The sequence below is a fragment of the Diadema antillarum genome, unplaced genomic scaffold (genome assembly GCF_040938485.1).
Source record: "Diadema antillarum isolate AM-2024a unplaced genomic scaffold, OU_Dant_1.0 scf00000180, whole genome shotgun sequence".
NCBI lineage: Eukaryota > Metazoa > Echinodermata > Echinoidea > Diadematoida > Diadematidae > Diadema > Diadema antillarum.
The window spans coordinates 2,094,065-2,231,752 of record NW_027271069.1 but is presented as its reverse complement, the minus strand read 5'-3'; the positions used below and the strand labels follow the sequence as shown (position 1 = coordinate 2,231,752).

The window sequence follows — 137,688 nt, the reverse complement described above, 5'->3', positions numbered from 1 at the left end:
CACTTCAAAACCAAGTTTCATAAAATCAGCTTTCAATTCCTCTTAAAAATCATATGCTCCTTTATATTCCATGAGAGGTTTCTCATTATCTCCAAAAAAACTTATAATCAAAAAATGTAAGAATTCTCAAGCCCATCTCAACCGACCATGTACCATCGCTTTAATTACAGATTGACCTCTTGTTGTTGTTGTTGCTGTTGTTGTTGTTAGAGTGAACGCGAAATGGATACATTGCTTTTGGGGATCTTATTTAAAAAAAACAAAATGTTCCACGATGTAGAAAATACTGTCAGATGGAACGTAAAATGGATAATGACGGAACAAGACATGCAGTGAATATTAATCATGGAATTGTTTCATCACAATGAAATAGAGATATGCGAACAATTGCGATGAAAGTATGAACTATAGGGTCTATTAATGTGTGGAAAGACAATGTGATGTGATATACACATGTACTGTAAAAGCTACGAGACATGTTGTCATTGGAAATACAGTGTATGTTGTTGCAAATATAAAGGAAGAGCAACGAAACGACAGTCACATTCACTTTATGAAGTTAACTGCCTGTATTCGATGTGTACATAATGTACAAACGGATTCGTTGGACCTACGCGGGCCGTCAAACTGTAATTATGATTACATGTACAATGTATTAGTTTTATGGTCAACGTGACCAAGCTTATTGTGTTGATATCTACATCAAATATTATGCTCGAGTTATCGGTTATGAATAAGTATACTGCATGTTTGCGCGTATGCATGTAGAAATACGTGTATATGTGATAAACTATTAAGCGAGTGTGTGTGTGTGTGTGTGTGTGTGTGTGTGTGTGTGTGAGTGTGTGTGTGTGTGTGTGTGTGTGTGTGTGTGTGGGCGTGTGTGTACATGTACACTTGTTTGTGGGTTCGTATGATGGGACGTGTATAATCATGATCAGTAGAGCCTTATGCTATGAATAGTGGTGTACTTTCCAGTTTAACCGAAAAATGGTACAATGTACATGCATCAGGAAACGATGAAAAACAATTGCAGAGCTTGCAACCAAAAGGCGCTAAATCCATCGAAAAATGATGGATTTAGTGCCTTTTGGAAGCAAGCTCTTCATATTGTCGAGGTCATCAGGCGGTGCAACACTGCACAACCTAAATCAGCATGTCATACGGTATGCACATTAATTTTGTTATGATAAATATGTGCGTGAAGGTGGGGAGGATTTGAGTCACTACATAAACAACTACATAACTACAGAAACAAATGAAGAGTTTGTTCGCAAAAACGGATAAGTCCATATTTGCCAAATGGAGATATTTGCGATTAAAGGTCAAGAAAAGTAAAGAGAATAATAAGACAATTTTTGCTTCTTTTGACCATAACTTCAAAAACGTACCGTTATATGTAGTGACCAATACATCATTTAAAAGGTATTATTTTGTACTTTATGACAGAGACGGTACTTCAAAATCTTCAAAAATGGACTTATCGGTTTTTGCGAACAAACTCTTCAAATTTCACCATTGCCTTCCCCAAAAAGATATACAAAGTACACCGTAAATCAGATCTTGCACATGTTTTCCATACTTTAGAGACACATAAATGGTAACTATGCAAAGACATGCACACACACATACACACATACACACACACACAAACACACACTCACACATACACACACACAACCATCCCCCCCCCCCTTTCAAAATATGAAGAGTCATTGTGACGCAATACATTGTACATGTATACACAGATCATGTTGGCATACATATGAACAGATCAGTCGGCATTTTATCAAACCCTGATCACACGCACGCAGGACAAGGGACCACAGACTTTGCCCGTTCAATCACAAATTGATGTGTACATGTATTGTAGACAAAGAATAGATGTAACGACCAGGATGGGATTTATCATTTATGCAAATTTTGCCTGATCTATGCTCTAACAACGGTGAGCATAATGCTTGATTTGACTACAGTGTGTGATAAAAAACAAAAAACAAAACAAAAAACAAAAAACAATGGAAAAGAAAACCAAATCACAATGGCAGCAATGACACTATAAAAGGAATATGTACAACACTATGGGGCTGCCAATACATGTATTCACCCGTTACAATCAGGTTGATACAAATGAACAATCATGGAAATATTTGCATGGTACATTTGTACTTGTATCTCAATTTTGCAAAAGCCATGCCAAAATCAGGAACACATTCTATTCTCTTGCCCGTGTAATAAATACATACATGTATAATAGAAGTTTTCAGAAAACCTATAGTACTAAGGAGATACACTGCAATAAGTTAATGCAAAATGCACTATCGATTCATTTTACCCAGAATGCAACATGCTAGAAGTCGAATACCAGTTCTGACATCATTCTCTTATTAAACATTTCAGGTAACGGCTCATTAGCCTTTGAATGTACTGAGCTTCTTGTTTGCATTTGTACACAGCATGGAATTGAACTTAGACTATGTGAACACTACAAAACTGAAGGTAGAGAAAAAATAATGAGCTTGAAGCTTCTCAGGTTTGCAAATACATGTACACTGTACACTGTGGAAGGATAGTTTCCTCAAAATCAGTAGCAAAATTCACTTTTCTCTGTGAAACTGCATAAAATATGTGAAATGCCAATCATTGTGAATGCTAACATGGCATCTTTTTTTTTCTAAAAAGTCGTGTTGTAACAGTAAAAGAAGAAAAGAGACAATGTATGAAATACAAGATCTTGTGACATTATGTGGTTATCACATTGCATTTTCCAGACCAGTGATGAACAACTTATTATTGGAAATATGAAAAGTCAAATTCTATAATTTGTTAACCTCACAAACACAAAACCCTCAAATGGCAGGCTCCACAATAATCATACTGTGCACCCAGTGTTACAAAATTTATCAATCATTTCTCCTATAATGTATCATCACTTCTTATTAATTTCTTATGTTGGATACAGTATATGATATACTATATATAAAAAAAAATACATTTGTGTAACAATTTCATTCAATATAATTGTATACCAATTTATTCAAAATATAAATTATGTCCATCGACAAAGATTGCTATTTCATTTCAAGAAGGAAAATTATTCCCTGCTGCATGACCTCACAATCAGTCATATTGATGAATAACACTTTCACTAATATCACTGAAACTATTGTACATGCGTATGTTGGCCGACAAAAGTGACTTCTGTATGTCTGCATGTACACTGCATTGTCTTCCCACATAATCCAAATGTCTCCCTCTAGTGTCAGATCTAAGACTTAATAAAGTGAAAGAGCCTTTGCCTGTATAGTGGAATCTCAGCATAAAGAGGCCAGATATAACAACATCTCTTATAACAAGGTGATTCTGCAAGTTCTGAAAAAAAAAGAGGCAGTTTGAATGCAAATACAAATCATTCAAACAAACAAACAAAACAAAACAAACAAACAAACAAACAAAATAAGCAAAAACAAAAGGAAATGTGGCACACTCAGTCCACATACCATCTGCTCTCTCCAGCTGAAATGTCGGTTGAATCTTGGGTAACCAATTTCAATGAGAGGACCTGTACAGTGATGCAGCTGCCATCATGGCAAGTCAATGCAGACTGACATATATCCACGGCATAGTGGACTGCCGCCCAACAGACTGAGCAATTGTGCGCAGCCGGAGGTATGACAATTTGAGAGAATGTTCCTTCCCAGAGTATGCTCAGATACCTAATACACTCTACAAAGCACACTCGGACCCGGAGTGCCTGAAAGGGGGGGGGGGGGGGGGATTTCCTCAGCGAAGGTGTCACCGTTCGTCACCCTCGGCCTGTTGCTGTTGTTCCTGCAGCTTTATCATCTCCAGGTACTCCGAGACGCGGATCTTCTTCGGCACCACGTCTAGCAAGATAAGGAAATATGGAGGCAGGATAAAAAGAAATCTCTGCAAAGTTAGTACCAGCTTGTGGATATCTATCAGATATATCAAAGTAAAGGCAATTAATGTATTACTTTGTATTATACTTAAATTCTTTTACAGTTCAATAAGTAGTGATTTTCAAAGTTACACCATTGATCTGAAACAGGACCATACAGCTGTATGTCATATTCTATCAAAAGTATGCTTATCGGTGCAATAAGTACAAATTTACAAAATGAATATTAGCAACAAAGGCACTATTCTCAGGTATGCCATCAACAAATTCCACTAAAGGCTCTCTTACATCCGGTCATGCGTGCTCCTACGAGTGGTTTGCATGCCAAAAATAAGCCAAGTAGTGAGATGCACGCAAGTGGAAAGTACTTTTTTTGGTGGTCGCAAACACGAGGCATAGCACACAGCCTGAAAACTGGGCGGCCAGTTTTTCGCTACGACCTGGCTGCGACAATTATCACGCGTGGGGCACGCACGGAGTACGCAAGACAAAAGTACTGAGTAAGTTTGATAGGTGCGTGCGTAACGCAGGCAAAACATGCAACAATTTTGGGGGGTATTTTCCCACAAAGGCGTGCTTACCACGCAAGAGGCTCTTACTTTCCAATTGCTTTCAATGTACGTGTTGACAAAAGCGGGGTGAGCGCACTTCCTCCGTGCGTATTACCTACTTCAAAAATGCGTGGTGAGTACTACTGCCGTACTTGTGAAGTACGTCACACTCAGACGACGAACGTGATCAGCACGATATAATGTGCGTCAGAAGTACTATGTTGAGACATGCTCAGGTGCATCGTGCTCCCATACAAAGCTGATACGGACAGCGTGCTTTCAGTTCCGCATCGACGTTTTCTGCAGTGAGTCCCAATGAATGATAAAGAGACTCGGTGCACCCTTTTATATTATTGTGATTATCTGTGCGTTCTTCCAATTTGACGCACGGTTGTCTTACTTAACACTTCCATGCTCTTTACGTTTCTCTTACGTTTCTCTTACTTCATGAGTACAATTTCTGAAAATGTACGCTTCACTTGCAATTCACGTACAGTTATCCCACTGATTGTGTGCGACAGAAGTAGAGATCTTACGTGCTCCTTATTTCCTCCTACTTCCAAAAAGGCGTACATACAGACCTACTTGCGGGCATCACTTTTTGAGCAAGACACACCCACTCATTAAGTACTTACTACATACGGTACTTCCCCTCCGATTTGAATTTCACCCTGTGACAACTCCACGCCTGACAGGAACTCAGAGTCCGCACGATCTCTAAACATGCACGACGGGATGTAAGAGAGGCTTAAGGTACCACAATTAAAGCCTATATCTTTAGTGAAGTATTAAATACCAGTACTAAGATATCACAACTTGTTTCTATGAGAAATCTGTTTGATATACAATGAACTAGATGAATGGGAATTCACCTGCCAGAAACTGGAACTCCTCCTGATTGTTGACGACGTTGGCAAGATCACTGTAGGCCAGGCTCTTTGGTGTGCCACTTCTCTTCAGTGATTCCTGGGCAAGGCAACCTACGAACAGCTCCTGAAAATAAACAAATGATAATTGATATTAATGATAATGGTATTCAGTGGGCAATAACTATTTGAACGAGAGATCTCAAAATGGTCAATGATATACAAAGACAAATAGGGTGTGCATCGCTGTCACCAAGTGTCAACATATTTGTGTTCCTCCCGCAATTCTCTGAGAACCTCAAATACCCTCAAGTGAGATCCTTTTTGCCCATCCATAAATTTCTGCCTGTGCAAAACTAGTCAAGTAGCACATGTATCCCCTTTCCATGGTCAACTGTGCATGTCATTCACACAATATGATATAGTGTACACTATCAGATGTGAGACATAACTACAGCATGTGCTGAGTGCTCATAAGCTCATGCATTACTAGTAAGAGAAACCAAATGGGCGAGCAAAAATAAAAAAACTAGTGAGCTCCACCTTTATTGCTATGTGCAGGCTGCATGTATTCATACAGGTCCACAGTTCTTGCAAAAGAACAGCGCTATTACACCAGTTGGGAAAATGTAAATTAGACAAGCAAGGACCCATGAGGAATGAGTTACGGTAATCAAACATGCAAACATCCTACAGAATATATGTGACCCTGCACCTCAAAACAAACAAAAAGTCGCCAGACATGAGTTTTTAGTTGAGACCATGTTCTGAAAGAGCAGACTGTAAGCTTTAAAATGATGTATAACTCAAATCAAATGGACTCTCCTAACCTATCTTAATATTGGAAAGAAAGCACAAACTTAGAGAAAGTGTGAAGTGAGAAAAGAGGCTCTGAAGTACAGTGTCTATTCAAGCGCTTAATCTTTACAAAACCGTGCTGGCTGTGCGATGAATGGGACAAAAAACAGGAAGTAAGCCACGAGAGTAACAACAATGAAGGGATTATCAGATTAAACTGAAATTAAGCATGCCTCATTAACACATTCTTTTTATAATTAATGCCAACTTCCAAAGCAGTAGCACTATCCTTTCAAAAGTAATTAGAGTTGAAAGTGAAGAGTGTGGACAAGGTTTTTCAGAAATGAAAAAGGGATTCTAAGGACACACCTGATCACATTATTCTACCAAAAATGTTCGAGATAAACTGCTAAAAAACACACTTTCCTGCCCGTTTTAAGATACCAAATTTTAGCATAATGTCAAAGAAGACCCGCTCTTTCAGAAAATATGAAAAAGTCAAGTTCGGCTAGGTTGACCCATTTCACTTATTTCAGTCCTCACGCAAAATCAGTGTGTGCGACTTTATGTTCGTTTTGAGGTGCACGGTCACATATTCAAATGAATTTGTCAGTGTCAGTTGATTTTACTGCAACTGATTTGTTGTACATGCACATCAACTTTATTGGATTAAACAGCCTTCGAAATCTGCCCACTTACAGGTGTGTACAAGACTCAGCAGTCGCATTCAAACTGCAGAACTTACATTTGCACAGATACTAGATTCAATAGATCACACAGTCCACACAGTGCACAGCAGAGTGGATTGATCTGTCTCAGTGTCTGCTGTAAGCATGGTAAGGGGCTAACTGCGACCAGCCCCAACGTGCAGCGCAGCGTGTTGGGGCTGTGCCGTTTTCGCATTCAGATCTTAATGTTGTACAAAACGGGTGCCGTTCCGGCGCTATATTTCCTTAATTTTTCAACAAAAACTACTAGGAATACTTACATGGGTCGATTAAACCTAAATGATTCAAATCGGCGACTGTTTGATGCATTTCGTTACTTATGATGCAGAAAATGTTGCCTTATAAGGCGAATTATCTTCAGCTCACCGATGCTCACTAACATTGCATGCTAGCCTTTTGTCAAGGCCCTCTCGCTGTAATGGACGAGCGAAGGGACGAGCGAAGCGAGTTGCGCTACCTTACTCGGCTGGGCTCTCTACACCATACAGCGAGAGGGCCTTGACAAAAGGCTACGTATTACTCGCTACATGCGTAGATGCTTACTAATGGATATACACGTTCAAAATGGTAGCACGGCTCTCCCACTAGGGCAGGCCGCTTACTCCTAAAAAATGTGGAAAATTTTGCAGTTTCCAGATAAATTGGTGAAAAGAACCAAGGCAATGGGTTACATTTCATTTTTTATCGTCACTGTGTTTATGATAGAAATTTACCCATGATTTATTCATGAAGTCGCTGTATGTGGCAATAGGGAGTTGTTCGTGATTCTCACTTTAGCTGCGCGGTCTCCGGGGCTAGGTAAGGGGCCTGCCCACTGAACCTACACTGTTACACTACATCGAAAAGGTAATACCTATCATTGATAATAATATTGAATGATACAGTTAATAAGAAGGCACCTAACAAGTACTGAAAAGAGGCAGATTTATCTGTTTACTGGTACAATGTATAACTCTAATCGACCCATCATTTCACACTTGGAGGTCATTTTATAAACCCTGCAATCCAAATGCTGTGCACATGTTCTGCCCGGTCAGTGTAGTTAATTGATTCTATGCTGGTTACTTACCAAAATACCAAGCTTACGTATGGTATTGGTATCACTTGGGTATGGTAGGGTTGGGTCTACGTAACTACATTGAAGTACTGTGATGCTGCTCTTAAACGTTGATTACCATTCATCAGTCGCCACTACGTACCTAAATAAAGTCGCCAGGCATTCACATTACATGTAACGCGCGCTGCAATTGGATATCAGTCTAGGCCGTGGGGCGTCTGCCTTAATTTTCTTAGTGAAAAAAAAAGAAATGTCCATGCCTTTCATTTGTTACAAGTATCATACTCTTGAAAATGACAACACAAAGTATCAGAAGTATTTACGATCATAACGCTTGTTACTGCTCGGAGATGTTCTCATATTCGCATCCAGGCTGTACTTGCACTGTAGTGTATGGTTAGAAAGTCGAACAGGCAACACGTACAATTTGTAACATTGTTAGATATGTTCTACGTGTACGTAGAAACTAAAGCACGTAGAAACTCCAACACGTCGATCTACACGTTCTGTAACCGCAGCAGCGACCCCATACGGACAAATGTGACCCGCTACAACAAAATGGTCCTAAAGTCGCGCACGGTCGAAGCCGTGAAAATCGAGTTTGAAGTCAGAGCTTCAAAATTGGTCAAAACTTACGATTTTCTGAATTTGACATATCATTAGAGTCTGACATGTCTTCTATCATCTGTCGAAATTTTGAAGCAAAATGATGAAAGGAAAGACCAAAAAATAGCGTTTTTCTGGGCCATGTTTTTTGGCGTTTCAACGAAGCAGAAACTGGTTCGAACATTTGGATTGAGCGCCACACAAAGGCTCCGCCCCTAACAACGACCAGCGTGATTTCATTGGTCAGTTTGCCGCTTGCCGCTTGCTGCTAACCGAAGCGTGAAGTTCGCACACTGCCCAGTCGACTGGTGCGTGCTGGCGGGGTGCTCTATGCCCAGCCGGCCCAGCTGCTTCTTCTGGCATCCTGGTCACTGATTGGTCGGTGAGGAGACCGCCGACGCTGTGTTTGAATGAGCATTTCGGGGGTTGCTAGGGCTTACCTTCTATTGTCCGGAGGTGAATACTGACTGCGTGTCCCGTGATCGTGACTGCGTCGCAAGGAGAACTTTTAGGGCGCTTTTCTCGAAACTGTGATTTCCCAGACGTCTTGACATGCTCTCTTTTAAACATCGATATCTCCGCATCCGATTATTTTTATATATCAATTTAAAGCAGAAAGATTAGGGAATTGTGTCATGCAATTTTCAAATAATCGACCTCGCCCGACTTTACAAGGGTAGGAACTAGGATCATTTTGTTGTAGCAGGTCACAAATACGTACCGTAAAGGGTACTACTGAGTACTGTTACTGTGTTACAGCGCCCCGCGACGGGGTTACACGTTCTGTAGATCTAACTGTTAACGTACCAGGCAGGTTCCTAATACTGATAGGCCTAGGCATATTCGTAGTACCGGGTATCTACGTGTTTAGTACAAGTACAATATTGGCCACGGGTCCCGGCGTGCGGCGGTGGGAAAGTGGTGCACTTTCAAACTTACAGCAGACCTAATAAGTGGGACTACGATACGGCAGTTATTGGTGTAACCAGGTTTGGGAACTTAATGCTACGACAAAGGGTCATAGAATGAAGAGACTTACCGTCGCTCTGGTAATGAGATATAATGACTCTTGGCTAATGGCACTAATCTCCGGCGAACTCTTCATAATTGTGCGAATTCTCACTGCCGGGAGAAGGGTCAACTTTCCTACTTTGCTATCCGCCATTTCGTTCTTCTGTTGTTGAATTAAAATGTACACTATTCTTTTGTGTATTGACGCCATCTACGTTCGGATTTCTGCAGCTTTCAATGTGCACAAATTTCGCACCACGCACAAACCGCATACAAATTTGGACAGGAAATGGGGCACACAAACTTCAGGGTTAAAGGACAAAGTCCACCTTCATCATCATACGGATTGAGTGGATGCAGAATATTTTTGTAGTACACATTGTCAGTAAAAGTTGGGGGAAAATCGGATAGTCCGTTCAAAAGTTATGATTTTTTTAAAGTATCTGCACAGTTATTGCTGGATGAGAAGACTACAGTGTTTACATGCGTAAACGATACAAAGAAGAGATTTTTTTTTTTTTTTTTAACAAAATTTTACTTTATGAAAACAATGCGCAATTCCTCTACTCGTCACCGACGTATGTTAAGGGTAGTGTTATTCCCATTGCCTTCTGAAAGAGGGAAGTCAAGTGTTCTTTATTATGCCGCACCTCGCCCTATAATCGTCAAGCTCGCATCCTACAGAAAAGCAGTGAAATCCTCCGAAAACGAAAAGTGCTCAAGGGGTCGGGAATCATCATCGTGGAGGACCTTACTCTGAAAAACCAAAGACTCTTCAAACAGACGCGTGGGCACCCAAAAGTCACTCAAGCATGGACCTCAAATGGACGTGTCATCGCATTACTGCCGGCAACTGGGGGGAAGTCCATCACAAAAGTGATCAACAGTGAAGAAGATTTGCGTAAATTGTAATCCATGTATGTTTGTCAGATATTATCACAATTATGATACCTTAGATTATAAGAGAAGAAACTGTGTTGATATAAATATAATGTTTGATTGTTGTACAGCGTAGGCTTTGTGCTTACACATTCATTCTATGCAATAATTATGCTACCCTGGAAATGTATGTTCCTTCAACGACCAAAACCAATTGCTATTTTGATTGCAATGTTGTTTTTCAATGCTATCTCCTCACCTGTATTGTACAAATGTTTACTGTTTTGTGGTATTTTAATTTTTGGTATGAATCTTGATGTCTCGGTTGATATATCTCATTGTCCTGTCCCTACTTCTTCTCTATACTCTGGCACATACATTCTACCATTTCTTTGTGCGCCACGGTACACATATCATACACGTATTTGCGTGGAATCAGATTATTCCATGTAAGGATTTGGAATCTCCACCATGACAACCTTTTTATGTTATAACTGCGATTCAGTTCTTGATGAAGGATTGTTGAATCTGAGCTTATCTGAATTTTCGTGTGATAAAAGTAAAGAAAGATTAATTTGTATTAATTGTGTTGGTAATATTTTTTCCATTTAATCATACCGCAGAAAATGAAGAGTATTATGATGTATGTGCTTCATTCTTTGAGTATGTCACGAGTGACTACAAACAGTGCAACACTCACAACTCTGATCTGTTAGAATTATTGAAAAATAAAGATTTGGATGAAAATGTATACAAACAGTATTATACTATGAATGAATCTAATCATAAATTTGATCAGTTATATCAGCATCATTCTTTTGTTCATTTTAATTGCCGCAGTATTGCAAAAAAATTTGAGAGTTTTGAGTCATATATCAATACTTTGAAATATAAATTTGAAATAATAGGATTGACAGAAACATGGTTAACAAAGTCATCTCCTCTACAAATGTATCAACTGCAAGACTATGTTTTTGAAAATAATGATAGAATTCATGGACGAGGAGGTGGAACAGGAGTGTATATCCTCAAATCTGTTCGATATGTTGTGAGACTAGATTTGACTAAAGAGTACAATAATTTTGAATGTTTATTTATAGAAATACCACGTAGAGGCAAGAACAGGTTAATTGGAATAATTTATCGTCCACCACATGCTTCCATTTATGGTTTTGTTGATGAAATAATGCAAGTGTTAGATGAAATTGATATTCATAAGTTTGATTGCTGTATTATGGGAGATTTCAATATTGACCTATCTCAAATTACTCAAAACCCAAGTGTTGATGCCTTCTTTGATTGTATGACATGTTTTTCATTTTATCCAGTCATAAGCTCCCCAACTCGTATTACAAACAAAAGTAGAACTACTTTAGACAATATATTCCTCAATACAGATACTTATTATACACCTGGTATACTTGTTTGTGACGTTAGTGACCACCTGCCGGTCTTTGTTATTATGGCTGAATTGTTACCTCCAAAGGAGGACTCTGAAATTTGTTTTAGCACAAGATGCATCAACAATGAAACTCTTCATAAATTTTGTGTTGAAAGTCAGTGTATATCAGTAGAAATCACAAATGAAGTGAATGAATCTTATGATAATTATGTGCAAGAGATAACAGATATATATAATAAGTGTTTTCCATTAAAGGAACATAAATGTAAAAGGAAGAATAAGAGAGCTTGGATGACTTTTCACTTGCAGAAGTTATGTCGGAAAAGATCTGCTTTGTATAAGAAGTATTTGAGAAATCCAACTCAATACCGTAGAAATGTTTATAAGCAATTTAGAAATTATGTTACGAATGAGTTGAAAAAAGCAAAATGTAAATAATTATTATTCTGATAAATTTGATATTGTGAAGAATGATATTCGGAAAATATGGCAATGTGTAAATGGGCTCATAAAAAATAATGAGAATAGAAATTTAAGTTCACACGGAATAAAGATAGGTAATGAGTTGGTCACAGATAAAGCTGAAATCTCAAATGTGTTCAACGATTATTTTTCAACCATTGGTCATAATTTGTCAATGAATCAAGGTTTTAAAGATGATGGTGAGTTTATATCCTTCTTAAGCACCCCTGTGTATTCATCAATATTCTTTAAGCCTATCACATGTGGTGAAATTATATCTATTGTTTCTGAGATGAAAAATAACACTAGTGCAGGATCTGATTTTATAAGTATCCGGGTTGTGAAACAAGTTATACCATTTATTGTGAGAACATTGTGTGACATTTTCAATATAAGTTTATCAACTGGTATAGTCCCAAATAATATGAAAATTGCACGCGTAATCCCAATATATAAAAAAGGTGATAGAAGTATCATGAGTAATTATCGTCCCATATCTATTCTTAATACATTTGCTAAGATATTTGAAAGATGCATTTGCAATAGAGTTACCGCATTTCTTCAAGATTCCAATACACTCATTCCAAATCAGTATGGTTTCAGAAACGGGCACTCCACTTCTTCCGCAGTATTAGAATTTATGCAAAATATCATCCAAGGGATTGAAAACAAAGAATGTATTTTATCTGTCTTCATTGACCTGTCAAAAGCCTTTGACTCTATTGATCATGATATTTCATTGCATAAGCTTAATCATTATGGTATACGGGGTGTGGCTTTAAAGTGGTTTGAAAGTTATTTGCATAATCGACAGCAATATACTGTAATAGAAGGTTTCAAATCGGATTATAAGGTTGTAAAGTATGGAGTCCCTCAAGGTTCCATTCTTGGCCCTCTTCTCTTTTTGATTTACATAAATGATTTACCAAACTGTTCCCAATTGTTAAATTATATATTGTTTGCTGACGATACAAATATTTCTACGCGTAACAATGATCTATCATTATTGTTTGACAATATGAATATAGAATTGAAGAAATTAGATTCATGGATGCAGGCAAATACGTTAATTTTGAATGCAGGAAAAACTAATTTTATGATATTTGGGACTCGTGAGTGTACTGATAATTTTGTTTTATATTATAATAGTGATATGATCAAACGTGTAACAAATATAAAGTTTTTGGGTGATATGTTGGATGATAAACTGTCTTGGAATAGCCATGTTAATATGCTCTGCAACACACTGTCGAGAAATAGTGGTATATTGCGAAAACTGAAATTTCTACCTAAGCACGTGTTGAAATTGTTATATTATTCTTTCATTTCATCTCATTTGAGTTATTGTACTCTCGTCTGGGGCCATTCAACTAAAAAGAATGTGAAACGTATTCATTTGTTGCAAAAGAAAGCTATTCGTATCATAACTCACTCACACTATTTGTCACAAACTTCTGCATTATTCCAAAAAATGAATATATTACCAATTCAAGATATAATCTGCTTCCAAACAGGAATTTTTATGCAACAGTCAGGTGACAGTATTTATTTGGTGCATTACCAGCCCCCTTACAACTATGTTTTCATCTCAACAGCAGTATTCATTCTTATAATACAAGAAACCAACAAAATTTTCATCCTCCCCTCTACCGAACCGAATTAGCCAAGTCAACAATTTTTTTACCAAGGTCCCATTTTGTGGAATACTTTACCAAAGGAACTGAAAAACTGCAAATCATTACAGCAGTTCAGAAACAATTTTAGATGCACTTTCCGTATGTAATAGCAACATGGTTTTGTATATTCTGCCAGTATTTTACTCTTTTCTTTTTTTTTTTCCTTCTTCATCCTGCTTTGATTATGAACCACTTGTGTCCATATATTTTGTACCTATATATTGTAAGTTGAGAAAGTCTTGTATTTACTTTGGGGCCTATTCCCAACAAGCCTGAAAGGCTTTAATTGGTCCCCCACAATGAATATGTTTATACTATGACTTGAAATGTAATGATTGTTGTTTTTAATGTGGAAATAAATGAAATGAAATGAAATGAAATGCCAGAAAGGAAAAAAAAAAGATATCCTGAATTTCTTTTTACTTTATTCATTGTATACATTTAATGTTTATATGTGACATCACAGGCTGCGAGTAGTAGCCTTCTCATCCAGCATGACTAAGCAGAAACTCCACAAATTATTCATAACTTGTTCGGTTGTCTGATTTTCCTCAAACTCTCGCTGATGTGTTCTATTGATATTGCTGCATTCAAGGGAACGCAAACCCAAAGAGCAATGTGGATTGAGTGAAAGCAGCAACATTAGTAGAACACATCAGTGAAAGTTCTAGGAAAATCGGACAATTGATGCAAAAGTTATAAATTCTTAAAGTTTTGTTGTTGGGACCGCTCGATGAGGAGACTACTAGAAGTTATGACGAATACAACGACGAATGACAACAATACAAAGAAAATATAAAGGAAATTCAACAAAAATTCACTTTTTCTGCATTGTGAAAGAGCACTTGACTAACCGCTTTCAAAAAGCAGGCGGTCTACTGGGTGAATTATTGCTACCCTTTATATCGGTATCAAGCTGATGGAATTTGTAATTTTAAGGAAAAGTGATTTTTTGTGGAATTTTCTGTATACATTGTTTTTTCTTTATATTGTTGTCCATTCATACGTCATAACCTCTAGAAGTCTCCTCATCCAGCGGTTACAATACCAAAACTTTAAAAATTCATAACTTTTGCACCAGTCGTCCGATTTTCTTCAAACTTTCACTGATGTGTTCTACTAACAATGTTACTTCTTTCACTCAATCCACATCGCTCTTTGAGTTTGCCTTCCCTTTAACTCAATCCACATGTTTATGAAGGTGAACTTGCCCTTTAATTTCGGTTTACTGTAAAATTAATGTTTTGTCCCATATTCCTACAAAATGTAACTTCGTAATAAATGTGTTTGATGAGGCTTGGCGGGTTCCTCAGGTTAAGTGGCATCAGTGAAACATTCATCTCACTTGATTTCGCTTTTTGATTGTTTTGTTTTGTTTGTTTGTTTGTTTGCTTGCTTGTGTGTCAATTAGTTAGTTTGTTTGTTTGTTTGTTTTTGCAGGGATTGCATCTTCGAAATCTGGACAATCCGACTCTTGACAGATTTAGTCCAATCCGATGTATGAGAGGGATGTATCGACGGGTTAAAGACTCTTTTATAATCCATGATATCGATAATCTTTATAAAGAAAAAAAGAAGAAGAGGAAGTCAAGCACAGAAAAGATATAAAAGCAAGCAAACAAACGAACAAACAAAACGAACAAATTAACTACATAAACAGTAGATATAGCAAGACAAACAAAACCAAACAAAATAATCGGCTGCCTATACATACATGGGAATGAAACAATACTCATGGACAAAACTTTAAAACAATGACGGCAGCAAGTAAGATAAAATTCGGAACATAAAAAAAGGGAGGAAGAGTGCACGTTAATGATGATATGATAATCTAAATAAGACGCAAATAACCAGCAGGAATGTCACATGACTGACAAAAAATGGTAAAGCAACTGGTACAAAGAAAATGAAATCCAGAGTACCATACAATACATTTTTATCAAGTTGGATACAAAGATATTACAGGCCCTACGCAATGGCCATTGATAGCTGTGCGTACAAAATGAGAAATTCAAAGCACAATATCATTTCAACTTTTCAACTTTATTTTCACCTCCATCAAAATGAACAAAGAAATTTATGTACATTGCTTATACACGGGATATTTGTGATATAGAACAAAACTTGAAAAGGTACATAAGAAAATTATGAAAATGAAAAGTAGATGTGATTACATCTTTGTTAAATACATAAAGCGTATAATACAAGTCAACTAAGGATGAGGATGGAAGTGGAGGGTCCCACTAAGAAGCAAAGCGTGTACGATATGGGACCCTCAGAAAAATACACAAAACATCAATATAAAACACAATAAACGAACCGATGTCAACTGACATCAAAATGATTGGGAAGAGGAAAAAGAGAGAAAAGGAAAGGAAAAAGAAGAGGAAAAAAAGAGAGGAAAAAAAGGGAGAAAAAAGAGGGAACTACAGCATGTGCCATCGTGGACGCAAGCAATCTGGATTTCATAATGTAAAATAAGTGATAAAATACAAGCTGGATTGAATGTAATACAAAACATTTATTATACGTAGTTATGTTGGTAAGAATGCAGGAGAAAAAAAACACATCATTATATTTAGAACACAGAGAGGGACTTATGTAAAAAAGAATGATGACTTGACTGAGATGATAAAGGGAAACTAACTCTGTTGGATGTTGTAAAATTTCAATAAAAATGATTTTAATTTATTCTTAAAGGAATTCAGAGATTGAGCAGTAGTAATGTTACTGGGAAGTGAATTCCAGTACTTTGGCCCGTCGTAAATAAATGTGTTTTGAGCCAACAAAGTTCTCAGAAATGGCAAATGGAAATCATTTGATCGCCGTGTTGGATAATTATGAATGGATTGATTTCTTTGAAACATTGCTTCAAATATATTTGGGAGATTATTTTTATTATAATTATACATAAATTGTCCTAGATTAAACAAATACAAATCATTAATTTTCAATATTTTATGCTCATAAAATAGTGGGTCAGTATGGGACAAAAATGCAGTATGACATATAACACGGAGTGATTTCTTTTGCAATAAAAATAATTTATCTAAGAATGTTTTATATGTATTTCCCCACGCGAGAATACCGTAACTTAAATATGGCAATATTAAGGATGAATATAATACGAGCAGGGACGACAAAGGAAAACAAAACTTAAGCTTATTAATTATACCAATATTACGTGAAATAATTTTACATATACTGTCAATATGAAATTTCCAGGACAGCTTATTGTCAACTGTTACTCCAAGAAATTTTATATGGGAGACATTTTCGAGTGGAGTACCATCTAAAACAATATCAACAGGTAATGCCTCAGTAGAATTACTAAAGAGCATATATTTTGTTTTTTGAAGGTTAAGAGATAGCTTATTTGCTTTTATCCACTGGGCAACATTTTCTAATTCTAAATTTATTGTATTAACAAGGGTAAAAAGATTATTGTGTGAAAAAATAGATTTGAGTCGTCTGCAAAAAGAATAAAAGAAAGAACATCTGATGATCTACAAAAATCATTTATGTAAACAGTAAACAACAGTGGACCTAATAAACATCCCTGTGGCACCCCACATTTAATATTTAATATTTGTGAATTACAACCATTTAAAGAAACATATTGTTTCCTGTTCATGAGGTAGCTCCTGAACCACTCCAAGGCCTTCCCACGCACTCCATAATGGTGTAATTTGTTAAGTAAAATATCATGATTGATGGTGTCGAAGGCCTTGGAGAAGTCCAGGAACAAACCTATCAAATGAGAAGATTTATCGATAGCATGTGCCACTTTTTCTATAAAACTCAATAATGCATGTGTGGTGCTATGTTTCTCCCTAAATCCAAACTGAGAATTCGTAAATATATTATTGAATTTAAAGAAATTAATAGTTCTTTTATAAATAATTTTTTCAAGAATTTTTGACAATGCACTTAACAAAGAAATTGGTCGGTAATTATTTACATCTAATTTGTCACCTTTTTTAAACAAGGGGATGACTTTTCCTATTTTCATACTTTCGGGGAAGGTGCCATTAAAAAGGGATAGATTAAATATATGAGCTAAGGGATCCGCAATTGACGATATTACCCCCTTTAAAAGAAAATTGCTGATGTCATCGTGTCCAGCACTTTTTTTGGAACTGAAATCAGAGACAATATTAATTATCTCCTGAGTGTATGTTGGATTAAAAAACATTGAACTAGAATTTGGGGGACCCAAAAATTCGGAAAAATGTTTTGTGGAGGGAGGAATATTACTTGCCAGGCTTTCCCCAATTGAAGAAAAATGGTTATTCAAAACATCACAAATTTGTTGAGAATCTTCAACAATTTCACCATCAAATCTAATTTTTGTAATATTTGACTTAACATTTGATATATTCATGGCTTGCTTTAAAACTTTCCATGTATTTTGCATATCATGCCTGTAAAATTGTAACTGATTAGTATAATATTTTTTCTTTTCTATTCGTATAATTTTCGTCAAAGTATTTTTGTAACTAGTGTATTTCAACTTTGATTGCTCAGTACGTTTCATTTTAAATCTGTAATATAAATTATTCTTTCTATTTATTGAACGCAGGAGCGATTTTGAAATCCATGGGAGCCTGGGTATTTTTTTGTAATTAGCTGATTTTTCTCTACGTTTTGGAATACAAATGTCCAAATGTTGGATAAAAATCTTCATAAAATATTCATAAGACAAATTAACATCATCTGTATCAAAGATACAGGACCAGTCTGCGGTGTCTAAGCTAGCACCTAGCCTAGCTATACTTTCATGAGTAATTCTTCGTTTAAATATATTGTTGTTTTTATTATTAACTGTTTCATTTAAAGAAAAACCAGTCGAGATGGGGAAATGATCGGTGATATCTGAGAGTACTACAAAAGAATCAGGAGGAGGAAGAATGTTACAAAAAATGTTATCAATTAAAGAAACAGATTCATTAACTATACGTGTGGGTTTAGATATTAAGGGTAAAAAAGAGGCAGACAAAAATATTTCCAAAAAATCTTGCGACATATTATTCTATTTTAGCAAATCTATATTGAAATCACCCATTATAAAACAATTTTTGTTGATAAAAAGTGGGTTTTTAACCAGATCCGAAAAATAATCTAAAAATGATTTAGTATTCGCGTTTGGTGGTCTATATACTACACCTATGATTATATTTTTGCTGCCTGGAACTGTGATTTCAATAAATAAAGACTCAAAAAAATCAGTCATACTGGTGAACTCATCGCGGACTACATAATCATAATTTTGTTTAACATATATGGCAACGCCTCCACCTACCCTATTTTGTCTGTTATTAACCACTAAATCGTACCCGTCGAGAGGGAAGGGAAGACTGGAGTCATGAGAGAGCCAGGTTTCGGTTAAACCTACCGCCGAGATATTATGCATGATGGGACTATTTAAAAATAACCTCAATTCTTCAAAATGCTTATTAATACTTCGAATATTAAAATGTAAAAGAGAAAAAGTAGCACTATCATATTCCTTGACAACATTGGTAAATTGGGATTGAGTAAGATATTCAGAAGACGGACTTTGCAATTGGTTCTCTGTGTCAAAATCATAATCTAATTCTTGCGGCGATGAATTAAAGCTGTCAGAAACATAATTATCAAAAAAATTGTCATTTTGATTGATATTTGATTCGTTTTGTTCAAAAGAAGGTCCTGCCAAATCAAAAAAGTCATCATCATTAATTGAATTGAATGCTGTGTCTATAGAATTGCGTATTAAAGGGTGAGCGTGTTGTCCGTTGCTTGAGTCCACGAGGGCACCTGTAGAGGGCAGTATAGAACAATTTGACTGTGGAGATTGTTGCAATATTGCAGTTACACATTTTATCGTTGTCTCTTAATATAACGTTGTCTACAAAGGAAAATAGGATCGTCCTATACATAACATTAATACGATCTAAGTAGGCACAAACATAAAGAGAACAGTTTGTCATAAGCATGAATACTAATATTCAAAATAAGTTATAATAAAACTCAGGTAATTGTTCTATATCCGATCAATAGAAGGAACACATGTATGTAATACGTATTGTGTTATGACAGAAGAGAAGACATCTCAAGTCTCATAGGGACCGCCAACCGCCAGTATATAGGGCAAATACTAGGTTCCCAAGGGCAACTCTAGGAAGGAAATCCTTACCCGAAGAATCAATTTTACAAGAAATGAAAAAAAAAAATAACCGTTTTTATCATTAATTCTATACGGATTCCTCCTCTCCCATAACTGCAGCGCAAAAGATCACCCATCCCTATGCCCCAAAAAGACAAACACGCTGGGACCGCCGACGGCCAGTATATTATATAGGGCAAATACATGGTTGCCAAGGGCAACTCTGTAGCGAACAAGGCACACACCAAATTCGAGCAAGTTACAAGTTGACATAATATATTGTAATAAACTGTATTAAACTGTGCAGCCGGTCCACTGCGTGAGTGGAGAAGAATACAATACTCGGCTGATACTGTCAGTTCTGATGGCACCCGTTGGCAGATGCCATCCTGGACAAAAAGAACATGTAGGGCAAATGCACGGTTGCCAAGAGCAACTCTATAGCGAACAAAGCACACACCAAATTCGAACAAGTTACAAATTGACATAGTATGTTGTAATAAATTGTATTAAACTGTGCAGCCGGTCCACTGCGTGAGTGGAGAAGAATACAATACTCGGCTGACACTGTCGGCACCCGTTGGCAGATGCCACCCTGAACAAGAAGAACAAACTGAACAATTCACCCTGGATAACTATACAACCTGTATAAGATGCTTAAGCGTGTTTCAATAATGATAATGAAATTTAGCTTGTGTACGTTGACTGCTAAAAGGTTGAGTAATTTGGGAGCATACCTAGATATTTAAAACATCAGCTGATTGAGTTCTGAATTGGTATGCCAATTAATCAGAAAAATATTTCGACCAAGAGAGAGTGAGAGAGAGAAAAAAAAAACCACCCAAACACATTTTATTAACTTATTGTCGTTATCGTAAAGGGTATATATCAACAACAACAACAAAGTATTAATTGCAGTCAGTTTTAGTCAATATTGAAAATATTTCTTGCATAGGTTATGGCATAAACGTGGATTTAGTTGCGATGGATCATAACCCCGTGCAGGCTCTAAACGCAATAAAATGCCGAAAATCATAACAACATATTTATCACATGGATTATGATACAAACATAGATTTGGTTACAACGAACCCTTACCCCGTGCAGGCTCTAGATTACAATAAAGTGACCTGACAACCATCATGCCTGCCGGGTACAAATCTCAAACAGCTACAATCTAAAGGAGCCCATGCCCGAGGAATCCATTTGGAGAGAACAGGGGAGAGAACCAGCAATGGGCTTGAAAACAAGGAATGTCTACGAATAAACCGTATTTATCATTCATTCTTATTCAGATTTCTCCTCTCCCACAGCTGCAAAGCAATAGATCTCCTCATCCCTATGCCGAAACAAGATCCACACGCTGGGACCGCCAACCATTATATTATATAGGGCAAGTAACAGTTGCAAAGCGCAAGGCACACATCGAATTCGAACACGAGACAGGTTAACATAATCATTGTACTGTACATAATACACTGTATATACGGCCGGTCCACTGCGTGAGTGGAGAAGAGTATAACATTCGGCTGATGCTGTATGCTTTTCAGATGGCACCCGTTTGTAGATGCCATCCTGAACAAAAAAAAAGAAAAAAAAAAGAAAAAGAAAAAAAAAAAGGAACAGACTGTACAATTCACCCTGGGTAACCATACACTACCTGCATCAAATGCTTAAGCGTGTTGCATTAATGATAATGAAATGTAACTTGCATACGTTTACTACTAAATAAAGTTGAGTAATTTGGGAGCATACCTCTCATTTAAAAAAAAAAAAAAAAAAAAAAAAAAACATCAGTTGTTGGAGTTCTGACTGAGAATGCTAATTAATCAGAAAAATATATCGACCAAGAGAGAGAGAGAGAAAAAAAAATCCCAAAACTCATTTTTTTATTTATTATTATTACATCATGAAGGTATTTATCAACAACAACAACAAAACATTAATTGCAGGTAGGTTTAGTAAATATTTAGAATCATAACAACTCGCATGTATTGTAATGTGTACGTGGATTTGGTTGCACGGACCATAACCCCTTGCAGACTCAAATCACAATAAAATACCGAAAATCATAACAGCGTATTTATCACATAAATTATGGTATGAACACAGATTTGGTTACAATAAACCATTACCCTGTGCAGGCTCTTGATTACAAAAAGTGACCTGACAAACATCATGCCTGCCGGGTACAGATCTCAAACAGCTACAGTCTAAGGAAGCCCATGCCCGAGGAATCAATTCGGAGAGAACCAGCAATGGGCTTGAACACAAGGAATATCTATAAATAAACCATTTTTGTCATTCAATATTTTACGGATTTCTCTTCTCCCATAGCTGCAGCGCAAACGATCACCCCGTCCCTAGTATGCCCCAACAAGATCCACACGCTGGGCAAGTACACGGTTGCCAGGGGCAACTCTAAAGCGCAAGGCACACGCCGAATTCGAACAAGATGAGGGTTAACATAGGGCCTACTGTATTGTAATACACTGTACAGCCGGTCCAATGCGTAAGTGGAGAAGAATATAGCATTCGGCTGATACTGTATGCAGTTCAGATGGCACCCGTAGCAGATGCCATCCTGAACAATAAAGAGAAGACTGTACAATTCACCCTGGGTAACCATACACAACCTGCATCAAATGCTTAAGCGTGTTGCATTAATGATAATGGAATGTAACTTGCATACGTTTACTGCTAAAAAAATGAGTAATTTGGGAGCATACCTCTAATTAAAAAAAAAAAAGACATCAGTTGTTGGAGTTATGACTGAGAATGCCAATTAATCAGAAAAATATTTCGACCAGAAGAGAAAGAGAAAAAAAATCCCAAAACTCATATTTTATTTGTTATTATTACATCATGAAGGGTATTTATCAACAACAACAACAAAATATTAATTGCAGGTAGGTTTAGTAAATATTTAAAATCATAACAACTCGCATGTATTGTAATGTGTACGTGGAGGATTAGGTTGCATGGACCATAACCCCTTGCAGACTCAAATCACAATAAAATACCGAAAATCATAACAGCGTATTTATCACATAAATTATGGTATGAACACAGATTTGGTTACAATAAACCATTACTCTGTGCAGGCTCTTGATTACAAAAAGTGACCTGACAGTCATCATGCCTGCCGGGTACAGATCTCAAACAGCTACAGTCTAAGGGAGCCCATGCCCGAAGAATCAATTCGGAGAGAACCAGCAATGGGCTTGAACACAAGGGATATCTATAAATAAACAATTTTTATCATTTATTATTTTGAGGATTTCTCTTCTCCCATAGCTGCAGGGCAAAAGATCACCCCGTCCCTAGTATGCCCCAACAAGATCCACACGCTGGGACCGCCAACAGTTACTACATAGGGCAGGTACACGGTTGCCAAAGGCAACTCTAAAGCGCAAGGCACACGCCAAATTCGAACGAAATGCAGGTTAACAGAATTATGTAGGGCCTATTGTCACGCCAATTGTATTATAATACACTGTGCAGCCTGTCCACTGCGTGAGTGGAGAAAAATATAGCATTCGGCTGATGTCAATTAATCAGAAAAAAAAAACTATATCTCAACAAAAGGATATAACTTACTATCATTATATCATAAGGGTATTTATCAACAACAACAACAACAACAAAACTTTAATTGCAGGTGGGTTTGATGAATATTGAGAATCATAACAAATATCTCTTACATGGATAATGCGGTAGGCGTGGATTTGGTTGTCACGGACCATATCCCGTGCTGGATCTAATCGCAATAAAATTCCGGCAATGATATCAATATATTTATCACATACACTATGATATAACCATAAATTTAACTACAATGAATCCTAATCCCGTGCAGGCTCTAGATTACAATAAATTGATCTGACAACCATCATGCCTGCAGGGTACAGATCTCAGGCAGCTACAGCGTAAGGGAATCCTTGCCCGAGGAATCAATTTGGAAAGAACCAGCAACGGGCTTGTTCACAAGGAACATCTATGAATAAACCATTTTTATCATTTATACGGATTTCTCCTGTTCCATAACTACGGAGCAAAAGATCACCCCATCCCTATGCCCCAAGAAGACCAACACCCTGGTACCGCCAACCATCACTATATGGTGCAAGTACACGGTTGCCAAGTAAAACTCTATAGCGAACAAAGCACACACCAAATTCGAACAAAATACAGGTTAACATAATTACATTGTACAGACAGCCGGTCCACTGCATGAGTGGAGAAGAATATAACACTCGGCTGATACTGTATTCAGTTCAGATGGCACCCTTTGTAGATGCCATTTTGAATAGAAAAAAAAAAACAGACTGGACAATTCATGTAGAATCCCCTTGGTTGGATAGAATAATACGTACAATATAATCATTTAGACCTTGATTCTGAATACCCGTGTACGTCTGTTGCCAATTTGAAAGATCCTCATGGATTTTATTGCATAGGTCTATACGCGTGCAATGTAAATTCGAATATTCCAGTGGGTTGATTTTTCTTCAAATCTTGTCATCATTACTCCAACCAGGGGCCCGTTCCATAAAACTTGTCATTAGTGACAACTGCCACATTTCTATGACAAATTTGCTCTCAGTCAATCAGATGCAAGGATTTCAGTAGCTTGTCACATCTATGACAACTTGTCACCGATGACAAGCTTTATGAAACTGGCCCTAGGACTGAAAAGGGGGAATGTTAAAATCTCATAAAATGAAAATATTTTGTGCAAAATTCTGTTTAGCACTTGGAGACGATTAGCACTAGATGGTAGATATTTTGTATGCCTATTAGATAAATTACTGAAATGATACCTATATGGGTGCTCGAATGGTATTTACAGTAATTGTAGAGCAGTGTGGTTTCGTTTACCAATGTTTGTTCGCAGTACTATATGCTCAGAATAGTTGCTTTAAAAAAATATTGAAAGAAGAGGGAACTGCTCCTCGCTAGGTTTGTTGCAATTGAGTAATGCTGCAGTTATACATGTACATTAACATGACACTTTGTCTTTTGTAAAATCAATGGATTGAAGAGTTGGTACAGTAGGCCTATTGGTGGAGATAGGAATTGGGCTTTTAACTTTTTGCGAGAAATCGAGAAAACACTTATGATAATAATACAGCGCATACTTGTAAAAGGAATTCAAAGTTTATTTGATAAAAATCGGGTTTGGAATGACTGAAACATCCAAAAAAAAAAGTAAAATAAATCAACAACTAACAAAGTGTGGGTCCCACACTATATAAGAAGAGCTCTTTTTTTTATATCTCAGCCATTTCAAAAACATTTTTCATCAAATGATGAATATCGAATTCCTCATAGAATTACTTGCTCTTTCATATTTCATAGGAGGTTTCTCATTATCTCACTAAAAAATGTTAGAAACCTGAAATTAGGTCTCAACCAAAACTGTACGTTCCCTTTAAAGCAGTAATTGGCTCCGCATTTAACGTGTTTACTTTAAAACGACGAAATGAAGAGAAAGACACCCAACATCTCAGGAATGACCAGCCATGCCAGCATTCAGAGCCAAAATTTCCTTCAACCGAATCAAGGTCTAATGTCACAAGGAGAGCTAAGAAAACATCCCATTCCACCAACCCTCAAAATAACGCAATCATTCCTTACCTTGGTACGGTTTGTTTCGAAGTTACGCAATGATATGATTTTTAACCCCATATAATATAGCTCATGTGACCACTGCATTTTGAGAATACAGTGATTACCATTCTTATCGAAGCAGGCTATTTGCTGCACGTTGATTGTCGTGGTTACTATTTGCTCGAGTGCAACTTAAGACAACCAGCAAATGAACGCACCTATTTGGCACACTGTTAGTTGCTCTTCACATTGTTACAAGGTTAAAGGCAGATACCCATAGTAGATTTGACATACTCATTATCGCCGTATCAGAGTTGAAGCAGAGGAAAACGCATTTTATATCATCCATCTCTCATAGTAACTCCTGTATACCCTTTCCCCCTCGCTCTCGTTAAAGGTAGTGTTTACCGTTTGGAGCAGTGATTTAAAAAAAAAATGTTAGAGACGTCACATTTATTTTGATGCAAATGTGTATATCAGTAATTGTATCACAAAATATCCTTTCATGTAAAATAATTGAATGAATTCAATGAAGCCTAAAATATAACGGGATATCACTATTTTTCTCAATAAAGTATTACTGTAGACAGTTTTGTGTAGAAACATTTGTTTCCATTTTTGTTCATATTTTTTTACACCTGTCAAGTCATATCATAATGAATTAAAGAAAGATACATTCGTTGTTTCTATTCCTATCTCACATCCTAGTACTATTTGTAAGCACTAAAGCTGGGTTTTTGTTTCATCTGCAAATGATAAATAATGCCTTAAATGGGTCTTCGATATTAAGTCTATGGGAAAATAACGACAAAGGTCTTATTACAGATGGATATGAAAGGAGCTAAAGAGATCAACTGAAGGTGAAACTTTCATATATTTCACATAGTATTTTTTTTTCTTCTCTACTGATTATCCCATTCGACAATGAAATGAATTATTCCGTGGAAGAATGAGGTCTTGCTTCAAGAACTTTTAGACAGTAGAAATCCTGTTAATTAAACGGCAAAAGTAGAACATGTTTAACATTAGTAATCAAAGGATGTAGGTTCTATACGTGTTTTACAAGAACCTGCTCATCCGCATAGACGGAGAGCAACATTGACTCGCTGGTCGAAACGTTAAGACGAACGAAACTATTATCTTTGTCATTATTTTGCCTTCACAAATATAGTGCATGCCTACGTCAAAGTTAAAACAAAGAAATCTTGTATGGTTAAAGGAGAAGAAATACTGTTTGCTTGTGTGATCGCAAATGATAATTATCTGTCCCATCTCTGCCCTATATCTGGCAAAAGGAGGCAGCGGACAAACGTGCACTGCATGTGAGTGGTTCTCTTCAAAACTTGACAAACATGGAGAACGAAGACAACCTCTCAAATAGAGTATTATACCTCTGATTTTGATAACTTGTCATTTGCTACCTTTTGTGATATGGTAGGAGAGAACATTTCCTGCCCCCCTCCCGTCTCCCCCCCCCCATCCGCCTCCACCACTTTTTTCCTCACCATACTGTAAAGAAGTGTTCCTTAATCGTTTGTGTACTTTGAGTAACGATTAGCACAGAAAAACCTAGAGCGATTGACTGTCCAAAGTCCCTGGCATAGAAAGGGTTAACCAGGATTACCGAGCGTTACATAAAAAGACCAGAGTAGCCATATTTGCATTGATGTACAGGAAGGTGAATGAGCTCTCTGAGCAGAGCGAGCCAGATTCTGTATCGGGTCTAGCCGCGTCTCTCCTTCTGCCACAGTCATGCAACAGTTAGTTGGCGGTGCAGGAAACTTCAAAATGGCTGCAAGAGTGACTTCCGGACTTTCCTTACCTTTGCTTTTGATTGTCATATTCGGGATAGCGTGTAACCTGGACATGGCGGTAGGACAACTGAATCCACATGCGGAGAAGTTTTTCTCAAGTATTCCCAAAGGTTGGTTTCAAACTGCTTTGAATTATTATCATGTCCGGTATTTTTTTTCGGTTTTGTTTGTTTGTTTGTTTGTTCGTTGTTGTTGTTGTTGTTGTTGTTGTTTTTTTTTTTTTTAACAGGATCTATCATAATCATACAATAACTGGAGCAAACTTACATCTATGCAGAAAACAAAATACAAACTTACATCTATGCAACAAATAAAAGTGTAAAATTCATCGATAAGGAAGTTACATTGATTCGTTTGAATGGTCGCTCGTTTTCAATGCATCGAATAGTACTGGCAAGCCTCTCTGAAAAAGAAAACGTACAAGATCGAAGTACGTCGTCAGAAAAAGATAGAAACAGAAATCATGTAAATAGAACGACTGAAGACAAAGTGCCATGAAAACCAACGTGGGTGAAATAAAGCATAGGTATCGATGGTTGAATAATATCATTAATGAACAACAACAACAAAAAAAAAAACATCCATGTGACTAAAATAATAATCTTACAATACTCCAACAAGCATTAATGCAGAAAGAATCACAATTTGATGGTACATTCTTTATGTATGTCTTTAGCGCAAGATGGCTATGAAACTATGTCCGCTCTGAAGCAGCATTTCGCCGAGAACGGAATGGACTATGACAGCGTTGCTGAGCTCATGAGCGATGACGCACGATTTGTAGAGGTAAATCAGGAATAAATTATCCATGGGACATATTTTGTTGCTTGCTGATAATGCACAATCGACAATTGTGTGGAATGGATGGACATGTGCATTTGTTTCATGATGAAATGGTTGGTTCTTGCATCGTGTTGAAGATGAATTGGAATACACAAAAAATTCGATAATCATGCAGCAACGGGATTGGCATTAAAACTAATTGAAACTAAAACGGGAACATTCGTAGAGAAATCGTTAATAACAGCCGCATCTTTGTCAGCCAGATATCGTGGAAATTATTAAACGACAACGATTTACTTGAAAATTAGATTTTTTTTAAATCAAAACATTTGTTAGATAGGTTCACGGTTTATGCATTATACGTTTATTTTTCCTTTTACGTCCTTTCAGAAGTTTTAATTTGCGTTATCCTTTTTTTGTCTAAAGTGACTTGCTACTAGAGAGTGAATAATATTGTTCCATCCAATATTTCGGAACATTTTCCAGCAAAACTGGAGAGTTCCACTTTTAGCATAAAAAAGTGTTGTTACTACCGATGATGATCATGATGATGTTGTTTGCAATGATTATATTGGTACAGTTGACGATTATGATGACGGTGATACTATACCACTTAAAATGATGATATGATGATACTTTATTATAGCATCTTTTGATATTACTATTGCATGTTGTGATTACGATTACTATTTAGTGTGACATGATGAATAATCATGATTATCAATTCGCAGATAGAACATGACAAGTTAATCTTTCTTTTGGAAGTCCTTAAGTGGGCACACATAATGGAGTTCCGAAGTCTTAATCATGACCGATTATCACCAACACCTATCAATGTCGATAAACCAATAGATAATCCTCTTGCTCAAAGAAGTCCTGGGAACCAACACTTTTCATTTGTGACCCTGCACCTCAAAACAAACAAAACGTCGCCAGACTTGAATTTTTATTTAAGACCATATTCTGAAAGAGAGCAGACTTTAAGCTTTAAAATGATGTATAACTCAAATCAAATGGACTCTCCTAACCTATCTAAATATTAGAAAGAAAGCACAAACTCAGGAAAAGTGTGAACTGAGAAAAGAGGCTCTGAAGTACAGTGTCTATTCAAGCGCTTAATCTTTATACCAAACCGTGCTGGCTGTGCGATGAATGGGACAAAAAACAGGAAGAAGTAAACCACAAGAGTAACAACAATGAAGGGATTATCAGATTAAACTGAAATTACGCATGCCTCATTAACACATTCTGTCCATAATTAATGCCAACTTTCAAAGCTGTAGCGCTATCTTTTCAAAAGTTATTAGAGTTGAAAGTGAAGAGTGTGGACAAGGTTTTTCAGAAATGAAAAAGGGATTCTAAAGACACACCTAATCACACTATTCTACCATAAAAATGTTCGAGATAAACTGCTAAAAAACACACTTTCCAGCCCGTTTTATGATACCAAATTTTGGCATAATGTAAAAGAAGACCCGCTCTTTCAGAAAATATGAAAAAGTCAAGTTCGGCTAGGTTGACCCATTTCACTTATTTTCAGTCCTCACGCAAAATCAGTGTGTGCGACTTTATGTTCGTTTTGAGGTGCACGGTCACATTTGTTATATCAAAATTTCGTGATAGTCCAACAATGAAACAATTTATATGAGATATGCAGATGGTAATATTTGGGACCTGAATAAAGTATATTCCGTTGTTACGACAATGTCATTATTTCAGTCTTCGTCCTATATCTGTAGTGCAATGCATTCATTGGTAATGCCCCTACATGATGGAACGATGTGCACTTACATAGCCAGATTGCTATGAATGCATGTGAATAATTATAGGATATGCTGAGATTGAGGCGTGTAAGATTAGACAAGGCGCTACAGAGATTTATCGAACATTCCAGACTCTGGACTTCTGAATATCTGTTCTCTCAAAATTCTTACAATGATCACACAGGTTTACTTTTTTTTTGTTGTTGCCAGTTTCCTTTAATGGTTATCAGTAATCATTATTGTGCAATTTAAAAAAAAATGTCGACGAGATGAATGCCATTTAACTCGTGATTGTACTTCAGTCTTTACATATTTCGTGTTACTGACAGTTTACATTAAAAAAAGAAGACGTTGTATCCGCTCTTTACGTATATCAAGGATTCTAGTTGTATTGCGTGCGAGGTGGGAATGCGCATTACAATCATTGTTTTTTTAGCATTCCTTCGTATGTCTAGAATTCATCTATACCAAATTTAAATCATTTTGCAAACCTATGAACTTCGTTTATTGATGACCTTTATTGCAATGTAATTTATGGGTTTGATATCTGCAACGATATCCATGTTTCTGTTAGAAATGCAAACGTAAATTAATGAATAAATGAATAAAACTATGGTCTCTGTTTTTCTTCTGTTTTTACGTGTTCCTTTGCGCGTTCTCGTCTAAGTTTATGACGAACGGCCTGAGAGATGTGGTTAAGAAGGCAAAGATCCAAGTATCACCCACTGGAGACCGTTCGTACATCCTGGACGGGGAGACTGGTCCCCTGGGTGTGGTCTCCGCCCGGTGCATTGACGACAACCTGCAGTACTTGAGTGACATACGGAATAATGTCCCCTACGCCAGAAGAAGTAAGTTTCTTCCTCTTGCACCCGACATCGATCTGCCCTTCTTTATATTATTTATTAATTTTTTTATCTATTCTATAATGCAGGATTGACCCGTATATAGCTTTCTCTTTCTCTTTTTTGTTGTTGTGCTATTCCTATTGTTATTGTTGTTATCTTTCTCATCAAAATTATTCCAGCGTAGGACTTTCGCTTGATGAATACAAACGACCTCAATCATGTTTAGAAAAAAAAATACAAAAACGTTTCTCTTTCTCTCCCATCCACGATTCCTTTCTGTCTCTCTCTCTCTCTATCTCTCTTTTCTTCTCTGTCTCTTGTTTTTATTGTGTGTCTGTGTGTACCTCTCTCTCTCTCTCTCTCTCTCTCTCTGTCTCTCTATCTCTATATGACAAAATATCTATCTCCCTATCTATCTATATATCTATTTATCTATCCTATCTATCTATCTGTCAATGTATGTATGTATGTATGTATGTATGTATCTATCTATATGTATGTATCTATCTATCTATCTCTTTCCATGCATCTCTCTTTCCCCATCATCCCTATGTGTTTTGCTGTTTTACCCTCTTTCTGTCTCTCATTAGTGTACAGGTCTCGCGGCCAGCTGCCTTCAGAGAAGAGCCTGTATACACTTGGTTTCCAGGACTTCGGGGACTCGTGGCTATGCGAGTCAAACAAGGAGAATAAAACTTCCGGTGTGCCCGCCTTCGACGGCCAATACTGTTACAGTTACATCTACGCGTATGGCTTCCCGGTATGTACACGCCGAGCTAGGCGATGTTACCTACATCTTGTAAACATACGAAGAGTTTGTTCGCAAAAACCGATAAGTCCATATTTGCCAAATGGAGATATTTGCGATTAAAGGTCAATAAAAATAAAGAGAAAAATAAGAAAATGTTTGCTTCTTTTGACCATAACTTCAAATATCTACCTTATATGTAGTGACCAATATATCATTTAAGAGGTATTATTTTGTACTTTATGACTGAGACAGTACTTCAAAATCTTCAAAAATCGACTTATCGGTTTTTGCAAACAAACTCTTCATTATTACAGTCTATCTGTAAAACAAAGATAATTGTAACGGCGATTTCTTTCCATATTTAAGTACAGACCTTAAAATTTAAGGGGGAGGGGGAGGGGTTACCTCATAATTGAGGTAACCCCTCCCCTCCCTCTCCCCCTCCGGGTTTTTTTTTTTGGGGGGGGGGGGTGGGGCAAAAGTCGAAAAAGACTTAAAAGTTTCTATGCCTTTATTCACAGCAAAGATTTCAGTTTGTGTACTTCTATATTTACAAAAAGTTTTTGTGCTGCGAAGATACATAGCTCTCCACTGTTAGGTTGTTTTAATCAAAACAACTTATATTCTTTTGAACTTTGACCTCACTCTTCTTCCCAAAGTCAACAAGGACACATAACAATGTTTTGGCTTTTTTTTTTTTCATTCATTGAAAATTACTAAGTGCGTACTTGTGAGATTACGTCTCTGATAAAGACTAGTTTGGTATGACAACTAACAAATTCTTCAAATTTATTTCAATTCAATTCAATTAAATTCATTTCACTTCGATTCCATTCAATTCAATTCAATTCAATTCAATTCATTTTCAATAATCATTCATACTAAATTATGGTATGAGATGTCGTATCCATTTCATTCGCTCATTTGAAATGAAGCTTTGGGTGAGAAAAATTGTGACGCCAAACATGCGATACACGAGTGCAGAACTTTTTTCTTAGTTCTTATTTGTTCTTCTAATATTCCTTCAATTGCTAACACTCCTCGTATAATCATTTTTATCGCAAATTCCTCTTAAACCGTTCCATATGGGAACCTGGTGGCTAGTGTATTAAGTCTATGGAGATTACATGATTCAATAATAATGAAATGGAATAAGATGGGCTCTTTTTTCAAAACTCATGAACACACTACTCCTTTGAGGTTTTGAGTTTTCTGCAATTTGTCTCCCTCTAACAAATGAAATGTGTAAGATTGCAGCTGCTCTCCTCCCTCGTTGGAAACTGACCACACACACGCACATACGCACACGCACACACACCAATAAACACACATACACAAACACACACACACACACACACACACACATGCTTTTATTTTATTCCACGTCTTCTGCTACTAGAGCAAAGTTTCATAGCCTTTGAACGATTTATTCGAGTTTCATAACACTTAGTGTGATGATGTGTATCTCCAATTTATCTGCATTTGTTGAATCCGCCTGAATCCGCATTATAATGAAAGCTGCCGGCTGCCGGCTGACAGATTTTGTTCACTTGCGTATAGAAATAACTTTTCAGACTGTAATTACGTGACGCTATTTGCATAGAAAAAAAAAAATAAAGCTTGGTCAGTATAACTTAACCCGTTTGTCACAACTGTTTTGTGGCAGGGGAAATACAGCATTGCGTCATACTTTGACAAATCGAATCCTCCAGAACCGATAAGTAGATGAAGATAAGGAACCAGATATTCTTTATAACGCTGGGATAGGTGGGGGAGGAACGATGAGCTCCCTAGACCTTTTGACCCCCTAATAACTATGAGATATGTACATTGACTTATTTAGCGCAATTATTTGTCGGCAGCAGTAGGGTTCGGGAATCCACAAAAAGGAGCTACTGTTTTCTCTCTGAGATACTGTGATATCTTTTGCAAAGACTACTGCGCTGGTGTATGACAACACTACTCAGAATAGGCAAATAGGGACGAGCGAAGAACCATCAGTTTTGGTATTTGAAGTGTCGCCTAAATGGACGCAATGAAGACCAATGATATCGTCGTATAATTGATAACAATGGTGAAGATTTGTAATGTATACCGCCAAAATCAAAACAGTTGAAAACGTGATTAACCGAACAGAAGAAACACAAATCTGACATGATTTTGATGGTGATCGCCACTTCATTCTTGTTTTAAATTTCAAAGTTTATTTCTCTTTTCGGCGAAACATAAAACATTTCACTTCCTTTCATAACGGAGAACAAAGGCAAACAGAACACCGTAGAATAAAAAGAATATACAATAATTGAGGAACCTTCAAGTAATATTACATTGTGATTAAGAACGGAAGTGGTCGAAATAAAGTATGCATTAATGAATGTACTACCATGTTCAATAATCGTCTCGTTTTTCACAGATGGTCGGGTGGGGTATATGCACACCGAGTACATGTACCCAAGACGAAATACAGGCTGTCTATGCCATCTGTGAGTAAAAGATCACTTCTCTGCATGTATGCAACATGCAATAAAACATCAATTGCAATTGACTGTCTTGACAAAGACGTTTGATTATTTAAAGTTGTGTGTCAGAATTTTCATTGCAGTCCGCATAATTACATAGATACCTGCTTGATTTTTTTTATTATCTCTTCAAGCAGTGTCCCTCGATTATATCTGTAATTCCATTTTATAGAGAATAATTTCTGTGCACTTGGGAAAACGTCAGTATGGACAAGCATCCTCAGAAAATTTCGCATGCAATTGATATTTTGGAAAAAACGGACTTAATTGCAAAAGGGGATATTTTCCTCTTGCCATTTTTTTTTCGGACAAAATAAATAACTGAAAATGATATTGCATGAATATCTGTAAGTTGTCATTGTTTTTGGTTTTGGCAAATCCTCTTTTGTGAATTCAGAGATTTTCAATACTCGCGCCTCTTGCATCATATCTTATATTTGTCCGCAGCAATCCAAGTCGAAATTTATGCATTGTGTCCGGATTGATTAGAACGAGTTTCCAATCAATTCCAGTTTTCCCTAATAGGTTGCTTACAATGAATACTGACAGTTTTGCAAGAAGAGCTGTAGGGCTATCGATGTGCATGCTCCATGCCTGAATATATGTGCATATGTGTAAGAAATTCAGCATTATTCGAAATTTTGACATTTTGATTTTAACACTTACCTTTGATAAAATGAGAAAGCAAAATGTAGAAAGCAAACCAACTGAAAATTCGAAAGGATTTGTATGGAATTAAAACATTGCAATTTCTCCATGTTTCGGAGAAACTTTCACAAATCTCCAACAGCCCAAGCGAATTATTGACTATGTCACATTGTATACTAAGAAAAAAGTAAGTCCTATATCTTTCTTATGTTATACCACTGTGCTGTTGATGTTGATTTTCAATTTTTCTTTTCGTTTGATCATCGCAGGGTGGTTTGTGCTGGGAGCGAGGGAATCGATGTTCGTCGTAAGCGAATGCAACTCACCTAATTCGCAGCCCTGGCGGGACTGGGATATCGCTTTCCTGTAAGAAAAGCTCTCCCCCCCCCCCCCCCCCCCCACCCGTTTGATTTTGAATGGGGTATTGCAGTCACTCATACACGTGCCTCCGTCATACACCTGCCTCCGTCTCCCTTTATACAGTTGACTCCCAATATAACGAAGTTCTCGGGACCTGCAGTTTTCTGTCGTTAAAATAAATTTTGGTTGTACCCGAACAAATTAAATGATTAAAAAAAAAAAAAAAACAGAGCGGGTAATGGTGCGGAGTGATTGTTTCACTTCGTTGTATTAAACTGGAATTTCGTTATAACCGTGTTCTTTATGATGGGAGTGCACTGTACTTTATTAGATTGATGAGGAATTCGTACAGAAATGTTATAAATACAATATTCAAGTCTGAATGTAGACAGCATTTAGCCTAAATTTTTGGAAAATGATGATTTTTTAAAACAATAATAAAAAAGATAGAAATCTAGCGGTAATGCCATCGGTCTTGCTTGTCCAAAACGGCTTGCTACACGTTGCATGATTTTCATGACCTCCGTGGCAGTCACAACCCAGTGAGTTTGTGATGAGATATCGATGAAACGTGACGAACATGATTATCCAATGGTAAAAATATCTAGAAACTTATCTTATGAAGTGTATTTGTACCATGGCATGATGGCTGACGAGTTGAAGTCTTGACAAGGAGAAGTGCAATGTTCGAATCAAGTTTCGCACACACGAAAAATACGTTTTCTCCCTAGAGCCCCCTTGACTAGACTTTGGTGCATTGATATTGGGGACAATGAAGACAATGACATTGTCCCTAATGAGAACTGTACTTTAAGTAGGAAATCACGTTGTTTACGAGTATTGATAGCAACAGTATTCAATAATTAATTGTTGAACTCAACGAATTCTACTTCCAGTCAACGAAATGTAACATCATGTTCACATCGTATTAGGGCAGTTACCCCCCCCCCCCCTGTTAGATACTTAATTAAATGGTTAGAATAAAGACTAGGGTCAAATTTAGGGTTAGAGTTTGGGTTAGGTTTAGGATTAGGTTGAGGATAGTGATTATGGTTAGGGGAAGGGGAAGGGAAAGGGTACGGGGTAATTTCCCAGGGGGTTAATTGCCCTTTTTACATATGGGAAAACTGAACAAAAATAAAATGTATAATCGAGTCATGTCATGAACCTTCTCTCGTACTGTACAGTTCAATCATGGCGTTTATGGTAGCTTTAGTAATGGTCGGCTCTTCCTACGAGTTCTTCTTTCACAAGCGCGTTCTCAAGAACAAGGTCCTCCGGGCGCCGATCAAAGGAGCGGAGGAGAACATCTACGAAGAGACGATGGACGAGAAGAAGATGGTCGATTCGTCGGTTGATGACCCGGAAGCAATCAAACACGCAGCCGAGGTGAAAAATGGCGGGATGGTGAACGGGGGCTTTCAGCACGACGAAAAGAACCTATCTCACAAACCCGCATCCCTTGGGGTCGCCGAACGAGGAGAGGTTCAGGAGAAAAAACCCAAAGTCAATCTTGGTTGGGGTGAGCTGAATTTTCGGATAAACATTTCATTTCCATCTGCGTTGGAAATCTAGGCAAGAGTAATTTTTTTCTATTTCACAAGATAAACAATGCAGACTGAGTAGCAAAAAGGAAATGTTCCAATTAATGCAATGATTTCTGAACATTGAAGTAAAATTAATAGAAAGCAACTAATGTAAAAGTTGATAGCATCCCATTGCGTCCATAACGGACAGTAATACGAAAAAAACCTAACAACAACAACAACAACTTCACTTTGAATGGAAATCTGACTGTAGGCTGAAAATATTTTGGTGTGTATTCCAAGGCAAAAATATAGGGAAAAAATGGAGGAAACATTGTACTTCGAGTAGCCTTCGAAAACTTTTTAGATTTTTTTCGGATATAACTGCCGCTACATATGCCGAATCGTACACTTAATTCAGCGAAAATGCAATTTCCAAAAATGATACATAATATGTTATATTTGAAGAAAAGCGCCGAACTTCTACTTCTGATTCCATGACGTTGAAAGTTGAAAGTCTGTTTGTAGTATTTAGCAATTGTCATTGGGAAACAGTGCTATGGACGCTGGGAGATGAATGGTTTAGAACGAGGAGGTGAGGTGGTCTAAAACAGAAATATACCCACTGTGTAAAAACAAACAAACAAACAATCAAACAAACAAAAAACATTGCAAATCCGGTTCAAGGTATCAGAGGAGCATAATAATACTTTGACACACTATGGCCCAGTAATTCCAACACCCCAATGCTTACAAAGTTCGGTAAGCGTCAGAGATACCGGTTTGCAAACATGAGCCATGGCCTTCCATATCAGAACTGAGATCTTAAAGGGAACGTATAGTTGTTGTTCATACCTAATTTCAGGTTTTTAACATTTTTGTTTTTGGTGAGATAATGGGAAACCTCCTATGAAATATGAAAGAACATGTAATTCCAAGTGAGATTCAACGTTTATTTGATGAAAAGTGGTTTTGAAATGGCTGAGCTATCCAAAACAGAGCAATTCCAATACAAGGTAGGATCCACCATTTGATAGGATCGTTTTGTTGTTAATTTGTTTTTGTATGTCTCAGCCATTCCGACGCCGATTTTCATCTTATAAACTTTGAATTCCTCATAGAATAATAGTTATGCTCTGTATTATTTCATAAGTGGTTTTTTTTTCGGTATCTCGAAAAGTTACCAGTCCAATTCTCATCTCCACCAAAACTATACTATCCCTTTAAACAGCTTAGTTGTCTTCTTTTTTTCGTCTTCTATACCAATCAAGCTATACTTGATGGAATTCTGATGTCCTTCTCGGCGTTAACAAACCTTCCCAAGATGCTCAGTGCCAAGAAGTCCTCCAGCACACTGGCGGCTCTGAACGGTATTCGGGTCTTGAGCATGTGGTGGGTCATACTCGGGCATACCTGTCAGTTCTACTACGGATACTTCGGTGAGCATTTCAATTGGCTCATTTCCCTTCTTGTTTAAACGTAAAATTTGTTTACTTACAGTTTCTTTGCTTGCAGGCAAACTTCAGCCCGCGTACGTTCCCAATGAGGTAAACATGAGCTACATTTCCCAAGAAGGGAAACCTTAGTCGCATTTCCAATGAAGCCATCAGCCCAGTCAAGCCATGCCTAGATGCTGTAGATGGTCTCCTGCTTCAAATGTTACTACTGCCTTTTCTGTAGGCACCTATATCTATATGGAAACAATATCATGGAAACATAAATGTTTAACAATGGCATTTTCATGCATGTGATATAAAATGCACTTTTGCATTGCTCCTTTGTCATTTGGTTATGTTTTGTCTAAATTTGTCACAATCCATGTATATAATTCAGTTTGACTCGATTTGAGAAGCAGAATAAAAACCAACGAACGAACGAACTTGATATTAATGATGATGACAATAATTGGTGCAATAATACGCTCTATACTGAATGCCTGCTGCTGCATGGTACAAGGTATCACTGTACATACACCAATGTGCACCAAGTGAACAAAATGTACGAGAATACAAACGTGTATGTTTCAGACTGTAAACAAAGCTCGACACTAACGGTGACCCGGTGGCCCGTGGCCACCAAAAACGCGCGTCAGGCCACCCCAATTTCAGAAATGAAGATTTTGGTGGCCCAATCAGGCCACCAAAAAGTCGGATAATTGCCTTTACTTTTGTAGATGGACAGAGGTAACAATCGACTCCGTAAGATTCTAAAATATATGTCAGATGTTTGCTTTTTATTTTCGAAATGAATAACGGTAATATTCGACTCCGTATGATACTAAAATATGTGTCGAATGTTTGATTTTGCGTTCGGAAATGAAGAAGGATAACATTCGGCTCCAGAAGATGATGAAATAAGTGTGGAATGTTAGCTTTGATGTTCGGAAATGAATACTAACAACATTCAACTCCGTACGATGAGAAAATCAAAATGCCAGCTGTTTGCTTTTTATTTTGGAAATGAATAACGGTGATATTCGGCTCCGTATGATACTAAAAGAAGTGTCGGATGTTTGGTTTTGCGTTCGGAAATGAATAAGGATAACATTCGGCTCCAGAAGATGCTGAAATAAATGTGGAATGTTAGCTTTGACGTTCGGAAATGAATACTATTAATATTCAACTCCGTACGATGAGAAAATAAATGCCGGATGTTTACTTTTACGTTGGAAAGTAAATACCAACAACATTCAGCTCCAGAAGATGCTAAAGTAAGTGTCGAATGATCCCTTTGACGTTCGGAAATGAATAAACATGATATTAAACTCTATATAGAGGGTAAAATAAATACCGGATGTTCACGTTCAGGTGAATGATAACAATAATGACTCATGTTTGCTTTTATGTTCGAATGTATAGCAACAACATTCAGCTCCTGAAGATGCTAAAATAGATGTCGGATGTTAATTTTCCTCTGACGTTCGGAAATGAACAACAATAATATTCAACTCCATATAGATAGTAACATAAATACCGGATGTTCACGTTCAGGTTTGAAGTAAAAAGCAATAACAGATCAGCTGCGGAAGATGCTAAAATGAATGTCGAATGATCCCATGCCCTTTGACGTTCGGAAATGAATAACAATGATATTCAACCCCGAATGATGATTAAATAAATGTCGGATGTTTACTTTTACTTTCGAAACTAAATAGTAATAAAATTCGGCTAAGGAAGATGCTAAAATAAATGTCAGATGATTGCTTTTACATTCGGAAGTGAATAACAGAAATATTCTGCTCCATACGATGCTAAAATGAATGTCGGATATTTGCTTTTAAATTTCAAAATGAAGAACAGTAACTTTTAGCTGCGTTTGATGGTAAAATATTTAATGTCTGATGTCTACCTTGACGTTCAAAAATGAAAAGCAGTAAAATTCGGCTCCGTACAATGCTAAATTGTAAGATAATTCATTTCACTTTCGGAAGTGGACAGCAGTAACATTCGGCTCCGTACGATAATAAAACAAATGTTGGATGTTTGCTTTTTTTAATTTTAAAATGAATAACGGTAATATTCTGCTCCGTACGATGCTAAAATGAATAACAGATTATTGCTTTTAGATTTGGAAATAATTAATCAATCGGCTCAGTTAGATGCTATAATAAATTGGGAATGTTTGCTTTCACGTTCTGAAATGAATAAGGAATAACATTCAGCTCCGTAAGATGCTAAAATGAATGTCAGTTCTTTGCTTTTACATTTGAAAAGAAAATAATTGATAGTAACATTCGGCTCCGTACGGTGTTAAAATACTAGTAAATGTTGGATAATTGCTTTTACAATCAGAAATGAATAACGGTAACTTCCAGCTATTTATAATGCCAAAACAGATGTCGGATGTTCACAAAATTAATGTCTGCAAATGCTCCCACTCTATCGTTTCAAACGTAAGTTTTGACCACCTAAATAGGCATCAACTTTTATAATAATCTATAAGCCTATTTGCTAAATCTTAGAACTCAGAATAACGGTAAGATGATTGAATTTTCTCTTCATTTATTTCAAACATGGGTACATGTATCACTTTAGTAATACTTAATATTTCATTTTCTATGTTCAGTAGGACCGATTTAGTATTTCTTATGTTTTTCTTGATTTTTTTCGGGCCACCAGATTTTACTTTCGGGCCACCAAAAAATAAAAATTAGTGATTTTGGTGGCCCGATCGGGCCACCAAAAATAAAAGTTAGTGTCGAGCTAAAGTGTAAATCCAGGATATCACAAAGCAAAAGTAATTTAAAGTGACAAGATTCAAGATTCAAGATTAAAATTTATTTTCAGTTCCATCAAATATCAAAGAAATTATATACGTTGCATACGTACAGGATATTTGTAATAATTGCAGAATGTGATTTGACAAAGCACATATGGAAATGAGAAGCAGATGAAGAAAAAAACGCAATTATATCTTTGTGAATATAACGTCAACTAATGATGAGGATGGAAGTGGAGGGTCCCACTAAGAAGCAGAGCTTGTACGATATGGGACCCTCAGAAAACACACAAGACAGTAATATAAAACAAAAAACAACGAACCGATGTCAACTGACATCAAACTAATTGGGTAGGGGAAAAGGAAGAAAAAAGCAAAGAAAAAAGGGGGAAAACTACAGCATGTGCCATCGTGGAATCAAGCAATCTGGATTACATGATGTAAAATAAGTGATGAAATACAACCTGGATTTGTTTAATTGAATTGAATAACTGAAACTGCACTGGTCTTGCACTCGAGACACATTGAACAGTTCCAGCACGTTTATTTTCATATTTCACTTGACATGAAAATACATCCAAAAAAAGAATACAAACCAAGCGAGATACAAAATATGTTATAAATCGGGTCATGGACAGAAAGTGTGTCATATATAATGTACATAAGGCAATTCTCTATAACTTGTGAAATGTGATGGAACCGCAAAAGCAAAGCTTGTAAACGCAGGGTCCATGAAAAAATACCGGTGTAAATTTGCTATGCAATCAATGGAGATAGGACACAAAGTAATACTGACGAAACGATATGAAAGCTAAAATATCAAAGTACAAAGAGAAAGTACAAAGGGAAAAGGAAATAAAAGAGAAGAAAAAGAAAAAAAAGAAGAAAAAACAAACAAACAAGAACCCAAAGAACAACAACTGAGTGAAAATATGGCATATAGATACACAAGTGTATACGTGCACATTATCTATAATCAACTTCATAATGAGTTCAAAATGTTAATACAGGTATGGATGCAGTGATTATATAATGAGAGCATAAACCAGAAATATACATTGAACGAGAATACTGCGCATATAACATGTTAAAAAATTCTAATCAGGCTGATTGTATTCATTTATAAACATTGATTTCAATTTTTGTTTAAATGTAAACATACGAGAACAATTGACTAAATCGGCGGGGAGATCATTCCAGAATTTAGGTCCGGTAAAAACAATTGTTTTTTGGGCAAGGAGTGTGCGAGTACGCGGAAGGTGAAATGAATCTCTTTGTCTTGTGGGGTAAACATGGACGGCACAGTTTTTCTGAAACGTATGAGTAAATACGTCAGGCAAGCCGTTGGCTGATATTTAAACTGAAACATAAATGTGCCTCAGTTGTATAAAAACAAGTCAGCAACCTTGAGGAGTCTGTTTTCAAAGAAGAAATAATTCGTGTGACAATAATAGTCGGCTAGATTAACTGAACGAATAGCCCGTTTTGTAGTTTGAAAATTTTATCAATGTATTTTGGTACAGTTTTCCCTGACAAGTATTCCGTAACAGAGGTAGGGTAAAATAAGCGTTGAATATACATTTTTCAAAATATACTTGGGAAAAAAATGTTTTAGCTTATTCAAAATCCCAGTATTTCTCTAACACATCTTAGATAGATAATCTATATGATGTTTCCATGTTAATTCATGGTCAATATGAAGACTTGAATCTTGAATCAAACCTGAATCAAACAATCATTATTCATTTTTATATCGCTAGGCAAATGGATAACAGAATCACTAAATAAATAACATATAAACACTTTTGTTTACGTTAAGAGATTGAACATAACATATCATAAAGGATTGAACATAATGCAAACATTTTTATACATAATCATATTGGTAAGAACGCAGGAGAAAGAAAGAATAGACACTTTGATATATGCGGAACACTGACAGGAATATAATTATAAGGAGGACTTATGTAAAAAAATAGAAAAATAAATAAGTTCATGATAATTGTTTAATATTCAAAGAAATGATGACTTGACTGAGAATAACTTAAAGATAATAATAATGTAACTTTAGGACAGCAATGCAAAGACACATCTTCCCATGTCATGATAATCGTTTTAACCTATTTCCGATTCATTCTATTTCAATTGGTTCTATTGTCAGGGGAATTTGAGATAGTGAATTCATACAAAATCCCACATCATTACTGTGATGCTAAGTGAAATGGCGTAGAGAATGAGAACCATCGCATTTTTTTTTTCTTTCTTTTTTATTCTACGAAAAGCGAACCCACTCCAAACTTATGAGATCGCATACAGCTTCGGATTTTTGGCCATTACAAACTCAACCTTCTCCGTGGACACGTTTTTCGTTTTGAGGTGTGTATAGTTTTATTTTCTTTGATGTGGTCGTTTTATTATTATCATTATTATTATTATTAATAGTATTATTATTATTATTATTATTATTATTGCTATTATTAGTAGTATTATTACTATTATTACTGTTATTATTTACATTATCATTATTATTATCATTTACAAGTCAATAACTTTTCTACGTGTGAACCTTGTGAATAACTTTTAGCTTGGATTCCACGTCAGTTTATTGGAAGATGCTTGGTAACTGATATTATAGCTAAAGAGGCAAATTCAAGAAAAAACACACTTATAATTGTGACGCAAATATATCGTTCTCTGAATACTGTAAATATTTTTTTCTTTGGTTGAATACATATGTGACCGTGCATCACAAAACGAACAAAAAGTCGCACCCCTTGATTTTATGTGAACACTAAAAAAAAAAGTGAAACAGGTCAACCAAGTAAACATTGGTGTTTTCATAATTTTCTGAAAGAGCTACCCTTCTTCTACAATTGTATATTGTTCTTAAGTTTTGGATCAGAAAATAAGTGGGAAAGTGCATTACCAGCAGTTTGTTTAAAAAAAGAAATATGGAGAGTAGTGAGATCAGGTAATGTCTTAGAGGCCATTTTTCATTATTTTCTTTAAAACCCTTTGAACACTTTTCACTTTCAAGTCTAGTAACTCAAGAAGAGATAATGCTACTGCTTTTATATTTGGAATTAATCATGGACAGAACGTATTAATGGAGCGTCTTTAATTTCAACCTAATCTAATAATATCTTCATTGTTGTTGCTCCCGTGGTTTACACCCTGTTTTTTTTTTTTTTTTTTTTTTTGTCCCATTCATCGCACAGCACGGTTTGGTGAAGAGTTACAGCGCTTGAATAGACTCTGTACTTGAGAGACTCTTTTTATCGGTTCAAACTCTTCCAGAATCAGTGAGAGTGTGTGCTTTCTTTCCAATATTTAGATAGGTTAGGAGAGTCCATTTCAATTGAGATACACATTATTTTAAAGCTGCTTTAGAGTCTGCTCTTTTAGGTTCTGCCCCTAACTGAAAACCAATGTCTGGTAACTATTTGTTGGTTTTGTGATGCAGGGTAACAATAGCCATATTATGCACCAATATCTATATTCATCAATTCATCTACCTTTGCCTATCTCTATTTATTTATTTGTCGTAATTTGACATTAATTTGCTTACTACATTAATGTTGTCAAAACGACATTATAATATTTCAATACAAAATATATCATCGAAAATTGTTTAAAATTAGAATTTTTTAACGCACATAAATTTTCAGTTGCAGCTATTTTCCAGTCTTGCACATGCAACGATTCCAATGAACTCGTACTGCTACTAATTTTGAAATTGGAAATGGAATTTAAAGATTCAACCAGAAAGTCGATTGCAAAAAATTAATTACAAAAGAAGCATCGAATGGAAATCATCAAATCTCCGGTGATGAGAATGAATAGCAATCGGTCCATCTTCATTTTTGTCACCACCTTCACTAATATGTGGTCTTTAATTAATTGCCAATGGAAACTACCAAAAAAAAAATTGAGAAAATGAAGGGAAAAAAACCGCTTTGAGCAATCTAGCAGAACGTGTTGGTTACACAATTAACGGAATGTTATTAAACAAAGCCTTTAAAAAGAGGTCTTGCTCTAAAAACAAAGCCCCCCCCCAAAAAAAAAGAAGAAAAAAAATGATGATGTCGATATAGTGTGAACGTTATATCCCTGCCATTTTTCTGCAAAAATGCTTTTCCTCAAAGCTTTTTCTTTCCTCTCTAAAATGGACGTTTCGTAGTGGGTTCCTCGTGACCTTCTTCACGTTGAAAGCGATCGACAGTAAGAAACTACAGAGCACCTTCAGCTGGGGCGTCTTCTATTTCCACCGTTGGTGGCGCCTGACCCCTGTCTACATGGCTGCCATGGGCATCTTCGTGCTGCTCATGCCCCACTTCGCCGAAGGGCCCCACAACGAGGGATTTCACGACTACATGAGAAACGCCTGCGTCAACGTGTGGTGGACCCACCCGCTCTACATTAACAACTTTTATCCTTGGCCATACGATCTGAACATAGCCGTAAGTTTTACCCTACGATGATAAGGGGGAATTCCGGAACGATCAGAAGTTAGTGTGGAAGAAAAAGCAAGGTTTTGCCAGCACAAAATTTAAAATTTTATCAAATCGGATAGAAATATGTGATCAAGGAAGGTGTGAAATTGTTAAGTTTTGAGCTTTGAGATTGAACAATTGTATAAGCTCTTGACCGTCCCGGTGTTTGATGACGATTGATAAATGTACGGATCATAAAAGCGCACTTCTGATTTGGGACGCATCACGCATGGTACTACGATGTCAATACTTATTTATGAACAAATATTTCATCCAACCCGGGAGGACGCGCGTCAATATAATTAGAGTCATGAATCGAGAGCTTGTTGTTGATTGCTTGGAGGCCTGTCAAAATAGGCATATTATTTGACAGTTAATCCAGTGTAAGGAATATTATGTCAGAGAGCATATTAAACAGGAATTTGAACCAGATAATGTTTAATATACTTTCGCCATAGTGAAATAAATTACTTAATTAATAAATTACAAGTTACTTTTCATTTATGATTGAGTGTCACCGTATTAATAGAATGAAGGAGAATTCGGTCACTGTTGGTGGAATAAACATTAACACTTCGACATGTTACGCAAAGTCTGAATATATTATATAAACGCTCTTTGTAACCCTCAGAATGCTTTGAATCCCTATTGGCAAAGAAAGCCTCAAAGTGTTTTAAACATTTTCCAAGATTCTTGGCTAAAGAAGGTGATACAATTGTCCATCTCCGTAATATTGAATTCTTAGGAAAAGCAAAGGTATGACCCTATTATGTTTGTTTACTTGTTGATTCGATTATTTTTGTTTCGAATGTTACTATACATTTGTTCGAAATCTTGCTGAAGTGTACAATCAATTTTGTTTTCTTTCTCAAGGAAAAAGGAGATCAAGATTTTGTCCCGCCTGCACTGCACTGCACTGCAGTTATCTTAGACCAAAGTATATTCAGACGTTATTACTTCCCCTACTTTGTTTTGCTTCTCTTGTTTCGCCATGCCGTGATGATTAAAGTGCATGGGATGGACTTGGTACCTGGCCAATGATATGCAGTTCTTCATCATCAGCCCAATCATTCTCGTCATCTTGTACAAGTGAGTCCAGCGACAGAATAAACACCCTGTTTCCCCTATTCCCACACATGCAATTGTGTTTGCTTGGTTTTTTTATACTCAGTACATCGCTTATGATGGCGTACGTCATGGTCAAGTAGAATATTACAAATATTATGTATTTCCTATGGAATCCTTACCCTTCTGGTATTTAAGTATCAATAAAATGTGTGTGTGTGTGTGTGTGTGTGTGTGTGTGTGTGTGATTCTACGTTATACATACAAAAATATTGGAAGTTGTTATTGTCTTTCATAATACTTACTAGTATAAAATAACATAAGTGTAGTTCTCTGTCAATCATAAACACAGATAGAGTACCCGAGCAAAGTACGATTAACGTTTCCTGTCCTCTAGCAAGTGTGGTGAAGGAACGCACTTCTGTTACAAGGGAATCCGGGAAGGCGAAAAGGCGAGTAGTGAGATCTCGTCTTCTCGACTTCTGGGACCAAGGAGTCAAAAAGGCGAGTAGTGAGATCCCGTCTTCTCGACTTCTCGGACCAAGTGGTCAAAAAGGAAAGTAGTGAGATCTCGTCTTCTTGACTTCCCTGACCAAGGAGTCAAAAAGGCGAGTAGTGAGATCTCGTCTTCTTGACTTCTTGGACCAAGGAGTCAAAAAGGCGAGTGGTGAGATCTCCTCTTCTTGACTTCCCTGACCAAGGAGTCAAAAAGGTGAGTAGTGAGATCTCGTCTTCTTGACTTCTTGGACCAAGGAGTCAAAAAGGCGAGTAGTGAGATCTCGTCTTCTTGACTTCTTGGACCAAGGAGTCAAAAAGGCGAGTAGTGAGATCTCCTCTTCTTGACTTCCCTGACCAAGGAGTCAAAAAGGCGAGTAGGGAGATCTCGTCTTCTTGACTTCCGTGACCAAGGAGTCAAAAAGGCAAGTAGTGAGATCTCGTCTTCTTGACTTCTCGGACCAAGGAGTCAAAAAGACGAGGTAGAGAGATCTCGTCTTCTTGACTTCCCTGACCAAGGAGTCAAAAAGTCGAGTGGTGAGATCTCCTCTTCTTGACTTCTGGGACCAAGGAGTCAAAAAGGCGAATAGTGAGATCACGTCTTCTCGACTTCTCGGACCAAGTTTTCAAAAAGGCAAATAGTGAGTTATCGTCTTCTTGACTTCTCGGACCAAGGGGTCAAAAAGGCGAGTTGTGAGATCTCGTCTTCTTGACTTCGCAGACGAAGGAGTCAAAATGCGAGTAGTGAGATCTCGTCTTCCTGACTTCTTAGAGCAAGCAGGCCAAACGGGGAGTAGAGAGAACTTGTCTCCTCGGCTTCTCGGACCAAGGAGGCGAAAAGGTGAGTGGTGAAATCTCGTCTTCTGGACTTCTTGGACTAAGGAGACGAAAAGAGGAACAATGGGAGTATGGGTTCGAAAAGGCGTAGAGACAAGTCGTATGATTTCGTTTTCTCGTCTACCCTCTTCCCGCGATGCGAGAAAACGAGATCCTGGATCTCATCTTCTCAACTTTTACGATCCACGAGAGCAAGAAGGCGATATCTCATACCCGAGATGTTGAGAGGAAGGGGAATTATCTCGTCTTCTCTGTGTCTGTACTTTCTCTATTTGGCAATTTCTTTGTTGTTATTTACAGGAGCAGAAAAGCCGGTCTTGCACTAATCACCTCATTGATGGCAGTCTCTCTATCGTCACTGGCTGCACTGACGTGGTACTATGGATACACTTACAACCCTTACGGCACTCAACCGTAAGTGCTGTTACTGCGTGAAAGGGACAGCGTGGGGGACGCAACCTTCTAGCATCGAATTATTTCATTTCTATTTATGACGGCTTGGTGATATCAGAGTTTTAGCAATGGTGCCAAAAAATAAACGTACATCTCTAGAGCACGTTGAGAGTCCTGAACTGTTTATTCCATAGTTCTATATATCGCAGGGCAGCCCTCGAATGCTATTTCTTAAAAGATCCTGTTTACCTTTGGGAGCAGTGATTTTAAACATGTTCAAGATATCACATTCTATGCATATGAGCAGGTCTGTTCAATGACAAAACATCCTACCATCCAAAACTTTCGCAATAAAGCCTAAAATGTAAGGAGATATCAGTTATTGCTCTCAATAAACCATAACTGTAGACATTTTTATTATAACTTCTTTAATTATTGTTTTCATTTTGTGTATTTAACAATACTTAACATCGATTATATGGATTCAAATTTTGCAGTGGTTGTTTCTATCCCTATAACACACATTTCAGAACTATTTTTTTAAAGCACTAATGCTGGGTTTTTGTTTCATCTGCAAATGGTAAATTATGACTTAAACCCCGGTATAATTTTAAGGAGCTGATCAAAGATAGTTGTGGACATTGCAGCCTTTGCATAGCTGCAACAGCACAAGTTAAAAAAAATATTCGAACTTCTGTATACGTAGTCAATCGGTTTGCAATGGTAATGCCGCAGTGAAGCTATGTCATCAGAACTTACATGCGCAAACAATGTTTGAAAAAAAAAAACAACAACAAACAAACCCGGAAGGGATTATGCTCTGAGTTCCTGCAGTTCTGCCTGTAGTCGATCTCCTTAAATGGTAATAGCATTGCCTAACATTGCGATAGCTCACTTTCAGAAACTTAACTGACCTGCGTGATTATGTTCGAATCCATTAAAAAATCCGGCATATAGAAGTTTTGAGAATCATACTCTCACTGCCAGGATGTACATTAACAAACATCACCATGGTGACAGGCCATTTATTGACTGATTAATTCGAAAACTATTGCATGTTGGAAAATAGTGAGAATGGTAAACCGTTCACTCACTTAATATAGGCACGAAACCATTCAGCTTTTATGAACTTTCCTTCCTTTCACAGCTTTATACTTATACACTACCAAATACACTGTGAACATGTGGGGCCATTCAGTGTTTATATTTATGTGTTGTTTTTTTTTCAAAATTCGAGCACTTTTCAAGCATCTTCTCGAACTATTAGTCAAACAGGAATCATTTTTACTCTCACGCCAGACCTTACAACGACAATCTCGGTGACAATCCACTCAAGGACACGACTTACGCCAAGCCCTACACCCGCATCCCAACCTACCTTGTTGGCATGGTAACAGGATACATTTTGTTTTCTCTGCGAAACAAAAGAGTGAAGATGTCCATTGTAAGTATTCAACATCATTTCTCGTCTTGATTGACATTAATGATTTATGCCTATGTTTTCCTCTAATTTCATGTGTCCGAGTTAACATACTCCATACATTCCTGGAAAAACAGAGTGAGATATCGAGATAAGGCACAGACAAAATGTGTCATGTTACATTGAATGAAACGAAATGCCATTAGATTACTCGTCGCAGTTTCAAGTTCGATAATTTTAAAGTTTAATTCATCAGTAACAGATGCAGGGAACGGATAACCTTTATAAAAACTGACGATTTGTTAGGCGGGGGGGGGGGTTGTTATCTGTATCTTCATACTACTGTGAAGTCACAAATGATGTAGAATTCCTAATTCTTTCGTTGAGCGGCCGCCAAATGCAATCGCACAATGCATTGAGCAGGTATTTTTACTTCCTCGGGCTTCTACTGGAGTATGTGTCTAATTTACGTATTTCACTTAATCCATGCACGAGGTTTGATACTTCCCCACTCTATTTACCTTTGCACTTATGGAAGATTGCAATTTTAATGTCATCCCTTCTTTTTTTCATTCTGAAAGTCACGAATGTATTGTGTATTAAAAAGGACTGTGAGTAAATAACCTTTTTTGTATTTTTGATTGCCTCGTTTCTACGTGTTGGTAAACATTGCAAAGCAATTGAGTACATGAATATAAGAGCGACCCAAGTCCATGGAAGACCATTTCGAGTAAACTAAAAAAAAAACTTCATATCTTTTTTGTTTGTCCAATAATATTCTATTTAACTGTGATGGGAAGGCAACATTGTATAGACAAATTGTGACACTGCACCTCAAAACAAACAAAAAGTCGCCAAACATGAATTTTTAGTTAAGACCATATTCTGAAAGAGCAGACTTTAAGCTTTAAAATGATGTATTACTCAAATCAAATGGACTCTCCTAACCTATCTAAATATTGGAAAGAAAGCACAAATTCAGGAGAAGTGTGAGCTGAGAAAAGAAGCTCTGAAGTACAGTGTCTATTCAAGCGCTTAATCCTTACCAAACCGTGCTGGCTGTGCGATGAATGGGACAAAAAACAGGAAGTAAACCACCAGAGTAACAACAATGAAGGGATTATTAGATTAAATTGAAATTAAGCATGCCTCATTAACACATTCTGTCCATAATTAATGCCAACTTTCAAGAAGTAGCACTATCCTTTCAAAAGTTATTAGAGTTGAAAGTGAAGAGTGTGGACAAAGGTTTTCAGAAATAAAAAAGGGAATTCTAAAAACACACCTAATCACACTATTCTACCAAAAACGTTCGAGATAAACTGCTAAAAAAACACACTTTCCTGCCCGTTTTATGATACCAAATTTTAGCATAATGTAAAAGAAGATCCGCTCTTTCAGAAAATATGAAAAAGTCCAGTTCGGCTAGGTTGACCCATTTCACTTATTTTCAGTCCTCACGCAAAATCAATGTGTGCGACTTTATGTTCGTTTTGAGGTGCGCGGTCACAAATAGAACATATATTACTATGACAATTAACATTTGCATTAATTGTGGAGAGGCCATTTTGTGTGGTGGATTGGGTCGTTCTTTGAGTCATATGGACTTGGGTCGTTCTTTGATTCATATACATGATATTCTGCTATAGAGATAAGAGAAGGATGAGAGAGGGCGCTATTATATGAATGTAAGAATGACCTTCATTCTTACATTAATATAAGATTTAACTCATTGATTTCTAGCACTTCCGGGGGGAATTAGGATTTATCATGTATACACAAGATGAGTCCATGCATAAGCTACAATTTCCCATGTCAAACTGAATTTGGCCAAAAATTGGACTTGGGTCGTTCTTATATTCAGGTCTTCAATTGAAAACAAAACTACTTTGTAATCAACCTATACATGTATATATGACTATACGATACCAATAGTGTGTGTACACAATCATGTACATGTATGTGCATGTACAACAATAATACAGGAACCAATAAATCAAATCAAAATGTGTGTCTTTTTTTCGGTCAGTCTAAACTCATATGCATGACAAAATTTTTGAATCAACTTTTAAAAGTTCAGATATAAATTCATACGACCACGTTACACTCAAAAGAACGTACGCGAAAATCAAGCGCAACGAACGATGAATTCTTGAAAAGATAGCATGATTCATTAGGCCTACCTAGTTTAACTTATTCTCGATTTCTTTTCATTTTTTTTTCAGTGCAAGAGGGCCCATTGCAATTCATCAATATTTCAATTTACTCTTTGTGTTCTGCTCAATTTGACTTGAATTTTTTTTTGTCAACAATGGCCAAAGCAGGCCCAAAATGTATAAGTTCCCACTGCCGATCAGATCATTACAACCATTCTTTCCACGTGGATGAAATGCATGCACATAAAGGCCTGATTTGACCTCCATTTCTCTCTTCTTCTTTGTTTGTTCGCTTCCAAATATGACTGATTATACAGTTGTAGTAAGTACATGAATGTGGCTAATGCTACTATCTGCTTCAACAGCCAGTTGCCATTCTAGGCTGGTTGTGTGCACTGGGGACACTGTTCGGAGTAATCTACGGCGTTTGGGGTGGTACCAGCCGTTACATCGAGCAGTGGGAGTCGGTGCTTTACCTCACTCTCAGTCGAGTTTCGTGGGGTGTGGGCGTGGCCTGGATGATCTTTGCTTGTCTGACTGGATATGGAGGTGAGTTCCTTGACAGTATGAAAGAGTTTGATGTCAAAATGATTTGACTCCAGTCTTGTGTATTATTTTGATACATTTGTGATTAAAACTGCTTAAAAACCAAAAGAAAGTGATTAAAAACTTGGATACTTTCGACCATTACTTTAAGAATATTCCTTGTCATAATATAGCAAATGAGGTATCACCGCAAAAATTTTATTTTGCCCTATTTATATGATGGAATAAATTTGAATATATCGATTTTCAAAATTTTATCCAATATGCTTTATAGAAGAAGCAGGCAGATTTTTGTACTTTGAAGGTAAAGCCTTAGTTCCTTGGCAGATATACTTTCAACTGAAAGCAACAGAATTCCGTACTGATGTTATTGTTCCTGCTGCTGCTGTTTTTAGCAGCCCAGTTCAGCTTATATCATTTTCATGTGTAAAAGTATTTGTATCGTACTTTCAATAAATTGTATTTTCAATAAATTGTTCCTGTGTCAAATAATAATGATAATGATGCAACAGCGAAAGTTATGAAAAGGCACTATCTACAGTACGAGAACTCTTCATGTTATCAACCTTTCCATTATTACTGTAATAATGGAAAGGTTGATAACATGAAGAGTTAACATCGTATAGGAAAAAAAATAAAGAATCATGCTACCCTAAATCAATTTTATGTCTCTCTTTACGCAAACAACCTCTACACAGGATTTGTAAAATCCTTGCTACTCCAATGCATGATTGCTATTCTTTCTTTGATTTGGGAATTATGTAGCTCACACCATGCAGTGTATGGAGAATTTATTCTAATTGCTAATTTTGTTTTTATCATTTCTATATCATATGCATTCAACTGAAGGAACCAATTACTACTTACAAGCATTGCTTTTATAGTTGGTTCCGTCATTTTTCATACTATTAGACCCTTAGATCGTATAGAAAACGGGCAAAGGGGCCGACGCCCTAATTCCATCATTTAGAAGTATATTTATCATAACTATTTGTTCTCGAACTATTGTACTTAATTTTGTAGCCGTACGTTTCAATTGTTCTAAATTGTATTATTATATTTGTTTATTTAATGTACTATGCTTATATCTATATGTGTATGCATATTATGCACATATATATGACATAGTATTTCAGTGAAATGTATCATATTTGGCCTGATAGAAAAAAAAAATCAATTGAGTCAAATTCAAATAAATTTAATGACTATTCATTTGGCTGTATCACGCCATGAGGCCTACTCTGAGAAGTCCAACTGATCCGCGACTATTTTTGCCTTTCCAGGTTTCATTGGTGTGTTCTTAGAGTGGGGATTCTGGGTGCCCCTGGCAAAAATGTCATACTGCGCTTATCTGATCCATCCCGTCATCATTTTCAGCGGTGTCGTCTTTGATAAGACCCTCTACCACTTCAGCTACATGTCACTGGTGAGTTCCCCCGACGCCTCAAATTTCATGTTTCTTACCGGTGGAATACAGTGGCCTCCCCTTATAACGAAGTCCTCAGGACCGGCAGTTTTGTTTTTCTTTATAGCAAAATGTCATTATGACTGAACAAATACACACTAAAAATACATGGAGTGAATAACGTTGCGGCCAGAATTTTTACTCCATAGTAACCGGAATTTCGTTATAACCGTGTTCGTTTTTACGGGAGTGCACTGAATAGGGATTAAAGATTTCTACCACCGATTACAGAAATGTTGGTAGTTTTCTTTCGTTATAGCAAAATGCCATTATGACTGAACAAATAAACACTAAAAATACTTAGAGTGAATAACGTTGCGGCGAGAAATTTTACTTTATTGTAACCGGAATTTCGTTATAACCGCGTTCGTTTTAACAAAAGTGCACTGTATAGGGATTATACATTTTTACGACCGATTATGGGAATGTACATTCACAAGCCATGAGATAGAGAGCGCCCACTTTTCAAAATGATGCATTCAGCATTTGGTTGTTTTCATGCGTGTTCGTCACGAGCTCGATACCCATGAGTCACACAACCCATGAGTCATACAACCCATGAGTTATTAATGCAGCCCATATGTAAGAAAGCCCATGAGTCAAGTAGCCCGTGGGTCACACGGCCTTCGACTTGGACACTAAGGCCCGAAATGAAACCATGGTTTAAACCATGGACAAAAACCACGGAGCGCCAAGTGTAGCACAGAATATTTCGTTACGAAGTTGGTCATTTCGTCGTCAAAATGACCGCTTCGTTAACGTAATTATCATTTTGTGGACGAAATGTTTATTTAGTTACAAAATAATCATTTCATCGACGAAATTACTTGATTTCGTAACGAAATATTCCATGCGACACTTAGCGTTCCATGGTTTTTGTCCATGGTTTAAACCATGGTTTCATTTGTACCATCTTCGTGAATTCGGGCCTATGCGACCAAGACCCACGAGCTCAACCTAAGTAGGCTTCATAGCAATGCAGTCCACCAGCTCGACATTAGAAAGAAAAATTAAGGCCCACGACCTCGACTGTCTTATTCATTAGCTGTAGTGATTTTTGGACTTTTTTTTTCCAATGTGGAGCTCATGGGCCGTATGACTCGTGGGTGTCGAGCTTGTCGGATGACACTTACTGATTTGTTAGAAGTTTTGCTCGTTTAATGAGAATGATAAGATATATCTTATGTAATGGAACAAAATGCCAAATTGCAAAGTAAGTAATTTCGAATATCGATTTTACGTTTGAAGTTCTCCGCGATAGTCTCAGTAATCACAAGGCCATTATATTTGTGTTTTAGCAAGATTTCCCCAAGCCATTATGTTAACTGATAATCTGACTGTTTCTGTCTTTTGATATTCTGCTCGTCGTGCAAATCTAAATATTTCTCCCAACAGTTTAGGGTTGTGTATGCCCTCTGTCATTGGATTTAGGTGGATATTTACTATAATGAAAACGTATTTTAAATTTCAGTCCAATTCACTGCCTGTCAAGAAGTAAAATGAAACAAATGAGTATATGAATATAAGAACGACCCAAGTCCAATTTTTTTGCCAAATTCAGTTTGACATGGGAAATTGTAGCTTATGCATGGGCTCATCTTGTGTATAAATGATAAATCCTAATTACCCCCGGAAGTGCCTGAAATGAATGAGTTAAATCTTATATCAATGTAAGAATGACGGACTTGGGTCATTCTTACATTCATATTATGGCGCCCTCTCTCGTCCTTCTCTCATCTCTATAGCAGAATATCATGTATATGAATCAAAGAACGACCCAAGTCCATATGAATCAAAGAACGACCCAAGTCCATCACACAAAATGGCCTCTCCACAATTAATGTAAATGTTAATTGTCATAATAATATATGTTCTAATTAGTATATACAATGTTGCCTTCCCATCACAGTTAAATAGAATATTATTGCACAAATAAAAAAGATATGAAGTTTTTTTAAGTTTACTCGAAATGGTCTTCCATGGACTTGGGTCGTTCTTATATTCATATACTCAAATGTGTTTAATTTACACACACATAATCATATATAAACTATATGCATAATTCGGTTCCTTAATTTTTTAAGCAGACAATAATATAAGAAGATTGATTGTGAGTACATAATGACCGCAGAATATACCAAATTCTTCATAAGTCGATTTCCTTTCAAATTTTCCCACCATCCTGCCTCAAGCTCCTCTGTATTGCAAAATGAAGTCATAACTCTGTATCACCAACATTCGTTCGACATATTTGTTCCCCTCCAGAGCTACACATACGTTGGCAACATCGTCTTCTCTTACGTCTCAGCAGCCATACTTTCTCTGGTGGTCGAAGCCCCTACAATGTGTCTTGAGAAGGTCATGTTTGGAAAATTCAAGACTTCCTAATCAACTCGACCTTTTTCTTTCTTTTTTTTTGTACTTAAAGGGATGGCAAAGTATTGGTGGAGATGAAAATACGGCTTTTAATTTTATGCGGGACACCAAGAAAACACTTATGATAATAATACACATGCATACCATTCTATTAAAGAGGAATTTATTTGATGAAAATCGGGTTTGGAATGACTGAAACATCCAAAAACAAAGTAAAACAAAGCAATCGTAATAAAATATGGGTCCCACACTTTATAAGAATTGCTCTTTTTTGATATCTCAGCCGTTTCAAAACCAATTTTCATCACATAAACATTTAATTCCCCATAGAATTACATGCTTTTTCATATTTCATAAGAGGTTTCTCATGATCTCACAAAAAATGTTGAAAACCTGAAATTAGGTCTCAACCAAAACTATACGATCCCTTTAATACCATACGATGTCTCAACCAACAAATATAAAATGTCTTGATAACGCTTTTGTCTAGATCTTTGTGAACTAGAACTATTTCGGGAAAAAAAAAAGAGGAACACAAAAAGGAAACACTAACTTTAAGAGGCCAAAGTGTATGTTAGGAGTTATCATGTTGGTTTGGTTGAACTGTCATTAATACGCAATTATACACATCCCTTTATACTTTCTAACTTTATACATATTGCTATATGAATTGTTGGTTGATATATGATTGAGGACACACTATCGAATGAATGGGGTCAGTAAGTAAAGTTCCCTTCCCCTCGAGAGTAAATTGTCTTTAAAAGATTTAGAAAAAAAAAACACATTAAAAACTTTATCGAAACAAAAGCTTCTAGTGAGTTGCATCTATTGATTTTTCAAGCTGATAAATGTGATGAGTGTGACTCATATTTATTTACGTAGCTCATATTTATATCGATATTTAAATAAGACGCAAATAACTAGCAGATATGTCACATAACTGACGGAAAATGACAAATCAACAGAACTGGTACAAAGAGAGTGAAGTTCATTGTACCACACAATACATTTTTAGTAACTTGGATAAACTAAGAGATTTTTACAGGCCCTACGCACTGGCCATACGTGTGCGTACAAAATGAAAAATCCAATATTGAATCCCTTTGGTTGGGTAAAATATTATTTAGACCCTGATTCTGAATACTTGTGTACATTTGTTTCAAATTTAAGAGATCCTCATTGATTTTATTGCATAGGTATACGTGTATTTTTAACTCGAATATTCCAGTGGGTTGTTTTTTCTTCATATCTTCTTGTCACCATCCTCCAGGACTGAAAAGTGGAAATGTTAAAATCTCAACAACAACAAATATTTTGAGCACATAATTTGTGCAAAATTCTGTTTAGCACTTAAAGCCGGCTAGCAATAAATGTTACATATTTTGTAGGTCTATAAATAACTAATGGATACCTATGAATGCTTGAGTGGCATTTACAGTAAAGTTAGAGCAGTACTAAGGTTTTATTCACCCATTTTTGTTCGCTAATACTATTTTCTGTATACACAAAATAGTTACGGCAAAAAAAAAAAATATTGAAAGAACAGGGAACTGCTCCTCGCAAGGTTTGTTGTGATTGAGGAATGATGCAGTAGTTGTATAGGTCTGCACGCAGGCCTATATTCGTATGACCAGTCATGACTGACACTCTGTCTTTGGTAAATCAGTGGATTAAAAAGCACTTTAACTGACTCCGCATTTAACGTGTTTACTTTAAAACGACGAAATGAAGAGAAGACATACAAACACCCAACATCATTCTCAGGAATTACCAGCCATGCAAGCATTCAGAGCCAAAAGTTTCTTCAACCGAATCAAGAAGGTCGAACATGTCGAATGTCACAGGGACTGCAGCTATAAGAAAATATCCATTCCACCAACCCTCAAAATGACGCAATCTTTCTTTGCGGACTGCTCTGCACTTTGAGAACACAGTGATTACCATTCTTATCGAAGCAGGCTATTTGCTGCACCTTGATTGTCGAGGTTACTATTTGCTCGAGCGCAGCTTAAGACAATCAGCAAATGAACGCACCTATTTGGCACACCGTTAGTTGTTCGTCATTGTTACAAGGTTAAATGCAGATATTTTGACATATCGTCGTATCAGAGGAGAGGAAAACGCATTTTATAAGGAGATGATAACGTCATCTATCGCTCATCGTAACTCCTATCCCTCCCCTTCCCCATTGTTGATGGGTCTTCTATACAATATCCGAAAAATAACGAGAAAGATCTTATTATAGATTGATCTTAAAGGAGCTAAAAAGAGCAACTGAAGGTGAAACTTTCGTGTACTTCACATTTTTTTTTCTTCTATTGGTTGTCCTATTTGACCACATTATTCTTGCTTCATGAACCTTTAGACTGTATACAAATCCTGTTAATTAAACGGCAAAAGTAGAAAATGTTTCAATTCAATTCAATTCAAAGTTTATTTCATTTTCCGACATAACATATGTTTCACTTCTTTTGATAACAGAGAACGAGGTAAATAGAACATAGTGAAATGAAAAGACTGTACAATAATTGAGGACCTTTAGTAATCATACATTGTATAGTAAAAAAGAAACAGAAGTGATCGAAATGAAGTACATGTATACCGTGCGAAAAATGGAGGGACCCACTAAAAAGACAGAGCTTGTAGTGTGTGGGCCCCTCTGGAGAAGAACATTGATGGAATCGAATCATCGTAGATACAAAAGATAACAAAGTGGAAGAAGTCTGGATACAAAAGATAATAAAGTGGAAGAAGTCTGGAAGCCCACTAAAAATTAGATTACCATATATACACTTTCATAGACGCGAACAAACATGAAACAGGACTAGACAACGAGACAACTACTGAAAAAAAAGGTTGTACAAGACAAACGGAATGGACAAGACTGACAAACTGAAGACAAAATAGCAGACAAAAATGCACAACAGAAACAGAAACAGAACAACAGAAACAGCGATCTTCGGCAGAAGCATGCCAAGAGAATAAGAGGATAGTTGTAGGGGAAAAGTAATATTTTGACGCCTGAAATAAGACAAGAAAATAGAAAATAGAGGGACGTATGAACAGGAGTCACATACGGAAAGTCAACTTCAAGACGCTATGGGCAAAATGGCATAGGTGACAACATTGCGAGCATCCAGGAAAAAGATACCATTAATTCTTTGAAGAGGGGACAAAGTGAGCAGGTAAGTGTAACTGAGAAAAAAGGCCAAATGGTTAATTCGGTATTGTAGAGTCGTACGATTGCAATAAAAAAGACTTCAGTCTCCTCTTGAAAGAACATATGGATGGAGCGTTTTTTATGTCTTGATTCAAAGAATTCCAATAATTTGGGCCTACATAAATAAGTGTGTTTTTAGCAAAAATCGTTCTTAAAAGAGGTAAGTGAAATTCATTGGAACGCCTAGTAGGATATTCATGAAATGATTGATTTTTTAGGAACATAGAGTCAAAAATAGACGGAAGCAAGTTATTACAATACTTGTACATAAATTGCCCTAAATTAAACAAAAACAAATCTGCAATTTTTAAGAGCTTGTTGGAGGCAAACAACATATTTGTATGAGAACGTACAGGGGAATAACAGATAACACGTAGAGCTTTCTTTTGTAAGAGGAACACTCTCTCTAATAAATTCTGATGCGTGTTGCCCCAAACTAATATTCCATAATTAAGATGAGGCAATATTAACGACGAATATAGCATAAGTAATGATTTTTGTGGAATATGAAATATCAATCTATTTACAATGCCTATATTACGTGAAATTATATTGCAGACATTATCAACATGTGATTTCCAGGAAAGTTTTTCATCCACAATGACACCCAAAAATTTGATATGTGAAACTCTTTGTAGATGAGAGTCATCTAATACTATATTTGTACTTAAACTATCAACAATATTACTAAAAAGCATATATTTTGTTTTTTGAGCATTGAGTGATAGCCTATTGGCCCTGACCCAATTTGTCACTTTTTTCAATTCAATGTTAATTTTATGAACGAGAAAATCAATATCATTATGAGCAAAAAATACATTAGTGTCATCTGCAAAATGAATAAAAGAGAGGTCGTCGGATACGCGACAAAAATCATTGATATAAATAATAAACAATAACGGCCCTAAGAGACTTCCCTGTGGGACACCACATTTAACTTCTCTGACAACGGAATCATTGTTTTTAATTGTAACGAATTGTTTTCTATCAACTAAATAACTCTTGAACCACTCCAAGGCCTTCCCACGTATTCCATAATGCGATAACTTATAAAGTAAAATATCGTGATTGATAGTGTCGAAGGCCTTGGAGAAGTCCAAGAAAATACTAACTAGATGAGAATGGTTAACATTTAACATCATGTTAAATATTAAACATAATGTTTAATATTAATTAAACATTAAACATAATGTTTAACATTATATACAAGAGATGTATGCCCTATATTATGTGCTGTACATTACACAAGAACATGCTCACCCATAAAGACAGAGCGCAACATTGTCACGCTGACTTGGAACTTTAAGACGAACGAAACTATAATTATCTTGGTCATTATAATTGCCTTTACAAATATAGTGCATGCCTACGTCATCTCCACCCCAATTTGGCAAACACAAAAGCAGCGGACAAACATGCAATGCTTAACATGCAATGCTTTCGATTTTTTTTTTCACTACCACTTCCTCAGGCCTTATAGTGCATGCCTACGTCAAAGTTAAAACAATGATATCTTGTATGGTTAAAGGAGAAGAAATACTGTTTGCTTGTGATCTCAGATGATAATTATCTGTCCCATCTCTACCCCAATTTGGCAAAAAAAAAAAAAAGCAGCGGACAAACGTGCAATGTTTAACACTTAACAATTCTATTCTTTTTCGATTTTTTTTTCAATACCACTTCCTCAGGCCACTATCATTAACACTCAAGCACACGCTTACGATATGTGGTCTGATGCATTTTTCAACTTATAGGGGCCTAAACATTTCCTATTAAATGACGTCGTTTGTTATCATCGCTGACAATTAACTTGTACGTTAGGTATGTACTGTATATATTTTCCTTTGTTCGCAATGCTGAAAATGTTATTAATGATATTATTTTTGTATTGAAAATGTAAAAAAAAAAATCATGATGTTACTTTGAATCGAAATAATGAAAAATGCAGAAATAAGACCAAAAAACAAACAAACAATGCATGTGAGTGTTTTTTTTAATGAGTATTATACCTCTGATTTTGATAACTTGTCATTTGTTACCTTTTGTGATATGGTATGAGAGAACATTTCTTGTCCCGCCTCCATCACCTCTTTCCTCGTCATACTGTAGAGGGATGTTCCTTAATCCCTTGTGTGCTTTGAGTGACGATTTGAACAGAAAAAAAACCTATAGAGCGATTGACTGTCCAAAGTCCCCCGCACAGAAAGAGTTAACCAGGATTACCCAGCATTACATAACAAGACCAGAGTAGCCGTATTTGCATTGATGTACAGGAATGTGAATGAGCTCTCTGAGTAGAGCGAGTCAGATTCTGTATCGGGTCTAGCCGCTTCTCTCCTTCTGCCACAGTCATGCGACAGTTAGTTGGCGGTGCAGGAAACTTCAAGATGGCTGCAAGAGCGACTTCCGGACTTTCCTTACCTTTGCTTTTGATTGTCATATTCGGGATAGCGTGTAACCTGGACATGGCGGTAGGACAACTGAACCCACATGCGGAGAAGTTTTTTTCAAGCATTCCCAGAGGTTAGTGTCAAACTGCTTTGAATTATCATCATGTCCGGGTTTTTTGTAATTTTTTTGTTTGTTTGTTTTACACGATGCACAATAATTGGAGCAAACTAACGTCTACCCAGCGAACAAAATACAAACTTACATCTATGCAGCAAACAAAAGAGTAGAATTCATGATAAGGAAGTTACAACGATTCGTTTGAATTGTCGCTCATTTTCAATGCATCGAATAGTATTGGCATGCCTCTCTGAAAAGAAAAAAAAACAACGATGTACAAGATCGAAGTACGTCTTTAGAAAAAGACAGAAACAGAAATCATGTTTATAGAACGACTGAAGACAAACTAGTGTCATTTATTTTAAGCCAAGGAGGAGAAAAATGAAGAATACAGGAGTTGGTGGCTTGATATTAGCAAAGAAGCATCCATGTGACGAAAAATATTAATCTTACAATACTCCAAGAAGCATAAATGCGGAAAGAATCATAATTTGATAGTATATTCTTTATATGTCTTTAGCACAAGATGGCTATGAAACTATGTCAGCTTTGAAGCAGCATTTCGCCGAAAACGGAATGGACTATGACAGCGTTGCTGAGCTCATGAGCGATGACGTACGATTTGTAGAGGTGAGTCAGGAATAAATTATCCAAGGGACATACACGTACTAGTATTTTGCTGCTTGTTGATAATGCACAATTGTGTGGAATGGATAGACATGCGCATTAGTTTCAGGATAGAATTACTGTTCTTGCATCGTGTTGAAGATGAACTGAAATACACAAAAATACGACAATCATGCAGCAACAGGATTGGTATCAAAACTAATTGAAAGTAAAACTGGAACATTTGTGGAGAAATCGTTGATTACAACCAAATCTTTTTCAGCAACATATTGTGGTAATTATCAAACGACAAAAATTTACTTGAAAATTTATGTTTTTTCACAAAACATTTGTCAGATAGGTTAGCGGATTTATACATACGTTGATTTTTTAATTTTTCGTCCTTTCAAATTTGCATTTGCATTCTCTTTTATTTTTTCAACATTGACTTGCGACGAGGGAGGGAATGATTGTTGTTCGATCCAATATTTTCGAATATTTTCCCGCAAAACTGGACGGTTCCACTCATAGCATAAAAAAAGTGTTGTTACTACTGATGATGATGATGATGTCTGCAATGATTATATTGGTAAGGTTGACGATTATGATGACGGTGATACTATGCCACTTAAAATGATTATGATGATACTTATAATATCTTTTGATATTATAATTGAATGTCGTGATAAAGATTAATTAGTGTCATATGATGAATGAATATGATTATCAATTCGCAGTAAGAACATAACAATATTTCTTTTTTTCATGTGGATTCCTTACATGAGCTTAAGGAGTTCCGACGTTCTTATAATCATGACAAATTCTCACCTGCAATCATTCCGTGTCGATAAACCATTAGACGCCTGCCGTTCAAAAAAGGCCTGGGGACTAACCCCTTCGTTATATAAAAATTTCGTTATAGTCCAACAGTAAATCAATCATGAAGATGATAATTATACAGGTGGTAATATGGGAACATGAGTAAAATACTCCTTTGTTAAGAGAATGCCATTCAAGTTCAAGTTGATTTATTTCACTTCCAACAAACAAATAATAAGTAATGCAAAGAAACGCTCATATACACAGACGTCATGAAATCAGTACCACAATGCGATGAACAGAATAACATTGTAAAAGAGATATACAGGTAAATTATCAACAGAGATACTAATAACTGTTACGTCACTGTGGTAAATGCATAAACAATATTGCTGGAAATGGAGGGGACTGCTAAAAAGCAGAGCTTGTAGAATGCAGTCCCCTCATAGAGAAAAAAAATGTAATTGCAAAAAACAGCAACAACAACAAATTTCCCTAAGAGGTAGCAAAAAAGACAGTGATACACACATACATGCACACATACGGACGCACATTAACAAACACATGGCGGCTCTCTTGTAAGGAACAATTGATGAGAGGATAGAAAGATATAGTAGTGAAGAAGGTAGTAAGTCCGAGGTGGACAGGGGGGGGGGGGGGGGGGAGGGGAGAGGAGAGGGAAATGGTGGGTCATAACCAGGGCACTGGAGGCACAGAAGCACGGGCTCGCTGATGAAGAAAGAGTAGTGAGAATAACGAAGCGACAACAACTTTGAAAATCAAAAGTAAAAAAAAAAAAGAAGAAGAATGAATTATCATGCTGCGTACGAAGTTTTTAAATGATTCTTTAACTTTAAAGAAAATGTATACAAACTTAAAGCTTCTTTTATATCATTATCCAGAGAATTCCAGAATTTTGGTCCAGAAAAAGGTCCTAGTCAAAGGCAAATGATATTCATGGGATTGACGGGTTGGATATGCATGAACAGTTTCATTCTTTAAAAACATGGAATCAAACACAAGGGGGAGAGAATCGTTGGTGAGTTTATACATGAATCGTCCTAATTGCTAACGATAAAGGTCATAAATTTTCAAAACATTATTTTTGCGGAATAAATTATTAGTATGACTTCTCCACGATTTATGACAAATGATACGAAGAGCTTTTTTTCTGTAATAATACTATTCTTTCTGTATAAGTAGAAAAAGTGTTTCCCCATGCGAGTATCCCAAAATTTAAGTAAGGTAGTATCAAAGTAGAATATTACATAAATAGTACATTTTTAGAAAGATAAAATTTAACTTTGTTTATAACACCTATATTCCTTGAAATAACACGACATACAGACTCAATATGCGAACCCCAGGTAAGTTTATTGTCCAGGATTAAACCTAAGAATTTGATGGAGGAAACTTCTACAACCGTGCCTTCCAGGAAAATATTTCTCGGTAAATTTTCCAGCGAATTACTGGACAACATGCATTTATTTTTTTGCAAGATTATTGATAATTTGTTCGCTCCTATCCACTGAAGTAACTTCATTAATTAACTATTTAGAATATCAATTAATCGATCAGAATCAGAATCAGATAAAAACACATTGGTATCATCAGCAAATAATAAGAAAGAAAGGATGTTTGAAGAATTTGACATATCATTAACATTGAGAATAAATTAAAGGGGACCTAGTAAGCTTCCTTGAGGAACACCACAGTTAACATTTTGTGTAATCGATGCATGTCCCTTGATAAATACAAATTGTTTTCGATTAGTAAGGTAACCCCTGAACCACTCCAAGGCCTTTCCTCTGATACCATAATGTGATAATTTGTAAACTAGTATGCTGTGGTCTATGGTGTCAAAGGCTATGGAGAGGTCCAGGAAGACTCCAATTGTATGATGAAATGTATCTATCGCTTTTGAAACCCTATCAAGGAAGGTAAGGATTGCATGAGATGTGCAATGCTTTTGCCGAAATCCGAATTGATGATCAGAAATAATTTTATGGGTGTCATTATTTCAAACTTCGTCCTAATATATCTGGAGTGCAATGAAATCATTGGTACTGCCCCTACGTGATGTAAAGATGTGCACTTACAGACTGCCATAAATGCATGTGCATATAGGATATGCTGAGATTGAGTCGTGTAAGATTAGACGAGGCGCTGCAGAGATTTATAGAAAATTCCAGACTCTGTACTTCTGAATATTTGTTCTCTCAAAATTCTTTCAATGATCACATAGGGTTACTTTTTCTTCAGGTCAGTTCAGTTTATTCAAACCATATCAAACATAACAAAAGTACGAGACATAACTGCAAAAATTCAGAATGATAGGTTTGGGACCCCAGTGAAGCATAGCTTGTGGTCGGGGCCCCTTACTATCAGTATATGGCAAGGTGTACCATATTTACATGGAGTATGTACAAATAATAAATGCAGACAAGTACACGTATACCACCTCCCCCATACACAACACAACGCACGCACACACACACACACACACACACACACACACACACACACACATACACACACATGCATGCACATTTCACACATGGCTACCTCATCTCATTTTCTACATTTTTGTGCCTAATTTTAATCTGTCGAAAAGGTGTCTTTTACACAAAATTTTGAATCGAGACAGTGTAGTGGAATTAATTATATCACGAGGCAACTTATTCCACTCTGTAACACAGACTAGTCCGAATGAATTTAAGGTAGTTTGTGTTCTTGCATATGGCTGATGGATGAGGTTACTCTGGCGAGTATTATAACGATGGATGGAATAATTTTCCACAAAAACATCATACAAAAATGTATATTGAAGAGATCGACATTTAAACATAAATATCAAGTATGGAAGAGAAACCATTTTATCAAACGGCAAAAATTGTAGCTGCAAAAACAAAGGAGTACTAGATGATCTATAGTTTGAATGTGTTATGTACCTGACAACTTTCTTTTGAAGAACATGCAACTTATGTAGGTCCCTACATGAATCTTAATGTGTGGCCCCAAACAATATTGCAATACATCAAATGAGGCATAACAATTGCATTGTATTAAGTAACTAGGGTATACTGGGGAAGGAAGAACATTTAAACATTTAAACATAAATATCAAGTATGGAAGAGAAACCATTTTATCAAACGGCAAAAATTGTAGCTGCAAAAACAAAGGAGTACTAGATGATCTATAGTTTGAATGTGTTATGTACCTGACAACTTTCTTTTGAAGAACATGCAACTTATGTAGGTCCCTACATGAATCTTAATGTGTGGCCCCAAACAATATTGCAATACATCAAATGAGGCATAACAATTGCATTGTATTAAGTAACTAGGGTATACTGGGGAAGGAAGAAACGAAGTTTGGATATTACACCAACACTGCGAGACACTTTAGTACATACGTTATTAAGTTGTTCTTTCCAAGATAAAAATTCCTCAACTGTAACCCCAAGAAATTGTACGTGTTAACTGCGGTTAATCTGATGACCACCAACATCTAAGGGAATAACATTTTCAGGGAAATTCTTCCCTCTGGATCTAAATAATACACTATTCGTTTTACCAGTATTTAATAACAGTGTGTTACAACAAACCCATGCACAGAGGTTACACATTTCAGAAATAACTGACTGCATTAGAGTGTGAATATTCCTGTGAGAATATAGCAAGCATGTATCATCAGCAAAAAGAGAACAAGTAAATGATTACGACGAATAAATGATATCATTTATATAAATCGAAAACAAAAACTTGTCGACGAAATAAGTGCCATTAACACGTGATTGTACTTCAGTCTTTACATATTTTGTGTTACTGACAGTTTACATTAAAAAAGACATGGTATACGCTCTTCACATATATTCAATTTCAATTTATTTTCATATTTCTCGATGAAAAAATGCATCAAATATAACAAAATTAAATGAAGTACATGATTTCAAACTGGAGACATAATAAAATATTGCAAACATATAAAACATATAGTGGTCGATCTATGAAGTTTGGAATCTGTGAATGAATGCTAAAGAAATATGAAGGAACCTACTTGAAATATGAAGGAACCTACATAGAAATATGAAGGAACCTACTACTATATCAAGGATTCTAGTTGTATTACTTGTGTTGGTGGGAATGCGTACTACAATCATAGTTATTAAACATTCCTCCATAATATGTCTAGAATTCCTCTATACCAAATTTACAGCACTTTGCAAACTTATAAACTTCGTTTATTGATGGCCTTTATTGCAATGTACAGCTGTACTTTATGCGTCTAATATCTGCAAAAGTAATGTTTCTGTTGGGAATGCAAACGTGAATTACTGAATAAATGCATGAAACTATGGTCTCTCTCCTTTTGTCTTTATTGTTTCTTTGCACGTTCTTGTCTAAAGTTCATGACGAACGGTCTGAAAGATGTGGTTAAGAAGGCGAAGATCCAAGTATCACCCACTGGAGACCGTTCGTACATCCTGGACGGGGAGACTGGACCCCTGGGTGTGGTCTCCGCCCGGTGCGTCGACGACAACCTGCAGTACTTTAGTGACATAAGAAATAATGTCCCCTACGCTAGACGAAGTAAGTTTCTTCCTCGTGCACCCGACGTTGATCTTCCCTTGTTTATCATATTTATTTTGTTTGTACGTTTCATAATGCAGGATTGGCCTGCGCAGCTTTCTCTTTTTCTCTTTTGTTTGCTATTCTTATGGTTATTGTTGTTATCTTTCTCATTAAAACTATATTGACAATACAGCAATCACGATGCGTTTCCTATTCAAACGGAATAATTGGTGAGAATCTTGCGAGGTAATCGAACATCCCAGCGTAGGACTTTCGCCTGATGAATACAATTGCCCTCAATCAAGTTTAGAAAAAAAACAGAATACAAAAGCGTTTATCTTTCTCTCCCACCCTCGATTCCTTTCTGTCTCTCTGTATCTCTCTCTTCTTCTCTGTCTTCTTTTATGTATGTCTGTCTGTCTGTCTCTCCATCCCTATTTATCTATGTATCTATTTATCTATCCTTCTATCTATCTACTTATCTATCTATCTATCTTTCTACGTATCTACGTATGTATGTATGTATGTGTGTATGTATGTATGTATCTATCGATCTATTGATCTATCTCTTTCCATGCATCTCTCTTTCCCCATCATCCGTGTTTTGCTGTTCTACCCTCTTTCTGTCTCTCATTAGTGTACAGGTCTCGCGGCCAACTGCCTTCAGAGCAGAGCTTGTATACACTTGGTTTCCAGGACTACGGGGACTCGTGGCTATGCGAGTCAAACAAGGAGAACAAAACTTCCGGTGTGCCCGCCTTCGACGGCCAATACTGTTACAGTTACATCTATGGCATCCCGGTATGTACACGCCGAACTAGCGATGGTACCTCCATCTAGAAAGCATACAGTGTATCTGTGAAACAAAGATAACCGTAACGTCAATTTTCTTTCCATGTTTATCTATACAGACCGTTAGTTATAACGTAACCCCCTGTCTCCGACATTTATGCATTTATTGATTATTATTTTTTACTTTTTTTTTTGGGGGGGGGGGCAAAAGTCGATTGTATTGCGAAGATATAAAGTTCTCCACTGTTAGATTGATTTTAATAGTGAAAACACCTTCTATTCGTTTGAACTTTGACCTCACTCTTCTTCCCAAATTCAACAGGGACACATAACGAATATCTTTTTTCATTCATTAGAAAGTACTATTTAGTGCGCGTGAAATTACATCTCTGATAAAGACTAGTTTTGAAAATAACAAATCCTTTGTATTTATTTCAATTCAATTCCATTTCATTCCATTCCATTCATTTATTTTGATTCAATTCGATTCAATTCATTTTCAATTTGTTCTGATTTATTGTATGAGTATGTAGTGGCCATTTCAATTTCTCAGTTAAAATGGAGCCTTGAGCAGGAAATTGTGACTCCCAATATGTTTGTACATGAGTGCAGAGTTTTGTTTCTGTTTAGTTTTGATTTGTCCTTTTGATGTTCCCTCAATTGCTAACTCTCCTCATATGCTTATTTTTATGGCAATTTTTTTTTTTCTCAAAGGTAATGGCTAGTACCTGATCAGTGGGAATCAGTGGAAATGCTGGGGGATGATTGTTCCAATGCTTATTTATTCATTTAAGAGTATACAAATAATGACTGCTATGAGGGGCACAGTTAAAATTATGGGCCCGAGGTGATGTGAAAACCGTAACTATGCCCGAAGCGAAGCTGAGGGCATGGTTATGGTTTTCACATCACCGAGGGCCTACATAATTTTAACTGTACCCCGAATATCAAGCAGTCATTATTTGTTTTATATACCGAAAATATAGATTTCGAAATATAAATACCGAAAATATAGATTCTAGTCTCTTTTACAGCACTTGTAATCAGTGCTGATCGACAGCGCGGCGGTCGTATCATTGGTGCGTACACAGTGATCATCTATGTGTACATACAGTGTACGTGTACTACCGTAACAAAGTAACGGGGTTGCGACTAGCCTGTCTCCAAACCAGTCTGCTAGTCTCTTTTACAGCATGCTGATCGAATGCGCGGCGGTCGTATCATTGGTGCGTACATAGAGCGATATATGTGTACGCGGTCGCGACTGTCTCTAAAACCTATTTACTAACTGTGCCCGGGCCCCGGTCACAGTGACTCAAAAATAGGGCACAGTTATTTTCATGACTCCCCTTTTAACCAATCAGATGAGAGGATTCTAGAAATGAGGTAAATAATACATTATATGTGACCGTGCACCTCAAAACGAACATAAAGTCGCACACACTGATTTCACGTGAGGACTGAAAATAAGTGAAATGGGTCAACCTAGCCGAACTTGACTTTTTCATATTTTCTGAAAAACGGGTCTTCTTTTACATCATGCTAAAATTTTGGGTCATAAAACGGGCAGGAAAGTGTGTTTTTTTAGCAGTTTATCTCGAACATTTTTGGTAGAATAGTGTGATTAGGTGTGTCTTTAGAATCCCTTTTTCATTTCTGAAAAACCTTGTCGACACTCTTCACTTTCAACTCTAATAACTTTTGAAAGGATAGTGCTACTGCTTTGAAAGTTGGCATTTATTATGGGCAGCATGTGTTAATGAGGCATGCTTAATTTCAGTTTAATCTAATAATCCCTTCATTGTTGTTACCCTGGTGGCTTACTTCCTGTTTTTTGTCCCATTCATCGCACAGCCAGCACGGTTTCGTAAAGATTAAGCGCTTGAATAGACACTGTACTTCAGAGCCTCTTTTCTCAGTTCACACTTTTCCTGAGTTTGTGCTTTCTTTCCAATATTTAGATAGATTAGGACAGTCCATTTGATTTGAGTTATATCTCATTTTAAAGCTTAAAGTCTACTCTTTCAGAATATGGTCTTAACTAGAAATTCATGTCTGGCGACTTTTTGTTTGTTTTGAGGTGCAGGGTCACATATATCTATTGTTGTGTGAAAAGTATTTCCTTCAGAATGGTCTCATATTAAAGTAATGTGCAGATCAATGTTTCCAGGGTAGCATGCCTCTACAGTGTCAGGGCGATCGTTAACGAGCCGTTAACGATCGCCCGTCATATACATATCATTATGCATATGCATGATTATCATTACGCATATCAGCATAGCGTATGTTATCATCTTATCCGATGTCTTCTGCTACCGCAACCCTGCCTTTGAACGGTTTAATCGATTTTCCTAATACTTGGCGGGATGATGTGTATCTCCATTCTATTTGCATTCTTTCATCCGTATGAATCCGCATCATAATTAAAGGCTGCCGCCTGCCGTCCGACAGATAGGCTCGAATTTACGAAGGTGGTACATAATCTGTCCATGTTTAAACCATGTACAAAGATTGTACCAACTTCGTGAATTCGGGCCATATCGTTCACTTGCATAAGAAATAAATTTTCAGACTGTAATTACGTGGCGCTATTTGCATAAGAATAAATGTTTGGTCATTGAATTTGACAGGTTTTCCACAGCTGTTTGTGGAAATACGGCATTGCGTCATACTTTGACAAATCGCAACCTCCGGTATCGATAAGTAGATGAAGATAAGGAACTAGATATTCTTTGTAATGCTGGGATAGGTGGGGGAGGAACGATGAGCTCCCATGAACTTTGACCCTCTACTAACTAAGAGACATCGACATTGACTTATTTGGCGCAGTTTGTTGGCAGCGGCAGGGTTCGGGAATCCGCAAAGAGGAGCTATACTTTTTTCTCTCTTCTGAGATATTGTGATATCTTTTGCAAAGACTACTATGCTGGTGTATGACAACACTACTCAGAATAGGCAAACAGGGACAAGCGAAGAAGCATTAGTTTTAGTATTTGGAGTGTTGCTTAAATTGATACAATGAAGACCGACGATATCGTCGTATAATTGATAACAATGGTGAAGTTTTGTGATGTATACCGCCAAAATCAAACCAGTTGAAAACATGATTAAAGCCAAACAGAATTAAGAAACACAAATCTGACATGATTTTGATGGTGATCGTTACTTCACCTGCCCTGAAATTAAACAGTCTGTATATGATCCAAAATGATTAAGATTAACTCATTTTTGTTTGAATTTCAAAGTTTATTTCTCTTTTCGACAAAACATAAAACATTTCGCTTCCTTTAATAACGGAGAATAAGGCAAACAGAACAATGTAGAATAAAAAGAATACACAATAATTGAGAAACCTTCAAGTAATATTACATTGTGATAAAAAAAAAAAACAGATCTGGTCGAAATAAAGTATATTGATGAATAACTGTCATGTCCACTATTCGTCTCGTTTTCACAGATGGCCGGATGGGGTATATGCACACCGAGTACATGTACCCAAGACGAAATACAGACTGTCTATGCTATCTGTGAGTATAAGATCACTTCTCTACATGCAACATGCAATATAACATCAATTGCAATTGACTGTCTTGACAAAGACAGTTGGTTCTGCCGAGTACAGTGATGACGTCACGGCGGGATTTTTGTGATGCAGTTTGATTATCTAAAATCGTGTGTTAGAATTTTCATTACAGTCCGCATTATAATAATACAAAGATACCTGCTTGAGTTTTTATTTTCTATTCTTCTTCTTCCCTCTCTCCTTCTCTCTTTGGCTGTTCTTATTCTTCCATCACCGTATCATTGCCTGCCCAGAGAGGTGTAAGAAAAGGAGAGACAACTCCCTCGTAATTCATGCAAACACATGTTTGGGTTCAAAGCGTTACAATGGAATGTCTAGCTTTCCACTATACGCTTTGAAGTCATCATGCTCTGCAACCGCTCTAGTTGCAAGGCGAAGTTCGGAGATGAAAAACGCATTTCACCTTTCGTTGAATTACAAGCTTTATTTCCCCGTAAAATTTTAAATCGAATACTCGAATTGATTAAGAGTAGTTTAGGAAAGAATTCAATATTATAAACATGTATTTCTAGTTTCTTCGTAATGCGCAAATCGAAATGAAATGAAAATTAGGCCCTCTTAAAAACCTTTTCTATAATGCGCACATTTCCGCATGTTAGTTTTCTATCCTTTAATCTTGGATATTTTGATCTTTCAAATAAAGTACTTCGCTTAAGCGTGTTCCAGCGTGCTTTTAAACTATTTGCTGTTAAAATTGTCAGTTTTACACTGCATTTTGATTCGCTGCTCCAATTCAAGGTACACAAATTCATTGTTGCCATCACATTGAAAGAGAGAGAGAGAGCGAAATGCAGTATAGGGGCAAGTATTTCTAGATGTGAGAGCGCTAGTCTCGATTATTGATGCTCTCTTTTTTCAAAGCACCGGATTTCCACCTGTATAGTTAAGCGCATAACTTCTCGGCGGTGCCGCGCATCCTTCAAAGGAAAGAAAGGAGTTGTCTCTCCTTTTCTTACACCTCCCTGGTCTGCCCACACATGCGCAGTCTTCACTATAATGACATTATAAAGATATGATTTTTGCATGTATTTTGTTCCGCTGTTTCCACTTAGATGTAGTTTCCATTTCTTAGAGCTTGTGTGGTGTTTTTTTTTTTTTGTCAATAGTCCGCTGGGCAAACTTCAAAAACTTTAAAATACAAGCTGATTATATTTTCAGGCAGTGTCATTCGAATATAAATTATCTGCAATCCCATTTTATAGACGATAATTTCTGTGCACTTGGCAAAACGTCAGCGTGGAAAAGCATCCTCAGAAAATTTTGCATGCAAAATAAAATAATTTTGTGGGAAAAAGAAACGGAGGTAGAGGGACTGACTTAAGTACAAAAGGGGAACATTTGCTCTCGCCTTTTCTCTTTGACAGATAACTGAAAAATGATATTGCACAAATATCTGTAAGTTGTTATTGTTTTTTGTTTTCGGCAAATCCTCTTTTTGTAGCTTTTTTGTAGATTTGTAGCTTTTTTTGTAGATTTGTAGCTTTTTTGTAGATTTGTAGCTTTTTTATGTCGCGCTTCTTGAAGTTTGATACTGTCGCAGCTGTCGAACTCTATTCATTATGTCTGCATCGATTAGAATGAGTTTTTAATCAATTCCAGTTTTCCCTGATATGTTGCTTACAATGGATACAGACAGTTTTGCAAAAGGAGCTGTAGGCATATCGATGAATATAATGTGTAAAAAATTCGGCATTGTTCGAAATTTTGTCATTGAAAATCTGATGAAATGGGAAAAGAAAATGTAGAAAGCAAACCAAGTGAGGATTAGAAAGGAAATTAGAAATTTGTATGGAATTAAAACATTGCAATTTCCCCATGTTTCAGAGAAACTACCACAACTCTCCAACAGTCCAAGCGAATTACTGACTATTTCACATTGTAGACTAAGAAAAAAGTAAGTACTATATCTTGCGTGTGTTAATACTACTGTGTTGTTGATGTTGATTTTTAATTTTTGTTTTCGTTTGATCGTCGCAGGGTGGTTTGTGCTTGGAGCAAGTGAATCGATGTTCGTCGTAAGCGAATGCAACTCACCTGATTCGCAGCCTTGGCGGGACTGGGATATCGCTTTCCTGTAAGAAAAGCTAACCTCCCCCCCCCCCCCCCCCCCCCCCGTTTGATTTCGAATGGGGTATTACAGTCACTCATACACCTGCCTCCGTCTCCCTTATACAGTGGACTCCCAATATAACGAAGTTCTCGGGACCTGCAGTTTTCTGTCATTATAATGAATTTTCGTTATAACCGAACAAATTAAATAATAAAAAACAAAAACAGAGCGGGTAATGGTGCGGAGTGATTGTTTTACTTCGTTGTATTAAACTGGAATTTCGTTATAACCGTGTTCTTTATGACGGGAGTGCACTGTTCTTTATTAGATTGATGAGGAATTCGTATAGAAATGTTTCAAGTACAATAATCATTATTCCAGCCTTACTGTAGACAACATTTAGCCTAAATTTTTGGAAAATGATGATTTTTTTTTAAATAATAATAAAAAAGATAGAAATCTAGCGGTAATATTATGGACTTTGAGAAAAGCTTGCCATCGGTCTTGCTTGTCCAAAACGGCTTGCTTACACGTTGCATGGTTTTCATGACCTCTGTGGCAGTCACAACCCGGTGAGTTCTTGATGAGAAATGAAATGAAATGAAAAAGATATCGATGAAACGTGACGAACATGAATATCCAATGGCAAAGATATCTAGAAACTTATCCTGTGAAGTATACCATGGCTTGATTGCTGACGAGTTGAAGTCTTGACAAGGAGAAGTGCAATGTTTGAATCAAGTCTCGCACACACGAAAAATACGTTTTCTCCCTAGAGCCCCCTTGACTAGCCTTTAGTGCATTGATATTGGGGGCAATGAAGGCAATGACATCATCCCTACTGAGAACTGTACTTTAACTAGGAAACCACGCTGTATAGGAGTATTGATATTAACAGTATTCAATAATTAATTATTGAACTCAAAGCATTCTACTTCCAGTCAACGAAATGTGACATCATGTTCACATCGTATTAGGGCAGTTACCTCCCCCCTCCCCATCCCCCATCCCCCCCCCCCTCCCCTCTCCCCGTGGCTAAATGTTATACTGGTTTGATTAAATGATTAGAGTAAAGATTAGGGTCAAGTTTAGAGTTAAAGTTTGGGTTAAGTTTAGGATTAGGTTCAGGATAAGGATTATGGATGGGGATGGGGAAGGGGAAGGGGAAATTTCCCAGGGTGTAATTAATTGCTCTTTTCACATATCGTAAAATTGAACAAGTGTATCATCGAGTCATGTTATGAACCTTTTCTGGTACATACAGCTCAATCATGGCGTTTATGGCAGCTCTAGTAATGGTCGGCTCTTCCTACGAGTTCATCTTTCACAAGCGAGTTCTCAAGAACAAGGTCCTCCGGGCGCCGATCAAAGGAGCGGAGGAGAACATCTACGAAGAGACGATGGACGAGAAGAAGATGGTCGATTCGTCGGTCGATGACCCGGATGCAATCAAGCACGCAGCCGATGTGAAAAATGGCGGGATGGTGAATGGAGGCTTCCAGAATGACGAAAAGAACATGTCCCACAAACCCACATCCCTTGAGGTCGCTGAGCGAGGAGAGGTTCAGGAGAAAAAACCGAAAGTCAATCTTGGTTGGGGTGAGCTGCATTTTAGGATAAACATTTGAGAGTAAATACATGTACTAGTATTTGTATTTCACAAGATAACTGATTCAGACTGAAAAACAACAACAATAACCTTGTTCAAAGTAATGCAGTCATATCTATACAATTAGATGATTACTAATTAAAAGAAAGCAATACATTTAAAGTTTAAAGAATTGTAGTGAATCCATTATTGACAGTAATTCAAAACAACTTCACTTCAAACAAAAATCTGACTACAGGCTGAAAATGGTTTTGTGTACATTCCTAGAAAAAGAAAAATATGGGAAAAGAAAATGTAGAAACACTGCACTTTGGGTAACTTTTGAAAACTCTTTGAAAAATTTTCATGATATATCTGCCGCTGCAAGATATCGAATCTTATACTTAATTCAGTGAAAATGCAATTTCAAAAAAAAATTATAACATTATGATAACTTTATTTGAAGAAAAACGCTGAGTTTCTACTTTTGATTCCATACCGTTGAAAGTTGAAAGTTTGTTTAAAGTACTGACTAATTGTACTTAGCAAAACAGTGGTATGGACGATGGGAGGTGAATGGTTTTAGAACTGGTAGATGAGACGGTTTAAAAGAGAAGAATGCCCATTGTGTCTAAAACATTGCGAACCATTTGAAGTCGACGGAAACGATGTAACATTAAGTTATTTGTCAGAGACTGTCTCTGAAGTTTGACGTGACGAGAACAGAGCACTGAGGTGAAATGTAAAAGGGAAGTACTTTCGTATCAAGGTATCAGAGAAGCATATTATACTTTGACACATTATGGCCCAGTGATTCCAACACCTCATGACATGATGCTTACAAAAGTCGGTAAGCATCAGAGACACCGGTTTGCAAACAAGGGCCATAACGTTCCATATCAGAAGTGAGATCTTAAAGGGAACGTACAGTTGTGTCTGAGACCTAACTCCAGGTTTCTAACATTTTTGGAGAGATAATGAGAAAGAGAAATGTTATGAAATATGAAAGAACATGTAATTCAAAGTGGGATTCAACGTTTAATTGATGAAAAGTGGTTTTGAAATGGCTGAGATATCCAAAACAAAACAATATAATACCAGGTACGTATAAGGATCCAACATTTGATATAGGATCGCTTTGTTTTCAATTTGTTTTCGGATTTCTCGGCCATTCCGAACCGATTTCCATCTTATTTACTTTGAATCCCTCATAGAATGATATGCTCTGTATTATTTTACAAGTGGTTTCTTGGTGCCTCGCGAAAAGTTATCAGCCCAATTCTCATCTTCACTAATCCCTTTAAACGCTAAACATCTTGGTTGTCTTTTTCCTTTCTTCTTCTACTTCTCGAACGAAGGTATACTTGATGGAATTCTGATGTCCTTCTCGGCGTTAACAAACCTTCCCAAGATGCTCAGTGCCAAGAAATCCTCCAGCACTCTGGCGGCCCTGAACGGCATTCGGGTCTTGAGTATGTGGTGGGTCATACTCGGGCATTCCTGTCAGTTCTACTTTGGATACCTTGGTGAGCATTTCAATTGGCTCATTTTTTTTTCTTCTCTTTTGAACGCAAAATTTGTTTCCTTTCATTTGCATTACTTGCAGGCAAACTTCAGGCCAATGAGGCAAACATGAGCTATATTCCCAATAAAAGAAACCAATTTCCAAATACCAATTTCCAATGAGGCAATCAGTCTAGCCAAGCCATGCCTAGATGCTGTAGATGGTCTCTTGCTTCAAATATACTGTCTTTTTAGTAATTCTGAAACCATAAATGTTTAACAATAACAATGGTATTATTCGTGCATGTAATATGAAATGCACTTTTGCATTGCTCCTTTGTCATTCGGTTATGTTCTGTTTACATTTGTCACACCCAAGTAAGTTAGTTCGATTTGTTTTGGGAAGCAGCATAAAAACGAACGAAATTGATATTAATGATGATGACAATAATTGCTGCAATAATACGCTCTATACTGGACACCTGCTGCTGCTGCTGCTGCTGCTGCTGCAGTGTACGAGGCATCACTTTGCATGCACGGTGCGAACAAAATGAGAATACAAATGTGTATGTATGTATCAGACCGTACATCCGGGATATCACAAAGCAGATTGAAATCAACTTTAAGACAGCAAAGCAAAATAATAATAGTAACACTTTTTTCCCATACGTGTCAGCACGCCACGGCATGCTGTCATATTTTAATCTATTCCCAATTCATTCTGTTTCAATTGATTCCACTGTCAAGGAAATTAAAGATAGTGATTTCCCTGTTGGAAAGAACACAGTGTCTCACAGTGTGAGAAACACAGCTTGAAGACAGTGTGAACACAGAGTGAAATCTCTTCACACTGTTAAAGGGGATTTCACACTGTTAAAGGGGATGGCTAGTAACTGATCAGTGGGAATCAGTGGAAATGCTGGGGGATGATTGTTTCAATTCTTGTGGGATTTATTTAAGAGTACATTATATATCTATTGTTGTGTGAAAATCATTTGCTTCAGAATGGTCTAATATTCAGGTAATGTGTAGTTTAATGCCCCGTTGATGTACATGCATGCTAGCATGGAACCATTAAATTGCACATTCCTTGATTATGAAGCAAATAATTTTTACACAACATTATGAATCCCACAAGAATTGGAACAATCATCCCCCAGTATTCCCACCGATCAGTTACTAGCACAGTGAACATAACGTGAGTCATCAATTCCCAGTGTTAAAAAAAATACTATATGTGACCGTGCACCTCAAAACGAACATAAAAGTCGCACACACTGATTTTGCGTGAGGACTGAAAATAAGTGAAATGGCTCAACCTAGCCGTACTTGATTTTTTCATATTTTCTGAAAGAGCGGGTCTTCTTTTACATTATGCTAAAATTTGGTATCATAAAACGGGCAGGAAAGTGTGTTTTATTAGCAGTTTATCTCGAACATTTTTGGTAGAATAGTGTGATTAAGTGTGTCTTTAGAATCCCTTTTTCATTTCTGAAAAACCTTGTCCACACGCTTAAATTTCAACTCTAATAACTTTTGAAAAGATAATGCTACTGCTTTGAAAGTTAGCATCAATTATGGACAGAATGTGTTAATGAGGCATATTTAATTTCAGTTTAATCTGATAATCCCTTCATTGTTGTTACTATGGTGGTTTACTTCCTGTTTTTTGTCCCATTCATCGCACAGCCAGCACGGTTTGGTAAAGATTAAGCGCTTGAATAGACACTGTACTTCATAGCCTCTTTTCTCAGTTCATACTGTTCATGAGTTTGTGCTTTCTTTCCAATATTTAGATAGGTTAGGAGAGTCCATTTGATTTGAGTTATACATCATTTTAAAGCTTAAAGTCTGTTCTCTCAGAATATGGTCTTAACTAAAAATTCATGTCTGGCGACTTTTTGTTTGTTTTGAGGTGCAGGGTCACATATGAACACTGTGAAACCACACTACAGTGTGAAATAATCTCCACACTGTTAAATTCGAACATTTGTACGTAGTCGAGACCATGTGAACACACTGTGAACACACTGTGGAGAACTGTGTTCTTTCCAATAAATAGGGTTCACTATAACAAACTGCCAAATCATGAATGTGATAAAAAAGTGAAATGGCATAAAGAGTAAAAGAGACATCACATTTATTGTATTCTTTATTCTACGAAAAGCGAACCCACTTCAAACTTTTGAGATCACCTACAGCTTTGGATTTTTGGCCATTGTGAACGCAACCTTCTCCGTGGATACGTTTTTCGTTTTGAGGTATGCATCTTGTTTTGTTTGTTCCGTTTTGTTTTTGCAGTTCAATAACTTTTCTTGAATCTCATACGTCTTTATAGCGGAATCCTTTGTCTGTTTATTGCAGGGTGATTGGTAACTTAGCTAAAGAGGCAACTCGTGACACAACTATATCTTTATGGGGGTTCTTTGAATATTACAGGCTGTCTTATTTGGTGAAAATGTACATTCAAAGACGTTATTATTTGAATGATATAACAAATTGTGTCTTCGAAAATTGTTGAAAAAATAAGTAGTTTAAATTTTACGCACTTACATTTTCAGTTGCCTGGATTTTCCAGTCTTGCACATGCGACGACTCAAAAGAATTCGTCCTAATAGGCCTACAGTTCGTCCTCGATTATCCGGCCATGTCTGGAGCGGCGCTCATTCGGATAATCGAATTGGCTGGATATGGGAGACACAATGTAATTATAGCTGCCGTCCAAGCTGCCGTCTCAGTGCACTGGCAGCTAGGCAGGTAGCGGTACCCCGCAACGGTGGTGTAATCTATGACAGCCTGCGCAAAATTGTAGTCCCTTCTTCACAAAAATATACTAAATCTTTATGTAAAAATCATACGTGTTTTACCTCAGTTCTGTCGGGAATATTGTAGGTAATTCGTGTGACTTTTGTTGAAATTTTGATTGAGTCACTGTTTTTCTCAATTTTCGGATTAAAAAAAAAAGTCCTTTTCACTGCCTGAACGCGTCCGGATAATAGAGATTTCCGGATAAAAAGAGGCCGGATAATCGAGGTCGAACTGTAATGATTAGGAAAATGTTGTCACGTAATTGAAAATGGAGTTTAAGATTCAACCAGAAAGTCGATTGCAGAAAAGAAATGACAGAAGGAGCATCGAATAGAGACCAACATACCTCAGGTGATGAGAGGAACAGCAATTAGTCTATCTAAGCATAGAAGAGAACTGATGGATAGGTTTTGAACTACCAAGCAGAAAGACTTAGGCCCTAGTGTTTGTTCAGTATCCGCATGTTCAGTAACGCAGCTTTTAAAAGAAGGTCATGCTCTGAAACAAACAAACAAACGAATGATAATGATGTTGAGATCATGTTAAGCTTTAATCGACACCTATTATTATTATTATTATTATTATTATTATTATTATTATTATTATTATTATTATTATCATTATTATCATTATTATTTAATGCTTTTGCTTACAACTTTAAGCTGGATTTTTGTTTCCTCCCTAACCTGGGCATTATGCAGTGGGTTCCTTGTGACCTTCTTCACGTTGAAAGCAATTGACAGTAAGAAACTACACAGCGGCTTCAGCTGGGCCGTCTTCTATTTCCACCGTTGGTGGCGCCTGACCCCTGTCTACATGGCTGCCATGGGCATTTGGGCGCTCCTAATGCCCCACTTCGCTGAAGGGCCCCGCAACCAGGGCTTTCACGACTACAGTAGAAACGCCTGCGTCAACGTGTGGTGGACCCACCCGCTCTACATTAACAACTTGTATCCTTGGCCATACAATCTGGAAACGGCTGTAAGTTTAGCCTACAATGATAAGGGGGAATCCCGGGACGATTAGAAGTTAGTGTGGTCGAAAGAGCGAGGTTTTATCAGCACAACATTGAAAATTTGACTAAATCGGATTAAAATAGTGTGACATCAGAGTCATGAATCGAGAGCTTACTATTGATTCGTGGTGACGAAGTTTGTCAAAATAGGAATATAATCAATTTTGATAATTGACAGTTTAAGAAAGGTTTTGTCAGCAGAGCACGTTAAAACAGGGATTCGAACCGAATAATGTCTAATGTAGTTTCACCATTTGTGAAACCGTTTACAAGTCACTGTTCATTTGTCATTAGTAAGAGTCACTGCATAAACAGAAATAAAATAAAGGAAAATTTGATGGAATAAACATTTACGCTTCTACATGTTACGCAAAGTCTGTGTACATTATATAATCACTCTTTGTTACTCTTTGTGTGCTTGCATATGCCGATTGGCAAAGAAGACCCCATGGTGTTTTAAACATATTTCAAAGTCCTTGTCGAAGGAAGGTTATGCAATTCGTCCATCTCCAAAATATTAAATTCTATAGGAAAAGCAAAGGTCCGAATCTTTCTATGCTTGTTGCCTTGTTGAGTTGATTATTTTGGTTGACTTTGTTTCGAATGTTACTACACATTCGTTTGAAATTTGGCTAAAGTGTACTTTCAATTTTGTTTTCATTTTCGAGGAAAAGGGAGTTCAAGATATTGTCCTGCCTAAGACTGTATTGCAGTGATCTTATACCGAAGCGTATTCCGCGTAATTACTGCCCCTAACGGCCAATCGGATGATTTCTTTGTTTTGGTTTGCTTCTCTTGTTTCGCCATGCCTTGATGACTAAAGTGCATGGGATGGAGTTGGTACCTGGCCAATGATATGCAGTTCTTCGTCATCAGCCCAATCATACTCGTCATCTTGTACAAGTAAGTCCAGTGACAGGATAACTAAACCTTTCCCTATTCCCTAACATGCAATCTTTTGCTTGATAGCATGGACTTTTATAGCATGGACCGTGCGTATAGAAAGTAGAATATTTCAAATTATGCATTTCCTACCGAAATCGCACCCTTTTGGCTTTGAAGTATCAATAGAATATATATATATATATATATATATATATATATATATACATCATATATATATACATCATATATATATATATGTGTGTGTGGGTGTGTGTGTGTGTGTGTGTGTGTGTGTGTGTGTGTGTGTGTGATTCCAGGCTTACACTGTATATACAAAACTACTTGAAGTTGTTATTGTCTTTCATATAATAGTAATACGTAACACACGTGTGGTTCTCTTTAAATAGTAAATACAGATAGAGTACCTGAGCAAAGTACGATTAACGCTAGCTGTCTGCTTGTGACTGTGGTGTAGGAACGTAATTCTGTTACAAGGGAATCTGGGAAGGCGAAAAGGCGAGTAGTGAGAACTCGTCTTCTCGACTTCTGGGACCAATGAGACGAAAAGAGGAGTAATAGGAGTATAGTTTTTTCTCTTCTTTTCGACGTCTCTGACCAAAGAGGCGAAAAAGCGAGTAGTGATATCTTGTCTTGTCGCCTTTTCTGACCAAGAAGTAAAGAAAAAGGGCGATTAGTGAGGTCACGTCTTCTTGACTTCTTGGACCAAGGAGCCGCAAAAGCAAATAGTGAGAACTCGTCTTCTCGACTTCCTGGACAGAGGAGGCGAAAAGAGGAGTAATGGTAGTATAGTTTTCCATACTACCTTTCTTGAATTCGAGATGGCGAAGAGGCCAGTCGTATGATTTCGTCTTTTACTACTTGTCCCTCGGTGCGAGAAAATGAGACCGGGATCCCATCTTCTCGAATTCTCCGATCCAAGAAAGGTGATATCTCATACCCAAGATGTCGAGAGTATAAGGGGGATATCTCGTCTTTTTGGTGTAAGTGCTATGCCCTCTGTACTTTCTCTCTTTGATAATTTCTTTGTTATTGTTGTTGACAGGAGCAGAAAAGCCGGTCTTGCACTGATCACCTCTTTGATGGTGGTCTCACTATCGTCGATGGCTGCACTGACGTGGTACTATGGATACACCTACAACCCTTACGGCACTCAACCGTAAGTGATGTTACTGCTTGAAAGCGACTACGTGATGAACGCAACCTTCAAGCATTTCATTACTTCGTTTCTATTCATGCGACTTGGTGATACCAGTCTGAGTTTTAGCAATGGTGCCAAAAATAAAGCTACATCTCTAGAGCACTTTGGGAGTCCTGAATGTTTTTTTTTTCATAGTTCTAGTTATCGCATGGCAGTCCTCGAATATTTTTTTTTGACCCAGGTATAATTCTAGGCAGCTGATCAATGATAGTTCTACACAATTTAAGTTTTGCATAGCCGTAGTAACACAAACTGAAAAAGTTATTCAATAGTCAATCGGTTTGCAATTGAAAGCCGCAGCGAAGGTATGTCATCAGAACATACATGCACAAACATTGTTTGAAAAAAAAACCCCGCTGGATTTCTGCAGTTCTGCCTGTAATCGATCTCCATGAATGATATGTACATTGCTTATAACATTGCGGTAGTTCACTTTCAGAAACTTAACTGATCTGCGTGATGATGTTCGCTTATAGAAATGTCGACAATCATACTCTCACCGCCAGGATGTGTACTAGCAATTATTACCATGGGAACAAGGCATTCATTGATTAATTCGAAAACTAATATTATGTTGGAAAATAGTGAGAATGGTAAACCGTTCAGACATAAAACTATTCAGCTTTCATGAACATTCCTTTCTTTCACAGCTTTATACTTATAATACACTACCAGATACACTATAAACATGGGGAACCGTGCAGTGTTTATTTTTTTCTTTAAATTCGAGCACTTTTCAACCATCTTCTCTAAATTTTAGTCAAACATGAATCATTTTTGCTCTCACGCCAGATATTACAACGACAATCTCGGTGATAATCCAAGCAAGGACACGACATACGCCAAGCCCTACACCCGCATCCCAACTTACCTTGTTGGCATGGTAACAGGATACATCTTGTTTTCTCTGCGAAACAAAAGAGTGAAGATGCCCATTGTAAGTATTCAACATCATTTATCGTCTTGATTGACATCGATGATTTACGCCCATGTTTTCGTCTAATTTCATTTGTCCGATTCGATCCGATTATGTTCCGCACATTGGTGGACAAACCAAGTGAGATATAGATATAAGACACAGACAAAAGGTGTCACGTTCTATTGGATGACAAGAAATGCCATTAGATTACTCGTCGCAGTCTTAAGTTTGATAGCTTTAAAGTTTTATTCATTAGTAACAAAGGAAGGGAATTGATAACCGTTATAAAAACCGACGATTTATAAGGGGGGTGATATCATGGTATCTTGATACTACTATGAAGTCACAAATGTAGAGTTCCCTATTCTGTCATTAGTGGCCGCCATGTGCCATCGCACTCCCACTATAAGTATACGTAGTGTCTAATTTACGTACTTCACTAAATCCATGCACAAGGTTTGTTACTGCCCCCTCTGTTAACCTATTCACTTAATTTATGAGAATTCAAAATTGTAATGTAATCCCTCCCTTCCATTTGTACTAAATGTATTGTGTATAAAGGTTCCTAATATGATTGATTATACAGTCGTAGTAAGTAAATGAACATGGCGAATCTATTTCAACAGCTTGTTGCCAGTCTAGGCTGGTTCTGTGCACTGGGAACACTGTTCGGAGTGGTTTACGGCATTTGGGGTGGTGCCAGCCGTTACATCGAGCAGTGGGAGTCGGTTCTTTACCTCACTCTCAGTCGAGTTTCCTGGGGTGTGGGCGTGGCCTGGATGATCTTTGCTTGTCTGACTGGATATGGAGGTGAGTGGTTCCTTGACACTCTGGAAGGGTTTGGTGGCAAAACGATTTAACTCCAGTCTTGTAGATTTGATACACTTGGGACAAAAACTGCTTAAAACCCGAATAAAATAATAGAATAAAAATGGGGTTCTTTTCACTGTAACTTAAAGAATTTCCCTTCTTATGCTGCCAATGAGGTACCACTGCAAAGCTTTTAGTTTGTTCCATTCAATGATGGACTAACTTTAAAATGTTTTAATAGTGGGTCTTGGTTTTGCTATCAAACTCTTCAATTTCATCCAATATCCTTAAAAAAGAAGGCGGAACTTTGTATTATATGATGATTAGGTCGTATTGTTTTGCTGATATGCAAAGCAACAGAATTCCGTAGTGTTTTGTGTTTTTTGTTTGAGCACGCATCATTTTGCCTTCCTTATGACTTGTGCCATCTTATGTGTAATGTATTTATATCGTACTTTCAATGTATTGTACCGTATTGTCTGTTTCTGTGTCAAATGATAACAATGATGTTATTATAATGATGTAAAAACGAGAGTTATGAAAGTGAACTATTTACGAGAACACTTCCTGTTATCGATCTTTCCATTATTACATCGTGTGAAAAGAAAATTAAATATTTGTCTTTACCCGGAATTGTGTGTCTCTCTGTACGCAAAGAACCTCTATACAGGATTTGTCAATTTATGATTTTCGTTCTTTCTTATGATTTATGCGGCTTGAGAGTTATCATATAGCTCAATCAATGCAGTGCACGGAATGAAACCCGTCCATCAATAATTTCCCTGTCTAGAATATATTCTTATGGCTAATTTTTTTTTTGAGGGGGGGGGGGGGTTATTATGTATTCTATCACATGCATTCAACAAAAGGAACCGGTTCACTAATACAGTGTACTTAAAATCATTGCTTTCATAGTTGGTTCCGTCATATTTTACACTGTTATTAAAAAAAAAAATAGGCAAAGGAGCCTTAGCATTGATTCCGTCATTTTGTTAAAAATATCCTTATGTTACATATTTGTTCTTGAATCATTTACTTTTGTAGCTGTACGTTACAATTGTTTTAAATTGTATTCAGATGAATTTGTGTTTTATATAATATATATATATATATATATATATATATATATATATGTGTGTGTGTGTGTGTGTGTGTGTGTGTGTGTGTTTGATTTATTAGTGGAAAAGTGAGCAAAAAAAAAAACTGTTTTTGCCTTTACAGGTTTCATTGGCGTGTTCTTAGAGTGGGGATTCTGGGTGCCCCTGGCAAAAATGTCATACTGCGCTTACCTGATCCATCCGGTCATCATTTACAGCGGTGTCCTCTTTGACAAGACCCTCTACCATTTCAACTACATGTCACTGGTAAGTTCCTCCGACCCCTCAAGTTTAATCTTTCTTATATTCAATAGGATACAGTGGACTCCCTTTATAACGGAGTCCTCAGGACCGGCCGTTTTCTTTTGTTATATCGAAATTTCGTTATAACCCAACAAATAAACACTATAACAACACGTAGAGTGAATAATAGAGTGAACAATAATAATAATGATACTTCGTTGTAACTTCTTTGAGGACGAATCCAGAGTATACTTGGCCAAGCGTTTATGGGAAATGCGTGTTGCAGGAAGATCAAACCGTCTTCAACTGGTTAAAACCGTGTTCGTTATTATTAGGGGAATGCATTGTTTAGAGTCAGATTAACTCTACCGCCGATTATAGGAATGTATATTCACAAGCCATGAGAGGGAGAGCCTTTCTTTCAGTATATTTCTTGGGTGTTCGTCACGAGCTCAACACCCACGAGTCATACAGCCAACGAGTCATACAAACCAGGAGTCATAATTGCAGCCCACGTGTAAGACAGCCCATGAGACAATTAGCCCGTGAGTCACATGGTCAACGAGCTGGACACTAAGCGATCAACACTCACGAGCACTCAAGTCAAAGAGGCTTGCGAACTTTCAGTCCAGCAGTTCGACACTGTCATTGAAAACAAGACCCACAACCTCGACTGCCTGACTCACTGGCTGTAGGCCAATGACTCCTGGATTTTTTTTTTCCAATGTCAACCTCATGGGCTGTATGTCCGGGTGTCGAGCTCGTCGGATGACACTATTTTATTGGCGACAATGCCTTTGATTTGTTAGAAGCTTTGCTCGTTTAATGAGGATGATAAGATAATTATATCCTACGTAAAGGAACAAAATGCCAAATTGCAAAGTAAGTAATATTTGACAGATCGAGTTTACGTTTGAAGTTCTCCACATAGTCTCAGTAATCAGAAGACCATTATAATTCGTGTTTTAGCAAGATTTCCCCAAGCCATTGGCTGCTTATGTAAGCTGGTAATCTGATTGTTTTTTTCTGTCGTATTCTGCTCGTCGCGTATATTTGATTTTTTCCAACAGTTTAGGCTTGTGTATAACCTCTGTCATTGGATTTAGGTAGATATTTACTATGATAAAAACGTCATAGCGCTTTGTTTCCAGTGGAAAAGGCGCTCTATAAATGTCTATTGTTATTATTATTATTATTATTATTATTATTATTATTTGAATTTTAGTCCAATTCACTGACAGTCAGGAAGTAACAAATCAAACAAATGTGTCTAATTCACACAAACACAATCATATACATAAATTCGGTTGCCTAACGTTTTATTCAGAAGAAGAAAAATTCCAAATACACCGTTTCTCCTTAATTCTGATTACACAATGACCGCAAAACATATCGAATAAAGCAAATTCTTCATATGTCGATTTCCTTTGAAATTTTCCCACCATCCTGCCTCAAGCTCCTCTGTATTGCAATATGAAGTCATAACTCTGTATCACCAACATTCGCTCGACATATTTTGTTCCCCTCCAGAGCTACACATACGTTGGCAACATCGTCTTCTCTTACGTCTCAGCAGCCATACTTTCTCTGGTGGTCGAAGCCCCGACAATGGGTCTTGAGAAGGTCATGTTTGGAAAATTCAAGACTTCCTAATCAACTGGACCTTTTTCTTTCTCTTTTTGTTGTACTTAAAGGGATGGTACAGTATTGGTGGAGATGAGAATTCGGCTTTTAACTTTTTGCGAGATACCAAGAAAACACTTGCAATAATAGTACAGAGCATACCTTTCTGAGAGGAATTCAAAGTTTGTTTGATGAAAATCGGATTTGGAATGACTGAAACATCCAAAAACAAAATAAAACAAAGCGATCGTAATAAAGCATGGGTCCCACACTTTATTAGAATCGCTTTTTTTTTTGGATATCCCAGCCGTTTCAAAACCAATTTTCATCGAATAAATATTGCATTCCTTATAGAATTAGATGCTCTTTCATATTTCATAGGAGGTTTTCTCATTATCTCACAAAAAAATGTTGAAAACCTGAAATTAGGTCTCAACCAAAACTAAACGATCCCTCTAATACCATCAGGTCTCAACCAACAAATATAAAATGTCTTGATAACGCATTTGTCTAGATCTTTGTGAACTAGAACTATTTCGGGAAAAAAAGAGGAACACAAAAAGGAAACACTAACTTTAAGAGGCCAAAGAGTATGTTAGGAGTTATCATGTTGGTTTGGTTGAACTGTCATTGATACGCAACTATACACATCCCTTTATACTTTATAACTATATATATATTGCTATTTGAATATGTTGGTTTATATGATTGAGGATACACTATCGAATGAATGGGGTCAGTAAGTAAAGTTCCCTTCCTCTCGAGAGTAAATTGTCGATAAAAGATTTACACTGTAGAATAAAAAAACATGAAAAAATTATATCGAAACAAAAGCTTCTAGTAAGTTGCATCTATTGATTTTTCAAGCTGATAAATAATATGATGAGTGTGTCTCATATTTACTTAAGTTGCTCATATTTATGATTTATCATTATTTTGAAATTTACTCTCTAAAAAGAGATAGGCCTACGTTTACATTATAGCATATAGCGATAATATAACGCACAATCTGTTTCTCTCTCATCTCGTTTCGTTTCTTTTATACACATCATTCATGTAGTATTAAGAGTAATAATGTGTCTAGATAAATACTGCGCATTCGAATAAGTTCTCCTGTCGGTGTCATTATGACGTCATATTTTGACAAATCATTTTTGTTTTAACCATTAGTAATAATGATTCTCTGAAATTCAAATCATATTGTCGCATGATAATTTATGATCTGAATGAAATAAATGACGTTGTAAATGGAGAGATGGAATTTTAGATAATCGTAAATATTACGTGGTTATTCTTCAAGATACAAGCTTCCATAAAAGACAAAATTTATTATGGCCATATTTCATTCCGAAGGATTTTCCTCCAGGATAAAAATTCTATAGTTTGATTATTCACAATGAGCTATCAGAAAAGACAAATAAACAGTGTGTCGGATCATGATATTTTCTTGATTCTTCATTGTCATCATTGTAACAGAGATATTCATGCCAATGACAATATGGCCATGACAATGGTTATTTCAGTTACATATCATTACATGTACATTAACTTGTATTGAAAGTGTATATGCTAAAGCAAATAAAACCATCAAATCTTTAACTTTGACCCACTCCTCTGTGCATATTTTTTTTTCTCTCTCTTAATGAAAATCCTGATTGCAATAAAGTATAAATTTCAGCGAAATGATATTAACCTGGTCCCAGCAGGAAAATATATCGGTGTGAATACATTAATTCGAATTGTCGTTTTGATATGGCGATATTTTGCTTTCATGTGACACTGCAGGTGAAATAAGTGTTACCCCCCCCCCCCCCCCCCCCCCCCCCCCCCCCCCGGTCTGCGAGCAGTCACTCCTTCGTCACATCTATTTAAAGGTGAAGCGGGCTCAGCCTCGTAAGTTGTGGGTGCTGCATTATCTTTATGACTGTATAAGTGTGACGGAACTCAGAGGAGTGACTGCTCGCAGACGTTGCTGTATGTTCACTAATAGCCTTTTATTCTCCCGAGCTTTCGACCGAGTTCATCGGTCTTTTTCAAGGGTTCGAGACGTAAACACAAAAGCGGAAATGCAACCTATTTGCATGCATTTAAAGTAATTTGAACAGAATAAGGCAAAACCAAGGCAAAATAAAAAAACCAAAAGAATATCAAAAGAAAATCGAACGGAATATAGACAGCAACGTGACATTCACTACAACAGAGCGGCAATGTTTATATGATATTGACTGGCCTCGAGGGAGATACCAGAAAATATTGCCCAAACTGAAAGAATATTGCCCGAGTCGAAGACGAGGTCAATATTCTTTCAGTGCGGGCAATATTTATCTGGTATCTCCCTCAAGGCCAGTCAATGTCATAATTATTACAACACTTTGATATAGATCAAGCCATATTAGACTACCTGTAGATCATCAACATGTCGAATGATTGAAAAATTGTTCATCATTGTATATCGTTCAACTCCACCTGCAAAGATGCATATGTTGTTGGAACAGGCGACCTTCAAACATCTGAATGCTTTTACACTTTATTTTTACTTCTGGATTTGGATGGTTGTAAAACTGATGGTCACTGTGCAATTATTGAGCACACATTGACTAGTCATTGCTTGACGCGTAGTGCTGCTGTAAGTGGTCGACCTTGTATGACTTGATTTATCAGCGTTCTTCTGCGGTGCGTGTAACCGACACCCAGCGACGTCCTGGAATGTTTTCTTTTCGTGCTCGATCGGAATGTTTACATTTAAAGCAGGAAGGTGGGGAGAGAGATCCACTCTTTCTCCTCCCACCTTCCTGTGTAAAGTGAATGGCGAAGGTTGCTGTTCAATAGGCGAACTAATAACAATTATTGTATAATAAAACTATCGATGAATACTCAGAAACTAATTCGTGATATACCTACGTTGAGCTAGGTGAGAAGGTTTAACATGTCATCATTTAAAGCTTTAAGCTAGTATAGTAAAATTCCACTCGAAATAGAGTCATGTACCACATCAACATGTTTGGAATTTATTCCACCATTGTAAACACCACTTGCAAGAAAAATAAAAACCTGTATTTTTTTTGTGTGTGCTGGGGGATGGTCGATTATGCAGTATTAGATATAAAGAAATGTACGGATATCATATCCTCAAACCATAACATAATAGACCAGTGTTCATTCCACATCACCATAAATCATTTTCTTACAATGTACTACTAAAGCTCATTGAAAAGACAACATCGAATATAGAAGTGTCAATACTGCATCGCCGAGTACATTGTAAAAGAAACAGACTAAAACAGAAATCTTATATCATCGAGTGATCAAAGACAATCAAAGTGTCATTAAAACTCATGGGGGAAATAAAGTATAGGTGTTAATGGTACAGGCAAACATCTGTGTATCGGCCATCACAATATTGCTATACTGGTATACACTGTAAATATTCATGTAAGGAGAATTATGATTCAAAGTCATCTTTTTTTCTTTTTTTTTGGGGGGGGGGGGGTCACCGGCAAAAGATGGATATGAGACCATGTCCGCTCTCAAGCAACATTTCGCCGACAACGGAATGGATTATGACAGCATTTCTGAGCTCCTGAACGATGATGCACGAATTGTAGAGGTAAGTAGAGAGAAAATAAACATTTGATATATTCTGCTCCTTGTCAATAACGCACTTTTTTAAGATCTGAGAAATTGTTGGCTACAGACTCACCCTTATTTGATTGATAAACGAAAGATGTAAATGTAACAATTTTATAATTTTCTTTTACAAAACAATTATTAGATGGTTCATAATCTTGTACAAAGGGCCGGCGCAGTGTTTTCAAAAGTATGGGGCCCACTTCCGGGTTTTTATGAGCTAAGGTCCTCAGCTCATCTCTCCCCTTCCCCGTCCACTTCTCTCCCCTCCCATTTCCGGATGTTATAAAAAAAGGTCTTCATACTTCAAGATCTCTATCTATTTCTATTTTCATTTCATTTCATTTTATTTCATTCTTCTCCTTTTTACAACAGAACATAACACAGTATAAATTAGGAATCATATCACAATCGTATACATACAACTTGCAAATGATATCAAATGATACAATAATAAAGTTACCTAAAATTATGCATGTATACTTGCAAAATAATACAAGGTTATGTTTCAGTTAGGAAAAAAAAGATCTCAAGTAAAATCTAATGAAATACTTGTTTGCATATGAGTAGCCGGTATAATTTAAGACAAGACGGAACAAAATAGGAGACACACAGCAACATGATACGACTAGACAGAATAGATGGAAAAATGGAAGGTGGAAGGAAGGAAGGAAGAAAGAGAATGCCCACACGCTGATCAAGGAAACGAAAGAGGGAATTGAAGACGTGCTTCAAACAGCTGGTGGCTGCATACAGCCGTGCAGAGATTATGATGGCTATTTCATTATAATAAATTCAGAGATTAGTTAATTAATGGTTGGATCATGAAGCCTGTGATTACTGGGACTTGGTTAATTAAAAAAAAAATAGTGCCACTTACGTACTTCCGGGTTGAAAAAAGTGTGGGGACCTAAAGTGATGACACCTTATGCATTCCTTTGTATGGTGCACAACAGCCGCGCCGCCCCTGGTACATATGTCGACATGTCGACAAAGACTATAGTAGTCTCCTTATCCAGTCATTACAACACCAAAACTTTAGAAATTCATAACCTTTGCTTCAATTGTCCGAAAATTGTCCTAAAACTTTCACTGGTGTATTCTACTATTAATGTTGCTACCTCCACTCAATCCACATTGCTTTTTGTGTTTGGGTTTCTTTTAAAGCCAACCGCACACTACATGTTCCAACGGTCACACGACCGAGGAGTCAAGCCGGGTCAAACTACCAGTCGCTCTGCTCGACACCGCACAATTCTTTTCTTTTTTTTTCATACTATACAGCAAGGCTTACAACAGTATTGGCGTCAGTATCCCTATATAGTCTAGCGGATATAGGGCACATATAGGGCGAATCATGCACATTATGGTAAAAGCACCATATTTGATACACATGTATATGATGCCAATACAAGTCATTTCTGATATGGAAGCCACTCTGATTCTGCCTGTAGCGGCCGTGGCGGCCATTTTTCAAAGTGGCCGCCATGTGATATAGCAATGCTGTGTATTTTGGAAACTATAAGTCCGATTGTCGTGATTCTTGTACCAAAGTATAGGTTTTGAGGGTCAAGGATTCCAATGAAATTATTTTTGAGAGGATAAAACTATGGCAACCTACTTATTAGCAGCCATTTCGAAAAAAACATGGCTGCCGCTCTACATTCTATTCATATATCTTTAAAGCAAATGAATGCATCTTTATAATTCTGGTACAAAAATATGTTTTTGAGGTTCAATTATTTAAATGGATACATCTTTTCGTGTATACAACCATCACATCCTATGTTTTGGATGCCATTTTAAAACATGGCCACGGCAATATATACTATACTGTACGTCTTTGAAACTAATTGGGGTCAATGATTTTAAACAAGCATTTGTTGATGAATAGAACTAACACATTTCGTTTTCATGTCCATTTTGATAAATATTAATGCCGTACTACATAGAGTATGCACACACACACACACACACGCACACACACACACATTATATACAGTGTGGCCTAGAATTAACGGAAATGCGAGTTTTCGCAAATATTTGCACATTTGCATTACTTTGATGTCAAAATGAATGACATAGAGTTATAGGGAATTTATCTAGAAGAAGAATGACACCAAAACCATCCGTTTTGGTTGAGTAGTTTTCATTCTACAGATGTTTTTGTAAAGACGGGTCGAGAGTACATTTCTTAGCTCAATTCAACAAATTTCAGCATCGAACAAAAGCCACTGTCTTTGGAGACTAACAAAGAATATTGAGACCAACGGCGTAGCCAGGATTTCATCTTAGGGGGGGGCGGTTAGTCTGCGAGGGAGCGAAGCGACCGAGCCCGAGCGAGCGGAGCGAGCGAGGGGGGGGGGGGAGGGTGTGGGAGGGGGGTGTCCCCCCTCCCACGGTAAGAACTTTCTGCATTTTGATGTTGTAAATGGTGCAATTTGATGCATGCTTTTGCTCGTTTTATCGACGTGAAACAGTCCCACTTGTTTAAGGTAGCAGTTTATTTTGATGTAGATTATTATTGAACAATTTGCCTATAAAATGGTATAATTTAAATACACTTCTTGTATTAATTCTTTTCACTGAATATCATGAACGCGACTGAACCCGAGCAAGCGGAGCGAGCGAGGGGGGAGGGGAGGGTGTGGGAGGGGGTGTCCCCCCTCCCACGGTGATTTTGCGCGTTTTATCGACGTGAAACAGTAACATTAGTGCTAAGGTAGTATATTTTGATGTAGATTATCATTTAACAATTTGGCTATAAAATGGTATCATTAAAATAATCTTCTTGTATTAATTCTTTCCACTGAATATCATGAACGCTATTGAACCCGAGCGAGCGGAGCGAGCGAAGGAGGAGGGGGAGGGTGTGGGAGGGGGTGTACCCCCTCCCACGGTGAGAACTTTTTGCATTTTGATGCTGCAAATGGTGCAATTTGATGCATGTTTTTGCGTGTTTTAACGAGTTGAAACAGTCCCACTTGTTTAAGGTTGCAGTATATTTTGATGTAGATTATCATTGAACAATTTGCCTATAATATGGTATGATTAAAATAATCTCCTTGTATTAATTCTTTTCACTGAATATCATGAACACGACTGAACCCGAGCAAGCGGAGCGAGCGAAGGGAGAGGGGAGGGTGTGGGAGGGGGTGTCCCCCCTCCCACGGTGAGAACTTTTTGCATTTTGATGTTGCAAATGATGCAGTTTGATGCATGTTTTTGCGCGTTTTATCGACGTGAAACAGTAACATTAGTGTAAGGTAGCAGTACATTTTGATGTAGATTATCATTGAACAATTTGCCTATAATATGGTATGATTTAAATACACTTCTTGTGTTAATTCTTTTCACTGAATATCATGAACACGACTGAACCCGAGCAAGCGGAGCGAGCGAAGGGAGAGGGGAGGGTGTGGGAGGGGGTGTCCCCCCTCCCACGGTGAGAACTTTTGCATTTTGATGTTGCAAATGATGCAATTTGATGCATGTTTTTGCGCGTTTTATCGACGTGAAACAGTAACATTAGTGTAAGGTAGCAGTATATTTTGATGTAGATTATTATTGAACAATTTGCATATAAAATGGTATCATTTTGAATAATCTTCTTGTATCAATTCTTTTCACTGAATATCATGAACGCGACTGAACCCGAGCGAGCGGAGCGAGCGAAGGGGGAGGGTGTGGGAGGGGGGGGGGGGTGTCCCCCCTCCCACGGTGAGAACTTTTTGCATTTTGATGTTGCAAAATGGTGCAATTTGATGCATGTTTTTGCGTGTTTTAACGAGTTGAAGCAGTCCCACTTGTTTGAGGTTGCAGTATATTTTAGTGTAGATTATTATTGAACAATTTGCCTATAAAATGGTATCATTTAAATAATCTTCTTGTATCAATTCGTACACTGAATATCATGAACGCTGTCTGTTCAGCAATCAAACAGAAAAAGCATGCACACGAGGGAGTAGATAGGGGCATATCCCCTCCCACACGAAGGTGATTTTGCGTTTTCAGACCTGAAATTCAGCGATCTGGTGCAAATTTTTGGTGTAATACTTTTTCATCGAAGTGTTAAAATCACGGAATTTAGCTCTTATTCCGAATGTGCACCATCTGTGTGTCAGTGTATAAAGTCTAGTGAGGTAGAGCTTAGGGGGAGGGGAATTCCGCCTCCCGCTCGCGGACCTTTTGCGTTTTTAGAATTGAAATAAAGCGATCTGGGTATAGCCACAGTCTACTTCTATGCATGGCGGAAGGGGGGGGGAGGAGGGGCGGGTGAGCAGGGAGAAGGCGTGGGCGAGTGTTATCTCCACCCTTCCCTTCCGATGGAGCTTTTGCCTTTTTAAGGTTGAAATTGAGATATCTCGTATACGCATATTTGATGGAATCAACATTTAGGAAATCAAAAAAAAAAAGAAAAAACTGATGGGGGGAGGGGACTGAGGGAGGAAAGGGTCGATTAAAAGGGGAAATTCCCCTTACACAAGAGGGAACCTTGATTTTTTGGAATGTATGTGATAAGTCTTGTGCACTCAGAATTATTCATAATTTTTTTTTGTAAATCTAAAAAGTGTACTAAGCTAGGGAAAGAGGCACAGAGGGGGGAGGGTTTGGGAGGGGGCTACCCCCTCCCAAGCACGAGAGATTTTGCATATTTTGAATTGAAATTCAACGATCTGGTGCACACTTTGAGTGAAATATTCAAAAAAATATCTTATTTGATGAAAGGTTGCAAAGGAGACCCGCTTCATGTGCATGCATACAGTATACACGCATTTTTTTTTCCGCCTCCCAAATCCCCGGTCCAAATCTTAGGGGGGGCGACCGCCCCCATCGCCCCCCCCCCCCCCCCTGGCTACGCCAGTGATTGAGACCGCACATCACAATGTGGAATGCTTGAATAGGTTTATTGTCGAGAATTGACGTTCATTGTTGGCTAGTCTCCGTTGCTAAGCTTTGATAAAATAAAGTAAGAAATTAATGATCGATAAAAACATGTCAAGAGAAAGAAAAGTACTCAACCAAATTGGACAATTTTGTTTTGGTTGTGAAAAAGAAAGAAGATATTCGTTTCCGTTTTCTGAGGGGCCACCCTGTGTATATACACCCTCACTTGCCATATCGGCCGTGATAAGGCAAAGGAACGTAACTCAAAATTTGGGCATTTTGAGTTATGAACATATGGCTCCAAAATAAAATGCGCTCTTTTTAATGGTGAATGTCTCAATTTTCAAATGTTTACCATTTCAGAGATAAAACGCGTATCTTACACACCTTTTTCACAACTTTGCCGTTTCCAGCTAGGTAAAACAACGTAACCTGAGATACGTATAGAAATGACAAAGAAAGCATGTTCGCTGTTACGGCAAATGAACGTATCTTAACATACACTGTTTTTTCATGGTGGTTTCTCAAGAAAAAAGAAGGAAATTGCGACGCCAAAAGAACGTATGTCATCATACAGCGCTTTGCTGCGTAAAATCAGAGCCATGCGCGCTACAGTCAGCACGGCAAAACAACGTATCAACATTGTGGCCATCGCAACACACTACACTGCATAACTCTATGTGTAAGACCTACGGGTACGTGCAGCAGATCCATTTCAGCCGCGGCAGTGAGTGTAGTGCCGCCGCTGCTGCCGGGCCGCTTGCGACTACAGCTGCAGCAGTGCTGCAGCAGAGAACGGGTTGACTGGCAGGCAATCTTCGCTGCAGTGTGAACCATGAAGTCATGCCAATTGTTCTGTTTTGCAGTCATGGAATGGATATTCTCCTGACCAGTTAATGCTACCACAAAGAAAATCAGCGGTAACACCGGTAAGTTTATTTTCTTTTTGTCAGGTCTAAGTTTGATCTAGCCCGACCAGACGCCATGCGAAGTACGGCGATTGGGCTGTACAGAGTAGACGACAGTACGCTTTGCTAGTAGGGTCCAGTACTTTCGATAATAGTTTTCACTAAGATTTAAGAAAACGATTAGTAAAAAAAAAAATAAACAAAAGACACAGCAAGCTATGAAAATAAAGAGCAAACTTAGATCTAAGAGTATGACAGCCTTTCCTGTCGGTGGGTTTTGGCAAAACTTGGCTCATTGTTGTGGTTGTGGTTCTACTAATAAGGACTACTGTAAATGTAGGATACTTCTACTACTAGTGGTCTAGTAGATCAAGAAGTGACTCCCAAAAGAAATTAACCTATGCGCAAATAAATTATGTGGACCCCAATATACTGTATGATAATCGACATCATTCGACTTGACGTCTTCTACCTCAAATTCAGTTTTCGTCTAAAAGTCTAAAAAAGTAGCAGCTTTATAGTAAACAGTAGACTCGACTTCAAGCTAATGACAATAAGGCTTGATACTGGTGAATTCCATTTAGTCTTCAGTGTCAGCATGAACTGATGGAAGACGATATGTTCTAATAATGACATTAACATCATTACTTTGGCAAGAAAAGTAGGGACAAAAAATAATGTTTGGTCTACATCTTTGGTTAAACACAAGTAGTCTTAGATCTTGTTTGTTTTTTTCTTGAAAGGATGAAGAATGTGATTGTGGTGTTTTCATACATACAGGAATTTACCCACTTAAAATTAGCCTAAAAAAGAAAGTAATATCTAATGGTACTCTGTACCTGCTAACTATGGAGGCCTGATTTCTTTATTTTTTATTCTTTGTGCAATTTTAGTCACCTGTACTTATTCTTTAAAACATTTATTTTTTTTTTCATTTCGATACAATATAATGCATTGTAGCCATGGTAGATCCTATACATGCTATACGTTCCACCCCCTCCCCCCCTCTATAAATATGTTGAGGGGGCAAAAGCTCATGGAATTCAAATATTTATTCTTAAGTTAGGTGGTTTTAAATACAATGGAAAGTTCAAATATTTAGACCCAATCGTCTACCTTAGATGATATTAACATTCGTGTTGAAATACATAATTGCTTGCCTCTCTTTTCAGTGTCCACACCAACCGCCAGCCTAGACCAGCACAGAAAAGGAATGCAGTGTATCAAGTACAATAAAAGGTACAAGTTGAATAATCACCCATTAATTCATACCAAAAAAAAAAGTAGTAGAAGGGGGCAGAAATGAATCCCACCTTTGTCTTATCACTGGCGACACAAGCCGGCATTTGGTAAAATTATGAAAAAAAATATAAAAGAAGGCAGAATCCATGATGATGACTCTCTGATAACTTGAGAATACCACATTTCACAGTTCATTCCTCAAAAAAGATATAATAATGTTAAATTATTATCAGTATGATGTTGAATGATAGATATTCTGAGTGTATTTCAATATTTGAAGAGTTTGTTTGCAAAAAAAAAACAACGATAAGTCCATATTTGCCAAATGTAGATATTTGCGATTAAAGGTCAAGAAAAAGAAAGAGAAATTGTTTGCTTCTTTTGACCATAACTTTAAAAATGTTCCTATTTATGGACTGACAAGTATATCATTTAAAAGATACCTTGTGAGAGAGACTGAACTTCAAAATCTTCAAAAATGGACTTATCGATTTTTGCGAACAAACTCTTTATAAATACTCATTCTCATTTTCTTTGTTTGTGTGTTTGTTTGTTTTTTGGGGGGGGTGGGGTCTGTGAGAGAGGATTTGTTACACAAAACCATGTCTAATGAAGAAATAAATCACATAATGTAACTAAAACAGAGTTGAAATTCACTAGCTGTCTTTTATGGAAAATACAGAGTGCCTTATTTTATTTTGTGTTAATTATTCTCTTCCGTTTCTTTTACATTCTCCTGCAGTGGTCTACCGAGCAGTTCGACAGCAGAGAAAAGAGCAACTATACACATTTCAGAACAGCTGTGCACGCCCGTCAGAATCTCATGAAAGATGGAGTGGATTGTGCACTAGATCAGTCAACTCTAAAAGAAAAATAATAAAACTCGGATTGTTTATATAGGATCAAGTAAATCTTTCACAGTTAAATTAAGAACTCGCAAAACTCAACTGTGAAGTGTTAATGACTGTCCTCACGTTATGAAGGCACAAGAAAGTTTTTTCTTAATATCAATATGAAACTAAAGATTCTATTTCGAAAAAAAAAAATCATGATGAGGGCTTATTGCCCTTTGAAATGATGATTATCAACTGTAGGTAAAACTATCACTTGTTCATATCAAATGTTGTTGTAAATGCTTGCCCTCAAAATCAATATCATGTCGATTGAAACTTGTCAACATATTTCAGAAAACCAGGAAAATAGTAACATTATATCCTGCATAATTTTGATTTATTTTGAGAACTAATCCCTCCGGGAATTCTCAGACAACGCAGATGTATTGCAGCACAGCAAATTACTGTTGTGATAACACGTTTATCAAAGTGTTTATAAAGTGAATACTGTTGCAAATTTTCCCTTCCTTTCAGCTGCCTAATGATTGTTCTTTACCCAAGTATTTACTTCTTACTACACTTGATCTTCAACAACAGTAAGGATTGAAAATACTTTGTGTGCTGTTTATAATTTGTAATTGTAGATGTTCTGATCTTCCAAGGTAAAAATTGATGCGAAAGTCTGATACGGTAATAGTATAAATAATCTCTAGAAAAAACAAAACAAAAAACAGTTATGTTCTGTTCTATTGAAATTGAAAATTTTGTAAGCTACTTTACTCGGGAAGTTAATTACAATTTTTTTTCTATTTCTAATTTACCATCATGATAATGTTTAGCTACTGCTGATTTGCTTTCAATGTGATAAAAGCATAATTAAATTGTAAGAAGGAAGCGTAGATATCTATTTCATATTTTTAAGACTTGCAAATGATCGAATGATTTCTGTAATGCTGTTGTCTTTGATAAACAGATGTACACACTTTTTTTTTCATATAAACCTTTCAGAAGATGAAAATCAGTCTCTGCATCTACGTTTCTGTCATGTTTATCTCAAAGTTATTTTACTGAGAGAATGTTTGCACCTCTGGCAAGTCTGAGGTGTGTGTGTGTGTTTGTACTTGCTTGCGTGTGTGTGTGTGTGTGTCTGTGAGTGGTCAAGTTACACCTAAAACATTAAAACCTGGATTCATAATTACCTGATAAATCACTGTTATTATTGTTGTTGTTCAAAGTATTGAGGCATATTATCATTAGAAGTTTTAACCTTACGGATACAATTCATGCAATCAACCAAACATTAACAACTTATAACGATAAACAAAGTACACAATATTATTCTTTTTGTTAAAATCCTTTCATCTCAATGGAAATCGTTAGATAAATCAAAGAAAAGAAAAGAAATTGAAATAGGAGTCTCAATATCAACACATTAAATGCGTGTATGTGTCTTTAAAACAAAGTGTATGTACAGATGTCTATACAATTCTTTTTTTATACCCATTTTATTTTATTTTTGGCCAGTTCTCATACAGTCATAATAGTTGCCACTCTTGCATTTTCATACTAAAGATTATGTCAAGTTCACATGGCATAAAACGTGTAATGAAATCCATTTTACAGACTTTACCCAAACTCGTACTTTAGTGGTTAATATTAAACCAAATCCATGTTTTTGTCAAAACATGGATGATAAACCAAATATAATTGTGTTCCCAATGAAAAATCTTACATCAAGAGATAAATAACATACACTTAAAGATAATAAAAAAGAATGGACATCGCAATAAACAATAAACTGTATATGCAAATGAAGTACATATTGTAAAACAAAAATTTACGGTGATTGGTGGATAACAACTAATAACATTTTAGTACATACTCGGTAATTTTTCAGGAAAAAAATGAAAATATTCCATTGCATCGATAATTTTGCAAGCTACTGTGCTTTACTATTCTTAATATATATTTAAAAACATATAACGGGACTTTTATCATCCAGTTAACAAAATTGTCAAAGTAAATAAACGATAGAGATTGTTGCCATTGAGTCGGGATACGTCATTCTGCCTAATTACATTGATGAAAGGTTTGAGGCGCAGATATTTGTAAGTCAAGATACGTTCTTTTGGCATACTGAAGTTGCTTCGCGAGAAAATGCTTACGCGCCGTAAGTCAGGATACGTTCTTTTGCCTAATTGATATGTTGCCGCGTGAGGATTCTCGCACAACGTAAGTCAGGATACGCTCTTTTGGCAAACTAGAATTACTCATCAGCACAGTGTTGTGATTCGGTAAAATGCTGTATCTATTCTAAACATGGCAATTACTCTGAAACGGGAAGTCCTATTTTACTGAAATTTTCCCGAGATATTCTTTAGTAATGCCTAAAAAACTTCGCCGCTTCACAAGTGATTTGCTTTTATGACGGAAAAATGGGAACCAATTGAATTTTCAAACTCGTTTTTCTCAGAACATGATATTCTGAGTTACGTTGTTTTGCCTTATTACGGCCGATATGTATTGTCCAATTGACAAGAATCGTTCACCTATTGGTAAATGAACCTCCTTTGTTGCGGCGTTTAGTTCTTTATTCATGGATTGTTCTTGATTGATCATACGTCTATCACATTCACTGGTCAAGTAGGTATTGAACATCACATACGTATAATATATTGTGGCATACCTGGAATACTAAAGATGATTATGTTGAATATCAAAGGTAGAATAAATGGTGAGAATGGAATACCAGACTTTCCCCCAATTTTGGATGCATAGACAGGAGAGTACAATTAGTGTACTGTCATAGTTTCCAACCACAAAGACATGATTATTGCAGTCTTATAAGATCTTCTGATTTCTAAAGTTTGTTTTCAGTTCTTGTTCATTTCATAGTATGACCTTGTCAAAACTGTTACACAAAATGATAAGGAATCATAAGAAGAAATCGAATAAGCTCTGGCAATCCAAAACAACTATTGTTCTTGATCATCCATTGATAAGCGGTGAGGAACGTGAATGCATATATAGATGCAAGTGCGCTTTCGAGAACGTCTGCAGCATTTCCACTGGTGCCGGTAAGTAAGATCAATTTACTGAATAATTCATTCTGCAATTTTATCTCCTAATAATAATGAACCTAAAAATTAGTATTTTTTGCCGTTTTTCTTAAATTCATAAGTTAGCATAATTGTTTCTTGTAGTTTATATCTAGGCGCTGTTACGTTATGAAATTGTGTTGAAATGCCCACTGTCCATTTACCTGTAGAAGTTGCTTTGAATTATGAAACCTTAATTAATCCTTATTCCATAAAAGAATGGTAAATGCATCAAAATATATATTTGTATAATTTCTTTGGGGCTAGGATAGGGTGAAATTCAGTTCAAGAGGCTAAAATCATCGATGAAAATTAATGCATAGATCAACCATAACAAGTAATGTTTTCAGAGTAGAACTACACACAGAAACGGATAATTTGATTTTCCTTGTTCTTGTTCTTTACAAATTATTGTACATCAAAGGTAAAATTCACAACCACAAATCAATTTAAAGAAAATGTTTGTCACATCTAGAAAAAAAAATGTACACATAAGATTTTTGCTTTATCTCTGTTAAGCACATTTACATAAAATGTTATCTTTCTAAGTAATTGGTAATTTGCTTTATTTGTAGGATAACATGGCTTCAAAAGTAAAGCTCATTTCAACCGAGAAACCAGCTCTCAGGAAAGAAACAGATTGGACCAAGTGCATCATGTGTCAAGATGATGACACAAGAAACCTATCATGTCCAGCTTTGTCTAAAAGAAATGATGTTGGTATAGGATACAAAACTTTGGCAGAAGATCTGATTTCTTTTCATGAGGCCGATTCTTTACCCACTACGCTGAACATTTCACGCCTTGATGATGGAGACGGCATAGAAACCACATTACAAAGGAACTCTGCAAAGTTTCATAAGAGATGCAGAATTCAATTTGGTAAAAAGAAACTTCGCTCTGTATTGAAGAGGGAAAATGATGAACCTCATACAAGTGCCGAATGTTCTACGAAGGTGCCACGTAGAGGCAAGCACTCCAAGTTGCATGCAGAAAAAGTTTGCTTCTTCTGCGAAAAACCGGCAAGTCAGAATGAGCCTTTGCATGAAGCAATGACAAAAGAAATCAGTGACAGAGTGAAAGAGTGCGCAATCAAACTTCTTGATGAAAAACTTTTGCCGAAGGTTACGTCAGGTGATCTTGTTGCAGATGACTCAAAATATCATGCAAAATGTCTGGTGTCCCTTTACAATGCAGCAGCCAGAACAAAAACAAGTAACCAGGAACATGATAGCCACAAACTTGAAGCAGCTCATGCAAGGGCCTTTGGAGAACTTGTTACATTTATTCAAGACACTTTTGTTGATCAAGAAAGATTATCGCCAGTCTTCAAACTTTCTGATCTAGTGCAAATGTACAGAAACAGACTTGTGCAACTTGGAATTGCTGACCCTTCTGTGCATGCAACAAGACTGAAAAACCGGATCTTGGCACATCTTCCATATTTGAGTGCATTCAAGGAAGGGCGCGATATTCTTATCATATCAAGGGAAGATGTTGGTAGCACTCTTCGCAAAGCATATGAGGACGATGTGAGTGATGACACGCTTACTCTCATCAAGGCTGCAAGAATTGTTCGCAAGGAAATGAGCAAAGCGACATCCTTCAATGGTACTTTTGAAGAAAACTGTCAAGGAAAGTCTGTTCCTGCTTCCTTACTAACCCTTGTTACTATGCTTTTGTATGGAACTAACATTAAAGATCAGTCAGATGTCACAGAAACTCAGTGTTCACTGAGTATTTCTCAGTTAGTACAGTTCAACAGCTTGACTTGTCAGAGTAAAGGAGCACACACCCAAACGACCCAACGGCACAATAAGTTGAGAGAGCCACCACTGCCTGTATACCTTGGTGTACTTATTCACAACAAGACAAGAAAGCGAGAGATAGTTGAGAAACTACATGAACTAGGTCTTTCAGTATCATATGATCGTGTCCTTGAAATCTCTACAGATGTTGGGACAAAGCTTTGTAAATCCTATGAAAAGTTCGACACAGTTTGCCCACCACAGCTGAAAAGAACAGGATTTACTACATCTGCGGTTGATAACATCAACCATCAAACAAGTGCCACAACTGCAAAGAGTTCATTTAATGGTACAGGGATATCAGTGTTCCAGCATTTTGACACAAAACATACAACTACCCGTGAGCCTGCCCTTCCACCAGATGAGATTGTTGACACTTTTGTACAGGAAAGCAAAACTAACAAGCGACTGCCAAAGCTTCCCATTTCCTACACACAAGTATCCCCTGTTTCGCAACGGAAGCTCTCATGTACTGTTCCACCGGGAGATGGAGACTTGAAAGTTGACTGTAATATGATGGCCTCAGCTATCCTGTTGGAAAACAGGTATGTTTTAAAAAAATCGTTTGATCTGTGAATTATTGTGGAATATAATGTATTTCATTTCATTTCATTCACATGTGTTCATTGCATGTCCAAATTCAATTTTCTTTCAATATGAAAGATATAAATTTATTCAAATATACAGATATTGGATAAATAAATTTGTCTATAGTACCAAATATAACAATATAATAATATTTGAACAAGTTTTGACTTTGATTTCTAGAATCTTAGGTAAATACAAAGAAATATGAATCTAATTCTAATGTACAATATACTCAGTGCGCATTCATTCTTTCTCTTTTTATGTCAGGTGGCTCAATCATGTATCGTTAGCTGTCCAAACTGACTTCGATGTCTCCAATGTTTCCTGGTCAGCTTTTCATGCAAGTGGTGTGGATACTTCCAAGATGAAAGATGTACCCACGACAACATCTTGTCTTCTTCCATTATTCCAAGAAGATGCCGCGACAGTAGCCATGGTACGACACTCGATGGATGTCATCAAGAAAATAACAGACCACACAAATCCTGGTCAGGTTCCAGTGATTACAGTTGATCAGCCATTATTCACACTTGCAAAAAACATTCAGTGGAAGTGGCCACAAAAGTATGGTGAATCAAGATTTGTGATCATGTTTGGCGGACTCCATCTTGAAATGGCTGCTCTGAAATCTCTGGGACATCTTCTTGAAGGCAGTGGTTGGACACCAGCACTTGTTTAAGCAGGAGTTGCGACGAGTGGCACTGCCGATTCGTTCATTAAGGCAGCCCACGTCACCCGAACAAGACGTGCACATCAGGTCACAGCATGTGCTTTGTATGAGGCATTATCAGATGCATATACGGAGTACATTGATTCAGCAGAGCCAAACAGCGAGATCAAAACAAAGGAAGAATGGTGCACTGAAATGGAAGAAAGTCAGCCATCATTCAAGTTTTGGTCTACTGTGCTTCAAATGGAACTTACTGTACTTGTTTTCATACGAGCAATCCGCAAAGGAGATTTCATGCTGTATGTACAATCCCTATCAAAGCTTGTTCCACACTTCTTCACATTTGATCAGTACAATTATGCCAGATGGGTTTCAGTGCATCTCCGTGACATGGTAACACTTTCAGAACAGCATCCTCAAGTATTTGCAGAGTTCAAGAAAGGAAAGTTCACAGTAAGAAAGACATGCCATGTATTTTCAAGGATTGCAACTGACCATGCTCATGAACAGAACAACGCTGATGTCAAAGATGATGGTGGAGCCATAGGCCTCACTGAATCCCCAGCTGCTCTTGAGAGGTGGATGGTGAGTGGACCTGAAATGGCAGGTCTAATCAACGACTTTGAAAAATCCATGATTAGCTCACAAAGCAGTCAAGACTTTCGTCATCATGATCAAAGGCCAGGGGTGCAAAAGGCTTTCCTGCATGACGTCAAGTCACTTAAAGCTACAATAAATGAGCTCGGAAACCCCTTTAGAGAAACTGGCGGTGATCTCTTAGTTCTAGATACCCGAGATTTGGCTGATCAGTCTGCCGTGGAAACACTCTACAAACTGGATGACACTGGTACCAAACAGTATCATAATTTTGTGCAGGACCGCTTGGTTGACAAGAAAAAGCCACTAGATGATACTATCAAGAAGAACAAAATCCATCTATTTTCCTCTCCAAAAGGTAAGGGGAAAAGCAAAACACAGGAACTCCTATCTGCTGTACAAAGTGACAGTAACCTCTTCTCCAGACTGTACATTGCATGCCAAGTACGAGATGGCAATCTCCAAGATTGCATGCCAAGTACGAGATGGCAATCTCCAAGAATTCTTCTCTCATGAAAATCACCACTGCCCACCTTCACTGTCAGACAGGGAGAAACTTAGATTGGGTACAAAATCAGACATTGTGAGATGCTTGGAAGACGCTATGAAAGATCATGATGACAGTGACTCAAGTCCAGTTGCAGATGTCATTATCCTCGATGGGCCAGCAATAGTGAATATGCTTAGGCCTGGTTCTGCTAAAACATTTGCAGATTATGCCAATGATGTGTTCTTGCCATATGTACATTCTCAATTGAACCAGTCCCAGCGTGTAGACATCGTGTGGGACGACTATCGTGAAGACACCCTGAAAGATCAAACTCGAGAAAAAAGAGGCAGGGGTGTACGTCGCCGTGTGGAGCCAAAGAACGCTATACCTCGAAACTGGAGAGAATTCCTGAGACATAATGACAACAAGAAAGAACTGTTCTCATATCTCAGTGGAGAAGTTGTTAAGATTTCAACAGAAAAGCAGATCATTGCCACACTAAATGAGGACGTCCTGTGTAGACAAACAAGAAGCGTAGAAGGATTGGCACCGTGTACGCATGAAGAAGCTGACAGTCGGATGATGCTTCATGTTGCCGATGCAGCAAAAGAGGGCAAAAGTGTGATGGTTAGAACCGTAGACAGTGACGTCATAGTCCTCTGTTTGTATGTGTTTGTACTGCTTGTGGCCAGCTTGTCTTCATTGTGGGTGGCTTTTGGAACAGGGAAGAAATTTCGCTTCATCCCAGTGCATGAAATATACGCTGCACTTGGTCAAGAAAAGTGTTTAGCCCTCCCAATGTTTCATGCACTCACTGGTTGCGATACTGTTTCTTCATTCTCCGGCAAAGGAAAGCGATCAGCATGGGAAACATGGATGGCTTACCCAGAAGTTACCGAAACATTCCTCGCATTGATGAAAGAACCTGAGCTAGTAGATGTTGATGCAAAATTTGACACTTTGGAAAGGTTTGTTGTCATGATGTATGACAAAACAAGCACCTCAGGGAGTGTTAATGAAACAAGACTACATCTGTTCGCTAGAAAAGGTAGAGATGTGAACAACATCCCTCCAACGAGAGGTTCTCTCATACAACATGTAAGGAGAGCTGTGTACCAAGCCGGGCACTGCTGGAGTCAGGTCTGTAAGCCGATCATGAACTTGCCCTCACCAGAAGGATGGGGTTGGACTCGTCCTGGTACGGGAAAATGGACAGTTGTATGGAGTCATCTCCCGGAGGCTAGCAAAGTTTGCGCAGAGCTTTTGCATTGCAGCTGTACCAAAGGATGTGAAAGGCGATGCAAGTGCAGAACCGCTGCCCTTCCATGCACAGCCCTCTGCAAATGCGAGGGATCTTGCTAGTAGACTTATATGGAGCTGCAAATGGTAATTAGATGTAAACGTCTAAAGATGTATTGTATAATACCTATTATATTTCAGTATTTACTTTATCGTTTGATGTATGAGATTCAGTGTAGTTGTAAGTATCGGAACAGCCTTGTCAATCATGGATTTTATAGACATACATTGTGTTTCCAGTGACCAAAGAAGTTTTAGAAGTTTTCTCACACTTAGTGTTATGTTTCCAAAGAAAACAGATGTACTATGTTGGTTGGAAACTATGATTTTCATTCCATGATCCACGTACCAGAGAGAGTCTATATTTCTCAAAAAAAAATGTATAATCTTGATTAATATGTACGCCAAAACAAAGGATGTGATTCACTATTCACTTTGCTAAAACATCATTATATTGAAAACCTTCACCCCAAAACTTTTACACTTGAATCGTGATTATATGTCTTTTGAGTTCGAAGATATACAATATTCATTATCTGTTGTATGCAGCCATATTTATTAAAATGGCCGCCAAAACGTAGGATGAAACGATTCATAATCACTTACTGTTGAATTTACCGGAATCCTTGACCCCCAAAAATATAAGTTGGTACCAGAGTCATGACCCTTGTCCATACGTCTTAAGGATATGTTATATCTAGCATGGTGGCCATATTTTTTTCAAAATGGCCGCCAATACGTAGGTTGCCATGGTTTTATCCTCTCAAAAACTATTTTCTTTGGAATCCTTGACCCTCAAAACCTATATTTTGGTACAAGAATCACGACAATCGGACTTATAGTTTCCCAAATATACAGCATTGCTATATCACATGGCGGCCATTTTGAAAAATGGCCGCCACGGCCGCCAAAGGGAGAATCAGAGTGGCTTCCATATCAGAAATGACTTGTATTGGCATCATATACATGTGTACCAAATATGGTGCTTTTACCATAAAGTGCATGATTTTTTCTATATCCGCTGGACTAATATTGCTATAGCGTGATTGGCTAAAAGTCAATGGCCGGTCGTGAAAATTTGCCTGTCAAATTTCAACGACTGGCATTGCGATTAGAAACTGGCAAGACTGGTGACGTCACACTTCCTATCGCAAGGTCGTACGTCCGGTGAATCGCGACAAATGTCTTGTAGTGTGTAGTGGCCTTCGCGTGTCTAACGGCACCATTTCTCAACTATATCTTTAAATAGAAATGATATAGATTTCTACCGTCGATTACAGAAAAGTACAGTCAATGTTCACTAGTCTTGAGTCAGCCCAGTCGACAAGATATGTTTCTTTTATTCATCATAATGTTGCTTGTCTTGACGAGAAGGACCTTGATTGGTTACAAGCTTTATTCCATGTGGGCCATGAGGTATTTCGCTTAAAGGGACACAGTTTGCAGAGAAAGTAGTGTCGAACAATTAATTCGGTGTAGATTTGAAGTTATCCACGTTGTAAAAGCAATCTAAATGTCATTATACAGTGTATGTGTGTTTTACCGAGATTTCTCCAAGTCATTGGATAGTCATGTTGGCTACTTGAAATGTTACCGTTTGTATCTATTTCTGCTAATATCTTTGCTCTTTGTAATAAAACATTGTGAAGTTGAGGGGTGTTTTATGAAATATGTAGGTATTGCTTGCAAGTTTACCTCAGCTGCAATGCATGCTCATGGAAGACTCTTGGTGTTGGGCAATCTTTATTGTTTGCTACAATGAAAACATATTTGAATCTGTGTCCAATTAACTGGGAGCCAGACAGTAACAAAAAAAAAAATGATAAATTATGATTTTGTCCTGTTTCCTAACGTTTCAAGCAGACACATGTAAAAGACAAAAGATTCCAGACACACAGTTTTATTTTGATCATGAAAGCAATGTGATAGGCCTCCCGCATACTACATCAAGAAGTCAATCAAGTTCTCCAGAGGTCGAATTCCTTCCACCACCCCCTCCCCTCTTTTCCATCATAAAAGGATGTCATTCCCTATATATCACCATCATTCGCTCAACCTATTCCCATTCCACAGCTACACGTCCTCGTCTCTCTCATACATCTCAGCAGCCAAACTTTACTTGGTAGTCGAAGCCCCGACAAAGGGTCTTGAGAAGGTCATGTTTGAAAAGTTCAAGACTTCAACTCGACCCTGCTCCTTTTTTTTTTCTTTAATACTATGTGATATCTCAACCAGCAAATATGTATGCCTTGATAACACGTCACGTTTCTCGGCATTTTTATCGCTGTCATGATTTCGAGGGTCAACAATTTCGACTAAAACAACAGAGAAAAATGAAACATGAACTTTGAGAAGCCGAAGAATATCATCATATTCCGGACGAGTTATTGTTTGATGAGTGTTTGGCTGGCCTGCAGTCATTAACATACATTTTGCTTTTTGAGCTGTTAAGAAAGTCTACCGACTAAATGGAGGCCAATAAAAAATAAAGTTTATCTTTTCCTCGAGGGTAAGTTGTCAATAAATAACAGGCACTCTATAGATATTCTGCGAATTTTACTGGAATACATCGGGCCATTCATAATGTAAGTTTCTGTGTATTAGTGTTTCAAGCATATGATAAATACCACTAATGCAATACATAATTATAGATTATATTTATGCTTCATTGAGTTTCATGGAGTTTTTAAAGAAGAGATAACAGTATAAAAAGCCAATTATTGATTGTGACAGTTATGCCGACCGCACGTATGTATCGAGATCTTTTGTCGATGTCATTATGATTTCATACTTTTTTGTGTTTTTTAACAATACTAGGAACAATAATTTAATAGAAAACCATATTGTCTTGAGGTGATTTATGCTCGAAAACGTTTCGTCGTGAATTATTGTGTAAGATACAAACAAAACGTAAATATCCTTCATTTCATTTCATTTCACACATGCATGTTCACATGCATGTTTTTTTTTTATTTTCATTTCCAATCAATATACACAGGTAATACACTTCAGATGATTACATATCTTGGAAAATGATAATACATATTGGTTCTTAAAGAACTTGATGGAAATGAAAATTGAGAGACTGCTAAAAAGCGAACTTGTATAGTGCAGTCCCTTCACTTACATTACATTACTGCAATACGTTAATTATACATGGCTGTATAACACAATACTACGATACATGTGCCGTATAAGCTAATCATTGAAAGTATACAGTTTTCATTCAATCGAATCGGATGGTAACATGAAGCATACGCTTTCACACATACACATACACACATAGGCTCTCCATACGTTTTTTTAATTCATTTGCAAAAATTTGACCAATACGAAAATGAAACTACGGTGTCACACATCATGACACTATCTCGCTTTCTTCAATATTGTCATTGTAACAAAGATATTTATGTCCCATATGTTCCTTGTCGAAAAGAAAATATTAAGGGGATGGTATAGTATTGGTGGATATGAGTATTGGGCTCTTAACATTTTGCGAAATACCAAGTGACCACTTATGAAATAGTACAAAGCATATGTGACCCTGCACCTCAAAACAAACAAAAAGTCGCCAGACATGAATTTTTAGTTAGGACCATAGTACTATTCTGAAAGAGCAGACTTTAAGCTTTAAAATGACGTATAACTCAAATCAAATGGACTCTCCTAACCTAATTATTGGAAAGAAAGTACGAACTCAGGAAAAGTGTGAACTGAGAAAAGAGGCTCTGAAGTACAGTATCTATTCAAGCGCTTAATCTTTACCAAACCGTGCTGGCTGTGCGATGAATGGGACAAAAAACAGGAAGTAAACCACCAGAGTAACAACAATGGAGAGATTATCAGATTAAACTGATATTAAGCACGCCTCATTAACACATTCTGTCCATAATTAATGCCAACTTTCAAAGCAGTAGCACTATCCTTTCAAAAGGTATTAGAGTTGAAAGTGAAGAGTGTGGACAAAGGTTTTCAGAAATGAAAAAGGGATTCTAACCACACACCTAATCACACTATTCTACCAAAAATGTTCGAGCTAAACTTTCCTGCCTGTTTATGATACCAAATTTTAGCATAATGTAAAAGAAGACCCGCTCTTTCAGAAAATATGAAAAAGTCAAGTTCGGCTAGGTTGACCCATTTCACCTATTTTCAGTCCTCACGCAAAATCAGCGCGTGCGACTTTATGTTCGTTTTGAGGTGCACGGTCACATATATGCTTTAACGGTATACCGTTCTAAGAGGAATTCAATGTTTATTTATGAAAATCTGTTTTGGAATGACTGAGACATCAAAAACACAGTATACTAAAACAAAGTGTTTGTAATAAAAGGTGGGTCCCATCTTTCATTACGATATTTCTCTCTACTGGAACAAAAGAGGGTCCTTCTTTATACGGTAGCGAATTTGTTGGAACAAAACAAAGATATAGAAAAACATATAAAAACATAGATAAACAAAGATATATATAAAGAGTGAGAAGCAAGCAAAGATGAAAGGGTAAGATTAAAAGAAGGAATGTCGGTTTTTTTTTTTCATTTCGAGATGACTGAGATGATTCGTGTTGTGGACTTTGTGATGATACTCTCTTGTATTATCCTTCATATCTTATAGGGGTTTGGTATATCTTCCTGAAATCCTTGAAGGAAGACACAGTCATTAGTTTGAAAATCTTTCAGATCACTTTCAGCCTCTCAACGATTGTACAATCCGCAGCACATCGGCAAATACTCTTTTAACTACACACGCGCACACAAATATATATAATCGTTGACATATCTAAACTCATTCAAAGAGAGCCAGACTAATTGGGCATCATAAACGTTATCATTTTTATACTACATGTATCTTCTGAGATGATATAAATCAATTCAATTCAGTTAGTTGTCACTAAGAGTTGCTGTGAAATCATAAATGCGAGTACCACTTTTATTAGGCTTCTTGATAACAAGTGAAAAAGACTAGGACAACAGGCGGAAAAAAAAATGCACATTGTGTCATATTCTCATGCTTCTTTCGGGTTGCATCACCTGACAAGCCAAAAAGGAAAAAAAAAAGAGAAACGTTTATAAAAGTTAAAAGTTTATATATATATATATATATATATATATATATATATATATATATTCTATGCATACCTTTATGTGTAAAAAAAAAATATATTAAACATTTCAAGTGGATGGGCTCCATGCCACTCCCCCCCCCCCATCCGCAACTGCAATAGTGAATCGTTTCTATTCTGAGGTATGATAAGAAGTCACTAGAGGTCACACACATCCCAGACGTTCGAAAAATCTATAGAATGTGCTTACACTACAATAATTGTGTAATCTAATTATGAACAGTGTAAACATGTACCTTGTACGTCTAAACAGTGATATTATATCACTTCACCGCACTAATATGGTGGCGATTGGAATCAGTAGTGAAGGTGACACACATTACTATGAATCTTCTATATAGATTTTGTATGAACCTAAATGAGATATTACGCGTACACAAACAAACGCGGCTAAAGTGCAGTGTTTAGTAAAGTTTCAAACTCCAGTAAACTCCTTCTTCCAATGACATCAATTGTAAGTTCGTTGCATTATGCTTGCAACGTATTTCTAAAAAAAAAAAAAAATATTTCATAACCTCAGTGCCCTCTCAATTAATTGAAGCACTTAACTTGGGTAAACGCAAATAGGATTTAAGTTTCATGAGGAGCGAAACTTTTCAGTTAACTATACACAGCCCAGTCGCTGTAAAAAAGAAAAAAAAGGCCAGGTGGCGTTTTAAATCGACTGGGCTATGTTTACCTTTCAGTAAAAGTTTCACACTCATTTCACCAGGTCAGAAAGAAGCAACGTACGGTTATGGTGAACAATTTTTAACTTTAGTTGTGCATCCCACGAACTCCCTTAGATTAAAGGTATGGTATAGTTCCGGTTCTCATAGGTCCTCAGGTTTTAAACGTTTAAAAGATTTTTTATTTATATTTTTAGATAATGAGATAACTCTCATAATGATGGAATGTAAGCGTACATAATTCTAACAGGAATTCAGAGTCTATTTTAATGAACCTTGTTTGAAATGCCAGAGATATCAAAAACAAAGCTATTTTGATAAAAGATTGGGGCCACCTTTTATTAGGATCTTTTCCTTTTGCATTGTGTTTATCACAGCAATTATCCAAAGCTGCTTTTCATCAAATAAACTTTGAATTCCTCTTAGAATTGTATGCTCTATAACATTCATAGAGTGGTTTCAAAGTATCTTTATTGCAAAAACTTTACAACTGAATCATCATCTCAATCAATACTATACCATCCCTTTAACATGTATTTCAAGATATCGATTTTGATATTTCATAAATCAAAACTCTAGATAACAATTGACTCGGGACGGTCTAGGCAGAAATCTGCAGTCGATGACGATACATTTCGTCGTAGAATGGCATCGCCTGCTCTGCGAGCTCTACCACGTCTTCGGTGAGTTGCTCCTTCGGCGGAACAGGTGGCGCTTTGGTGAACTCGGAACTCTCCATTGCTGGACCCACGAGAATCTTGTTGCGGTACAAAGTGTCGGACGGCCACTTCCAGGCAGTGGCTACCTCCGGCGAGGGGTCCCATTTCAGTAAAGATTCGGAGTAAGGGAAGCCCACGGACTCGCAGTATTTGGATACCACCTGATTGGGATGGTCGAGGAGGTCAGCAGCGTCGATCACCATAGGGGATGGATCGATGTTCTCCTTAACGTACCTCCACATGTTATAATGATTTTCGAAGAGGTCATCGAAGTAGTAGTCATGGATGTAAATGCGATAATCGAATACGTCCTCATTTTTGTGAGACTCACCCTTCAGGGTATTGGTCACATACAATTGCCTAAACGCCGCCCTGCGTAAAGAATTGAAGACCAGGAGAGGGTGCCGAAGTAAGAAAGAGTGCCTGTATCCAGTTGGGAGATATTTCCTGGCGTCGTCGGATTCCATCGACACGCTTTCATCCTTCACGAATACGTACTTGCTGTCAGATTCCTCCAGAGCCCTTTTCACGTTTGCATACCTGATGATGAAGCAAATTGCTGAATCATTACCCTCCGCTCAATGACAGATGACAGAATTAACAGATCTAGGGATTAAAAGTTAATGATGCTCTACATGCAATGACAGTTAGATTAAAAAGAGCGTTAATGACCATAGGGAAATTCCCGCTATTGTGGCGGCATGTCTTATGAAAGGGAAAATGGTTTCTTATACATGAAACCTTACCTAATCGGAAAAGAGCATGTGACTTCACAACCATTCGAAATTAATCGTCATGTAATTAAAAATGAATGAGGTAAATTTGTCGTTCCAAAGCAATGCACTGCGCGGACAAAGACACAAATTGATTTAATTGTATTTCAGCTTCAGTGTCTCAGCTTCAGTGTCTACCAGCAAAACATGCACTAGTTCTACATTGGCGGCCTATATAGCAGAACCAATGACAGCAACAAACGAAAACAAAATTCAATTAGCTATGAGTACGAAAGCCAAACGAAGCAAGGCATAATCTACAACAGATTTCCTCTCTTTCTCTTTCTCTCTCTGTCTCTCTTCTCTTCTCCGATAGGTACTGAATTCCTATTCCAATCAGTATCTTCGTACATGTCTGTTTCTTGAATTGCTTTTTTTTTTCATTAACTTACGGTAGTCTTTCTGTAGGGAAGTGACAATCAAAGACCCTCTCGAGACTCTCAGACGCCACACTGAATTCCTTCTCGTGACCCTCGTAGCACCAAGGTAGTTCGGTGATACCTGCTTTCTTCATTTCTTTCCTGGCAAAGTACGAGAAGCCGAACGGCTCTATCCATACTTGGCAGCCGGGAACACCACTCAGGCACTTGGCAAAAGCCGTGGATATCATGCGAGGAGTCATCCACATGATAGACTTCCCCACAGGAGTGGGATTGCTTGTCGGTTGATTAGCCATCGTTATCATACGAAATAATACGTCGCTCGGGCGAAATCACCACTTACGTTGTGTCTCGCTGTAAAGTCCCTACAGCTGTGTGCAGTGCAACGAGGTCGCAAATATGATAGATACTCAGTTGAACCCCAAACCAACCTTTCGACCCAAATTGTCACCACCATCACTTCATGACCACACGCACTGTAAGAGTGGCAAGAAAGTCTTCTTCCTGATCCCTTATCAGTGTTTCACAGGAAAATTCAATATTCATCATCTATGTATATAGGACCTATGCATATCTGCTCCGTTATATTAACGAAGGAGTTCGTGCATGCACACGACACATTCGCTCACATAGCTATATTTAAAAATACATTGCAGTTACATATAAAATTTTTGAGTGAGGTAAAGCCCATCTCCACGGCCTTTTTGCACCGATCCTCTTGTTAGAAAATAGTGTGAAAATATCAACGGTAAAATGAATAGGGGAAAAAGATGATGTTTCCTTTTAACCAGGCTTCATGGATTTCGATAACGTGACTGCCAAACTTGATTTTATTCACGAACATACGGAATTGATCACAGTCTTCTTGCATGGGTATAATTTGACAACGCAGCCATTTCATTCCTCATATCACTCATACTATTCAAGATGGACATTGCGGAAAACTTCTATAATGAGGTTAGGCATTACATAGTTGTTGTTTTTTTTAGGAAACTCTGCTCTGTATTTTTAAAGAAAAAAAAACACTTGTATGGTTGACTTGAAAGTATCTTTAAAGGACAAGTTCACTTTCATAAACATAAGGATTGAGAAAATGCAACAATATTAGTAGAACACATCAGTGAAAGTTTGAAGAAAATTGGACAATCGGTGCAAAAGTTATGAATTTTTTAAATTTTTGAGTTGGAACCGCTGGATGAGGAGACTACTACAGCTTGTGAGTCATATGCGTACAACAGTATAAAGAAAATATAAAAGAAAATTCAACATATTTTCACTTTTTTGGCATAATAAAAGAGCAATTGACTTGCCTCTTTCTAAAGGCAGGGGGAATAGTATTACCCATAACATTTATCGGTAACGAGTCAAGGAAATGTGTACATTTTTCAAAAGATGGAATTTTGTGAAATTCTCTTTATATTTTCCTTATATTGTTGTACGCATGTGACATCTAAGTTATTCATACATTGCAGTAGTCTTCTCATCCAGCGGGTACTGCACAAAAACTTCAAAAATTCATAACTTTTGAACGGATTGTCTGATTTTCCTCAAACTTTCAATGATGTGTTCTACTAATATTGCTACATTCTCTCAATCCTTATGTTTATGAAGGTGAACTTGTCCTTTAAATGGAGAGATGCTTGGATTACTAACAAAAAAAAAGTATGTGTATAATGCATGTGCAAGCACTACAGTTACGTTCAGACTGTGATCCAATTCGACAATAAAACCACAGAACCGGAAGTTTCGCGATGACCCCAGAACTAACGAGCGTGTAAAATGTTATGTTTCGACTCCGTCCACGAACGGACATGTTGTGTATTTACATTGACCCAGAAGCAGAGGAAAGTTGCGCGGATGGGGATTTAGGTTACGAGGAGGTCACGCTTAACTACAAGTTCAATGATTAATTTGTCCACACGATGCTGAACTACGAGTGAGACAACCCTTCGCCCCCCCCCCCCCCCCCCCCCTCGCGGCTCGTTGTTAGAGCGCTAACCCTGGGATATCTCGTGGATAGCTTACCTTAGTCACCTTACCTCCTAGTGCGTCTATACGATCACCGTGTGAACGTAACTTAAGGCCGTGTCACACCATAACGCGGGCTTGTGGCGAGGAGGTAGTTTCCAGCACGTAGAAGATTTTCAGCGGGCGAACAAGAATGTTTGCAATTTTCATTCATGCCTTGTCATACCGTACGGGGGAACTTCTGCGGCTTGACTTGCGGGGAAACAAATTTACTCCAAGGAGCTCTCCGCAGTTGGTCCGCACCTGTCAGTATCTAGCGCGTAGTTGCCCGGAGGTGCTCACGCAAGTCCGATTTAACCGCAGCCAAGTTTTGAGCATGACCAAAACTTTTTCCGGGTGAGTCGCGGGAATGCCCGTAGAAGTCCACGCAGAAGGCCAGTAGGAGACCCTTAGCGGCAGTACATCCCATGCAATTCCCACGCAGGTACTTCGCAGTCCCGTATGCAGCCAAGATAATGAAATTCTGTGAGATTTCAGCCATTCCATTAGAGGAATTCCTTCACTAAGTTGTCAGCCCCCACGCGACTGGTACAAAGGTCACACAGTATACTCGCAAGTATAACGCGTCCAGCAAGTAAGACAAATGCACTGACTCTCACAAATCCTTTTCCGCCCTCAGGAATGTCCGGTATGCTAGAAAATCCCTACACGTAACAAGCCCGAGTAGCTTGCCCGGAAAGGTGTGACAGGACCTAAACACGGTTGAGGGTAAAAAAAATATGCGTGCGCACCTCCGGGCGACTACTTTTGAGATACATGCTAGGTACTGTCATGTGCGGATATCTACGGGGACCTCCGGGTAGTCAAAATTGTTCTTTGCAAGTCGCACGCAAGGCTGGTGTGACACGGCCTTTAGGCCTGGGTAAACCAGACCGAGTGCTGGTTCGACGTTTGTCTTTTGCTGAGAATTTCACGAAATAATTTCCAAATGAGAATATCTGTGGACAAATATGCAAGCAACAACAAGAAAATGCACCAAGAGCACACAGAAATACTGGAATGGCTGGGTTTTTTTTTATTTGAAGTAAATATATTACATTATTTGAGTGACTAAGTACGTAAGGATATTAACAGTAGAAAAGTCAGCTCAACGGGTACAACCAAAAATTAAGGGACACTTGAGATAATAGGTTTCCCTGCATCACAAAAACCAACAAAAAGTGGCATGGATTTCGGAAAGAACACACTCTCAGCTTTAAAGTGATACATAACACAATTCATATGGACTTTCCTAACCTATCTTGTAGCCTAACTTGTAGCCCACACTAGATTACAATACATACTATATGGTAGGATTAAAGAATTGCAAAGCATAAAAAGAGTATGTTCAGGAAGATAACTTTTCATCTTTGAAAGAACACATACATTTCTAGAAATACAGGTTGTAACATAACGTATATGATCATTCCAGGTTAGGTTTTCATCAATAAAAATGCCTAAAAACTTAATAGAACTTTTACGTTCAAGAAATACATTTTCAATCCTATTCTTTACCGATATGTGCTAGCTGTGCGATGAATGGGAAAAAAGAAAAAATCAAACCAGGATGTAAACCACCATATAGGGAAAACAATGAAGAGATTATCAACCTGAAATTGAGCATGCTCTATTAACACATTCTGTATATGATTAATGCCAACTTTCAAAGCAGCAGCATTATCCTTTCTAAAATTATTAGAGTTGAAAATGAAGAATGTGCCAAGGATTTTCAAGAATTGAAAAGGGGCCGCTAAGAAATACCTGATTACACTTACACAATATGTGGTTGTAGAAGATCGGCTGAAAACATACTTTCCCATTCATTTTATGGTCCCAAACTGAAGCATAATGCAGAAAAAGAATATTTCTTTCAGAAAATATGAAAAACTTCAATGACAAGTCCACCTTCGTATACATAAGAATTGAGAGAATGCAGCAATATTAGTAGAACACATCAGTGAACGTTTGAGGAAAATTGGACAATTCGTTCAAAAGTAACGAATATTTTAAGTATCTGCGCAGTCACTGCTGGAAGGGAAGACTACTACAGTGTATGATGTCACATGCGTACAACTATATAAGGAAAAATAAAAAGAGAATTTCACAAAACTTTATATACTTTTTGAATAAAGTGCACATTTCGTCGACCTGCTACTGACGTATGTTGAGGGTAAAATTATTCCCCTGCCTTCTGAAAGAGAGAAGTCGAGTGTTCTCTTGTTATGCGAGAAAAATGGAAATATGTTGAATTTTCTTTATTCTTTCTTTATATCGTTGTACTTATGTGGCTTCCCAACCTATAGTAGTCTTTTATCCAGCCGTGACTGAGCAGAAACTTCAAACATTCATAACTTTTTAATGGATTGTCCGATTTTGCTCAAACTCTCATTGATGTGTTCTACTAATATTGCTGCATTCACTCAACCCAAATGTTTGTGAAGGTGAACTTGTCCTTTAAGATTGATTTGGTGACATGTTTCACCTTTTTTAAGTTGTAATTATAAAACCAAAGGGTGCGACTTTTTGTTGGTTTTGTGATGCCGGGTCACATACAGTGTATTAATATGTTGTATTTACAGAGTGCAGAATTATGACAGCGGGTTTGCATTTGGCTACTGAAATATCTGCAGACCGGAAAGAGAAATGTGAAGTCCATGACGTGCTCACGAATACTCTAATTGCATGGAAGCACTTGGTACTACAGGCGTTCAAAAGTGCACGCTTGGCACGAAAATGAAAGAAACAAGTAAAATTTGTGAAGCTTAAATTCAGTTTTTCAAGTTAATATGTATGGTAAATGTTTCAAGCTAATAAGATGCCTTCTAATAACAAGAAATCTAGATGTTGAACAAAATGCGCATTACCAAAACTTATACAAAGTACTATCAAACAACATAATAATAATTGTCATAAACTTCAAGCATGGAACCAGAACGCAATTAACATGAAAACATAGCTATGCATTTCTTTAACTGATTTCTATTCAGATAATTTGTGGCCATCACCCCCTTCATATCTAAACGTAATGACGAACAGTCTTTATTTTTTTCCTTTGTCAACCCATGTCTGTTGCAAAGGCCGTGTCACACCAGCCTTGCGTGCGACTTGCAAAGAACAATTTTGACTACCCGGAGGTCCCCGTAGATGATCCGCACATGACAGTACCTAGCATGTATCTCAAAAGTAGTCGCCCGGAGGTGCGCACGCATATTTTTTTACCCGCAGCCGTGTTTAGGCCCTGTCACACCTTTCCGGGCAAGCTTCTCGGGCTTGTTACGTGTAGGGAATTTCTAGCATACCGGACATTCCTGAGGGCGGAAAAGGATTTGTGCGAGTCAGCGCATGTGTCTTACTTGCTGGACGCGTTATACTTGCGAGTATACTGTGTGACCTCTGTACCAGTCGCGTGGGGGCTCACAACTCAGTGAAGGAATTCCTCTAATGGAATGGCTGAAATCTCACAGAATTTCATTATCTTGGCTGCATACGGGACTGCGAAGTACCTGCCTGGGAATTGCCTGGGAAGTACTGCCGCTAAGGGTCTCCTACTGGCGTTCTGCGTGGACCTCTACGGGCATTCCCGCGACTCACCCGGAAAAAAAGTTTTGGTCATGCTCAAAACTTGGCTGCGGTTAAATCGGACTTGCGTGAGCACCTCCGGGCAACTACGCGCAAGATACTGTCAGGTGCGGACCAACTGCGGAGAGATCCGGGGAGTAAATTTGTTTCCCCGCAAGTCAAGCCGCAGAAGTTCCCCCGTACGGTATGACAAGGCATGAATGAAAATTGCAAACATTCTTGTTCGCTCGCTGAAAATCTTCTACGTGCTTGAAACTACCTCCTCGCCACAAGCCCGCGTAGCTTGCCCGGAATGGTGTGACACGGCCTTTAAATGCAAAAGAAAAGAGAAATATTAATCACTTTGACATACACAAATCCAGATTAGAAATTACTGGTGCAAGGTGCCCAATATCTTTACTTTTGTTGAAAAAAGAAAACAAGAAAAGGAGGGATATTGAACTAAAATCGTAGAAGTTAGAGTTGTATAGTGAACGGACGTTCATGATGGTGACAACATTTAAACAAACTATTTGGTACATAAAGACTGCGAGTTTATCTTAGATAACTTTATTCTAAGTTAGATACTAGGTGCGATACGCACATGTATAGAGTACAGTTGCAACTTTGTGAATGAACAAATGCTCAAACTCTATTAGCTTAGAGAAGAATACAAATGGTACATGTCAATATCAAAATGTAAAGAAAATAGACTGTATCTTCAGATCTTTATTTTCATTTTGGATCGGCAAATTCATTTCTGTCATGGTTCATTAGGCCAAGACATCATGTCAGCTTTCAAGAATACGAACACTCCTTACTTTTATGACATAAATCAACATTCTCAAACTTAAAATAGCAAGCTATTCATCTATAAATATCCAGCGCAGAGATATCGAGCGGTAATTGCTCGGCGAGTATGTATTTTGTTCTAATAATAGTAATTCGTCTCTATTTTGAGGTTTGATAAGTCATAGAGGTCACACTGTTCCAAGACTGTCGAAACACTAAGTGCTATATGCGGAGAGTACAAAGGAATGAGTCACCATTATCAATGCAATGTGTAAACAAACCTTGAACGTGTATAAACACTGAACTTATATCACTTCTCTGCAACAATATTGCGACAAATGGAATCAGCATCAAAGGAATCATACTAATGATTCTTCTAGCTATTATAAAGATAAAGGAAATATTACATGTACACAGAGAAACGCTAGTGCAATCTATGAAATTTGCATACTCCAGCAAACTCCTTCTTGTTCAGTGACAATAATTATGACGTCGTTACAATACTTACAATACATTTCAATGACATTGATTTGATAACATAATAATGAACATACATGTCTGTTGAATAAGCTCTTCATTTTGGTAAACAAAAGTAGGATTTTACTTTCTTGAGGAGCTTTACCGTTCAGTAAAAGTGTCACACTCATTTCACTGGGAAGTAAATATCATGTTTGCAAAATTCTTGTCATTAGTTGTGTATACTATGAATTCTCTTTAATTAAAATCTATTTCAAGAGGACCATTTTACTATTTCATCCATCAGGGAGATATATAGATAACGTTAGACCCCGAACGGTCTAGGCAGAAATCTGCAGTCGATGACGATACATTTCGTCGTAGAATGGCATCGCCTGCTCTGCGAGCTCTACCACGTCTTCGGTGAGCTGCTCCTTGGCAGGAACAGGTGGCGCTTTGGTGAACTCGGAACTTTCCATAGATGGACCCACGAGAATCTTGTTGCGGTACAAAGTGTCGGACGGCCACTTCCAGGCAGTAGCTACTTCCGGCGAGGGGTTCCATTTCAGCAAAGATTCGGAGTAAGGGAAACCCATGGACTCGCAGTATTTGGATACCACCTGATGTGGATGGTTGAGGAGGTCGGCAGCGTCGAACACCATAGGGGACGAATCGATGTTTTCCTTCACGTACTTCCACATGTTATAATGGTTTTCGAAGAGGTCTTCGATGTAGTAGTCTTGGACGTAAAGGCGCAAGTCATATGCGTCCTCGGTTTTATGAGACTCATCCTTCAGGATGTTGCTGGCAGACAGTTGCCTAAACGACGCCTTCCGGAAGGAGTTAAAGACCAGGAGAGGATGTCGAAGTAAGAAAGAGTGTTTGTAGCCAGTTGGGAGATACTTCCTGGCGTCGTCGACTTTCATCGACACGCTCTCATCCTTCACGAATACGTACTTGCTGCCGGATTCCTCCAGGTCCCTTTTCACGTTTGCATACCTGTTGATGAAGCAAATTGCTGAAACTATAGTCTGCACTCACTAGTAAAAAAAGTTCATGATTCTCTTCATATATATATATATATATATATATATATATATATAGCAGTTTAATAAAAAAGAGCAATAATGTTCACAGGAAAAATCCTGTCATTATAGCGGCACGTCATAATTATGAAAGCTAAGAGTATGGCTTCTTGCAAGCATCCTTAACCTAATCGAGATATAGATCTTAATCTCCATAATAAATAATTAAAAATGAATGCGGTAACTTAGTCGTTCCAAAGCTACGCATTTTGGACACTAAGACACGAATTGATTAAAATTCATATTTCAGCTTTAGTGTTTGACATTATCGTCTTTCAGCTAAAATTGCACTGGCTTTGCAATGGCGGCCTATACAGAAAACAATTACGAAAGATTGAAAGAAGTCAAATACCAACAATATACATGAGTATGAAGTCAGAACAAAGTCAACAACAACCATATTCATCCCCCTCTCTCTCTATCATAATATATCAAATATGTGTATATATGTGTGTGTGTGTGTGTGCGTGTTTGCTCCGAAGTATACTGAAATCCTTGGCCAATTAACAATGTTTTTTCGTACTTTTTGATCAGTGAATTTCTTCTCTCTCTCTCTCTCTCTCTCTGTTTTCTTTTATTCTTAAACTTACGGTAGTCTTTCTGTAGGGAAGTAGCAATTGAAAATCTTCTCGAGATTCTCAGACGCTACTTTGAATTCCTTCGCGTGACCCTCGTAGCACCAAGGTAGTTCGGTGATACCTGCTTTCTTCATTTCTTCCCTGGCAAAGTGCGAGAAGCCGAAAGGCTCTATCCATACTTGGCAGCCGGGAACACCACTCAGGCATTTAGCAAAAGCCGTGGATATCATGCGAGGAGTCATCCACAGGATAGCCTTGCCCGTAGGAGCGGGATTGCTGGTTGGCTGACTAGCCATCGTTACTACGAAATCGGTCGCTCAGGCGAAATCACCGCTTACGTTGTATCTCGCTGCAAAGTCTTCTACTGCTATGCGCAATGCAACGAAGTCTCGAGTATCTTAAACACTCAGTAAGACCCCTATTATCAACCTTTAGACCCAAAATGTCACAACCATTAGTTTATGACCACACGTAAAGCAGAAAGTGAGTCTTCTTACAAGTCACGTATTTCGCATGAAGTCTCAAGGTGGAAAGTCTGCAAATATGCATGTCTGTTCCGTTACGTCAACAAAATGTTCCCGTACACACAACATACTCACACACATATATAAAAATAGTCACATGTTAAAAGAAACAGGGTTCTGATATTCGACACGAAATATGGCATACAAAGGTCCTAACCATGAAGGAGTTTGCGACTTTCCGAAAGTGCAGAAACGTATCTGTTCCGAACGGCACTACCCATACAGTGAAATCCCCTTATAACGAACGCGGTTATAGCGAAATTCCAGTTACAACGAAGTAAAAATTCAGACTGCAACATTATCCGCTCTATGTATTTCTATTGGTTATTAGTTTGTTCAGTTATAACGAAATTTCGATGTAACGAAAGAAAACTGTCGGTCGCGCGGACTTTGTTATAACGGGAATCCACTGTACTTGGCAGCCGGAACACCACTCGGGCACGTCAAGCATTTAGCAAAAGCCGTGGAGATCATGCGAGGAGTCATCCACAGGATAGCCTTGCCCGTAGGAGCGGGATTGCTGGTCGGTTGATTAGCCATCGTTACAACGAAATCGGTCGCTCAGGCCAGATCACCTCTTACGCTGTATCTTTACTGCAAAGTCCTCTACAACTATGCGCAATGCAAAGAAGTCTCAAATATCTGAAAGGGATTGTATAGTCCTGGTGGAGATGAGAATTGAGCTTTTAACTTGTTGTGAGATACCAAGAAATCACTTATGAAATAGCACAGAGCATACCATTTTAAGAAGAATCCAAAGTTTGTTAGATGAAAATTGGTTTTGCAATCCCTGGGACATCCATTAACAAAGTAAGACAAAGCGATCGTAAGAAAAGGTGTGTCCCGTTATTTATTCGGAATGCTCTTTTTTTTTTATATCTCAGCCATTCTAAAACCGATTTTCATCAAATAAATGTAGAATCCCTCTTGGAATTACATGCTCTTTCACATTTCATGAGAGGTTTCTCATTTTCTCACCAAAATATTAGAAACTTGAAGTTAGGTCTCAACCAAAAGTATACGCTCCCTTTAACACTCAGATAACTTTCAACCAATCTATAGACGCAAATTGTCCCGACCATTAGTTTATGACCACACGTAAAGCGGCAAGAAAGTCTTCTTTATTATATACAAGTCACGTAATCCCTTACCAGTGTTTCACAACAAAACTCAACATTGATCACCTGCATATATGAATATCTGCTCCGTTATGTCAACGAAGGGTTTTCGTATACACGACACACTCGCTCACATACCTATATTTAAAAATAGTTACACATTGAAATTCTGAGTGACGTTAAGCCCATCCCACCATTTTTTTTTTTTTGCTTTTTGTTGTTGTTGTTGTTGTGTTTTGTTTGTTAGTTTGTTTGTTTGTTTTTGTCGGTGAAACCAGTAATGGTAAATTGGGAAGAAGGTGATGTTCCTTTCTAGTCTTCATCGATTCCGATAACTTGACTGCCAAACTTGATTTTATTCACGAACACATGGATTGATCACAGTTTTTAATTTCAATACTCCTGATATTAAAGAGTGAAATACGTGTAATAATTTATTTGATTCTAAATAAATAATGAAATTACATTGTCTTCCAAGAGATATCTGTTAGGCAGATCTCATTTGCATCAAAATCAAGTATCAGCTCGGGCGTTTGTGAGTTAAAATAAATATATAGGCTTATAATCTTCTGTGTTATGGTATGATTACACAACACAGCCATTTCATTACTCATATCATTCATACTATTCAACATGAACATTGCGGAAAACTTCCATAATAAAAGGCATTAAACAAACTTGTTGACACCAAACTCTGCTCTTTATTTTTAAAGGAGAAAAAAAAAAACAGTTGTATGGTAGTGAGATGCCTTCTAAGAACTCGAAGACTACATGACGTTGAACATGATGTACAGATACCAAGGCATACAGTATCAAGCAAACTAAGTTTGGTTGTCTCAAACTTTAAACACAGTAGCAGAAACGAAATAAACATGAAAACATAATTATGCCTTTCTTCAATTAGTTTCGATTCAGATAATTTGTGGCCACCCCATACACTTAAACTTAATGACGAGCAGACTATGATTGTTTTTTTTTTCTTTAGTCAACCCATGCCCGTTATAAGCAGGAAAAGAAAGAAAATATACATCATTTTAATACAAATTCAGATTACAAATTACTGATAAAATGTGCCCAATGTCTTTACTTTTGTTTAAAAAAACAGAAATAGAACGATATTGAAGTAAAATCATTGAATTTAGAGTCCTATAGTGACCGGATTTCATGATGGTGACAACATTAACGAACTCTTTGGTACATTAAGACTCCAAATTAATCCTAGATATAACTTCATTCTAAAGCACTACTAGGTGCGATACCAAATACATGTATCATCTACAGTCGTAACTTTGTGAATAAAGAAATACTCGAACTGTTGTAGCTCACTAGTGAAGAATACAGTACATCTGTATATCAAAATGTAACGAAAAATTGAGGAGATTGGCAGACAAATTTCTGTCATGGTTCATCACAACACATCACCACATATCAAGTCATCTTTCAAGAAGAGCACTTCATACTTTGATGACATAATTCAACACCTTTAAACTTCAAATGGCAGGCCATGTGTCTATTTATATCCGGCTCAAAGATATCAAACGGTAATTGCTCAGCCAGTGTTGATTTTGTTCCAATGATAGTAACTCGTCTCATTTTACAGTTGTGATAAATCTGCAAAGGGCACACTGTTCCATTATACTCTCGAAAAGTGCTATACGAATTGTTCAAAGGAATGTGTAGTCATTATCAATGCACAATGTAAACATACCTTGTACGTCTTAACACTGTAATTAGGATGTGTCTTCTCCGCATTATACGGGCGATGGGAATCAGCATCATAGATATTATACTAATGAGTCATCTAGATACACCTAAATGAGATCTCACGAAAGGCTAGTGCAGTCTAGGAAAGTTGCAAACTCCAGCAAACTCTCTCTTGTTCCGGTGACAACTATTACAAGGTAATTCTATAAAATTGACTTGATACCCTAAGACTGCCCCCCCCCCCCCCCCCACGGAAAAAAGCAGTAACTGACATTTTTATGAATGTTTTTTTTTTTGCAAAAATGAATAGTTTACCCAATGCTCTTCAATGTTAATAGCTCAGTTTCGCAAAAAAAAAAAAAATGAATGTGACCAAAAATGCAATTTTTCACTTTTGCAAAAACACAGTAACTGCATCCAGTTGATTCAACTTTGCAAGTTTCCCCAATAGTAGAGCGGTTAAGCCCTCAAAATCACGAGAATTGTGCAAAATTTGACTAAAGCATGAAACTTTCACCAGTGTTTATAGTAAATACCATAAGATTTATTTTAAGATCGGGAGGTAAGTCTGATTTGACCTCTGATGACCTCCAGAGGTCAATGGAATTTAGATATCAGAATATTGATGTTTGGAGACATTTGTGAATGATAGATGTGGTTATGTTGCACTAAACATACATTTATACTACAGAGAAATCATTATCTGATTCAAAAGAGCATTGAAATGCTTTTACCTTTGACCTCTGATGACCTCCAGAGGTCAATGACCTTTAAATACCAGAATATCGATGTTTTGAGACATTTGTGAATGATATATGTGGTTATGATGCACTAAACATGCATCTATACTTCAGGGAATCCATTTCCTGACTCCACAGAGCATGGACAGGTTTGAACCTTTGACCTCTGATGACCTTTAGAGGTCAATGACCTCAAAATATCATAATGTTGATCTATGATGTCATTGGTTAATGGTAAACATTGTTGGGATGTACAAAACAGGCATAATCGTATCTTTCTTACAATGAAATTGTCTTAATATTCTAAAGAGCAGACAGGTTTCTACCTTTTACCTCTGATGACCTTGAGAGGTCAATGACCTCAGAATATCAGAATATTGAACTATGACATCATTGGTTGGTGATAAACATGGTAAAGATGTACAAAACAAGCGTATTTGTTTTACAATGACATTGTCTTCATATTGCAAGGCACACAGACGAGTTTCTGCCTTTGACCTCTGATGATCTCGAGAGGTCAATGACCTCAAAATGTCAGAATAGTTTGGCATCATTGATTAATGGTAAACATGATGGTGTTCTAGAGAGCATTCGTAGGCCCTGTTTATTAGCGAGCCATTACCTTTCACCTATGAAAATTGCACAAGGGCGAAGACCTCAAATGAAATGTGAGGGTATTAATATTGATATTGCGAATAGTTAATAGTTAATTGTCTATAATGTAGGGCTTACAAACCATGCATTTCTGTGACAAAAAAAAAATGGCTGCTCACTCCGCATAACTTTTCAGGTAATTATGTGTGTGCACAGAGCAGGGGTGTCGGTCTGTTTTCAGGTGGGAGAGGGGACTTTGAAAATATATTTAAGCATAAGTCCATGGTGCAAAGGAGTGGAGCGGAGGGGAAGGGTATGGGTCGGGGATTGGATTTTTGCAGTTTTAGACCTGAAATCAGTGATTTAGTGCAGTTCTTGCTTGAAGTGTGCGTCGTCACTTTCATGTCACTTAATGGGGTGTTGGCGCATCTCACCACCCCCCCCCCCCCCCCGACGAAAATTTTCAGATTTCGAATCTGATGCATACGTTTTGTGGAACATTTGGAAAATCATGGATCGCCAAAGTGTACCAAGTCTATATGGGTGGAGACCCAGCAAGAGCAGCGTTGGAGAGGGTAGGGTATTCCACTCCCATTCGAGAGAGCTCTTGTCTTTTGAGAAATGAGATCTGGCACACATGCACTTTTGAAGAAATATCTCGAAATTTGTATCAGAGAGGTGTCGTAAGTCAGCCATCGATGGAGGGAGACGATTCGAGGGGAGGATGTGGGTGGAGGTATCCCCTCCCACATTATGGAGCTTTTGCATTCTTTTGTATTCAATTTAATGATCTCGTGCCGCTCTGGGTTGAACTATCCTTTTGAAAAAAAAAAAGTCCATCCCAAAATGTGTAGCCATAATCAATGCATGGAGGGGAGGTTGATGTAGTGAGAGGAGGGTATGAAAGGGGCTGTCCCCAACCCTTCCCATGCGAGGGAACCGTTGAAATAGAAATACAAAAAAAAAATGTGTAAACATTTATGATGGAATATATGGGAAATTATCAGTAAAAGTAGTTTACTGAATCTAAGGGTAGAAACCAGGGCAGTTTTCTGTATAAAAAGCAAAAACAAAAACAAAACAAAACAAAACAAAACAAAACAAAACAAAGTCCATATCTCAGAATTTATTGGGGTGGGGGTCAACTTTCCCTGCCACCACCCCACCCCTCCTCCAAACTGATGGCCCGGTATGTGCATGTGTTTTATTACACTTGTTGAAAAGAAGAGAGAATTGTAAGAAACAATATTGTTCAGTGGTCGCTATCCCAGTCAAGTAAATTGTTTATCAATAATGTGATTTCCTTTACCTGTTTACCTTAAGATGATGTAGACTTGGTATTTGCCTTGCACAGTATTACATCTATTTCTTTTTTAGTATTCTCATATATATTTTGATGTGGAAGTTACTCATTTTGTCATGATCTTATTTGTACATGTAGAAAAAATAATACAAGACTGAAAATGAAATTGACACATTACTTAATGACTGACATGATACACATAATGTGCATTTCTATAGCAATAAAAGTGAGCAACTCAAAGGGCGTGCACTCATTTTACATGAACATTAGCGATTATCCTCTGAACTCTGGATGATATTGAAAGATATGCATCGAAATGTAAGAATATTGATGTCTGGTTTCATCGGTTTGTAATGGCCAGCTGTTTATGAAATAATATACCGGAAAAATGCATTTTGTGTGTGTGTGTCCAAAATTGTGTGCAGAGCATTTCACACACTGTTCAATTTTGACTTCCATCTAGGACAATGAGAGGTTATTTTTTCTTTTCTCAACTACACTGTAATATCAAAGTCTATTGAAAAAACATGGTGGTGGCTGGGTCTAACACATTATCATTCTTATGTGGAGGGGATCCATGCCCGATGGTCAAATCAAACATTAAAAAAAAAACCAGATAACTCAGACCTAATTGTTATAACAAAGCATCATATCCTCATAGACCCAACCCAATCCTCTACACCCAGATAATGTAAACCACCCCAAGGACTTACTTGGAGCTTTAGATTATCCTTTGCTAACAGGAACATCCGAACCTTTGCAGTGCCGACTAAGATCTACCATGGAACTGATTGATATTGGTTCTGCATAATTGACAGCAGATCTATTTTCCTCTTCTCTTTCTTCTTCTTCTTTTTCTTAACTATACTGTGTAATATATAAATAATATTTGCCATGAAACCTTTTCCTAATTGGTTAAAAAGGTCTCCAAAGATCTATATGCAGCAAAAAACAACAACAACAACAACAATAAGCAAAAAAAAAAGACATCTGTATCTTTGATATAGCAGAGCTGAATATCGAGTATCTCTCCCCTGAAGTGTTTTAAAGAGATACAAGAGACAGTTGCCTATGGTAGCGATTAAAACAAAACAAAAAAAAGGTCTTTGGGAGAAGGCCTCCTTTGTTTTCTTGTAAATGATGCCTGACATTTCTGGTCATTGGCCCTTTTTGAGGAATGCAGCAATGGAGCCACAACTTCCTGCGGAGTGGATATTGTGGAGTTCTTCATGCAGAACATCATCGCTGAATTTGCCTGTACTGTACTTTCTTACAGGGATTGCCATTGTAGTTTTTTCTTCTTCTTTTTTAAGTGTGGCTGTAACACTGCTTGTTTTGCATGTGATGGTCATTGCAGCTGAAGAGTGGTGCATATCTTCTCTGGATCATTCCAAACTTTATGATGTTTTCTTGGGTGAATGGATCCCAGATGATTCATGCATAAATTATTCCAGGACAGTCTTGAGCAGTGTGGAGTATACAAAGCATCTGAACTTTATGATATCTTCGTCTGGAAAGAGTCTTTGGTTGAAGTATAGCCTTTTTAAACTGCTGTGGCGATGTGATTCCAGCTGAGCCCCCTATCGGAGTGGACTCCAAAATATTTTGCACAATCCGCTTTCTCCATGTTTTGGCATAGATGCTATTATATTCCCTGGGTAGGTCTCCGATGGCAATAGCTAGTTGCAAAACACAGGATTGCTTCATGTGGAATGCATGTCATGGGCCTCACAGTATGTTGAAGTTTTCAAGATGATCCAATGTCAAGGCGTGATTTGTACATGATTAAGCATTTACCAAACCAATGAAGCCAAATATTAATGTAGGTATAAGCCTACACAAATTCTGATATTCTAAAAGGTCAGTGACCTCTCATTGTCCTGAGAGGTCAAAGTTGGATATAATATACAGGGTAATGACCAATGTTCCATGGAATGACAAGATTCTTCTATTATAGCATAAATGCTAAGAGCATAATGCATGATTGTACATCGCAGTGGCTGATCCAGAGGGTGGCGCAAGAGGCGAACGCCCCCTTTATTTATCGTTAAAAACAAAAGAAATAAAAAGGAAAAAATGAAATGAAACCCGGAAGTGGCACCAGAAATATTAGGTGCGCCCCCCCCCCCCCTTTACCGAATGCCTGGATCTGCCCTACATCGGGTATATGTTGACCTTGACTACACATGAAATATCAATATATTGATATTTTGAGGTAATTGAATGTCAGTCCTCAGAGGTCAAAGGTAGAGACACGAGAGTAATCGCAGTCTCTTGCTCTGTGGAATAGGAAAACAATTTAATGGTATTACAAATAAATATGACATCTTAATCATGTTTATCATCAACCAGTTGCACCAAATATCAATGTTCTGATATTTTTAGGTCATTGACCTCATCATAGGTCATATAGGGTCACCAGAGGTCAAAGATATAAACCTGGCTACAAAGACTCTGTGGAACATTGAGACAATTCCACTTACAAAACTGAGTTGTTTAGTACATAATTACCATGTATCAGTAACAAGTGACGCATTAAAATATCAATATTCTGACATTTTGAGGTCATTGACCTCTGGAGGTCATCAGAGGTCAAAGGTAGAAACCTGTCAAGGCTCTGTGGAACATGAGGACAATTCCACTGTAACAAAAATTAGTTTTAATACACCATTTTGGTGTTAATCATTAACCAATGATGCAAAATATCAATTTTCTAACATTTTGAGGTCATTGACCTCTCGAGGCCATCAGAGGTCAAAGGTAGAAACCTGTCAATTAGGCTCTGTTGAACATGAAGACAATTAGTTCACCGTGACAAAAATTAAGTTTTAGTACATTATTACTGTGTATATCATTAACGAATGATGCAAAAATATCATTTTTCTTACATTTTGAGGTCATTGACCTCTGGAGGTCATCAGAGGTCAATTCAGACTTATCTCCTGATCTTAAAATTAATCTTTTAGCATGTACTACCAATGGTGAAAGTTTCATGCTTTAGTCAAATTTTGCACAATTCTTCGTTAATATCCGCTCTACTACAAGAAAGAAAACAGTAACTAACAAAACCCACGGAAGAAAGCAGTAACTAACAATTTAGTTTAATCATTCAGACTCTGTATAGTCCTTCCTGTATATGTTTTCCCTAATACCGTTTATATTTGTTCTACTAATTTTTTAAAAACAATATAAACAGCAGTTTCTTCCATAATATAGGGGAGTAGACATAAAAAGATTGTTTCACCAGTAACTTGACTCTGCCCGCAGGGAATCATATCACAAGTTGTAGAAAATGTTTCTTTCTGGAGACTTTGCTCAAACCTGGCAGACTCCGCGCGCTCAGAGTGCAGAATGCGCGGGCAGCTAGCTGCATGCGCATAAATTCTGCAGCATCAAAGAGGTTCTATAATAGAGCGCGCGCTCGCATTTATAGAAGCGGGGCCAATTGAACGACCCGCCGCCATTTTAAAAGAGGTCGACTACCAGACGCCTGAACGCGGAAGTGCCTATAGTAATACACGTAAAGTACAGCTTCGATGAATGGGGTTGGGTTGGAAAAATCATTCTGATTTTAAGGAAAATCAATATTTGTCCATATGCCTCCGGATTTTATAAGAGAGATACATTCTCAACACATTATCCGTGTTTTGGTGAAAAAAGGACTTGCCCTAATGTGTCAAATATGTGCCTAAACATGAAGCCAAAATTGCCAAACCGGTATTCATGCATTCATACTACATACAAAGATTGCAGAAAGGTACAGTGTATACTCTTTGGTATGGGAGTACTGATTTCACATAACATATGTCACTTAGATACATCAGACACACATACAACACACACTCTCACACGCACCCACAACAAACACACACACTCAAAACATACACACACATACACACACATGTACACAACAAACCACATTTTTTTTTCAAATTCCAAGACACACACACACACACACACACAACACACTGTGTGTTGTGTGAGTGTGATGGAATTTGAGAAAAACAATGTTGTTTGGTGTGTACATGTGTGTGCGTATGTGTGTGTTTGTTGTGGGTGTGTGGGTGTGTGTGAGAGTGTGTGTTGTATGTGTGTGGGAGTGTGTGATGTATATGTGTCTGATGTTTCTTAGTGACATATCATATGTGAAATCAGGGCTCTCATAGATACCACAGTATACACTGTCCCTTTCTGCAGTCTTTTTATGTAGTATGAATACATGAATACCTGTTTGGCAATTTTGGCTTCATGTTAAGGCACATATTTGACACATTAGAGCAAGTCCTTTTTTCATCAAAACACGGATACTGTGTTGAGAATGTATCTCTCTTACAAAATCCGGAGGCATATGGACAAATATTGATTTTCCTTAAAATTAGAATGATTTTTCCAACCCAACCCCATCTTCGAAGCTGTACTTTACGTGTATTACTATATGCACTTCCGGGTTCAGGCTTCTTGTCGTCGACCTCTTTCGTGCGCGCGCGCCACTGTTCAATTGGCCCCGTTTTTATTTGTACGCACTGAATGGTGAGCGCTTACTCTATTACATATAGAACCTCTTTGTGCAGCATACAGTACTCAGTATAGTAAGTAACTAACACTGCATCACATCACAGTCATCACTCGCACAGTATGGTAGGGGTACCACCTATCGGCAGGGTACCTTCCCGTCGGCACCCTGCGTATCATGGCTGTTTGCGTATAGAACGAATAGGTACGCGCGGGATTAAGTGTCATTAGCTATAAAGACAATAAAAACGAAGAAACGAAAATCAAACTAAAAAACAAACTAACAAACCAAGCTAAAAACGTTTCAATTACACATCCGCTCAATAACGCTGTGAAATTCACGTGTATTACCTATGGAGGGGAGGGGGTGCTGATGGCAAGGTACCCTTTTTAACTGCGCGAAGAAAACGGAACGCACGCACTAAAATTGCGCTATTTTAAAACGGACATTCATAATCAACGAGACGGTCACGACATTCAAAACTGAGGTATTTATGGCATATTTGAGGTAAGAATTAGGCGAATTTGTGTTATATTTTTAGAATAAACAAGCTACAGATCCTTAGGGTGACAATAGGTAGTACTGTACCCTCAACCCTACATGTTTGCAGGTCTGGTACAGTCCGAGTGATCATGCCAGTGCTAACGGCTTGTGCCGAAAGGGTGGGTTGGGTGGTGGCGCGTCGCGTTAATGGGAACACCACCCTTCGTTCAAAGCCCCCCCCCCCCCCCCCCCCCCCCGGTTTTGCCGAAAGGGTGCGTTGGGAGCGTTAGGCGCGTTAGTTCAGATAACGCTACCAAACGGCACAACCGGGGGGCGTTTCACCGAATATACGCGTTGTGATAAGGTGGCCAAGGTTAAATAATGATTTTCAAATATTTTTTTTTTTTTACTGAACGTCTTTTCAAAAAGTTGTTAAGTTATTTTCTCATCTGAAAAAACTACAGAATTGATATGAATTTTTTTTCTCCAGTAAAATTTCATATTACATACACAATTTTAAAAAAAAATCACATTTACGAAACTATCAGTAAAGTTCCACATGCAACTGGCGCGCGCGCGACGATATCGTGATTCGATGATGCATGCATATTTGCCTGCATGGTACGTGCTAGTTGGTGCTGCTGCCGTGACGGTCAACAGAGCTGAGCAGAATGCCTTATTGTACCTCCACTTTCGATGCGATATACATATAACTCTCTTTATTTATTCATCTTCCTGGTGAGTTCAGTAAGTACTCCGGATATTATTGTATTTTCTGCTTGTACTGTCATGCTCACTCAAGACTAGGTCTATACGTAAAATTGAGGCACATTTTTTTTTTTTTTTTTTTTTTTTTTTTTTTGGTGTGCGCCTGGTCTAGGTAGCCCCACTCAAATTGGGCTCTGTAATATTTCCTTTTGCAAAGTGTTTTATGTTGATTGTTCGGTACCTAATATGTAACACTTTATTTTTGTTGTCATCAGGGTTCTCCTAGACAATTTTGGTGCATCCTTGGTGTTAGATTTGCTATATTTTCCTTATACTTTATTTCAATGTCATTCTGCTACCCTGTGCCACCATTTTGTACATGGGTAAAGGTACCCATTCTGTATATTTTGCTTCAGTGGAGACTGATCCCTGTGTAGACATACTCTTGTATTCAGTGTGTACTGACTCTTGTTCTTGAGCAACCATCAATGGAGGAGATTACCAAGCAGCTTGTCATCCATTCTTGTGAGCGGACACAAATTCCTGTGTAGACAGACTCTTGTATTCAGTGTGTACTGACTCTTGTACTTGATCGAGCAACCATCAATGGAGGTGATCACCAAGCAGCTTTTCATCCATTCTTGTGAGCTGACACAAATTCCTGTGTAGACAGACTCTTGTATTCAGTGTGTACTGACTCTTGTACTTGAGCTATCATCAATGGAGGGGTTTTGCAGGTGGCTTTTCATCTTTTGTGCAGTTCTGTCACCATTCAATTCATCCGCAGAGGATCAGTTCATTCAGCCTCTGGACCTCTTCAAGTGCGTGAATACCACCAAACATGACTCGTGGAAGTACCATGGTCATCCAATTGCATACTACAGTAACCACCATGCATGTTTCCAGCTTTCTATCTTGTTGTGTGGGGACATACAGCTGAATCCTGGCCCGACTCAGCTAGACCATCACCAACGTGACAATGTAAGCCTACGTGTGCATCATGACTCTGATCCACCCCATCGTGTAAGATATGATGTTCGCGCACTAAACGATTTTAACATAGGTACCGACCAATTTCTTCACCAAGATGTCTGGCAAAGGGTCTGTGAGCTTGGCATCAGACGACGTCGTCGTACACATCGTGGTCGCAGAGCTCACAAACCACATATTTCATCTCGTGTTTCAACAGATCGTCAGACAAGAACTACAGTAAGTGACAAATCCTCTGTAACTCGTATTGGTGTATGGAATGCTCGCTCCCTGAGCAACAAGTCTGCGTACATATGTGATTTAGTAGTTGATGCCAAGCTCGATATTCTCGTTATAACTGAGACTTGGTTAACTGGTACACAAAGAGACAATCTGATAATAGCGGATCTGAAGGTCTCTCTTCCAAACTTTGATTTTGTACACTGCCCTCGAACGAATTCCAGAGGTGGCGGCATCTGCTTGCTTGTCCGTTCATCTGCACGTATTTCCATAAATGACACTTTCACGTTCTCATCATTTGAACTCCTTGATGTCACAATCAACCTTTCTAACTCATCTGCTCTGAGAGTATATGGCATCTACAGACCACCTCCTTCTGCTAAGAACAATTTAACCAATAACTTATTTCTGTCAGAATTCCCTACACTTCTGGAATCAGTGGCAATCGATGACTATCGTTCCATTCTGCTTGGGGATTACAACATACATGTTGACGATTGCTCGGATAATTTGGCTGTATCTTTTCTAAGCACCATTAACTCTCTAGGAT

General features: G+C 37.5%; 4 protein-coding genes across 4 annotated transcripts; 2 read left to right on the top strand and 2 right to left on the bottom strand.

Annotated features, from left to right (window-relative positions):
• Positions 1-3,770: 3,770 nt before the first annotated feature.
• Positions 3,771-9,701, bottom strand: LOC139723085 (chromatin accessibility complex protein 1-like). Its single transcript, XM_071634354.1, has 3 exons — positions 9,568-9,701; positions 5,346-5,466; positions 3,771-3,887 (listed from the first exon to the last, which is right to left on the bottom strand). The coding sequence occupies exons 1-3, from the start codon at positions 9,691-9,693 to the stop codon at positions 3,796-3,798; spliced, it is 339 nt and encodes a 112-aa protein (XP_071490455.1). The 5' UTR covers positions 9,694-9,701; the 3' UTR covers positions 3,771-3,795.
• Positions 9,702-27,585: 17,884 nt separating this feature from the next.
• LOC139723018 (O-acyltransferase like protein-like) lies at positions 27,586-56,207 on the top strand. Its single transcript, XM_071634296.1, has 16 exons — positions 27,586-27,643; positions 28,210-28,319; positions 30,747-30,930; positions 31,518-31,687; positions 34,092-34,161; positions 35,115-35,211; positions 36,393-36,727; positions 38,003-38,170; positions 43,232-43,325; positions 45,130-45,409; positions 46,452-46,531; positions 48,140-48,253; positions 49,532-49,680; positions 52,178-52,357; positions 53,638-53,780; positions 56,085-56,207. Exons 1-16 carry the CDS (start codon positions 27,586-27,588, stop codon positions 56,205-56,207), a joined length of 2,355 nt encoding a protein of 784 aa, XP_071490397.1.
• A 5,673-nt stretch (positions 56,208-61,880) lies between these two features.
• On the top strand, positions 61,881-88,087 carry LOC139723017 (O-acyltransferase like protein-like). Its single transcript, XM_071634295.1, has 16 exons — positions 61,881-61,938; positions 62,444-62,553; positions 67,757-67,940; positions 68,560-68,723; positions 72,172-72,241; positions 74,275-74,371; positions 75,612-75,946; positions 77,294-77,461; positions 79,606-79,699; positions 80,948-81,227; positions 82,085-82,164; positions 83,210-83,323; positions 84,158-84,302; positions 84,911-85,094; positions 86,316-86,458; positions 87,965-88,087. The coding sequence occupies exons 1-16, from the start codon at positions 61,881-61,883 to the stop codon at positions 88,085-88,087; spliced, it is 2,349 nt and encodes a 782-aa protein (XP_071490396.1).
• A 32,236-nt stretch (positions 88,088-120,323) lies between these two features.
• On the bottom strand, positions 120,324-124,794 carry LOC139723084 (uncharacterized). The gene is made up of 2 exons (XM_071634353.1): positions 124,255-124,794; positions 120,324-123,578 (listed from the first exon to the last, which is right to left on the bottom strand). Exons 1-2 carry the CDS (start codon positions 124,536-124,538, stop codon positions 122,921-122,923), a joined length of 942 nt encoding a protein of 313 aa, XP_071490454.1. The 5' UTR covers positions 124,539-124,794; the 3' UTR covers positions 120,324-122,920.
• Between the last annotated feature and the right edge of the window lie 12,894 nt (positions 124,795-137,688).

Coding starts and splice junctions, on each gene's coding strand:
- LOC139723085 (XM_071634354.1), bottom strand. CDS start 9,693: ATGGCGGATAGCAAAGTAGGAAAGTTGACCCTTCTCCCGGCAGTGAGA. Junction 5,467..9,567: donor ATCTCATTACCAGAGCGACG/GTAAGTCTCTTC, acceptor GTTTATTTTCAG/GAGCTGTTCGTAGGTTGCCT. Junction 3,888..5,345: donor GGAGTTCCAGTTTCTGGCAG/GTGAATTCCCAT, acceptor TTATCTTGCTAG/ACGTGGTGCCGAAGAAGATC.
- LOC139723018 (XM_071634296.1), top strand. CDS start 27,586: ATGGCGGTAGGACAACTGAATCCACATGCGGAGAAGTTTTTCTCAAGT. Junction 30,931..31,517: donor TGTCCCCTACGCCAGAAGAA/GTAAGTTTCTTC, acceptor GTCTCTCATTAG/TGTACAGGTCTCGCGGCCAG. Junction 49,681..52,177: donor AGTGAAGATGTCCATTGTAA/GTATTCAACATC, acceptor TTCAACAGCCAG/TTGCCATTCTAGGCTGGTTG.
- LOC139723017 (XM_071634295.1), top strand. CDS start 61,881: ATGGCGGTAGGACAACTGAACCCACATGCGGAGAAGTTTTTTTCAAGC. Junction 79,700..80,947: donor GATACGTTTTTCGTTTTGAG/GTATGCATCTTG, acceptor GGCATTATGCAG/TGGGTTCCTTGTGACCTTCT. Junction 82,165..83,209: donor ATACTCGTCATCTTGTACAA/GTAAGTCCAGTG, acceptor TGTTGTTGACAG/GAGCAGAAAAGCCGGTCTTG.
- LOC139723084 (XM_071634353.1), bottom strand. CDS start 124,538: ATGGCTAGTCAGCCAACCAGCAATCCCGCTCCTACGGGCAAGGCTATC. Junction 123,579..124,254: donor TTCCCTACAGAAAGACTACC/GTAAGTTTAAGA, acceptor CTTCATCAACAG/GTATGCAAACGTGAAAAGGG.